Raw genomic sequence first — 111521 nt, forward strand, 5'->3', positions numbered from 1 at the left:
TCTGTATGGATCCTTTGATGGATGCCTCTTCATGTGCACGGAGAAAGGGAGGAAAAAATTTGAAGACGGTAAAGAAAATGGTACATCAATGTTAATTGATGGATTCATGGAGAATAAAACATCCAAAAGGACAGAGACTATACCTTTTTCTCTCCAGCGCATGGGGTGTATTCAAGATTGGATTACATAATGATAGATTATAGACTCTTGGAGTCTCTGGTAAAATTCAAAATTGAAGTAATCAGACCATGCACCGGTTATAACAAGATTAAAGTGGGAAGGAGAACGGGGGGAGGCAGTATTTGGAGATTAAATGAGGATCTTTTACAGGATGTGGAAATGGAAAAAAGATTAAAGAAGGAATTAGAGGAATACTTCATGTTTAATGAGGACAAAAAAAAAAAAAAAAAAGAGAACGGCACAGGAAAAAAAAAGTTCTAATTAAGGAATTATATGATTTAGAACAATTGCATAAGGTAAAAACAGAAAGAGATACAACATAAGATAACCCAAAAAAGGGAAGAGTTAAAAGATCTGATGGAATATGAAACGAGAAAGGTTTTCAATATGGTAGATTAAGAGTGATATCAGTCGGGGAATAGACCAGGAAAATATCTGATGAGAAAACTGAGGGAAAAGAAATCAAAAAATCATATTGAAAAAATATTATAGAGAAGAATGGTGTCAGGAATGGACTCAGCACTGGTGGTGGGACTCACCTGCCGTGTGGGCTGCAGTACCAGAGCTGACCAGCGGGTGCTCTCAGCAGCCAGAAGCTCACACCTGCAATCAGCCAAACCTGGGGCTGATTGCAGAAAGGTGTATTTAAGGCATGACCAGGCCTGCAGTCTGGGCCTCGGTGTATGTTTTCCCATGAGCCTCTGTACCTGGTATCCTGTGTTCCTGCTTCGTTGCTGACCCTGCTTGATCCTGACCTCTGCTGACCGTCTCCTATTGAACCCCTGGCTTGCCTGACCATCCTTCTGCCTCATCCCCTGTACCGCGCTGCCCATGAGTTACTGAACCCGGCTTGTGACCTTGACCATTCTCTGCCTGCTCCTTTGGTACCTTGCTGCCCGCACATTGCTGACCTGGCCCGACTGACCACGCTAACTACTCTGCCATCCATCCATCCTGCACGGATCCAGCCGTCCCTGCTCACACCTTCTGCCTCTTCACATCAGGCTTTCTACCTGCACATACCTCTGGCGGATCCCTCTACCACTAGCAGGTGTACTCAGGGGCCGCGACCTGGTTCCTGTCTGCTCCAAGTCCATCCCCACCATCAGGGGCCCTGGTGAATAAGCAGACTGGGACTTAGACTCCGCGCCCTGGGGAATCCTGTCCTGGGGACTGCTAGAGGTACCATCAAACGGTCATTACAGAACCCTACGGCTGGCCTGACAATTCCACCTCTCCAGCCCTGACTACACCTGTGTTCCTGCACGTACTAAGATTAGTGGAAGGTTGGTTTGTTCACTGTGCGTTTATATATATATGTGTGGCTAATAATAAACTGTATTATTATACTATACTTGAAACCTGCATTTCCCTGTGGCAGTCCACACCTTTCTGGTCATTCCTAGATTCCTGACAAATGGAAAAACAGTGTATTCAACCACTGAGATCGCTGAAACGTTCCAGCAATATTATAGCAATCTATATGAAATAAACTTTAAAAAAACCAAAATGAGTTGGTAGAAGAAAGGAAAAGTAAAATACAGGCATACCTAAAAGAGGCGGGGTTGCCTAGACTAGAAGAAGGGGAATTGGAAGCTCTGGATAAGCCTATTATCCAGGATGAAATGTATACAGCCTATTATCCAGGATGAAATTTATACAGCTCTTAAAAACTACAGTAACAGGAAATAGCCCCAGACCAGATGGATATACGTTGAGATATTACAGAAAATTTAAAGGAACTTCTTGTACCTAAGATGTGTATACATGAACGCTCTGGGTGAGGGATTGGCAATGAGAGAGGAGTCATTGCAAGCATACATTACAAAAATAGAAGAAATGCAGCGCTCTTATGAAAAATAATGATAGACACAGTTCGGTGAAAACAGTGCTCCTTGATTCCCAGTGCAAATGGTAGAAATTCACACTAACCAGAAAGCGCATGGGTCATACGCATGTGTATATATATATCCTGAAGATCCCCCTCTCCTCTCAGGTCTGGTCAGGGAAATAACTGGGAAAGATGGAAATCCTACGCCCTCATGTGGTGAGAAAGTGGTCCAACAGGTCAGAGCAGTATCAATCTGGATAGGCCTCCAAAGGGCGTAAGATTTCCATCTTTCCCAGTTATTTCCCTGACCAGACCTGAGAGGAGAGGGGGATCTTCAGGATATATATATATACACATGCGTATAACCCATGCGCTTTCTGGTTAGTGTGAATTTCTACCATTTGCACTGGGAATCAAGGAGCACTGTTTTCACCGAACTGTGTATCATTATTTTTCATAAGAGCGCTGCATTTCTTCTATTTATGAATTTTGGGACTTTTTATGTGTTTTCCTTCAATGTTCAGCTGCTTTATTTTGTTGATGAGAGCTTACTATATATTTTATAAGCATACATTACAATTTTACCGAAAGAAGGGAAAGATCTGTCCCAATGTGTTAGAAGGAGTTGATTCCAGAATGGATTCATACTGATCAAGTGGGTTTTGTCCCAGGGAGAGAAGGGAGAGATAATGGTCTGAGAACATTATTGCTTTTGCAAGAAAGAAAACCAGTCGGCGATTGTTTTATCAATTGATGCCGAGAAAGCTTTTGATAGGGTAAATTGGGAATTTATGTTTGATACATTGGAAGTCTGGGGTAGTGGACCTAAGATGATGCAATGGATTAAAGCGTTATACAGTTCCCCAACTGCCGCAGTCAAGGTAAATGGCATGTTGTCACAATTTTTTAAAATGCATAATGGAACTAGACAAGGATGCCCACTCTCTCAATTACTCTATGTGATATCATTAGAACAGTTATTGGCAATCGTTCGAAGGAATATAAATGTAAAAGGAATTGGGATAGGGGATGCAAAACATTAAGTAGCAGCGTATGCAGAAGACATGCTGTTTTACATGGTGAATCCCAGAGTAAGCTTACCCAATTTAATTAAAACTTTAACATATTATGGAGATCTATCAAACTTGAAAATCAATCTCATGAAGTCAGAGATAATAAATATTAATGTTTCAATGACAGAAAAACAGGTTTTACAGGAAGAGTTTCCTTTTGTATGGAGGGAGAAAGAAATTAGTTATTTAGCTGTAAAATTAACCCCCGATGATAGGAACATTTATCAGGCAAATTATATCCCATTAATGAATGAATGGAAGGAGGAACTGATGAAAATAGCCAACGGAACAATCTTATGGATTGGCCATATAAACTTGGTAAAAATGATAAAAGTCCCTAAGGTATTGTATAAGTTCCAAATGCTCCCAATATACCCACCAGGGTCATTCTTTGAGATAATAAAAAAGATGATACTAAAATATATATGGGCAAATAAAAGGCCAAGAGTCAGATATGAGGTAATGTGTAGGGATAAAGTCAATGGGGGTTTGAATGTACCAGATTTTAAAAGATACTATCACTCGGTGTTGCTTTCACGAATAGCAGACTGGATATATAAATTTACAGAGAAGAAGTTGGGTAAAGATGGAATGTACACTCAGTGAGACACAGTTAAATAAGATTATTTGGCTTCCACAACAGTTTAGAAAATTACCAAATAATACAAGTACTTTAACACATAATGTTTTTAGGATTTGGGATAGAATTCACACAAAAAGGGTGGGAATAGAATTCATTGTTAATAGCGTTGCGGGGAACAGAATTTTTCCCCCCTAGGAAATGAGAATGTTGCAGGTAATTGGATAAGAGATAGAAATGCATGTTTAAAGGATATTATGGATAAAGGGGAATTGAGCACTTATATAGAGTTAAAAAATAAGAAGGAAATATTTTCTGTATTAAATGGCGTTATTTTCAATTAGGACACTGTCACAACTCTCCCGCAGCCACTGAGGACAAGGAAAGAAATGAACCCATTCGAGCAACTTTTTAGTATGGACATAATGTGAAGGCATGTGACTTATCGTATATATATATAAGATTCTTACTGCTATGTCTGGAGTTGTCTCTCTAATGTTCTTAGAAAAGTGGGAAAGGGAATTAGGAGCAAAATTGAATGATAAAGAAAAGAAAAAAAAAAAAAAAGGAATATTTAAGTAAATACATAGCACGGTGGATATGAACACAATAGGAATGAATTATAAATGTTTAGCTAGGTGGTATGTAACACCGAGTGTGGCTCATAAGCAACGGATAGAGAATTCACCTCTATGCTGGAGGGGAAGTGGAATGGAAGGTACAATGGCACATGTGACGATCCCACGATCGCTGCCACCAATATGTGACGATCGTGGCATCAGACCCCTGACCTTCTCACCAAACTCGTGACCGAAGGACTAGCCAATCTAAAACCCGCGATGTCACGTGCGTAACAATGCCACGCCCAGCTGCACCCTGTACAACGATTTTCCAGCTAATTGGACCACAATCTATGTACCGGCAGCCTGGGAGCGATTGTTACTGGGTCAGGTTAATTACGCAATTAACCCTTCACACTGCCACCACCTCCTTTTTGTACAGAGAAAGAGGAAACTCGGCGATATCAGCTATAACACTATAATGGTTGAGATAATAGTCTGTATAACACGGTCACTGCAGGCCGGTTATACAGAGGGTTAAACAAACACAGTAGCGCTCTTTTAGAGGCAGGAATTCGTAAACTACAATAAACAGCTATAGAAACAGTTCAACACTTTCAGAAGGAAAGATTTATTATTAAAACGTCACAGGGGTGCAATAAAAATATTTACAGAAAAAAGATGTAACCAATATATATATATATATATATATATATATAAATATATATAAATATATAGAGAGCAACAGCACAGCAAAGAGATAACAGAGAGGAGTTAGAGGTTTAAAGTACTTGCCAAAGTCCTGGGTTAGCAGATCAAGTTTCAAAGCGAAAAGGTTACTGGTCTCCCCAGGTTAAAAGGGAGAATTCTTCAACTTCCTTTCTTAGGCCTGACAACCCATTTTGTAGTTCCCCAGCAGGGGGTGTCTCTGAACTCAAGGACCAATGCCCCGTTTAGGGAGGGAAGGTCTGGGCGTAGGCCTAAACTAGAGCCAAAATCTCTTCTAGTTCATATTTTGGCTCATAACTTTCCATTTTGGCTCATAACTTTCCATATACCTTCCACCCGCGGGTAGATTATTATGCAGACATATCTGAGGAAATATTAGATATGAAATTATACACTGAATGGTTCCAGAGATCTACTTTTCTGCTTTCCTATGTATTCCAGCCAAGGAGAGTGACCTATCAAACTGTTTGTCTCCTCGTGGCCAATTTGAAGATATGCCTGGTTTTTATGCAGGTCCCTCATATTCCAAGATATGAGGCATAGGGGAAAAATGGGTTTTAAAAGTGTTATCTGGTTCCTGTGCTTCATTGGAATGTTTTTGAACTCCTGGGAAGGCTTAGGTTATCTTTTACGAGGTGTTATATTGCACAGTTCTCTTAGACAGTCAGGCACTTTGGGGCTCCCTGCTGCGCTCTGGCCTGCCTGTGACCCTTCCAACACACATATGTCCCTGTGGATTAACAGAGAGGAAAGGGGAAGAATGAGGGACAACATGGAGATTTCTTAACAAAATGGAGGACTGCGTCAGTATCTGGGTGTACGCTTGTTACAGCACAGATTTGATGGGAGTGTCCAAATATACAGCAATATTGGGAAGGAATAAAACAACAAATACAGGAAAAATCTGGGATTAGCGTACCGAAGGACACCTGGTTGTGCTTGTTTCACAATACGGCTCTCACGGGGAAACAAAATAAGAAGATTTCAATAATTTTTCATATGATTAACTCAGCAAAGGGACTGCTTCCCAGGTTTTGGAAGGCTCAGGAGGCCCCTAAAGTTATGGATTGGATAGGCAGAGTGGAATTTACAAAGAAAATATATATAATAGCGCCTATGGAAAATTGAAAATTATATATAAATCACTTGTGATGTACCAGCTGCAAAAAATCACCATAAATAAAGTGTAACGATTATTACAATAAATATTTTGCGCTAGTAAATATATCCGTGAGACAAAAAAACAAAAATATGTATGAATGAATAATGTATATATATGAAAGAAAAAGTTCAAATAATAAATCCACAATTTAAAATATAAATGACACAAAAAATGTGCAAAAAAATGTCTAAATGTGACAAACCACCACCAAAAAACTAAATAAACTCACCAGAGCTAAAAACAAAAAACAAATATTGCTCTGGGAACGATGATATGATGGCAAGTCATCCGTAGGTATATTTTCAGGAAATGAAATTCTGCAGAACACCGATCCACATAGACCAATATCAAAAATGGAAAAAACTTTTCAAATTATCAAGGAAATCCACTTCTCCAGAAGAGCCACCTTTAATCGTATCTAAGGAAGAAGATGCCAGGCACTCGAAAGAAACAAGAGAACTTCATGGTGCAGTATTATTAAAAACCAAATTCCTTTATTAGGTACTCATTGCACTTAACTCAGGAGGTGTCCCAGCCGACACCAGCGTCAACAGCATAACAGCAATCACAGAAAACGAACCCAGCTACTCAGCACATGCGCAGTAGCTCGTAGACAAACGTAATGACTTCACATCGATCAAGCTCCGCCCTACGCGTTTCGTCATCGACGTCCTCCTTCCGCTCCGTGTTGAACTTTTTCTTTCATATATATATACATTATCCATTCATATATATTTTTGTCAGAGTGGAATTTATGCATACAATGAAGGATTTATACTACAGGGGAGAGGATAAAGTTTATAAATGTAGGAATATCTGGGATAGATGGGTAGTCTTTAAAACATCAAGGAGATAATCAGAACTGATTAATATAAATATCGGAAGGGAAGGATAAACAAAGGGGGAAATAAGGTGTGGAATAAAATAGAAAAGTGGACCAGGAAGAAAGTGGTGAGGAAATGGGGGTGACCACTGGGAAGGGGGGTGGTGGGAGGGAGGGAAATGGGTAAATGTTATGTAATATATATTTTGATTTGGAGAATGTGTGTTTGAGTAAAATGGAAATTGTTATATTTATACTGATGATAAAATGAATAAAAAAAAAAGAAAAGAATACAAAGACCAACCCTGCAGCCCATTGCCTTCAGTGCTGATTAAGCGGCTTTTATCCATCAGGGAGGATGAACAGAAGTCGATCAGTAGACCAACTTCTGTTCAACCACAGTGGCCACACATGGATTGAAATGTGGCTGGGTCAGCAGCAGTAAGTTCAATCCATGTATGGTCAGTTTTAGGTTGAATTCACAGTTGAGCTGACCATCTTTGGTCATTTTATAGGGGTTTTTTTTGTGTTTGTACAGACATGTTTGCAGGCATATGAAGCTTGAGCATTTTATTTTTTAAGTGAAAATGAGCATTTTTAAGGCTCTCCCATTGAGATCTATTGGGACCAAAAATGCTTGAATCTCAAAAGAAGCTCATGTACTTTTTCAAGCTACAAGTGACCCTACACTGAGGTGTGAACAGGCACTATTAAAAATCACGGGATTTTGACGTACTTTAATGTGAACATCCCTTGAGGGTAACAGAACAGCAGAAGAGGGGTGTGGGCCCAGTTCCAGGAGACCAATGGGCGAAAACCCTTCAATCTGTGGTAACTTGCTCGCTCAATGTGTCACAAAAAACCTGACTCAATTATACATTCTCCTACGCACTTATTACACCCCACACATACTACGTAGGATGGGTATCCTGATGGATTTCAGGTGTACCTAAACTGCACACCTTTCTGGAAGGGGGTGGATGACACTATTAACTCTGTGTTCCAAGCCAGTATTCCTCTTGAACCTAAGTGCTGTATTTTGGGCATCCTGGACTAGGTGGAAGCCCAGGCACTTACTAGAGAGGCGATAGTGAGAGCCCTATTTCAGGCATGCAAGTTAATACTATTGAATTGGAAATCTGAAGATCCACCCTCCCTAAAAGGAATGCATTCTTGCATAGGGAATGTCTGGGAAAATGTTTTAGATGTTCTAGGTTTCACGCCTAAAGAATTAACTATGGACAGGATGTTTATGCCATATCTCTTAAACACGTTTGTACTATCTTTTCTTGAAATGGAAATTGTTGGTACGTCTTGGTTTCAAAGATTTGACATGGCAAACAACACTTTAATTGTATGTGGATTGCTTTGGCTGTGTATAATTTTTAAAAATTAAAGCTTTTCTTGGATAAGAAAAAAAAAAAGAAATCCACTGGATTTTGAATGTTGAACATTTTGGAGCTCCGAGCTACATAACCTGGCAGTGTGTAATAAATGGGCTGACTGAGAAATCCCAACAACATATATGTATGGAATCTTCTGATTATGCTAGAGGTCGGGGGCTCCACCCACCAAAAGAAATCAGCTAGATTTTATGTGCGATAACACACACAGGTCACATTCCAAGGTATGAACTTGGATAAGACTTTACTGTAAAATTCCAGCATGTTTTTTGAAGAACAACAAGTTCCAAACGCCTTGCTAGTATAGGTCAACAGGTAGACAACAAAAGTCCCTGAACATGTTCAGCTGCTCAGGAAAATCCTTCATCCACTCCAGAGGAGTGGTTGTAGAGATTTTAAAGGATGAGTTCACCTTACAACAAAAATAACAAATGCACATTTTTTTAAGGTAAAAAAAATGTGAATTTATTATTTTTTGTTGTTGTCGGAGCCTGTAAAGTATTGCACCTGTGATTAGCAGATCATTGATGCCATGCAGGACTCTTGCAGACCTGTCAGTGTATCTGCTTGCTCGTACCTCGAATACTTACTGACAGGGAGAATCAATGAACTACCGCAGCACTCACAGCACCATGCTAGTTCATTGAGAACTACAAGCTGACAGCTGCTAAGGCTGTTGGGACTTGTAGTCTCGTATTCACAGAACACAGTGAATGAGTGACACAGCCGGGTGGGCGGCCCCCCGGGGAGCGGGGGTCGGTCCGTTCATAACATGTTACATCCTGAATATGGGTGTAACATATAACATGTTATGAAAGGTGAACTTATCCTTTAAAGTCCTGTTGTTCTTAGGGAACCATGCCAGTGAATGCAATTGCAGAGAAATATTTCACACTGACATCAAACATCAGTGCATAGAATAGAAGTGTGGCTGGTGTTTTATACATACATGTTCTAGAAATAGATCAGCCATTAGTCAATAACAGATAGGGACAGCAAAGTATCTAGTATTGGTCTGGTAAACAACATTCAGTCTTGATTAGTGTGTTTCTTAAGCAAATTACATTTGTTTCATCAAAGCAGTGTTTGCCAGAGACCAGTTGAAGACAATAGAACAACTGGATAGTATTAGATATGTGTACTGTAAAGTTTACTATTGGAATATATTAGCAATTGTTTCTATTATGTTAGAGAAATCATTGGATAAAACCTTGCTAGAAGTCTGGTCTCGCTTCCAGACAAGATCACATATTTTCAGTGATTAGAGATGCTTTTTAGAACAATACAGTAGTATGACCTTGTCCTCTGTCTAAACCAGTGGTCTCCAAACTGTGGCCCTGGGGCCGAATGCAGCCCTTTGCTTGCTTTTATCCCCCCCTCCCCCCGTCAACAACAGTGGGGCATAGTGCCTGCTGCTGACACCAGCAACAAGGCACTATTCCTTCCACTGTCACCAACGATGGGGCAGGATTCCTCCCACCGATGATGGGGCAGGATTCCTCCCACCGACAATGGCGCAGGATTCCTCCCACCGACAATGGCGCACGATTCCTCCCACCGACAATGGGGCACGATTCCTCCCACCGACAATGGGGCACGATTCCTCCCACCGACAATGGGGCACGATTCCTCCCACCGACACTTACAGTGGGGCACTATTCCTCCCACCGACAATTACAGTGGGGCACGATTCCTCCCACCGACAATGGGGCACGATTCCTCCCACCGACAATGGGGCACGATTCCTCCCACCGACAATGGGGCACGATTCCTCCCACTGACAATGGGGCACGATTCCTCCCACCGACAATGGGGCACGATTCCGACAATGGGGCACGATTCCTCCCACCGACAATGGGGCACGATTCCTCCCACCGACAATGGGGCACGATTCCTCCCACCGACAATGGGGCACGATTCCTCCCACCGACACTTACAGTGGGGCACGATTCCTCCCACTGACACTTACAGTGGGGCACGATTCCTCCCACCGACACTGACGATGGGGCACTATTCCTCCCACTGTCACCAACGATGGGGCACTATTCCTCCCACTGTCACCAACGATGGGGCACGATTCCTCCCACAGACAATGGGGCACTATTCCTCCCACTGACACTTACAGTGGGGCATTATTCCTCCCACCGACACTGAAGTCTAGAAGTCTGGTCTCGCTTCCAGACAAGATCACATATTTTCAGTGATTAGAGATGCTTTTTAGAACAATACAGTAGTATGACCTTGTCCTCTGTCTAAACCAGTGGCCCTGGGGCCGAATGCAGCCCTTTGCTTGCTTTTATCCCCCCCCTCCCCCATCAACAACAGTGGGGCATAGTGCCTGCTACTGACACCAGCAACAAGGCACTATTCCTTCCACTGTCACCAACGATGGGGCACGATTCCTCCCACCGACAATGGGGCACGATTCCTCCCACCGACAATGGGGCACGATTCCTCCCACCGACAATGGGGCACGATTCCTCCCACCGACAATGGGGCACGATTCCTCCCACCGACAATGGGGCACGATTCCTCCCACCGACACTTACAGTGGGGCACTATTCCTCCCACCGACACTGACGATGGGGCACTATTCCTCCCCCCCACTGACACCAACGATGGGGCACGATTCCTCCCACCGACAATGGGGCACGATTCCTCCCACCGACACTTACAGTGGGGCACGATTCCTCCCACCGACACTTACAGTGGGGCACTATTCCTCCCACCGACACCGACGATGGGGCACTATTCCCCCCACTGTCACCAACGATGGGGCACGATTCCTCCCACCGACAATGGGGCATGATTCCTCCCACCGACAATGGGGCACGATTCCTCCCAGCGACAATGGGGCGTGATTCCTCCCACCGACAATGGGGCACGATTCCTCCCACCGACACTTACAGTGGGGCACCATTCCTCCCACCGACACTGACGATGGGGCACTATTTCTCCCACTGTCACCAACGATGAGGCACGATTCCTCCCACTGATACCTACAAAGGGGCATGATTCCTCCCACAGACACTGACATGGGGGCATGATTCCTCCCACCGACACTGACGATGGGGCACTATTCCTCCACCAACATTGTTGGTGGGGCACTACTCCTCCCACAGACACTGATGTTGGGGCACTATTCCTCCCACCAACACCAACGATGGGGCACTATTCCTCCCATGACACAAACGACGGGCACTATTCCACCCAACAACAGGGCACTATTCCACCCACCAACAGCAACGATGGAGCACTATTCCTCCCATGACACAAAAGACAGGGCACTATTCCTCCCACCGAAGCCAACAACGGGGCACTATTCTTCCCACCGACACCAACGAAGGAGCACTATTCTTCCCACCGACACCAACGAAGGGGCACTATTCTTCCCACCGACACCAACGAAGGGGCACTATTCTTCCCACCGACACCAACGAAGGGGTACTATTCTTCCTACCAACACCAATGATGGGGCAGTATTCCTCTAACTTACACCAACGGGACACTGTTGACTCCCACCGTCACCAACAACGAGGCAATATTCCTCCCACTGACACCAACGATGGGACACGGTCAACTCCATCTGACCAAGACATTTTCTACTCCCCCCTGGCCACAGTCTGGCCCTCCTATGTTGGAAGGACAGTAAACTGGCCCTTCATTTAGAAAGAATTGTGACCCCCGGTCTAAACGTTTATACCAAGGGACAAAATGGAGACTGAATTTCACAAATATTTATTTCCTAGTATAATTTCAAATGTATACTTCCGTTACAGTCTATGGGAGTGGCAAGGCCTAGGACAGATGGGGTTGAAGGGCAGTTCAAAGTTTCAAAATGTATAAATTGTGATAGTTTTGTCTTTATTTAGATTCCTTCTTCTGGACATTTGTGGCTAAGCTCAGCAAAAAAAAACAAAAAACACAACAGTAGAAAAAGGGTTGCTGGGGATGTTGAGAGGAGGAATCCGAAGACTCTTTACAGCTTTTCAGTACCTGTCTCTGGTTTTGTGATGAAAAGATGAAAAGTTCTGTACTGTATATAAAAGAAAATACATAAGGATGCTCAGCAAGGGGGGGTCAAAGTGCACCAAACTCCCTTGTAATTTTATTAGGTCATTGTTTACAGTGGTGCAATAGCTACTGGGTCTTGCAATTACATAGAAAAACTTGTTAGCCACAACAGACACACAGGAAATAAACTGTGTCAGTATCCACATATTAGTGCTCTGTAAAGAACATTTGGTGTTTTTTTTTTTTTAATTACTTTTGTTTCACATTATAATATTCATCCTAAAAAGCAACAAATAAAAACATTATTTAATATTATTTAATGTCCCCCCGGGAAATTTATCCCCTCTGTTTGCACTAGTGGCTCAGATATGTGTAATTCATAAAAACAGAAATTAAAGCTGACATCCATTTATGATCTGTATTGCATATTTACACTGGTCCAGTTTTGCACAGTGTGAATATGTATATCTCATACTTTAAAAAGTCACGATCTTCAGGGCCCTGCTCAGGTTCAAGACTGCCCTGGACTTTTTTTTATGAAAACAAGGCATACTCTGATTCTACCTTGTCCATTCACAGAACCCCTTGTATTCACTGAAACAAGTCCAAGGTGTTCTATGAATGGCGGCAGTGCAGAGCAAGGAACCGATTAGCATTCAGCGAGGGAGTTGCTCGCAAAGCCTGATATGGACCTGGAAGTTTACGGCTATCACTGTAGTGCTGACTACGACAGAGATTATCAGCTTTCCCAGTGGCCTTTCAGGTATGAGATATGCAATTCCTGGAGCTAAAAAAAAAAATCTTCAAAAATCTTTCAAACTGGTTGACTAGAATTTATATGACACAGCTAAAAAAAAACAAAACAAAAAAAACCACATCTAATATATACAGTGTGTGAATGATCCGGTTATGATAATACCAATTAACTTGGAGACCCAGGAGTGGTGAGCTCATGTGTTGTAGTCTTTAAAGAATGAAGCAGAATGCTAATCAGACAGAGGGCATAGGTTAACATAAGAGAACCCACAATGACACAGGATACTTTGGGCACAGAGAAGCAAAACAACTGTTTTTTCTCTCCTCCCATGGTAGTGAAACAGATCAACATGGAATCTGAATTATTATTACAGCGCCCTTTCTGAACCAGGGTTCCATTGAGGCAGTTCCAGCCCAGGGGTGGACTGACCATTTGGAAACTCTGGCACTGCCCGAGGGCCCAGGGTCAGTAGGGGGCCCCATGAGATGCCCCTGGTACCTTTTTCATAGGCTTTTTTGAGTTCAGCCAAGGACACAGGGGCCCCATGAGTTGTCAGTCCGCCCCTGTTCCAGCCTCTCACATAAGTAACCACTGATATAAATGCCTCTTTTTAGCCATCTGTGTCAGAGGGATTCGTCCAGTGTAAGGAGTATTCTACTCACTGACCACCAATGTAAACCACATTCTTTCCACTGACCACCAATGTAAACAACATTCTATCCACTGACCCATCAATATAAGGAGCATTCATCCCACTGACCACCAAATGTAAGGAGCATTCTTCCCACTGACCACCAAATGTAAGGAGCATTCTTCCCACTGACCGCCAATGTAAGGAGCATTCTTCCCACTGACCGCCAATGTAAGGAGCATTCTTCCCACTGACCGCCAATGTAGGGAGCATTCTTTCCACTGACCGCCAATGTTGGGAGCATTCTTCCCACTGACCGCCAATGTTGGGAGCATTCTTCCCACTGACCACCAATGTTGAGAGCATTCTTCCCACTGACCGCCAATGTTGGGAGCATTCTTCCCACTGGCCGCCAATGTTGGGAGCATTCTTCCCACTGGCCGCCAATGTTGGGAGCATTCTTCCCACTGGCCGCCAATGTTGGGAGCATTCTTCCCACTGGCCGCCAATGTTGGGAGCATTCTTCCCACTGACCGCCAATGTTGGGAGCATTCTTCCCACTGACCGCCAATGTTGGGAGCATTCTTCCCACTGACCGCCAATGTTGGGAGCATTCTTCCCACTGACCGCCAATGTTGGGAGCATTCTTCCCACTGACCGCCAATGTTGGGAGCATTCTTCCCACTGACAGCCAATGTTGGGAGCATTCTTCCCACTGACCGCCAATGTTGGGAGCATTCTTCCCACTGGCCGCCAATGTTGGGAGCATTCTTCCCACTGGCCGCCAATGTTGGGAGCATTTTTCCCACTGGCCGCCAATGTTGGGAGCATTCTTCCCACTGGCCGCCAATGTTGGGAGCATTCTTCCCACTGACCGCCAATGTTGGGAGCATTCTTCCCACTGACCGCCAATGTTGGGAGCATTCTTCCCACTGACCGCCAATGTTGGGAGCATTCTTCACACTGACCACCAATATAAGGAGAAATCATCTCACTGACCACCAATGTAGGGAGCCATTCTTCCCACTGACCACCAATGTTGGGAGCATTCTTCCCACTGACCACCAATATTGGGGGCATTCTTCCCACTGACCACCAATATTGGGAGCATTCTTCCCACTGACCACCAATATTGGGAGCATTCTTCCCACTGACCACCAATGTTGGGAGCCATTCTTCCCACTGACCGCCAATATAAGGAGAAATCATCTCACTGACCACCAATGTAAGGAGCATTCTTCCCACTGACCACCAATGTAAGGAGCATTCTTCCCACTGACCACCAATGTACGGAGCATTCTTCCCACTGACCGCCAATGTTGGGAGCATTCTTCCCACTGACCGCCAATGTTGGGAGCATTCTTCCCACTGACCGCCAATGTTGGGAGCATTCTTCCCACTGACCGCCAATGTTGGGAGCATTCTTCCCACTGACCGCCAATGTTGGGAGCATTCTTCACACTGACCGCCAATATAAGGAGAAATCATCTCACTGACCACCAATGTTGGGAGCATTCTTCCCACTGACCACCAATGTTGGGAGCATTCTTCCCACTGACCACCAATATAAGGAAAAATCTGACCACCAATGTAAGGAGCATTCTTCCCACTGACCACCAATGTAAAAAGCACTCTTCCAACTGATCACCAATGTAAGGAGAATTCTTCTCACTGCCCACCAATGTAAAAAGCACTCTTGCTACTGACCATCATACCAATGTACCATGAGTTGTTCATATAATAAATATTAGCAGAGGTTCCCTCAGACATAAAAGTGATTTCAAAGTGTTCTCATTGTTAAAATCATTGGGAAAGACTGCTTTACAAGCTCTATGAAGGGGGGGGGGGTGTGTGCACTGCAATTCAGTTACTTGTATCTATAATACACCATGGCATAGGAGGCAAATAACAGGTTAACTGCCTTTACATGAGATTCCAGAGGCATGCATTAGGTATGGCTGCAGCAAAGGAGGGTTTGAGCTCTCTGTACACAGTCAGTGGGAGGGGAAGAGAGAATTTAAATTGAGTTTAAGCGAAGCAGCCTTTCACTTTTGTCCTGTCCCGTTCAGCATCGCAGGAGGAGGAGAAGCTTACAGCAGCCAGTGCCAAGGTACAGGTATGTTGTAATAAAATCTGAAAACTGGTCTTGTTAGTTCTCCGGAGATCTGAACACAGAGAATGTAATATCCTGATATCAGCTTAGCTTCAGCACAGTAATAACCATATGTAGGATATGGTGTGAAATGTTAAGGATGGGCAACAATGAGTTAACTTTTAACACCAACAATTGTATGAATTACTTCCTTTAAAAATAAAAAAAATTATTCAAATAGAAAGTTGGCAGGAAAAGCTTTTGGAATTTACATTTGACAAGTACAATATGGATTTTGTTTAACAATGCCACAGTAAAATGTTGAGGTGCAGATTTAGGTTTAGATGTATTGTAATAAGCGTTATAATAATCTGAAATGCAGCCAATTAGAATTTAGTTTATTAAAAAGAGTTCTGTGAAGGATGATTGCTGATTAAGATTATAGCTCAAGGTATTTCCCCTTAAAATGCCAAAATCTGAACTGTTGTGCCTACGTATTATCATCAGTATATTCTTGCCCCCGAATTCCTAAGATTATATTTAGGTAATAGGAGGGTGCAGTGGAGCGGATAGACTGTGAATATGATAGCTTTGGTTGTAATCTGCGTAATATAGCACCCTGCATTGTGAATCTGATTGGTCAGTATGTAATTCTTAGAACTTACATTGTGCCTTTTTGTTTTCCAATGAACAAAGAGCAAAAGGCAAAAGAACGTTCCCCCATAGCAACCTGTCCAATTCTATTTCATGGTTCTGACTATAAAAAGTACTGAGTGCCAGTGATATTTTATTTTTGCTTTTTTTTTTTTTTATACGGCACAAAATATATCAGATCCTAAAACTGTTGTATTATATCAGATGTGTAAGATTTTAATCTTTTGGAATGAAGAAATCTTTCTGGTAGAATAATATTTAGACATGTTCTACACAATGAGCAAACGGCTTGTCATTGCTGTCAAAGTACAGTCTTCTGTGCGTGTAATCTGTCATCCCACAACAGAAGAGAAAAATGAAATGGGACAAGATATAAAGCAAACAGGAATCCAAATGTTCGGTTATGCCGGTACTTCATTTAGAAGTCTGAACAGTGGTCTCCAAACTGCGGCCCCGGGGGCCGGATGCAGCTTTTATTTATTTATTACAGGTACTTATAGTCAGGTCCATAAATACTGGGACATCGACACAATTCTAACATTTTTGGCTCTATACACCACCACAATGGATTTGAAATGAAACAAACAAGATGTGCGTTAACTGCAGACTGTCAGCTTTAATTTGAGGGTATTTACATCCAAATCAGGTGAACGGTGTAGGAATTACAACAGTTTGCATATGTGCCTCCCACTTGTTAAGGGACCAAAAGTAATGGGACAATTGGCTTCTCAGCTGTTCCATGGCCAGGTGTGTGTTATTCCCTCATTATCCCAATTACAATGAGCAGATAAAAGGTCCAGAGTTCATTTCAAGTGTGCTATTTGCATTTGGAATCTGTTGCTGTCAACTCTCAAGAGGAGATCCAAAGAACTGTCACTGTCAGTGAAGGAAGCCATCATTAGGCTGAAAAAACAAAACAAACCCATCAGAGAGATAGCAAAAACATTAGGCGTGGCCAAAACAACTGTTTGGAACATTCTTAAAAAGAAGGAATGCACCGGTGAGCTCAGCAACACCAAAAGACTCGGAAGACCACGGAAAACAACTGTGGTGGATGACCGAAGAATTCTTTCCCTGGTGAAGAAAACACTCTTCACAACAGTTAGCCAGATCAAGAACACTCTCCAGGAGGTAGGTGTATGTGTGTCAAAGTCAACAATCAAGAGAAGACTTCACCAGAGTGAATACAGAGGGTTCACCACAAGATGTAAACCATTGGAGAGCCTCAAAAACAGGAAGGCCAGATTAGAGTTTGCCTAACGACATCTAAAAAAGCCCTCACAGTTCTGGAACAACATCCTATGGACAGATGAGACCAAGATCAACTTGTACCAGAGTGATGGGAAGAGAAGAGTATGGAGAAGGAAAGGAACTGCTCATGATCCTAAGCATACCACCTCATCAGTGAAGCATGGTGGTGGTAGTGTCATGGCGTGGGCATGTATGGCTGCCAATGGAACTGGTTCTCTTGTATTTATTGATGATGTGACTGCTGACAGAAGCAGCAGGATGAATTCTGAAGTGTTTCGGGAATATTATCTGCTCATATTCAGCCAAATGCTTCAGAACTCATTGGACGCCGCTTCACAGTGCAGATGGAAAATGACCCAAAGCAGACTGCAAAAGCAACCAAAGAGTTTTTTAAGGGAAAGAAGTGGAATGTTATGCAATGGCCAAGTCAATCACCTGACCTGAATCCGATTGAGCATGCATTTCACTTGCTGAAGACAAAACTGAAGGAAAAATGCCCCAAGAACAAGTAGGAACTGAAGACAGTTGCAGTAGAGGCCTGGCAGAGCATCACCAGGGATGAAACCCAGCGTCTGGTGATGTCTATGCGTTCCAGACTTCAGGCTGTAATTGACTGCAAAGGATTTGCAACCAAGTAATAAAAAGTGAAAGTTTGATTTATAATTATTATTCTGTCCCATTACTTTTGGTCCCTTAACAAGTGGGAGGCACATATGCAAACTGTTGTAATTCCTACACCGTTCACATGATTTGGATGTAAATACCCTCAAATTAAAGCTGACAGTCTGCAGTTAAAGCACATCTTGTTCATTTCATTTAAAATCCATTGTGGTGGTGTATAGAGCCAAAAATGTTAGAATTGTGTTGATGTCCCAATATTTAAAGACATGACTGTATATTGCGCCATAAATTTACGCAACTTTTTACATATAGTACATTCAGATCAGTCCCTAACCCTCAAGGGGTGTACAATCTAAAGTCCCTAACTTACATTCATACATACACATACTAGGGCCAATTTAGACAGGATCCAGTTAACCTACCAGCATGTCTTTGGAGTGTGGGAGGAAACCGGAGTACCCAGAGGAAACCCACGCAGGCACAGGGAGAACATGCAAACTCCAGGCAGGTGGCAAGCAAAGTGCTGCCCCAGCTCTTTGCTTGCCTTCATCCAGCCCGTGAGACATTATTCCTGCCACTGACAACAATGGGGCACTATTCCTTCCACTGACGCCAACAAATTGGGTGTAATTTCTCCCACTGACACCAATGAATGGGGTGTAATTCCTCCCATTGACACCAGCTATTTCTCCCCCTAATACCAAGGATAGGGCACGGTTACCTCCCACTGGGCACAGTTCAGCCCCCCTAAAATCTGAAAAACAGTAAACTGGCCCTTTCTTTAGAACGTTTGGGAGAGCTCTGATTTAGAACCTGAATGAATGAACATTGTTGCATTTAGGATGACTTAATGCAGTACTAAACCCAAAACCAAAAATGCGTTATGTTGTTATGTTAAATGTGGTGGCTGCATCAGTTTTCTTAGCTAAGCTTTTCCCCTCGGTTTTCTGGCCAGTAACACACCTATGGTATTAGTGAGACACAACTCTGGATGAATGAGCACGGGAGGCACAGCACACAGCATCATTGTTAGTCTGGTGGGGGGGGGGGGGTTGGAGTGTTAAATGTATTAGATGATTTAAATACACTAAACAAATTGAAGCCAAACTCCAGCTCACACTTTACAATCAGCATTTTTTTCCTTTTGGGGTAAAGGCTTTACACATATAAATAAAAGTTGATCATTTTAATTACCCCTGCCAGTGTTAAGTGGTTTGTCTCATCCATGTAAATTGCAACAAACTGCTGGAAGCATGAGCTTTAAAAAAAACAACTAACTTGCTGGCTGGATGAAAATAGATGAAATTAGAAGAAAGCCTAACAAAGAAAACTAATACAGCCTTCAGATCTAAGAATTGGTAAGCTGCAATATAATGAATGTTTGTTTTGGGGTTTAATACTGGTTTAAGGATCATAGTTGCCAAAATTAAATTCTTCAGCAGTTGGTTTAGCTAGTTATAAAAAGTATCTAATTTCATATTTGCTTCTAAAGACAAAATAAAAGCAGAGGTCTCAGCTATGTAATGGCATACAATGCAGCCTAAAATTAAAATTAGGCTCTGATCCTAAAACGCTTTTTGGAAAGTCATGTAACCAAGATAGGAAGAAATTCCATCCTGCAGGCTTCATACTGAACATTGCAGCAGGTGGTTGGTGAGGTCAGCTCTCTCACAGTGATTATTGCATCATACCTACACACAGCACAATTCACCTGATCTGTAATATGTGGGGGGGGGGGGGGCAGAACTCCTATCACTCTGGTTATAGTAAGAGCGCTGAAATCCAGCTACCTCCTTGGAGTATGAGGCCAGGAGGGAAGGTGGCAGAAAAAGGAAAAGAAGAGACAAATGGAGGAAGGAAAGGAAAATAAGAATGTAAAAGGGAAAATAGAGGTGGGGGAAGGAAGGAAGGTGAGGAGGAAGGAAGGGAGGTAGAAAGGGAGTGAGTGAAGAAGGAAGGCAAGAAGAATGAAAAGAAGGAAGGAGGGAAGTAAGGCAAGAAGGAAGGAATGTACAAGGGAAAGAATGTAGGAAGGGAGCTGAGAAGGAGGAATGAATAAAAAAAGTAAAGAAAAGGCATATAGAGGAGGGAAGGAAAGATGCATTTTGATTTGCATCTAGTGATAACTTTAATATGTCCTATACAATATACATTACCTAGAGCAGTACACTCCTTTTGGTGAAATAAAAAAAAAAAAAAGTTTTTTTTTATGTTTTTAGCACATCCCAATGTTTATTAACCCCCCAAATTTTTTTAACCTGAAAAGGCTACCCCTATCCTTACCCCATCTACAAATCCTGTATAATAATAATAATAATAATATGGAGCCTGTAATCCTAATACACAACTAAATGTAAATCCTTAACTCCCTAACCCTACTCTGAACCTATAATAAATAGACAACAATAAGTCCCCATGCACCCTGGCCGATTTTACAGCTGCTGTTTTTGGCATTTTTTTTCTACAGCCAGTAAACTCCGCAGCATGTTATCCTATGTGTCCATACACAGACTGTAATTAGCGTTTTTTGACAGGGGCGTTTTTTGGCTGGAAAAAAACCCCAGAACTAGTGAGTTTCTAAAGGAGTTTTTTAGCTGTATAAATGCTCTAATGCTGAAAAACATGGCAAAACACTATAAAACGTGGCAAACCAGCATTTTTGGACTTTTGTTTTTTTAGGTAAAAAAACGCTAAAAAAATGCAAAAAAAAAAAAAGTGACTTTAAACAGCTAACGATACCAGCGTTATTAAAATGCCCAGTGTGCATGGAGTCTAATTGTTTGAACCTCTAATCACCAAAAGAATGAAACAATATGATGTCTTGTCTCCCAGCACATACTGATTGTAGAAGAAGAGGGAGGGTAGATCTCCTATTTTGGTTTCTTGATCTGTTTGGTTTACCTCCTCGGAGCTGCAGACACAGTGCACACACAGTGAAATCATCATGAAGGGCTCATTTACACTTGCTTTTACACATCTTAAAATGCCTACTGCTTCAACATGCTTTTTTGATGCGTCTGTGATGCTTCGATTATGCTTTTTTAAAGCTTTAATGAAGCTTGGCAAATGCCGTGCGTGTGTTGATTTTCTACTTGTTTTAAAAAGGTCCAATAGTACCCCAACTCAGGAGTACCCTTGTTCAGCAGATCCCCTGCTCAGTAGTACCCACAGCTCTGCTGATCCCCGCTCAGTAGTACCCACAGCTCTGCTGATGCCCCACTCAGTAGTACCCCCAGTTTGCTGATCCCCGCTCAGTAGTAACTCCCAGTTCTGCTGATCCCCTGCTCTGTAGTAGCACCCAGGTCTGCTGATTCCCCACTCAGTAGTAACCCCCAGCTCTGCTGATCACTCACTCAGTAGTAACCCCCAGCTCTGCTAATCCGCCGCTCAGTAGTAACCCCCAGCTCTGCTGATCCTCCTCTCAATAGTAACCCCCAGCTCTGCTGATCCTCCTTTCAATAGTAAACCCCAGCTCTGCTGATCCTCCTCTCAACAGTAAACCCCAGCTCTGCTGATCCTCCTCTCAACAGTAAACCCCAGCTCTGCTGATCCTCCTCTCACCAGTAAACCCCAGCTCTGCTGATCCTCCTCTCAATAGTAAACCCCAGCTCTGCTGATACTCCTCTCAATAGTAAACCCCAGCTCTGCTGATACTCCTCTCAATAGTAAACCCCAGCTCTGCTGATACTCCTCTCAATAGTAAACTCCAGCTCTGCTGATACTCCTCTCAATAGTAAACTCCAGCTCTGCTGATACTTCTCTCAATAGTAAACCCCAGCTCTGCTGATACTCCTCTCAATAGTAAACCCCAGCTCTGCTGATACTCCTCTCAATAGTAAACCCCAGCTCTGCTGATACTCCTCTCATTAGTAAACTTCAGCTCTGCTGATACTCCTCTCATAGTAAACCCCAGCTTTGCTGATACTCCTCTCAATAGTAAACCCCAGCTCTGCTGATCCTCCTCTCAATAGTAAACCCCAGCTCTGCTGATACTCCTCTCAATAGTAAACTCCAGCTCTGCTGATACTCCTCTCATAGTAAACCCCAGCTTTGCTGATACTCCTCTCTCTCTAGTGCCGCTCACCCTCACCTCCTGCTATATTGCTCCCACATTGAGCAACACGTGTGACATTACTAGTTTCTCCTGCTGCAGTCCCCCAACTCTGCTGATCCTCTGCCACTCAGTCCTCTCTCTCTGGTCCCCACTTACATTTACCATGTGCTAGTTTCTTTATTCTAGTCCGGACCCCGCTCACCTTTCTGTTGCTCCACACTCCACAACAGATGTGATGTCTGCACCAGACACTTCCAGAATATATACACATGGACCGGAAGTGGCTGGTGGTGATGTATTTCCGGTTCGCTTGTTGGTATCTCAGTGCATCCTGGCATATCTCATACCTGCAATACCTCCAAAACAAAACAAAGCTAACTTTGAATAAAAGCTCCTCCAAAGCTGCAGGTGCTGTTAGCGAGCTTTGTCATAGACTTCTACAGAGGCTTTGGAGATGCTTTGAAGCACCAAGAAAGCGACATGAAGTATAATTTTTAAACCAAAGCAAAAACACAATGTGTGAACAGGACTGTAAGCTTACCATTTTATTTAGTGACAGGGGCTTTGATCGGCATTCAGCGTGCTTTTAAAAAGTGTGTCCAATGTCACATTTTGAAGCAAGTGTAAGGCCTCATGCAGACTGCTGCTCATGAACATGAGTTCAAGAGCTTTGGCATTTTTGTGCCAAAGCCCCTGAACTCAACTCAATAAAAGCCCATGTGTCCATGCACACATAGACTTTTATCAGAGCTAAACAGCAGCAGCGTTTAGAGCCAGTGAAACGTCCCATTTTGGCCAAAAAAACGATAACCACAGCAAAAATGCATGTAAACACGCCTAACTACTAACCGCATTTAGCGCTTGGGCATTTATTCATTTCAATGGCAAGTCCTCTAGCCAATGAAATTAATAAAATTTCTTAGCGGTAAATGTGGGTAAACATGGCTAAACGCGGTACCATGTTTACACGTGTTTTTGCCACGTTTAGTGGTTTTTTGCTACCGGCAGAAAAACGTTCCAGTGTGCATGAGGCCTAAGGGAGCCCTAAATGTCACTAAAATACATTTCACTTTGTGCACTTTCTTCTCTTTTGTCTTTGGTCTTACTATATCATGAGTAACATGCTGGTAAATCTCAGATTTAGAATTAGATCTTAGAGTGTGAGTAAACTTTTTAAATGAGACAGCTTGTAACGACCTCTTTATCATAAATTCCTTTAACCTACTTTCCATTACTGAAACCTGGCTTCATGATTCTGACACCACTTCCCTTTCCCATGGTGGTCTTCTCTGGACTCACTCTTCCAGACCCAGTGGATGGAAGGGAGGTGGAGTAGGAATCATCTTGCCCCACAGAGCACCTATCAGGTACTTCACCCACCTCCCTCTCTGACACTCTCCTCCTTTGAGGCACATTGTATACATCTATTCTCTCCTGTTTCTACCTGTGATCTACCAGCCTCCTGGACTGGTATCTACCTTTCTTGATGACTTGTGTGCCTGGCTACCCTTCTTTCTCTCTTCTGAAATCCCCACAATCATTCTCAGTGACTTCATTATCCATTTTAATGCCAATACACCTGCTACTTCTAAACTTCTTAATCTAGCCTCCTCTTTTGGCCTGAAGCAATGGATACAGGCTTCTACACACTCCAATGGCAACACCCTTGATCTTGTATTCTCCTATCTATGCAACCTCTCCAACAACCCTCTCCCGCTCTCTGATCACCACCTTATTAGTTTCACTGTCTCCCACCTCCTCTCCCTCCAACCACCAAACAATTACCCATAGAAACCTTTGCCACCTCAACCCTTCTCTTCTCTGCTAATGACCACCTCTATGACAAAATGTCATAGCTGTCCTGCCCAGATCTAGCCACTTCTGTCTACAACAGTTCACGGTCATCCTCCCTAGACAAGCTCGCCCTCCTCACTACATACACGATCAGGCCCGACCCCTACAACCTTGGCAAACAGATGACACCAGAGGTCTCAAATAACATAGTCTTACGCTACAGATGCTCAGGAGTGCGGCTAAGTCTCAGAAAGACTTCAAGCAATATAAATCAGCCTCCAGAAATACTATTCCTGCCTCCACACTGCCAAGCAGACCTATTTCATTACTCTCATTAACACCTTCTCATCCAATTCCCGGCAACTCTTCTCTACCTTCAACTCTCTTCATCCTCCACTACCTTCACCCACTAACTCCCTCACTGTGCAGGAGATCTCCAATCACTTAAAAAAAAAAAAAAAAAACGATACAATTTGTGAGGAGGAGATCTCCGACGCACAGATAACTCCCCTACTTAACACTCCACATCCACAGGGACAATCACTACTTCCCTCATTCAACCCCACTACTATAGACAAGGTTGCTAAATGTTTTTCTAACGCCCACCTAACCATGTGCCCCCTGGACCGCGTTCTGTCGCAAATTCTACAGTCATCCTCTGGCTCTATCCTACATTCTCTAGCTCAAATATTCAATCTCTCCCTCTCTTCCAGCATCTTCCCCAATTCTCTAAAACATGCACTAGTCACCCCCATACTTAAAAAGCCCTCACTAGACCCCACCAAACTTAACAACCTATGGTCCATCTCCTTACTCCCCATTTCCTCCAAACTCTTTGAACGCCTGGTCTATAGCCAGCTGATCTACCACCTCAATGAGAATAACCTTCTTGATCCCCTTCAGTCTGGATTTTGCTCTCAGTACTCCACCGAAGTTGCTCTCCTCAAACTTAAAAACGATCTACTAAAGGCTAAAACCAATGGACACTATTCTGTGCTCCTACTCATGGACCTCTCTGCTGCCTTTAACACAGTGGACCACTCCCTCCTCCTCAAAAAAACTCTACTCCTTTGGTCTCCGTGACTGTGCTCTTCATTGGTTCTCTTCCTACCTATCCCACCGCCCCTTCAATGTCACTTACAATTTTACTTCCTCTTCTCCTCTTCCTTACTGGGACCCCTCCTATTTTCAATCTACACCTCTTCTCTGAGTCAATTGATTGCCACCCATGTCTTTCAATACCATTTCTATGCTGATTATACTCAATCTCTCTATCCCTCAGCTCACTCCATCAGTCTCTTCACACATCACTAACAGACATATTAGCCTGGATGTCACTTCCTGAAAATCAATCTATCCAAAACTGAGCTCATAATATTTTCTCCCCTACATGCCCCTTCCACTGACTTCGGCCCCACATCCAATCACTGTCCAAAGCTTGCCGCCTCAACCTCCGCAACATCTCAAAGATATGCCCCTTCCTAACCAATGACACCACAAAGCTTCTAACGCACTCCTTGGTCACCTCCCGCATTGACTACTGCAACTCCCTCCTCACTGGCTTACCTCTGCATAGGCTCTCCCCCCTCCAGTCCATCATGAATGCTGCTTCCAGACTCCTCCACCTTACCAACCATACAGTGTCTGCCACCCCTCTTTGCCAGTCCCTCCACTGGCTCCCACTCACCCAACGAATAAAATTCAAGATGCTTACAACAACTTATAAAGCCATCCACTACTTTGCCCCCAGCTACATCACTAACCTGGTCTCAAAATACCAACCAAATCGTTCTCTTCATTCCTCCCAAGACCACCTGCTCTCTAGTTCCCTTGTCAAATCCTCCCATGCTCGCCTCCAGGATTTCTTCAGAGCCGCTCCCATCCTCTGGAACTCCCTTCCCCAATGCATCTATCTCCATCTCTGTCCACTTTTAGACATTCCCTGAAAATGCATCTCTTCAGAGAGGCCTATCCTGCAAGCACCTAACAACTGTACATGTATTTTGTCCAGCAGCCCATCCCCCACAGTTATTAACTTTTGAATCTCTTCAAAATCCTGTATAATAATAAAAAAAGAAACGTGCCTTTTTTCTTTTTTTAGCCATAGCAGCCAATCTGAGCAGGTGTACAACTTCAAGGAGAGGCGATCGCTTATTCCTAGAATTCCCAGGATGCACAGAATTCTTTTCACAAGAGTTTTAGACATCCTAGGCTAGGACTATATATATTATTTATATCCCCCATTAGAGTACTTGACAGACTTAGAAATCTTTACTAATCAATATACTAATCAAAATTAAATTATCCGGGAAGACAGCACCCATTAAAAACACACAATATTTTAATATATGTTACCGTGATATCGTCATCTGGAACTAGACTGATAGATGTCTGAAAGACAAAGACCACATTGTAGGCTGAAGTGGTTTCTTCTTTAGAGTTAAAGCAGTATTAAACCCAAAAGCAAACATTTATTATATTGCAGCCTAACAATTCTTAGATGTGGGGACTACATTCATTTTCTTTCTAGGCTTTATTTCCTTTATTTTCATCTGGTGATCTGGCCAGCAATTCTGTTTTTCAACAGAACATGCTTTCCTGCAGATGCAGCAGTTACAGGGTTGAGACAAATCATTTAGCACCAACCAGGGTGCTTACAATGACCACCTTTTATTTATGCAAAGCCTTTATCACAAAAGGAAAATAATGATTGCTGTAACTGCCTAAAAGGTGTGAGCTGCGATTTCAAATTTTTAGTGCCTCTAAATCTGCTAGTCCATCCAAAACTCCCCTTCCCCCAGATTAACAATGCTGTTGTCCAAAAGGTGCCCTCTGTGCTCCTTTGTCCTGAATGGGGGCACTCTAATACAGAAGGTATGTTACTGGCCAGATCACCAGGTGAAAACAGAGAGAAAAAGCCTTTAAATTAAAAAAAAATTAAAAATACAGCCACCACATCTGATTGGTAAGCTTCAATATGTAACATTGTTGGTTTTTCATGTAATAACGCTTTAAGTTACACTGGTTGGAACAATTTTGGGTGTTCAGTAAAGTGAGAAGTCATAGTAATGAAATTCCAGTCATTACTTTACATAACTGACAGTTTTGAGTGAAATTCTGAAGTCAAGTGTGTCAAATGTTCCTCTGCACCCTGCTAGACTTTTAAACCAATTAGTACAATTCCAGTTAACTGACTGATAAAATAATGAAACAATGAAGGTTCCCAGACTTTAAATATATGTGACCCCTCACCTTGTAAACAACCCATTTGGTTTAAAATAGAAATGAAAGGCAAAACATCTGTGTATAAAATTGATCACATACCCTCTGTTCTCAGCTGCAAAAAGGAGCTCAGAGATCTGGGGGAGGAGAAACAGCAACATACTGATCGTCCCAGTGAATGGAGGTGCAAGGGGGGGGGGGGACTTGTGAGTACAAGTCTAATCATTGGAGGACAGCAGGCTGAGTTCCAGCACACACAGACAGAAAACTGGCCAAGCTGTGCTCTCATGCCTAGTATGGTCAGTGTTTGATAGGAAAGCAAAAAGGTACTAGCAGGAACACCAGCGATTTCACACAAAGAAAGCAATACATCAGGATCAGGATACTTTTTCATGGTACTAAGTACATGGTACAGTAGGCACATTTCAAGAATATGAAATGTTACAAATTCTTTAATCTAGAACAGTCTCTTAACCCTTTTACCCCAAGTCAATGGAAAAATGCCCCTTATATTAGTGGTGATTTTGAAGCCTGTCCCCTTACAGTGATGGTCAGAATGCACCCCCCTACAGATGATGTTCCTTGCTTAAAAAGATCATTGGCGTTATGCTGCTAATTCTGCCAAATGGCATTGGCCCCGAATGATGCAGGCACCATTATGACCAGATTTACACCTTGGGGGGCCCTTCAGATTTGGGCCCCCCCCCTCATACACAGAGTTGATCTCAATGACGGTCACACATTTTCATGACACAATGTCATTCTGAGGTCAAGAGTGCATATACACACGCAGTCACAGACTACCTTCATTAAGAGTGTAAGCTCTGTGTGGTTCACGTGAGCTGCCAAAATTAGTTTTTGTAAAACGATACAATAAACCAGTCCAGAGTAAAAAAACTTCTACAGATGACGGCTGGCAAAATATTACTTCCCAAGATATTTTTAATAAAAGAAAGTCATTTTTTATTATATATTTTATTATTTTATATAATTTTATATTATTTTTGTATATTTCTGTCAGGTGGCCCAGGGCATTTGCCCCTTTTTTCCCCCTTAAACATCAGGCACTGGGCTCTATTGGGTGGGAGGTCAATCAGGCCCCTATAAATACCTGTAGGAAGCTTTGGGTTCTACAGAACTGTGACTGGGAATGGTTGGTCTAGAGAACAGTACCTTATCAGAATTAATCCACAGAACATCAAAATTTGCAATTACAGTGGCCACTGTAGTCCAAGAAATATTAAAATCTAATCATGACAACTCTTCTGGTGCAGCTCAGTGGAACTATTCAAAAATGACTGGTAGAAACAGTTACTGTTGGTCAGTCTACCCAGTACTGATATTTCCCATTTTTGGTAGATGCTGGAGAGATAAAGCCCAACACTTGCCTACTGGGCACTTTCATCCCCTTCCTGCCCAGCCCAATTTTCAGCCTTCAGCGCTGTCACACTTTAAATGACAATTGCGCTCTCATGAAAAATTTGTATCATATTTTTGAGACACAGAGCTTTCTTTGGTGATTTTTAACCACTTGAGTTCCTGAGGATTTACCCCCCTTAATGACCAGGCCTCTGTTTGCTACACGGCGTTGCACTAATTCAACTGATAATTGCGCGGTCATGCAATGCTGCACCCAAACGAAATTTACGTCCTTTTTTTCACACAAATAGAGCTTTTTTTCGGTGTAATTTGATCACCTGTGTGCTTTTTATTTTTCACGCTATAAACAAAAAAAGGCCAAAAATTTTGAAGAAAAACAATATTTTTTACTTTCAGCTATAAAAAATATATAGTAAACTCAAAGTTGGTTATAAATTTAGGCCAAAATGTATTCTGCTACATGTTTTTGGTAAAAAAAATCCCAATAAGTGTATATTGATTGCTTTGTGTGAAAGTTATAGCGTCTACAAACTATGGTATAAATACTGCAATTTACGCCATTTTTCTGCTATACAGCGCTGCGCTAGTTTAACGAACAATTTTGCGGTCATGCAATACGGTACATAAATGAAATTTACATCCTTTTTTTCCCCACAAATTGAGCTTTCTTTCGGTGGTATTTGATCGCCTGTGCGGTTTTTATTTTTCGCGCTATAAAAAAAAAGGCTGACAATTTTGAGGAAAAAAACAACAATATTTTGGACTTTTTGCTATAAAACATGTCCAGTAAAAAAAAATGCAAAAATCAAATTTAAATGGTATAAAGTGAGCGCTCCTAAGTAAGCAGCTATAGCACTAAAGGTAATCACAGTATACCCACAAATAACAGATAAAAACAGAGTGCAGCGCTGAAAAATAAATGCAAACGAAAATAGTCCGTAATAATTGAATGGATGTATATATTAACGAATCCCAAGGAATAGCTGATAAAGCCAGGAGACAGTGGAAAGAGTGCGCACTCACCGGACGCGCATGGAAAATACGCATATAATAAATATCCCCTGGAATCCTTATGGAAAATGAAGAGAGTAAGCTCCAAGTCTGTAAATCATTCAGCCTGGAGATGTATGAGAGAAGTCCGGAGATCCCCTTTAAGGATGGTATGGTAATCAGCCAGGATCCAAAGCTCCGTCCCTCCGGTGGTAGTAAGCGCACACTACAGGAATCCTGCAAATTGATTTAGCTCCCAAACAGGAACCAAAAAACAGGTGCCCATAGTGTAGTATTTCAAACCAGTTTTAATAGATAAAAATGCAAGGTAAAATACAGGGTAGTAGGCTGTGTACAATGAATATATTACAGCAGAGTACGCAGCAAAAGGTACTGACCCTAAGTTAAAATGGCCGCCGGGCTATCTCGTGGCTCCGGGCGGGAGATGACGTCATGCTCTGTCGGTTCCTCCTAAGGCCTTTCGTGCCCAAGCACATCATCAGAGGGGATACCAACCAGAGCATGACAGACGTCCATCTAATTTGTACTGAATAGCGGCGCTCGCGCATGCACAGTACGGCGCCGCCATTTTGCCAAAGTTCATGGAGTGCGCATGCGCGGCTCCATAGAGGCCATTTTGCCGTGGGTGAAATCATATGCAGTTCCTGATAAACAAAACCGGTTGCTACCAACGTTCAGTGGTGCAACCAGAAGATTTTATCTTTACACCAGGAAATTGAATAAGGTTAAACACTGGTGCTATATATAATATAATAGATGGGTTAGATGAAAACCCATAAGGTGCAATTATACTACCAAATGAGGATCAACATTATTATACTCTGCATTATGGCAAAAAGGGACACAAGGGGGTGCCAAATACCCCAAAGGGATAGAACACTGTTTAAAATATATATACATTGCAGATCAAAATAACAACCTATTAAATGGTTGTAAAAATCAATACATGATTAATTCATATTAATAGTAAAAACATAATACCAGAATATACAGGACCCAAAGAATCATAATATGGCTCAACATTAAAATTTATAAAATATAAAAGAAAAATAGGAAAAAATACCAGGAATCCAGTAGTATCCAAATGACCTTATGTGGCGAAGAATGTATAGATACATAATATATTGTCAATCAGTTATTTGCAATGAAGCAGTTGACATCAATTTCAATATTGTGTCCTAATGGGTATAAAGTGCCCAGTTCATATACCCACTTAGTTTCTGCTTGTGAGACTGCGCGTGTTTTGTTCATGCCTCTCCAATGTGGGGTAATGATATAGATAGCCGTGAACTTAAGCGAGGTAGGATCTTGATTGTGACAAATCCTATAATGATTTGATAGGGCATGATCCTTGTATCCTTTCTTAATATTGGATACATGCTCGCGTAAACGATCACGTAATCTTCTAGTGGTACGACCCACGTACTGTTTTAAACAGGGACATTGAAGTAAATACACAACGTACCTGCTATTGCACGAAATAAAGTGTCTTATAGTATATGTTTTACCGGTAACATGTGAATTAAATATATTTACCCTGCGTTTTCTGGTGTTATCACATTTACATATAACACACCTATTGCATGGGTGAAAACCTAATAAATCAGCAAATAGCTTAATATTTTTAGGAGGGTCAACTACATTCGGTGCCAGACTGTGTCTCATAGAGGTCGCTCTCCTAAAGACAATCTCTGGTTTATCTGGCAGAATATTACCCAGAATAGGATCAGTTTTCAAGATATCCCAGTTCTTTTTAATTAATCTACTAATAGATCTATGTTGTACTGAAAATGTTGTAATAAATGGGCAAACTTTAGCTTGTATAGGTCTAGTACTGTTCTGTAGCATTACACTTCTATCAGTGTTGGCTACATTATTGAGGGTATCTGCCAGAGTGTTCTTGTCGTATCCCTTTTCAAGGAATCGATTTTTCAGGATCTGAGCTTGGGAATGATATACCTCTAGATCTGTACAATTTCTCCTAATCCTCATGAATTGACTCTTGGGTATATTCGCCAACCAGTTAGGATGGTGACAACTGTTGGTAGGGATATAGCTGTTACGATCCGTATTCTTAAAGAAAGACTTGGTTATAATTCTTCCGTCCATGTTCATGAGTGTTAAATCTAGAAAATTGATCTCTTGCTTACTATAAGTGTATGTAAGGTGAATATTTAATTTGTTATTGTTCAAGGTGCCAAAAAAGTTAGTTAAAGATTCCTCATTACCATTCCACACCAACACGATGTCATCTATATATCTTTTATAAATAGTTAGTTCCGGCCAATCTGTAGCATATATCAAATCTTCCTCCCACCTTGACATAAACAAGTTTGCGAGACTGGGGGCAAACTTTGCCCCCATGGCAACTCCCTTAATCTGCAGGTAATAGGTCTTATTAAACCAGAAGTAATTTTTCATCATGGCAAAATCCAGCAAACGTAAAATAAAATCCTTCTGTATAGTGGGTAGGGAACTGTAGTGTGTTAAATAAAAATCAGCGGCCTCCATTCCATCACAATGATTAATATTAGTATACAATGAAGTTACATCCGCTGTCACTAGAAATGTGTCTGGGGAGATAGTGACATTATTCACAAGATTCAATACTTGCTTAGTATCCTTTAAATAGGACGGTGTCTGTATGACCAAAGGTTGCAAGAAGAAATCGATATATTCTCCAATTTTTGAGCACAAAGACCCGATTCCACTAATTATAGGACGACCTGGCGGTTTAATAGGGTCTTTGTGGATCTTAGGCAATCTGTATAAAATAGGTAGTTTAGGGGCAGCTGGAATCAAAAAAGCCTTCTCTTTCTTATTTAGTATGTGGTTATCATACCCATAATTAATAATGTCCTTAAGAGACCGTTTATAGTTGGTAAGGGGGTCTTTTGCTAATGGGACATATGTAGTCCGGTCTTTCAAAATATTTTCGACTTCTGCTATATAGTCAATTTTATTGAGTATCACTACCCCTCCCCCTTTGTCTGCCGGTCTTATTACCAAGTCTTTCTTTTCAAGAAGTGATCTGATGGTTTTATAATCTCCTGATCCATCAAATGGCCGTTTAACGGATAAATTACCCAATTCTTTAAGGACTTTATCTTTAAATATATTAACATGAGAGTTAGTTTGTGGGGGGGGGTTGAAAGTGGAAGCATTACGTAAGTTGGAATGTATAAAATTATCGTAAGTTGTAATGTTATTATGAGGACGGTTAGCAAAAAACCTTTTTAAAGATAGTTGCCTGGCGAACTTATGTATATCCATGTATACTTGGAATTTATTCAGTTTACAGGGGGGGGGGCATATTTAAGCCCTTTATCAAGCAACTTAAGTTCATCATTTGTAAGTTCTTTATTACTGAGGTTACATAACCCTTTACCCACTACATCTTTCTTTTCTTGTTTGTGTCTATTAGTCCTCCTCCCTCCCCTTTTTCCTCTGTAGTGTTTCTTCGCTTTCGTGTATTGCCATTCCCTAAAAAAGGTTGTCGTGGATTGTTAAAATTGGAATTCTGAGGATTCATGTTTCTATTGGGAGTCATAGGGGGTGCCTGGTAGCCATAAGATTGATTAGGAGGTGCCTGATAACCATAAAATTGATTATTCCTTCTTGGACCTTGCCAGTATTGTCCATTATGAGATGGTTGTGTCTTTCTATTATTATGTTGACGTGGAGGATAGTAAGAGTTGTCATGTTGGCGTGAAGGGGGATAATGAGAAGAATTATCATATTGGCGTGGAGATGGATAATAAGAATTGTCCCCATTACGCCTCTGAAAATTATCGTGTCGCTGAAACCCATTTTTCTTAGGGGTATAAGTGTGCATATATGTCGGTGTCTCCATGGTAGGGTGCCAGCGAGAACCAATGTTATCATCATATGGTTCATAAAGAGGTTCAAACCTATTATAAGTCTTAATATTGTAATGTTGAGTCTTTTGATTACCAGTATGATATGTAGGTCGAGATACAGGACCTGAAGTGTTCGGTATGCGGTTAATAATAGGTGGTACCGGTTGAGTTTCCTTATTTTGCCAATTAAATACAACATGTTCAGAATAGTCTTTATGGTCCCTCTGGTATTTTTTCCTTTTCTTAACCTTCTGTTATTTTTCTACTCCTTCTAGATGTGTTTTTAATCTGTCTGATTCTATTTTATATTTCTCATTATCTTTATATGGCATGAGTTTTTCTTGGACTAAATTAATTTCCTTATCAAGATTTATAAATTTTTTCTTTTTCCTTAAAATGAGAAATTTAAGTAAGTCTATACCAGCAGCATTAAAAAATTGATACCATTCCAAATGGCCTTTATTATCATCTGAATCGGGAGGTACATCCCATCGTAACGATCTTGGCACCATTTGTTCTTTTACATATTTATCTAAAAAAGAGATATCCCATAGCGTTTTTATTTCTGCTGTGGTGAGATTTTTAAGATGTAGAAAAAGACCTTTAAGGTCATCACTATCACTGTCAATAGTAAAAAAATCTTCAGATAGCTCTGTCCTAGATAATCTGAGGTCAAATATATCTCCCATCTTAAATGGTGATAAATTAAAATTAATATAACTGGATAAATATAAAAGAGCCGCTTCAACTTAGCCGCTTCAAATCAAATTTAGTCATAAATTTCTGCCAAAATGCATTCTGCGACATGTCTTTGCTAAAAAAAATCCCAATATGTGTAAATTAATTGGTTTACGTGAAAGTTATAGCGTTTACAAATGGCGGGAAAGATACTGGAATTTTAAATTTTTATTTATACTAATAATGGCACCGATCAGCGACTTTTGGCGGCAATCAGCGACATATGGCGGTGACCAGCGACTTATGGCAGGACTGCGGGACTGTGGCGGACATTTTGACACTGGGGGGGGAACTGACTTAGGGTCACTGACATCCCCAGTGACACCAATACAGTGATCAGTGAAAAAAAACCACTGAAACTGTACTAATGTCACTGGGGAGGAAGGGGTTAACATTTTTAGAATTTGCAGTGTAAGGGGAGTGTTTTACTAGGGGGCGGGGGTGTGTACTGGAGGGGGGGGGAGGGGGGGGGAGCGAGGGGAGAGCTGATCGAGGGAGAGAAACTCTGCAGCTTCTCACAAGCTGTCAGAGAACTGACACAGAACAGGGCTGTGTGTAAACAATGCAGCCCTGCTCTGTGTCAGCGATCACCGGCAATCGCGGGAAAACGGCCAGTAAAAGCCAGCCGTGACCCGTCGGCTGATACCCGCTGTTGACACCCGCGGGACAGGTAGGGCGGGTGCGCGCCCCCTACCTGTTTTGAAGGCAGCCGTTTTAAAACATGCTTTTGCCTACGAGTGCCGCCCTGCCACCGTTTATATGCGGTGGCTGGGCGGCAAGTGGTTAATCACCACTGGGTTTTTAATTTTTTACTAAACAAAAAAAAAAAAAACCCAAAAATTAAAAAGAAAAAAAACGTTTTTCTTAGTTTCTGTTGTAAAAGATTGTAAATAAGTAATGTTTCTTCTTCAATGATAGGTTGCATTGATAGGCTTCACTGATGGCCACTGATAAGCAGCACTGAAGGGCAGCACTGACGGGGCTGCACTGATAATCAGGGCACTGATGACCAGTGCCCTTATTAGCAGCGTGGATGTCCCCTGTGTGGATTGCTGCTTACCCACTGTGCTCCTCATGAGGAGAGGACTGCCAATAACCAGCCAATTATTTTACAATGTGATCAGCTATGACTGGACAAAGATAATCACATGGTAAAGGGCCGCTGTGATTGGCCCTTTACCTCGATCTGTAATCAGCTGTATCCAAAGGTCACAGTGATCACAGAGCACACCTGATGTGTGCCACGGGGGGGTCATTCGGCTGTGACGCGGTCAGTAAGAGGTTAATGTCCCTTTTAATAGTTTATTTGAGCCAAGTTGGCCTAAACTAACTATTTACTGTCCTAATAGGTGCGCTTGCTGGGTGCACTGTACTAACTGTTGTCAGCCTCAGCAACATACTAGTTATTGCGCTGAGGGCAGGGAGGTGTGCGAATTATGTCACGATCTCGGCCTCGGCCAATCAGAGGAAGCCTTGTATTCATAGAATACACTGCTTCCCATGAATGGCTGAGCAGCACTCAGCCTGACTATTTTGTTCTGAGAGTGGGACTAGATGTCCCTATCCCACCGACAGAACACAGCACTGTATACTGTATATAGCTGAGGCTACATAAAGTTTATGCAGCGCACCGGTTAATGCAGCAAATTATTTGTTTGGGCCAGCTTGGTCTAAACAATCTATTTTTAAAGGGTCATTAAACGTGGAGTTAGGCTTTAAAGCACCTGAAAATTATCTTCTATCTCTTGGGGAATTTATCAGTGCAATCTTTGAGTTTCCTGATTTAACCACCTACTGTGGTCATTATGCAGGGTTCCCACTCTCCCTGTTGATTTTTATTTTTGTTTAATAATACAGAACGATAAACAGGAGAAACACACAAAGGTGGACAGGAATACCCAAAAATTCTGGGTGGACAGCAACAGAGTTGAGAAGTATGACATGTCTACGTTACCCAGATCCTGCCTGACCTATAGCAGATTGATGGCCGGGTGGGCCTTTCGTCCCTCCAGGTGGACATCATAATAATTCCTCCTGGTCACGCTGCTTGCGCGTTCCTCGGGGCACAGCGATCAGTGGGGAGTTGTGTCCCTCAGACACAGCGCATCACTGATCACGGTAAAGAGCCAATGACATTGATTAGAAACAGCTGATCACATGTAAACACATACCAGTTATCTGCTTTCCTTTCCTCAGCTGATAAAACAGCTTTCCTGTGATGGGGACATTTACACTGATAATCAGGGCACTGACCATCAGTGCCTTGTCAGTGCCAATCAGTGTTCATAAGTGCAGCAGATCAGCGCCCATCAGTGGCCCCTTATCAGTGCAGCCTCATCAGTCCTTCATCAGTGCAGCTTATCAGTGTCCATCAATGTAGCCTATCAGTGCAGTCTCATTAGCGCACATCAGTGAAGAAGAAAATTTACTTATTTGCAAATCTTTGTAACAGAAACCATGAAAAAGGATTTTAAAAAAAATTCTGTATTTTTTTGTTTGTTAAGCAAAAAAATAAAAACTCCCAGTGGCTATTAAATATCGGCAAAAGAAAGCTCAATCGGTCTCAAAAAATAACAAATATCATTGGGGTACACTGTTGCATGACCGCGCAATTGTCAAAGTGTGACAGCGCTGATAGCTGAAAATTGGCCTGGGCAGGAAGGGGGTTGAGGTGCCCTTAGTCATAAAACAAGATTGTATAGTTATTCTGTTAAATGATCATTCGGTAAACCCATAAACTCACATTGGCGGATTGTGCTTGCTTACAGTATGTCATGTGAAGACCTCTATGGCACTGGTCTTATTCCAAGTGTACAATCACAAATGGCTGAGAAAGTCCATCCTGGCTGTTTTGCCAAGATCAGCCAACCAGGGGTTGTCTCCACAGGTCAGAAGTTGGACACAACATACAACAGACTGCTAGTAGTGAAGTAACAAATTGACCTACCTTGGGTACACATTATAAGAAAATTGGAAGAAAATTCCATACAAGGAACGATCGTTCGATTTTGGTATAGTGTGCACACAAATTTCGACATCCGATTCAGACTTTCCAAGCGAAAATTTCCACAGGGACAAATTCCAACATTTTTCTCGTAAATGACCTGAACTAATGATATTTGTTTAACGTGTACAGTTTTCGTACAATTAGTACCACCTTGGGTATGATTTGCTGTGAAACATCAAGGAAAACCATGATTGTTCGCCTGAATTTCTTACAGCTTTACATATGTTTTAAAGTAAACCTGTCATGACAATCCCTTGGAATTACTAGTTGTTGGTTGTCTCTGACCTTTTATTTCAAAATCAATAACCTGGATCAAGTAGCCTATACATGTAAAAAGATGCTATTTGGTTTCCTTTTTTTTTTTTGCTCAGAATAGTACATGTGCATGTGATGAAATGCACCGTAATGATTCAGGTTCAGTGGGAATTTTTATGATGTTGAGATGACAATGGAAGGATGTCATTGAGTTTAAGGTTGTGTTTGGAAGTTACCATATTGTTGTAGGTTGCTTGATATAAGAATTGTTCCCATATGGGCTCTTAAAAGTAAAATCTTTGGGACCCAAGTCAGACAGTATCTCAGCATGTTATTGTAAACAGCTGGAATTTAATGACTGGGAGATTGCCCTGTCTCTTATAGAAGCTTTTAGCCTTTCAGTCCACCCAATTTTAATGTTGAACAGGCATCATTGAGAAGATGGAGTCATTTAGAGCTAGGTGCGTATGATTACTGCAGTCACTTTACGGGAAACCCAATCCTTTTCTTCATGTTACAATTACTTTCCAGTGACATGCATAAAAAAAACGTGGTATAATCAACGTTATTTAATGTTCCTACCATTAAGGAAAAATACCCAACTGAAGAAGTCATATTTAAACTAAGCTATATATAATTACCAGGAATCTTCCTTTATATTACATTTTTATCCCATTTGAAGTAAATCTGTGCTCCATTAAAGTTTTTAAAATTTGAATCTGCCTTGCTAAGAGAAGATACCACATTTGACCTGCTTTCATTTTTACAAAATGCCTCTCTGATACAGTTTCACTTTTTTATTGGGTCTTAACTTGCTCCAAGTTCAGGGCATTTAAGCATTTATACACTGCTCAAAAAAATTACAGGAACACTTTAAAATCAGAGTATAGCATCAAGTCAAATAAACTCCTGGGATATTGATCTGTTCAGTTAAGTAGCAGAGGGGGTTGTTAATCAGTTTCAGCTGCTTTGGTGTTAATGAAATTAACAGGTGCACTAGATGGACAACAATGAGACAACCCCCCCCAACACAGGAATGGTTTTACAGGTGGAGGCCACTGACATTTATTTCCCTACTCATCTTTTCTGACTGGTTTTCACTAGTTTTGCATTTAGCTAGGGTCAGTGTCACTACTGGTAGCATGAGGCGATACCTGGACCCTACAGAGGTTGCACAGGCAGTCCAACTCATCCAGGATGGAACATCAATATGTGCCATTGCCAGAAGGTTTTCTGTTTTTCCCAGCACAATCTTAAGAGCATGGAGGAGATTCCAAAAGATAGGCAGTTACTCTTGGAGAGCTGGACAGGGTCGTATAAAGTCCTTAACCCTTCAACAGGACCGGTATCTGTTCCTTTGTGCAAGGAGGAACGGGATTAGCACTGCCAGAGCCATACAAAATGACCTCCAGCAGGCCACTGGTGGGAATGTCTCTGACCAAGCAATCAGAAACAGACTTCATGAGGGTGGCCTGAGGGCCTGACATCCTCTAGTGTGCTCACTGCTTGGCGCCATATAGCTCTATTGACATTTGCCACTGAACACCAGAATTGGCAGGTCCACTACTGGCACCCTGTGCTTTTCACAGATGAGAATAGGTTCACCCTGAGCACATGTGACAGACATGAAAGGATCTGGAGAAGCCATGGAGAACGTTATGCTGCCTGTAACATCGTTCAGCATGACCGTTTTGGTCATGGGTCAGTGATGGTCTGGGGAGGCATATCCATGGAGGGACGCACAGACTTTATAGCTAGACAATGGCACCCTGACTGCCATTAGGTATCGGGATGAAATCATTGGACCCATTGTCAGACCCTACGCTGGTGCAGTGGGTCCTGGGTTCCTCCTGGTGCACGACAATGCCCAGCCTCATGTGGCGAGCGTATGCAGGCAGTTCCTGGAGGATGAAGGAATTTATACCATTAAATGGCCCCCACGCTCGCCTGACCCAAATCCAATAGAACACCTCTGAGATATCATGTTTCAGACCATCTGACGCCACCAGGTTGCACCTCAGACTGTCAGATTGTCCAGGAGCTCAGTGATGCCCTGGTCCAGATCTGGGAGGAAATATCCCAGGACACCATTCATCATCTTATTTGGAGCACGACTCGTTGTTGTCAGACATGCATACAAGCACATGGGGGCCTGTCAGGAATCCAACAGCGGTAGCCTCTAGCACTCCACAGACCGGAATCCCCCAAGGCACGGAATCTAAGCTCCGACCTGCTTGTTCACCAGAGCCCCTGATGGTGGGGATGGACTTGGAGCAGGCCGAGACCAGGTCACGGCCCCTGGGTTCACCCAGATGTGGTAGAGGCACCGTTGAAAGTGTATAGCAATTAAGAGTCTGATGTAAGGAGGTAACTGAAGCAGCGTCGGGCAGGCCGGGTCAGTAACAGTGGTGGCGGTGTAGTACAGAATCAGCAGGCAGAGGGATAAACAGGTCACAAGCCGGGTTCATCAACAGGAGGTCAGAACATATGGGGTTAAGCAGGAGAATGGTCAGACAAAGCCAGGGATCAGAGCAGGAGACGGACAGCAAATCAGGGTCAGGCTGGGTCGGCAACAAACAATCTACTCACAGGAACACAGAAAAGACCATATGGCACTTGAGCATTGCAAGAGCCGGGTTTAAATAGCCCGCCCGACTCCTGACAGGCGCTCCTGGGTCCTAGTGCTTGCCAAGCGCCGTCATTGGTGACAGACGCGCCTGGGTCCTAGTGCCCGCCTGCCTGTACGTTCTGTCAGGAGTCTACGCATGTGCAGATTCGATCGCCGCGGCGATCTTCCCATTCCCTGACAGGGCCATACAAACTACTGAGTACCTTTCTGAGTTGCTGCAATGAAATTTCAGCAAAATGGACTAGCCTGCTGCATAATTTTTTAACTTTGATTTTCGGGGTGTCTTTTGATTCAGTCCTCTGTAGGTGGAGAATTTTTATTTCCATCAAACGATGGGGCATCCTTAAGTTCCTAACACATTACCCAGTCCATATCAGTATAGCTTTCCAGCATGAGATTTTTTCCCATTGAGATCTGATGTGTTTTCAAAGTGTTCCTTTAATTTTTTTGAGCAATGTATATTCCTAACAAGCAATAACTGAGACAGAGATGTGGACTCCGCTCTAACCAAGCCTATGAGTCTGGATGGGTATAAGAGATGGCCTCAACTGCCACTCCAGCCATGCCCACTAACGCATTTCACATCTGTGACCAAGCCCCCCGGTGGGTGGGGCATAATGCATCAGAGGTTGAGGCCGGAGTGGCAGCTGAGGCCATCTCATATACCCATCCAGACTCATCGGGTTGGTCAAAGCAGCCTCTGCATCTCTGTCAGATTAGAGCTCCTGGAAGTACTTCAGGACAATGGCTCCCTCCTTCCATATACCAGCAGGGTAACCTTTTTCTGGCCTTCTGGCTTGGAGAAGCACCACGTCTTTTCCACATATTGTAAGCAGTAAATAAGCTTTAAAACTAGCCCTCTCTGACCACTGTAGCTGCAAGTACTATTGAATAATTCATCCTGAAATTTTACAGCAGAAGCATTTAAGTGGTTCACCTCTTTATCTCAGCTACCTCTGCTCCCTCTCCCAGCAATGACCTTCCCACCTTCTACTCGCTCATATAAATACAGAGCAGGGTGAACTAAGGAGAGAGCAACTTCAACAACTTCAGTGCTTCTGCTGTGAACTTTGAGGGTGAACTGCTGGCTGCTGCCAATTGCGGTTTCCTGGAGAATGTGCAGAGGGGCTCTTGCTCTTAGAACATCAAGCCATTGCTATTGTAGGCCAACAGTGGGAGTGGCTACTCTGCCCACCAAAAGCCAGAAAAAAAGTTAAGCTGCGTAACATACCGTATTTTTTGCTCCATAAGACCCTAAGACGCACCTAGGTTTTAGAGGAGGAAAACAAGAAAAAAAATATTCTGAAACAATGGACTGCAGACACGGTACAGGGGATGACCGGAGACTGCGGACGCGGTACAGGGGATGACCGGAGACTGCGGACGCGGTACAGGGGATGACCGGAGACTGCGGACGCGGTACAGGGGATGACCGGAGACTGCGGACGCGGTACAGGGGATGACCGGAGACTGCGGACGCGGTACAGGGGATGACCGGAGACTGCGGACGCGGTACAGGGGATGACCGGAGACTGCGGACGCGGTACAGGGGATGACCGGAGACTGCGGACGCGGTACAGGGGATGACCGGAGACTGCGGACGCGGTACAGGGGATGACCGGAGACTGCGGACGCGGTACAGGGGATGACCGGAGACTGCGGACGCGGTACAGGGGATGACCGGAGACTGCGGACGCGGTACAGGGGATGACCGGAGACTGCGGACGCGGTACAGGGGATGACCGGAGACTGCGGACGCGGTACAGGGGATGACCGGAGACTGCGGACGCGGTACAGGGGATGACCGGAGACTGCGGACACGGTACAGGGGATGACCGGAGACTGCAGACACGGTACAGGGGATGACCGGAGACTGCAGACACGGTACAGGGGATGACCGGAGACTGCAGACACCGTACAGGGGATGACCGGAGACTGCAGACACAGTACAGGGGATGACCGGAGACTGCAGACACAGTACAGGGGATGACCGGAGACTGCAGACACAGTACAGGGGATGACCGGAGACTGCAGACACAGTACAGGGGATGACCGGAGACTGCAGACACAGTACAGGGGATGACCGGAGACTGCAGACACAGTACAGGGGATGACCGGAGACTGCAGACACAGTACAGGGGATGACCGGAGACTGCAGACACAGTACAGGGGATGACCGGAGACTGCAGACACAGTACAGGGGATGACCGGAGACTGCAGACACAGTACAGGGGATGACCGGAGACTGCAGACACAGTACAGGGGATGACCGGAGACTGCAGACACAGTACAGGGGATGACCGGAGACTGCAGACACAGTACAGGGGATGACCGGAGACTGCAGACACGGTACAGGGGATGACCGGAGACTGAGGACGCGGTACAGGGGATGACCGGAGACTGAGGACGCGGTACAGGGGATGACCGGAGACTGCGGACGCGGTACAGGGGAGAATGTGCAGAGGGGCTCTTGCTCTTAGAACATCAAGCCATTGCTATTGTAGGCCAACAGTGGCAGTGGCTACTCTGCCCACCAAAAGCCAGAAAAAAAGTGAAGCTGTGTAACATACCGTATTTTTTGCTCCATAAGACGCACCTGACCCTAAGACGCACCTAGGTTTTAGAGGAGGAAAACAAGAAAAAAAATATTCTGAAACAATGGACTGCGGACGCGGTACAGGGGATGACCGGAGACTGCGGACGCGGTACAGGGGATGACCGGAGACTGCGGACGCGGTACAGGGGATGACCGGAGACTGCGGACGCGGTACAGGGGATGACCGGAGACTGCGGACGCGGTACAGGGGATGACCGGAGACTGCGGACGCGGTACAGGGGATGACCGGAGACTGCGGACGCGGTACAGGGGATGACCGGAGACTGCGGACGCGGTACAGGGGATGACCGGAGACTGCGGACGCGGTACAGGGGATGACCGGAGACTGCGGACGCGGTACAGGGGATGACCGGAGACTGCGGACGCGGTACAGGGGATGACCGGAGACTGCGGACGCGGTACAGGGGATGACCGGAGACTGCGGACGCGGTACAGGGGATGACCGGAGACTGCGGACGCGGTACAGGGGATGACCGGAGACTGCGGACGCGGTACAGGGGATGACCGGAGACTGCGGACGCGGTACAGGGGATGACCGGAGACTGCGGACGCGGAACAGGGGATGACCGGAGACTGCGGACGCGGAACAGGGGATGACCGGAGACTGCGGACGCGGTACAGGGGATGACCGGAGACTGCGGACGCGGTACAGGGGATGACCGGAGACTGCGGACGCGGTACAGGGGATGACCGGAGACTGCGGACGCGGTACAGGGGATGACCGGAGACTGCGGACGCGGTACAGGGGATGACCGGAGACTGCGGACGCGGTACAGGGGATGACCGGAGACTGCGGACGCGGTACAGGGGATGACCGGAGACTGCGGACGCGGTACAGGGGATGACCGGAGACTGCCGACCTTTGGGGAGCAGAGGGGGGGCGGGTACTGGAATTTGATAGGTACCCACTCCCACTTCAGCAGAATTGTCCTCCCTCCCCATCTTCTGGGACACGTGACAGGTCCCAGAAGACTGCCGGACCATTCACAAAGCGCAGCGCTTCTCACGCATGTGCAGTGGGCATCCGGCTTTGAAGCCACAAGCTGTCACAGCCAGGTGCCCACAGTAAAGATGCTGTCGCCGGGGAGAAAAGACGGTAAGGACAGCGCTGGACCGAGAAACAGGTAGGACCAAGGAGCACAGAAGAGCCGAGAGGTGGCCCGGTATTCTAACATGGTGGCGGTGGGCCGACCCTCCATAAGAATCACAGACACTGTCCCCCATTTTTTTTGGGGGAAAAAAAAGTGCGTCTTATGGAGCGAAAAATACGTTTCATCCTATCTTTTCGCCTCTTCTCTCTGTGGCTCTAAGTATTAGGCCTCACACACACTGGACGTTATAAAACCGCCAGAAGCATTACTTGTAGGATGCCACATTAAACAAGTGCGTTTTGTCGTCTATTTTAGCTTTTTTAAGTGTTTGCTTTTTTTAGCCTTTTTTTTTAGCAAAACTATAAACCCACAAAAGCTTGAGGCTGAAAAATGCTCATAAATGCTGGATTTTTTCAGCATCAGAGATTTTTTACAGCTGTAAAACTCCTCTTCAAATGCAGTAGTTATTATTTTTATTTTTCCAGCCTGAAAACACCCCTGCCAAAAACCGCTGATAAAAGCCTGTGTGTGCATAGACATATAGGATAACATGCTGGGGACTTTACTGGCTGTAGAAAAAAAAGCCTGACACCCAAAACAGCAGCTGTAAAAATGCCCAGTGTGCACGAGGCCTTATATTTCATGACCTGGTGTTTAGCACAGCACAAAAAAAAGGTTAGCCAGCAGAGTTCAGGCACAAGTCAGGAAGTAAACTTTAGATTCCAGTGTAAAGAATCAATATGATACAGGAATGGTTGCACATTATTATTTTTTTTATTAATACAAGTACTTCTGATGTTCTCTCATCCAATACAGGGAATAGAATGGGCCTAGACTCCAAACAATTGGCGCTATTGGTGTTGCTGGTGGCCTCAGTAATAACAGTGGTAATTGCACTAATTCTGAGTTTGGTGAAGAGCAGCAAAGTCCTACTTCCTCCAGGAACAAAGGTAATATCCAACAGTGTTTCTGCTTTGATGGCACTACAGTGCTGTGAAAAAGTATTTAAAGCTTTTGGTTTTCTTTTATGACAGGTGCTCTTTAACATGTCACCAGGTCTTGTGACCTATACATACATTGCTGTGAAAGTATTTTCCCCCTTCCTGATTTTTTATTTGTTTGCCTATTCATCACAATTAAACGATTCTGATCATCAAATAACCCTTTTTAACCCTTTCAAGACTGATGCATATCAATTCCTTGGTTTCTCATCTGTTCTTGAATTCCTTTAGATTGCAGCATGATGTGTTGCTTTTTGAGGGTTACCCGCTCCCACTTACGCTCTGACGAACTAGGCAACCTGTGTTAAACTGACAGCCCTCCAGCTGTTGCAGAACTACAAGTCCCATCATGCCTCTGCCTGAGGGTGTCATGGTTGTAACTGTCAACCTTGCAATGCCTCTGCAGAGCGGACACAGACATAGCCCGCTGTCTCTATCGGCGGTTGAATGGAAACTGACTGCCTGTCCAGCCCATCCGACGGATGGCAGGGCAATGGATCCCCATCTGTCTCTTTTTGGCAGATCAGATTGGATGTCAGCAGGTATAAAAACAGACACGTCCGTTTACACCCGCCGCTCCATAGAGGAGAATTGACCTGATCGGAATGTCCATGTGAAAGGGGCCTTAATAAATGAAATAATTTAAAAACTGCATTTTGTATTTACTCCAGTATCTTTGTGTAATATTACAATTTGTTTGATGATTTGAATCATATAAAGAATAAGTTCAAACTCGATTATACCCTATTGTGGTTTGCAGTTTATTGCTTACTACATTATTGGTCGATGTATTATTATGTGACTTTATATTCCTTGACTTTGATTGTTTTGCTACAACTCATCATGTGGGTAGGTTATGTTTTCTATATTTCTGTATACTATTTCTACAGATTTTCAATAAAAATATTGAAATAAAGAATAAGTTCACCATTGGGAACATATAACATGTTCCTAATGCTGCAGCCGCCGCCTGCTGCCCCCCCCCCCCCGACAGAAGAATGGGGAGAAGTTTCCCGTACTGGCTGTCAGATTTGCAAACACACAGCGGTGCGGGGCTCCGCCCACATGGCCGCGTCATTCACAGTCCTCTGTGAATGAATGAGCTATAAACCCTTACAGCCTTAGCAGTTGCCAGCTTGTAGTGTTCAATGAATTACCACAGCGCTGTGGTGCTCCATGGTAGTTCATTGAATCTTCCTGACAGTATATCGGTTTGTCAATATCCCGTATGGCAAGCAGATACATGGACAGATCTGCAGCAGACCTGCAAGGCACCAGCGATCTGCTTATCGCTGGTGCAATGCTTTACAGGCTCCTGCAAACAAAAAATAATAAATGCACATATTTTTACCTTAAAAAAAAAAAATGTGCATTCATTTTTTTTGTGCAAAATGTGAACTTATCCTTTAAAGTATGACAAATATAGGGAAAAAAAATAAAAAAAGGGGGCAAATACTTTTTGAAAGCACTGTATGTATAGGCCACATGACCTGGTGACATTGTAAAAGAGCACCCGTCATAAAAAAAAAACAAAACAAAACAAAAAAAAAAAACGTAAGCTTCTATTGCTGACTCCCCTTCTGAAAAAGCTGCCTACCAGTCAAACCATTATGGAACAATATGTAGATCAGGACATCTGTCTTTACAGACTGCATACTTGCTGATAGTCTGTGACACAGTAATAAAAAGCAAGGAGGTGAGTGATGTTAAGTCATGTTTTTCTTCTTCATGGGGCTGATCAAGAGAGAGATGTGGAAGCCGCCATTGCTCTGTTGTTTTTTTTTTTTTTTTTTATTTTAAGATGTCAGATGACTCACACAGTAATGAAAGCATAAGGATGACAGCCCCTCTGACATCTTACTTATTTCTGTTCAGATGGGTTCTTTTTAATGGGCCCATGCACAAGCCAGCTATCATATAGATTTTGTAGTTTTTAGGATTTATGAAACCACTACTTGTATCCAAATGACCAATAAAAAAAGCTAGCTATCATATAGATTTTGTAGTTTAGGTTTTATTAAACCACTACTTGTATCCAAATGGCCAATAAAAAAAGCCAGCTATCCTATAGATTTTGTAGTTTTTAGGTTTTTTAAAACCACTACTTGTATCCAAATGGCCAATAAAAAAAGCCAGCTATCATATAGATTTTGTAGTTTTTAGGTTTTATAAAACCACTACTTGTAGCCAAATGGCCATTAAAAAAAAATTAAAAAAAGAAGAATGCCAGCAAACTGGATCAAAATTTAAGAATAATGCATTTTTCCACTATATCAATAAAAATAATCATTTTGTTGTACAAATAATTTTAAAACCTTAATATATGCTGCAGACTTACTTACAAATAACTATAACCAAAACAAGAAATGGTTTATAGTAGCGATATATTGTATATTTCAGCAAAATGTATAAATGCAATTACAAACATCCTATAATATGAAAAAGTATCAGAATCTATTACAAACCAAAAAAAGAAAAATTTATCAACCCACCACCACAGACTAAAAAGGATTTGGGAAACAATGCGCCAAATAACTAAACATAGCACCAACATACACTGTGGTATAGACCAGAAAAGGATGCAAGTGCTTATGGTTTTAATTACGCATCAAGCACTGCAACTTGTAATCTTTGCTATTTCTCCAAGTCATGCCAAATAACATCAGTGCAAATCAATGTAGCAAGCTGAATCAATGTAAGGTGCTACCCTTTCAATACTTTTAGTGTGCGAAAGACGTGGTATAGAGCAATGTAGATAAACACAAAACTATATCAGGTGGACGGCACTGCATGTCACTGTAATGTAGCACAATGCATTGCTCTTCTGTGTGGAGCCAAGAATGAAGTGTCACTATGTTACATTTCAAATAAAGTGGAGAAAAAAGTAAATAGTATGATGCATTGAAATGCAAATCACACTTTTCCCTGCTAGGAATTACAATGTCACTGGCATAGTAAAATACTGTGTAGGATATGAAGGATAAGCTGATGGGGAAAGTAAAGTGCATTAGTAAGTGAAGGCAGGGTAAGCTTCCCTGAAGAGATGAGTTTTCAGGGATTGCCTTAAAGGTAGAGTATGGGATAGCCAGACAATTTGGGATAGGGAGGAGATAGGAGAGGCTCTGGAGAAGTCCAGGAGAGGAGCAAGGGAGGAGGTGACAAGGGAGACAGACAGCAGAAGGTCTTAGGAAGAGTTCAGATGATGGTTTAGTTAATATTATGAGACAAGGATAGTGATGCATGTAGGGGCAGAGTTGTGGAAGGCAATATGAGTTTCCCTTGGTCATTCAAATTTAGGCTTTACGGCCAATGACTACAAAGCTTTTTCTGCCCGTATAGACACCACATTATGTTTAGAATTAGAAATCCATGTAGGACCAATAACAAAAGCCAAGCATTACACTTATTGATTGACGCCGATTGTGACGATCTTCTGGTCAGTCTCAAAAGCTCCACTGCCCCCCATTAATTCCTGATGCATCATATACCATTAGAAAATCACTCAACAGATCCATTTATTTTATCTTGTTGGTGGGTGTAGACAGCAAATATTTACAGGAGATGGGTAAATGCTTGCTGCCCAAAAGCATGCAAGTTCTCCTAAACAGCTCCAATCCTTAGACACTACAAACCATGCAAGTAACAACAGATTACCGCATGTTTGCTCTAATCATTACTGTAGTTTGGTGATGTCTGAGATGGTCATGAGGGCCAAACCACCACCATGTTTAATCAGAAATCCAATGGCTTCATCAGGGTTGTATTGGTAGAACTAATCAGATATTTAGGTTATGGGGTTTTAAGAATTCTGTTATTGTCACTACAAGGCCACAGGTAGCTGGTGCTGCCTGATACCCCATAGGAACCATACTTTGTGGTAATCATAGCTCAAGAAGGTTCCTCTCCCAGAGCTGCTTATCAGCAAAGGGCCAATTGAAACATCTTTCCTGTTGGCTTTTCAATGCATTTCATAAGATGGAGGATCCAGAAAGCTCAACATACATGTAAAATCCCAATATTACAAATGGGGACTGCTGGGACTTGCAGTCCACCCAGAGGACACCAGCATCTGGATTCTGCCACTATGCACTCTGCCAAGAATGGACTCTTGCTTGTGCAGATATGCTGAGGCAGCCATAGTTGTAGGTTCAGTTAGGGAAAGACTATTTGCTCTCTTAAACTGTTATGCTGAAGTTGTGTTAGTAAACTGCTGAAACGTTTAATGCCTGGACTGAAATTATTCTAAAGGGGTGTATGAAAGTAACTGGCACATCACAAGTAGCCATCTGCAACTTGGGTCAGTTAAGGCACTTTGTGGTATAAAGACAACCTCTGCAAGAGTTAACAGTGTGGAGTAAGAGCAAGTAGTTGCCAAGGGTAATGGAGGTTTAGAACCAGAACAAGCAGCCAATTGTGTAGCGTGGTACTTTTGACAGGCAAGACATACTCCGGTAGTGAGGGGGTTGCCTCTGGGACTCCCTCCCCTAGCGGTCTATCTCCTATAGCAGCTGGAGAAGATCAGCATCATGGAGGCCCTCAACCTGGCCGCCAGGTACAGGAAAGTAAGAAGACAAAGTGCGTGCCAGGTGCAAGGCGGGACCCCATTTTGTCACTGGGAGTGAGGTGACAGAGATACGATGGACAGGTGAAATGGGCATAGGCTCAACGTGTTCCTCCTAATTGCAAACAAGTCAAGGTGTGCATTGGCACAGGACAGAGGTTTAATTGGAGTCCAGTATATTTGCTCAGTGTACATGATGTACGGCCACTGTGTGGTACGAAGGCCGCCTTAAGGTTTAAATTCCCATAAAAGCGGTCCCTGCCTTGTCCTGGGGCACTGATGAGCTTGACACACCAAAAGGCACCCCATGTGCAGAGTGACCCCATTCACCGTGCCTAGCATAGTCCACAATAAGCCACCCCCAGGGTAGATCTCTGTGTCTCAGGCTGCATTTTGGCATCCAACAATGACATGCCTAGAGGCCCTCTACCCCTGCTCTGCAGCTATCTGTGCATCATCAACCTGATACTGAGCTGGATTAGAAACTCAGCAAACAGAACCATAAGTCGTATGACTCCAGAGGGCATAGTTCAAAGAAATATATTATATATATTTATAGCACGTGTCCTTGGTTAAAAATGTTCTAATATATGCTGCCAAACCATTTTCAGTTCCTGTTTGCTTGGCTCTTGCAAAATCTCTCTCTCTTCTATCTTTTCTATTCGTCTACCACTTCATCAGAAAAGGGGATGTTATTTTAAACACTTTTAAGGGGAAATGAAAGTTTAAAAAGAAATTATATTGTATACTAGATTTTAAATATTTCTTTGCTGATGACTGGGCACTTTTATGGTGCCAGGCACCCTTGGTAAAGCCTACAATACACAGTTAAATTTTTTCAAACAATTTGTGGGTGGAATAAAAAACATATTCCTCTGTCCATGTTGGGAACGGGAGCAGCGAGGTGTGTCAACGCAGCCAGGTGACACTTTGAAAAGTAAACTCATTGTGAGAAATGTGTAGAAATAGCACATAATACATGGAAGTTATTTGCTTCCATTTTATGACAAAAAAAAAGAAGAAGAAACACCAGGTGTGAAAAAAAGCCCCAAAAAAGAAAATGAATGCTGCCACATATAAAGTGGAAGAAAAACCACTAGTCTTTTTTTTTTTTTATGTTTGTTTTCCACCTCCTACCTATCCTGCCTGGGTAGCTGCACTCTTCATCAGTTTTAATGATAGATGGCAGAAAAAAAACATCACATGGCAGGGGACAGCAGAATATACAAGCGCTTAAGTTACGATTAAGCATTTGTATAAAGCAAAACTTGTCAATATTTTGCTGTCCGCCACCATGTGATGTTTTTACTGGTCACCTAACAATAAAGCCAGTGAAGAGTGCAGCTATACAAACTGGTTTCTTTACTTTTGATGGACGAGCCAAGCTGGAACCTTCGCAGAGCAGTGGAATGGAAGAGCAGTGGAAGTGAGTAATCACCTGGAATGGTGTACACTGACTTTCTACCTATCCTGCCTAACCTGTAAAAAAAAAAAATCTGTGAACTTACCCATATTTAACCGGCTCCAGGCTGGTCACGTAAACCTGCAGGTCTGGCTCGCCTGTATCAGTAAGCAGTTGCTGCAAGAGAGACAAAAGGTGTGGTTTCAATGGCTGGGTGGCTATGGGTGATGTAACAGCTCCAACAATTCACAGCCATTGCTGAGCACTCCCCAGGAGATGCTGGTAGTATTGGGTCCTCTGCTCTTTCCCTGGCCCTAGACAGAACCACACTCCCGCTGACACTACCAGAATACCTTGATTGAGGACTCCCAGCATTCACATAGCAGTTGGGTGATTTAGAATTAGTATATTAGAAATCACCAACTGCTGGGAACGGAGCTTGTCTCAGCTCTAGACATCAGCATGAAGTGAAGGGGAGGTCTCAAGTGGCACATCACTGCAAATGCACTAATAGAGAAATATGTGGCAGTGTCAGCCTGGGCTCTGGCCAGGCCACACCCCCAACATATTTTGTTCCGCCACCCCAAGGGAGGGCGAAACACGTTGGGGGCATGGCCTGGTTGCAACCCAGGCTGAGACTGCCACATACTTCTCTATTAGAGGATTTGCAGTGATGTGCAGCTCGAGTTGAGCAGAGTGTTAAACTCAGTCAGTGGGTATATCACTTTAAATAAGCTAAGTGAGGCTAAGCAAAGGCAAACCCATTTTAAGAAAGGGGAGTGCAATGTGGAGAGAGGATTGGAAGGAGTTAATATTGAAATGTCATACATCTATTAGTGATGTGAAAAGGGGTGATCCAAGTTAGTTGTCTGGGTTAGTGGCAACTCTGGTGGTGGCCATTGGTGTTGATGGTTGCAATTTTTAGTAGTAAATATCAGCAATCTGTTTGACTCCTATTGGGGAGCAGTGTCAACGTTCAGCCTGTGTGTACGGCAGGATGTCAGATAGCAGCTGGTCTATTGACTGGCTTTTTTTTTTTGTTTGTTTTGTTTTTTTAAAGGGACATGCCAGAAAACCAGCATCCAATCAGTGATTGCATGTGCCCAATGGCCGGGGACCCCTGTCAGAATACAATAGCACAGCGGGGGAGATCACTGCACCAATATCGCTTGTGTTGGTACAGATATCTATCAGTTTTTTCCTTCAACCCGCTGAGTAGCACAAAAGAAAAAACTTGAGATTTAGGCAGGATAGTTAAGAGAAGGGTGGAGGGAACATTTTTAAGAATAGTAGGGCTTTTCTTTCACTTTGGTAGACTGCAGGATTGGTAGACTGCAGTATATTACATTTTTGTTTTTGGGTTTAATGCCACTTTAATGTCATGTTAAGCTTTGCAGCTACCATAGGGAATGTCTATGAACATGGCAGAAATAAGAATCAATCTGAAGGGGTGAAATAAAAACCACTTCTGTACATGACCATCGTCACAGCTGTTCAGCAGGGATGCTGACTGAATGCCTGTTATTCAGATACCTATTGAAAGAAGATTCCACAATCTGCATGTATGAGATCATCCCAAAAAATAAGGCACAACAGGAATGCAAAAATGCGTACTTAACATAAAAAACTACTTTGAGGGAGACTTTGCAATAACTTCTATTGTTTCCCCGCTGAAATGCACTTTAACTCACCTCTAAAGTTTTGTATCTTCTGCCAAGATGCTGATGATTAATATTTGCACAGCTGAGTCATTGCGACATAATGATATTTGAACCTGAGTCAATTTGTTTATGTAGATTGTAGTCAGACGGGCTCTGTCTTAAATTGAGCTATACTCAGATCTAAAAGCTAAACTCTAGGCCAACAGCTAAATACAAAAATAAAATACATATCAGGGGCTGTTTTACCTGCCAAACGATTTGTACTTTTGCCCATCCAGTTCTGAGATTTACACAGCTCTGACACACAGCGCAAACCCCTAACCTAACAATTCACATTAACAACAGAGAGTTTTGTTTGCACACAGTTGCAAATATATGCATAAGCTGCAGTGCTCACGTCAAGGCTCCTTTGTATACTACGGTCCTAACTCTATAATTTTCAGTCTCCCAAGTCTGAGCACATATAGCTGTGGATAGATTAAGGGTAGGTTTGCACAGGACAACCAACAAGAACACAATGGCAGCTTTAGGCATCCTGCTGGGCGTACCATGCGTCCCTGTGCCTTTAAAAGTGGAGTTCCAGTCAGTTTCGTGTTTATTAAAAGTCAGCAGCTACAAAAATTGTACTCTTAATAAATACACACTTACCTGACCCAGGGTCTAGCGATGTGCTCGCCCACGCCGTCCCTTCTCTGAAGTGGGAGTGGGTACCTGTCAAAACTAGGTACCCGCTCCCCCCCCCTCCTAAAAAAAGGGCCAAATATGGCAGTGGAGGAGGCAAACAAGCAGAGCTTCCACTTTTGAATGGAAGCTCCACTTTAAGGAGGGGAGGGATCCCTCCAGGCAAACCTGCCCATAATCTATCCACTGCTATATGTGCTCCAATTTGGGAGAATCTGAAAGTTATAGAGTTAGGACCGCAGTATACTGGGGAGCCTTGACATTAGTACTGCGGCTTACACTTTTTTTGCAAATGTGTGCAAACAAAGCCTTCTGTTTTTTTAACATGACTTATTAGGGGCAATTTGTCTTGCAGGCTAGCTGGTGTCTTGGGAAATCTTTGTGATGTGCTTTGCCCTTACATGTGCACCTTACTGCAAAGGCTAGATATAGGTTGGGGTTGTTGCCACTTTTTTCTACACCACATACCCTGTCTGGTAGGGCAGGAGACCAGATTTAATTTGCTGCAGTTCAGTACCACTAACAGGTCTTCTCCCCATTCCCCCACCACGTATGCTTGCCAAGTCAAATTCTAGGGCTTACACTGTTTTTTTTTCATTTAAAAAAAAATAAATAAATTTAATTTATTTATAAATTAGATTTTAATATAATTTCTTTTACCATTTATTGTCCATCATATTTCTAGCGCTGCACTGTTTACTCTTTTTGGTTCACATATATGCATTTTACGTTTTTAGCTTTCTCCAGTGTTTTTTGCAGTTTGTTGTGCGTTTTTCTACACCTGTTTTTGACATGTGTTTACAGCAATTTGCGTTTTGTGTAGCTCTTTTTTGTTTTTGTTAAAGTGAATTTTTTCAGTTGCTGGGCAGAATAAAAATGCAGCAAAAACGCACTATGCATTTCTGCAGCTTCTCCATTGAACTCTATTGTAGCAAAAACGCTGCTTTTTGCTTTTAAAAAACATCCCTGGCCCTATTCAAAAACACAGCAGTTCAAAAAAGCAATGATGTGAACATGTTCCATAGGAAACCATGTTAAATGGACTGTAGTTTGTTTCTGCATAAAGCACTAAAAAATGCATTGGTGTAAACGGAGCCTAAGGCTACTAGTGTTGTGTGCAGGTGGCAGAGAGGCGTTTGGGAAGCGTTTTTACCGCTTCGCAAATGCCTCGGACAATTCTGCACATTGCAGCCCATGGTGCTGTTCTAACGGGAGCGTTAGCGTTGCGTCGCAGCAAAACGGATGCCTCTGGTCGAGTCAGGAGGCGTTGAAGCCTCCTATTCTAGTCTATGGTGCCGCTCCGCAAACACCCGGCCGGCGTGTGCGTCACGGTTGCGGGGCGTTTGCGGAGCGGTAACACAATTTAAACTTCATTATAGGCGTTTGTGGGGCGTTTTTAACGCTCGGCAAACGCCGCTAAACTGCGCATATGGAGCATTAAAAAACGCTCCGCAAACGCCGGACCAACTCTTGCCAAATGCTATACGGGCGTTTGGCAATCGTTGGTAAAAGAGTCAAGTGTGAACGAGCCCTAATGGTATTTGCAAAGCAATTATATGAATCAGATGAGGTCCTCTATAAACAGATCATGCAGCACCTGTGTGAAAACACACTGGGATGGTCTGCAAATTGAGAAAAGTGAAGGGAACAACCTTGTGCATTAACACGGATACAAAGAGCCAAAAATGAATTCATCTGCAGCCTCCCAATCAGCACAATTACTTCTAGCTGTATGTGAATGTATTTTGTATATTCCTATCAAACTTCATCTATATTAACACACAAGGTCGTTGCGTCCTGTTCCTGTGGTATAATTAAGTGCTGCAGCACATTTTTTTATGGGAGGCCCTAATTTTAAATTGAAATTTATCTAAAGACAAGTACAGTAGTGTATATCTAAAATGAAGTACAGTAGAGAGTGCAGCAGAGAAAATGTTAGGGTGGAAGAAAAAAATCTATACTTTAGACACTTTAAGCCCGGGTTCACATCATGTGGTGCAGGACACTGAATGTAATTCGCACAGGAATCGCACTGCATTCCTGTGCGAATTACATGCAAATGTCTGAGATTTGAGCCACTTTGTATGGCCCAAATCGCATCGCATCCACACCAAAAAGGCACAGGACCCTTTTTTAAATCAGCACCTGAATCACATCGCATGGCTGTTCTCACCTATGCAATTTCTGGCAATCCCATGGCATTTTGCGATCTGTTTTGGGATGTCATTTTATTAACACCTGCACCAGATCGCATGAACGTGATTGCAATGCGGTGCGGGAAACGCTCAAGATTCGCAGCGTTTCCTGTACCGCATTGGTGTGAACTGGGTCTCAGGCTCCATACACACTGTTTTTTTTAAGCTCCTTGAAGCTGTTATCGGCATTTTATTTTCTGCTCCCTAGAAGCTAAACAATGGTATCCTATGTATCTGTGCACACTATTTTAGGATAGAAGCATTTTTCAAACTTCAGCATTTAGGAGCAGAAAAAAAAATGTTTTTGAATAGTTTTTGGGAGCGTTTTCCAGCAGAATAAACGCTGAATGCTACTTAAATGCTCCTAAATGCTACAAAAACGCTCCTACCAGCTTTTTTTCCTATATGTGCTGTAAAAACACTAAGAAAATGCCAACACTCCTAAACACTTCTATTACCAGCGGTTTCTTTATCCAGTGTGTTTTTCAGCGTTTTTCGAGCTAAACCCCCCCCCCAAAAAAAAAAACTGCTAATGTGCATGGAGCCTACTATTGCCAACAAAGGAGCACATAACACCACAAAACAATCACCATGTCTATTATAGCAAAATAAAACCATGTGCACAGATATGCCCAGCAAGACATATAAAATAGTGACCACCTTTGAGGTGTTAATACATTTTTATAATAAAAAAAGAGTCCACAGATCAACACTTCAACATATGTACAAACAGATATTCTTTTGCAAAACACTTCCACACAGCATCCATTCATTCCAGCTCCAGTATTGATCCATATAGATTTAATACAGGGACTTTATTTTGTTGAGATTTGAAAAAATATATATAATACTGTATATAGGTTTGAAATATTTTTATGGGACGGAGGCTTTGTAAGCCTTTATTGAGCATATTTTATTCTTAGGGCCAGCCTGCACTCCTGTGCGATTCCTTTGTGTTTCTCTGCATTGCAATTTGGAAGCCCATTCATTTGAATGGGTTGAAAATTGTACCAGAACAAAAAAGTAGTGCATGCATTACTTTAAAAAAAAAACAAAAAACTCTGCACCAATCTGGTGCCTGCAAATGCACAGCGTTTGGGGTGGTGTTAATGTATTGGCACCTGCAGCAGATCGCAAAGGTGGCGCGTTTTGAACACCATGCATTTGAACACGCCTTTCCTGCGCCACATCCTGGTGTGAAATGGCCCTTAACACAGACTACATTCACACAGGCATCTACTGATTCCTGCATCTGGGATTGCAGCTGTGTACTGACCGCTGCAGTCGCCAAGTCCATGACAGGCTGCTGGTGATCACACCTACTTAATACTGGTCACCCAGCAAACGTTTACCTGCGGTGATCATAACTGGATGCACATAGCTGTCAATCTCAGCCACAGGAATCAGCAGATTCTTGCCACTGGGGTTTGTAGAGTGGCTAAACACTCATGCAAATGTAGCCTCAGTTTTATCCCCTCGGGGTAATCAATGTACATTGCATGGATTTCAAAAAGCAAAAACAACAACTTTGCAGCAGATTCCTACCTTTTGCTGCTGGGAAGAAATAACTGCTCCTTTCAACAGACTGATTGTGAATGGGAAGATCTAGTTCGTTATAATCAGCTGGTGCAATTTCTGTGCTCTAATGAGGAAAGCTGCAGTATCTGCATCTCTTTAGAAGTAATTAACCCTTAAGCCTGGGACACAACGGAAGTTTTCTTTTTTCACTCAACCCAGCAGGCTGAACAGAAAAAAAAAAAAACGTACAGACCAGGGGTGGACTGACCATTTGGAAACTCGGGCACTGCCCGAGGGCTCGGGGTCAGTAGGGGGCCCCATGAGATGCCCCTGGTACCTTTTTCATAGGCTTTTTTGAGTTTGGGCAAGGACACCGGGGCCCCATGATCCTATTGCCCGGGGGCCCCATGAGTTGTCAGTCCGCCCCTGGTACAGACCGCCATACTAACACATCTGATGTTAGTGCGGCAATCTCCCTCACTAAGCTATTGTATTTTTAAAGGGGAACCCCCAGCAGAACACAGTGATCAGTGCTTCCAACCGTTGGTTGTGAGCGCAAATCAAATCCTAGTTTTCCTGCATGCTTGTTCCCCAGAAGCCGTTATGAGACTGGATTCTTGTGGACAAGGAGCTATAACCACAGGCTGAAAGTCAGCTGATTCCTGCTGAACCAACCATTTTCTGCCAATTTTCAGGCCAATGTGTACCCGACCGATTTTCTATGCGGTGGTATGACGGTCGTCTGAAAAAAATCTATCAAGCGCTATCACGCATCCACGGAAACAGAAGTTGACCTGGATGTTTATGTCCAAGGAATCTTCGTAAACACGAATGAAAAATCCAAATGTTAAAAGTAGATTTGCCTAATGAGATAATGAAACCAGAATTCTGCAGATTATATTTTATATATCACTATTTATGTATATAGTTCATGTAATAAACTATATTATACTCATTGCTGGTAATTGTTGTGTATATCGCTCGTTCTGGCCGGAAGGGCGTGGCTACAAGGTCACACGTACACTACATCACTTCCACTTGTATGGAAGACATCAACACTATGTATTGCCCGACGAACAATTTTTTCAGATTGGTTAATGTGGGCAACGATTTCGACCAACAAACAAACTCCTCTCCGTCGTCAGATGACCAATCAGTCAATTTTCTAATTGTGTATTCCCACCTTTAGGCTCCATTCACACGGGGCATTTTAACCGCTTGCCTACAGGGCACTTATACCCCCTTCCTGCCCAGGCCAATTTCCAGCTCTCAGCGCTGTCACACTTTGAATGACAATTGCGCGGTCATGCTACACTGTACCCATATGAAATTTTTATCATTTGTTTGTGACAGATAGAGCTTTATTTTGGTGGTATTTAATCACCTCTGGGTTTTTTATTTTTTCTTAAACAAACCAAAATTTTGAAAAAAAATGTTTTTCTTAGTTTTTTTCATAAAATTTTGTAAATAAGTGATTTTTTTCCTTCACTGATGTGCGCTAATGAGGCTGTAGTGATGGGCACAGATAAGATGCACTGATGGCCACTGATAGGTGGCACTGATGGCCACTGATGAGGAGGCACTAGTAGGTGGCACTGATGGGCATTGACAGGCATCACTGATGGGCACTGAAAGGCAGCACTGATAAATTGCACTGACTGGCGGCACTGTTAGGTGGCACTGACTGGCACTGTTAGTTGGCACTGACTAGCCCTGATAGGCAGCACTGGCTGGCACCGATAGGCGGCACTGACTGGCACTGATTGGCAGCACTGATAGGTGGCAGTGATTGGCATTGATAGGTGGCACTGATGGGTGACACTGAAGGGCAGCTCAGATGGGCACTGATATGTGGCATTGATGTGCACTGGTAGGCACTGATATGTGGCATTGATGTGACACTGATGGGCACTGGCACGTGGCACTGTTCAGCACTGACAGCACTGATGGACATGGACAGGTGGCACTTCTGGGGCCACACTGATCATCAGGGCACACTGATCATCAGTGCCCTGATGATCAGTGTACATGTCCCCTCCGCGGAATGCCGATTACCAGCTCTCCTCTCGAGCTGTCAGTGTGACAGCTCGAGAGGAGAGAAATGCCGATAACCAGCATTTCCGTGTTTACATGTGATCAGCTGTGATTGGACACAGCTGATCACATGACCGAGCTGTGATTGGACACAGCTGATCACATGACCGAGCTGACATCTTTGGCTCTCTCCGTGGATCGGTGATCCGCTGTGTCCGAGGGACACAGAGCACCGCCAATCGCTGCGCTGCGTGCTCCCTGAGATGCGCATATGCGGTGAGAATGGAAGGACGTCAAAAGACGGCCTATCAGAACAACATAACCACCTTGCGCCCGTCATTGGACTATATGGCGGGCGGGAGGTGGTAAATATCGCTAGCAACGTTAGCTGTGTAAAGTCACATTAAAATGTTTTTCAATGTTTTTTAGCGTTTTTGTATTAGCATTTACCTGCGCTTTTCCGCGTTTTTTTTTATCAAAAAACACAATTTTTTTTAGTAAACCACGTTTTTCCAGCCAAAAAACTCCTCTGCCAAAAAACAAATTACAGTCTGTGTGCATGAACACATAGGATAACATGCTGGGAAGTTTACTGGCTGTAGAAAAAAAACATCAAAAGCCAAAAACAACAACTGTAAAAACGTCCAGTGTGCATTATATTTATATTACAGGGGGTGTCTAAAAATCTCAACTCAACTCAAGTGTGTGCTCACCACACACTATACAATTTAATTGTGCAACCACCTTAACCCTAAGTTCACACCTAAGCGTTTTCCGCAGCGTTTTGCATTTTGCAGAAACGCACTACAGCCCATTTAACATGATTTCCTATGGGACAGGTTCACATCTCCGCGGTTTCACCCGGTGTGTTTTTTGGAAAGGGTCAGGGACTTTTTTAAAACGCAAAAAGTTGCGTTTTTGGTTCTGTAGACTTTAATGGAAACGCTGCTGAAAAGCATGTAGTTCCTTTCTGCTGCATTCTTAATGGGTTTTAAGTTTGAAATCTGCCAGCAACAAGAAAAATAAAAAAAATTTGAAAAATGCATCAAAAGCATCAAATGCAAAACTCACCGCAAAAAGCAATGCAGAAACGGATCAAATGCAAACTGCATAGGTGTGAACCTAGAGTTAGAGCCACTGTCAACTATTCATTGTAATACAAGAGCTTGCCTGATTTGATACTGATTGAATGCATTTTTTTGGTTTGTTCTCAAGTTACATAGTTTGGGTAATCTAAAGGAGATTGTACAATTAGATTGTATAGTATATGGCCAATTTAAGCGTAAAAACAAAATCTGTCAGCAATCACGCAAGCAGGAAACAACATTTTTGGAAGCATTCTGTGCACTCCAGCTAGCCTTCTAGCATAGCAGTTAATTACAGCGACTGTACATTGAAAAGGAAAGTATTTTTAATAACATTAAATTACAATATGAATTGAGTAGCGATTGTATAAATTATATTTTTTTTTCACAAAAGTGGAGTTCCCCTTTAAGGTTTTTATTGTCTGTGTCCCGGCTCAGGAATTCATCCTCTTCATTTGATCTGCTGTCCATTGTCACAGGTACAGAAAGTGCAGGGAAATCCAAAATGATTTATCTGTTACCAGAGAAGGAGGTGAGGAGTAAGGTTGTGCTAAGGTTCCCGTGGAATACTGTCTCATGATAGCAGTCTGCTGGCCCAATCAGCTGCGGTTATGAAATTCCCAACTGCAGCCCGCACATACGAGGGTGGGGATACAGGTGACATCATTGACCTAATATGCCATGTTCAGTCAATGGCATAGTCCATATATAGCCATGTGACTAAATTAGGTCAGTGATGTCACCAGCATCCCCGCCCTTTGGTTATGTGCAGTTACAGGGCGGTCCACACCTTAGCTCATCCCTAGTGAGGAATCTTTAAATGGGGACACCTGTTCTGGTGGCATCTTAGAGGGGTTTTCACTCACTTTGGAGATATTCCTCATGTTTCCTATTGGATCCCCAAGATACAATAGGGGCAGACAGCAAGAAAAACATATACTTATACAGATATCATGTATCCAGGGACCTAGGTCATATTTAGTAATCAACACCAGAGAGAGCCTGAAGCAGCATTTTCAACATGTAAAAATGAGACTCCTTGCATTACTCTTTATCCTTTCCAGCAAGACTGTTTGTTAACAATGAATTACAAATGTGCTTTAATAGCTATATTTAAAGTGCTTGTCCCTGTTTATATTTAACAGTATGGGATGGTATTCGACGCCGGCTCCTCGCACACCTCGCTTTTTATTTATCAATGGCCCACGGATAAGGAGAACAACACGGGCGTGGTAAGCCAGACACACACATGCGATGTAGAGGGTAAGTGACCAGCAAAGTAATTAGTTGTGCCTGCAGGATTCGGTTTTCATGCTATCACTCACTAAAAAGCTGGCCATACGTTATATAGTTTTCTTCTGCAATTTCCTTTAGATTTACCTTCAAGTAGGTAGTGCAATGTGTGGCCAGCCTCCTACATGTTGCTGGGCAGGCAGCCTAAAAGAAACCTATCATAAGACACACTGTATGTAGGCAGGTTGCTATTCTTAAAATAGCCTGGTTATATTTGCCTGTCAACCATTTGGGCCACCAACCTGGCACACTCACACACTGCAAGTGAAGTCAGGCTGACGTAAGAACACCAAATTTTTCTGACTCATTGAAGCCAAGGGATCAGCATGAACTAGTTGAACAAATTTTTCTGACTCATTGAAGCCAAAGGATCAGCATGAACTAGTTGAACAAATTTTTCTGACTCATTGAAGCCAAAGGATCAGCATGAACTAGCTTTTCCAAAAAACGATTAGCTATTTTTTTTTATGATCACAAGTTCCATTTCCAGTCCCATCTGGGACCATTCTTTAGAGATAATGAATGACAATGTCATCTCTCACACCCCAGCAATAATTCAATACTGCATTGTATAGCTTTAGAGGTTCATAGCACCTGATGGTGGAGGTCGGCTTCCGAGCTGCAGATGACAATAACACATGGGGTGTGTAATTCAATTTATATCTCCTTATAGCTTTACAGAATTGAAAAAATTGTATCTACAATACCCAACTTTCCTTTTAAGCATGATAAAAAGGCTAAGTGATCATTTCTACTTGATTTCACACTGCTTTATTATCCCATTCAGTTTTTCCATGTCACCGAATGTGTCTGGAGAGATCCATCATCTGCCTCTAAGAGGTTGTTGCTGGGACCTTTCCTCTAACTGCTCACATGCTCATCTGTTCCCAGTTTCAGCTACACATCTGGCTTCTAAGGCATGAAGTTCCCCAGTTTATAATAAACAGACTTCCTCTCTAGTAAAGCAGTGCAGACTCAGGTGTCTAATAAACTCCATACAAAAGAACAACTGCCTCTATTTTCCTGTCTCAGGGCAAAAAACATATGTAGTATTTCTCTGCAAAATATACATATTACACTCTGATTTTTCCATTTTAATACTCGTTGAGGCTCCAGAAATGCAGTCCTAAATCGTGTTGTGGGCTGAAAACACACAGCATTGTAGTGTCAGCCCTGCCTAGCTGTATTTTGCTAAACTATTTAAACCCTCCCACTCTCTCATCTCTACAACATAGATCCTAATTATTTTGTAGATCCAGATAAGTAATAGCAGGGCTAATTGGACACTTTGAGATAACACAGGAAGTGTGCAAAGAACAGCTTTGAATTTCTAACATTTATCAGCAAGGTATTTTGTGCATTTTATAGAACAGGTGTAACAAAACAAATTTAATGATAAATGTAATAGATCTGTAGCACCCTCCTAGTTTAGCTATGGGGAGCTAGATACCAGTGGTTAGTCAGGAGCTGAATAGCATCTCACATGTACTATCCAGAGGGGTCAAATTCGTGTCAGGGCCGAGAGACTCTGCAGGCCAGCCAATCTGGAATTTCCCTCTACTCTGAGGTTTTTGGAAGAAGGCCTTGGAGGTAGTGGGTGGATCTGAGGAGTGGCTGGCAGCACTCTTGAGGGACCTCAGCCAACCCCCAGAAGGCTTGGCAAGGGGCTGGGACTCCCTTAAAAGTGTTGGAGCCTGCTCAGTAGCAGGAGTCGGGTGGAAGAATGGACTGTGGAGATGAAGATGTGAGGAAAGAGGCTGCCAGGAGGCCTAGTGGAATGCCTGGAGCTGAAAAGATGGAAAAGGTGGAGCTCACTGGCCCCCGAAGCGAGGACCACCTGTATGGCAGGGAAGGGGCAGCCCAGCCAACCCGCAAGCGGTACAGGAGAGGATCTACTTGAGTACACCTGCACCCCCTGGGCGGATAGGGAAAGGATCACTGTGGTGGAAAACCAGATTAGCCACCTACCAGTGACTGTTCACTTCATTAAATACTTGCCAACCGCGCTATAGCCGTAAAACGGCCCCAGCGGCGCGCACCCGGTGCTGTCAGTGTCCAATGACACAGCCGATCACAAAGTAAACATAGTTGCCGGTTATCGACAGCACTTTCCTCACGCTGTCACAGCTTCAGTGCCCTGATTAACAGTGCCGCCCAGCATTCCAAACCATCAGTGCCCAGTAGTGTTGCCTCATCAGCACTATCTCATCAGTGCTGCCTGTCAGTGCTGCCTATCTATGCTCCCTTGGGCATCCTATACCTCCTTACCCTATCCCAGTTCAAATCTCCTCAATAAATAACACAAAAGCTCAAGGACCGATTCTCTGACTCTGGATGCAAGCTTGTGTAGAGAATGCAGATTACCTGGTTGTACAGGACTATAGGGGGAACCAATTCATCAGCAAACCATAAGGGGGTAGTGCTACAGATCAAAAGGAAGCACATAAGAGAAGTTCATTGTTTAGGTTGTCATATACTGCAAGTGAATCAGACCTAACCTAAGATCCTGCTGAAGTGCAGGAACCTCTGCTGCCTGCATATACCGGTTGCTATCATTTTAGCCATTTGGTACATTGGCAAGATTTTAGCCAAGGAAAGGTTAACTGTCTATAAGCATATTAGCACAGACTGCAGGGGTGTGGGGCATGTAACACACAGAGTGCAGCAGTAGTGCACAGAGCCCAGGGGTCAGAAATATGTAATGCACATAGTGAAGGATTCAGGAGTAGGTATTGCATGGAGTGCAGGGGTCAGGAGTACATAGCATACAGAGCACAGAAGTCAAAAGTATGTAACACACAGAGTGAAGGGGTCAGGAATGTGGAGTAGGAGTTAGGAGTATGTAATGCACAGAGTGTGCAAAATGCTTTATCTTTATCAAACTAGATGTCATCCAGTTAGGGTTTACATCTAGTTAAGAAAGATTGTGGTTTCAGATAAACATAAAGATGGGCTTTACAGTCTGTACAATTTCCTTCAGATTTATATGTAGAAAAACAAGGGTTAGATCGGACACAACTGACAGCAGTCAACAGTTATTAATAAAAGTACCATCAAAAAAATGTTACTACAAACAGTACAAAATGTTTATTAGGACTATAAAACTACTGATTAAAAGCAATATAGACCATGTAGACTATTATTACAGTATTTTATAAGGAATGCAATAACATTTTCATTGTTTTCCTAACAATTGTCCATATTCTTCACTTCACTTGCACCCAGCTATATTGCAAAAGTATTAGGGCTCCTCCATGGCCACAGGTGTATAAAATCAAGCACCTAGGCATTCAGACTGCTTCTACAAACATTTGCGAAAGAATGGGTCGCTCTCAGGAGCTCAGTGGATTCAAGTGTGGTACCGTGATAGGTTGCCACCTGTGCAATAAGTCCATCCGTGAAATTTCCTTGCTACTAAATATTCCATGGTCAACTGTTAGTGGTATTATAACAAAGTGGAAGCAACTGGGAACAACAGCAACTTGGCCACGAAGTGGTAGGCCACATAAAATGACAGAGTAGGTCAGAGCATGCTGAAATGCACAGTGCGAAAAAGTCGCCGACTGTCTGCAGAGTCAATAGCTACAGACTTCCAAACTTCATTTGGTCTTCAAATTAGAACAACAGTGCGTAGAGAGTTTCATGGAATGGGTTTCCATGGCCGAGCAGCTGCATCCAAGCCTTACATCATCAAGTGTGATGCAAAGCGTCGGATGCAGTGGTGTAAAGCACACCGCCACTGGACTCTAGAGCAGTGGAAACATGTTCTCTGGAGTGACCAATCACGCTTCTCTGTCTGGCAATCTGATGGACGTGTCTGGGTTTGGCAGTTGCCAGGAGAACGGTACTTGTCTGACTGCATTGTGCCAAGTGTAAAGTTTGGTGGACGGGAGATTATGGTGTGGGGTTGTTTTTCAAGGGTTGGGCTTTGCCCCTTAGTTCCAGTGAAGGGAAAGAGGCATCAACATACCAAAACATTTTGGACAATTTCATACTCCCAACTTTGTGGGAATAGTTTGGGGATGACCCCTTCCTGTTCCAACATGACTGCGCACCAGTGCACAAAGCAAGGTCCATAAAGACATGGATGAGCGAGTTTGGGGTGGAGGAACTTGACTGACCTGCACAGAGTCCTGACCCCAACCCGCTAGAACACCTTTGGGATGAATTAGAGCAGAGACTGCAAGCCAGGCCTTCTCATCCGTCATCAGTGCCTGACCTCACAAATGAGCTTCTGGAAGAATGGTCAAACATTCCCATAGACACACTCCTAAACCTTGTGGACAGCCTTCCCAGAAGAGTTGAAGCTGTTATAGCTGCAAAGGGTGGGCCAGCTCAATATTGAACCCTGTGGAGTAAGACTGGGATGCCATTAAATTTCATGTGCATGTAAAGGCAGGCAACCTAATACTTTTGGCAATATAGTGTATACTGAAAATTCAGAAGTAGCAAAGGTACAAAACAATACAAAAAAAAAGGAAAAAATGCTTTCAACAACATTCAGGGGTAGTACATTACTCTATTGGCACCCAACGCCAGCACAAACTCCATGTGCCAGGGGCACCATGAGATGGTGGAGGTAACAAGGTTCCACAACCTGAATCCTGTGTTAGAAAGGTGTGAGGTAAGCTCTGTGGGGCTGCAAAAGTAACTTTTTGTTACATAAAAAAGGCCACTCTAAGCTCCGGCATGTCAGTTGCTTAGATAAAGATATGTTATCTCGACTTGCAGTGCATTGCAAGTCTAATGCCCTGTACACACGAAAAGAATATTGGACGAATGATCATCCTTTTTTCTTTTTGCATGCTAGTCTCATATTGAAAATGAAGAGGTTACTAAAGTTACAAAAAATCTTGTACAACAGAAAATTCAGAAGTGATGTCATGTATTTGTATTATATTTTATGTTGTATTATACTGTATGTTGAGGACAACTGTATTGATTAAATGAAAATCGTACAATCTGGTATCGTACAAGAACATTTTACCTGCTTGTCGCTTCAAATAATTTCAGACGAAAACTGTGTACTAGCGATCAGATTATCACGTGATCACTTTGAAAGTGGTATTTTTCATAAGATTTTCTGATTGTGCATACTAGGCTTGAAGACCATTAGAGACTTAAACTGGCCATAGATGGATGAAAAGTCAGTCAGTTTGGCAGGGACCAGCTGAGTGTCGATCCATAAGTGGCTGCAGCTGCTCAACAAAAGTCAGTCTAACGATTGCTGGAATTTTTTTCTCAATCAGCGGCTGTAGCTGCTGATCAGTGTATTCTGACAGTGCAGCGCTAAGATGAATGGTGACAGTAAAATCGAAATCTTGTGCAAGAATTACTAAAAGATATGAAGTCCAATGTGGTGAACTAAATAGGTGTTCAGTCCAAAAAGATATATGAAGACTTAAATCAGTATGAGCACTGCTCCAGCATCCCGATGTGAAAGTATGGAAAGATCGCCCACTCACCAGAAGCGCAATCTTAATGCGCATATAAAGATCCTCAGCTGCTATGCAGGTACTGCTTGGTACTAGGATGATCCTCAGGTGGTCCCTCAGTTTGGGTGGCAGGTAATGTCTTAGGGCTTGCTTCCTAGGCCTGGACAGGTCACCTGGAATCCTGGGCTGAGGTGTGGAAGCTCAGTGCAAGGCAATAAAGATATAGGTGCTCATAGTGTAGTATTCCAAAGGATTTATTAACCACTTCCCGACCGGCCGTTGCATATAAACGGCCGGACGGTGGCAGTACAGGGTCGGGTGGCCGTTTATGAACGGCCTCCCCGCACCCTGCTTGTGCGCGCTCCCTGGGAGCGCGCAGCACCGTAATCCGGTGCCCGCTGTGTCCTCCGGACACAGTGAAACACCGATCGTCGGACGGGACCTCTGTACGAGGTCCCGATCATGTGACCACTGATTGGCCAATCAGTGATCACATGCAAAGTAGTAAGCAAGATGTCACTTGTGACATCATTGCTTACTATGTGTGAAATCTGTGAATGATCACAGAGGTCACATGGTACAAGGCTATTCACAACAGCCTTGTACCATGTGACAAGCTGTGACCAATCACAGCTCACTCTGTATTTCTCAATGAGTGCAGGAATGCACACAGAGAGAAAGAGAAATGATTGCTTTTACATCCTATATGGGTGTAAAAGCAATCATTGTAAAAAAAAAATAAAAAAATCTTCATCACCCCCACAAGTAGTACAGTGTCACCATGGTGACACTGTACTGCTAGGGTGACAGTATGTAAAAAAAAAAAAAAAATAATAATAATAATAATAATATAAAAAAATTGAATAAAAATGTAAAAAAAAATGTTTAAAAATTATAATTTTTGGTTATAAACTAATTTGTTTTTGTTTTTTTTTTACTAAAAAGATAACGAAATACATTTTGGCAAAGATTTATGATGAAATATTATTTATTTGCAAAATTTTATAAAAAAAACACTTTTGTTCAAAATTTTTGGACTTTTTCATTTACATAGCAAAAAAAATAAAAATCCCAGCAGTGAATAAATACCACCAATATAAAGCTTTATCTGTCACAAAAAAATGGTAAAAAATTAATTTGGGTTCAGTGTTGCATGACTGCGCAATTGTCATTCAAAGTGTGATAGCGCTGAGAGATGAAAATTGCCCTGGTCAGGAAGGGGGTAAAAGTGTCCGGTCTGGAAGTGGTTAAGCATGAATTAGTAATGTATCAAATACAAGCATAAATGAATAAAATAAATGCACAAGGTGACTGTGAGTAGTGGTAGCATGAATTGCTGAATACACTGACCAGTGTGAACCATAAGGTGGCCGCCGGACCTCCTGATCCGGCGGCGTGACGTCAAGGCGTGCAAGGGCTCCTCCTAGACGCGTTTCGTGTAATGACACGTCTGCTGTAGGGGTGATGGCGTTTATTTTATTCATATATTTTAGTAATTCTTGCATAAGATTTCGATTTTACTGTCACCATTCATCTTAGCGCTGCACTTTCATTTTCCATTTGCTCATTATAGAAAGGTTTTTGTGGTTCCTTTTTGTGCATTTAGCTGCTTTGAAGTGCGCTCGCTAGGCCACCCATATAAGTGTATTCTGACAGCAGAAGAGTCAGAATACAATATCACAGTGGGGAGGATTCCTCCATCCACCTCACTTGTGTGGATGAGGGAATCCGTTCAGTTGTTTTCCATCAGCCTGTTGGCTGACTGAAATAAAATGAGTCATCTATGTCCAGCCTAAGCAAGGTTATGGTTTCAGAGACACCTTATCAGTAGGAAGTAAGGGCTCAACTGTAAGCAGAACCTGCTTACATAATTGACCCTTGTAACTTCCCCCATGTACAAATATGATCGCAAACGACCCATAAAAACAAGATTTTTATAACATTTCCTCTTTTCATTCTCTGTACAACCACCTTTACATTTATCACCAACCACGTATGGTCCATATGGTCTGAACAATCTATTCAGTTTATATTTAAACAGCCAGGCCCTTGTAATACAGAGCTGCTGGCAAATCTAAAGGGGAGTGTACAATAGCACGTGGCCAGCTTAACGTGTACATCTGAGCAAAATAAAAGAAAAATATTCAGTACATCTCTGTAACACATGCACATTTGCCCATTTTTTTCCCCCTTTACAAGTGCTGCAAGTAAAGCAAATTGTCATCTGCCATTGATTCAGTGACCTCCCAACTTCCTGAGCTGACAGCCTAGTGTCTCTACTACACCGAAATCTTAGGTCTTGATGTCAGCTATGCTTATTTTTCCCCTCTGGACTACAAAACACTTTTCCTCTCCTTATTTTCTTAACACAAGGGGAGGTGTTTTGTACAACTCAGACAGGGCAGATAATACTGCTCGGGTTTTCAGTGTAGCAGAGGTAGTTATCAGCTCACTACAGGAAGGTATGAGTTCATTGGATTTCTGGCAGATCATCAGGTATTTTTTTGTACTTACACAGTGTATTTTACAGGAAACAACACATTGGAAAATGCCTATGCATTGCAGAAATGTACTGAACATACACCTTAAAGGAACACTAAGTATTAGGGTGACGAGAACTTTCAGATGTTCAACAAAAGATTTGCATGAATATGACTGTTATGGCCTTTTTACTTAAAATTTGTTAATGATTAACATGTCTTTGTGTAGGCCCCGGAATATCCAGCTATGCCAATGACCCCCCTTCTGCAGGCAAGTCCCTAGTGGCCTGTTTAAAAGAAGCGATGGCTGTTATCCCCCCGGAAAGACAGCGAGGAACCCCTGCTTATCTTGGAGCCACAGCTGGGATGAGACTTCTTGAGTAAGATGCCAGCTAAGGTCAATCTTGGTTATGTACTTTGTAGCCTTGTGGGATCCAACAAATTCCACATTAATTATGCAAGGACTCGAAGAATAACCTTCTCCTACGCTGACCTTTTGGGGTCATCCCTGGGAGTTTTCATTAAATTGTGGAAACTAAAATACATCTTTGGAATGGGGCCATGAGAAGGGTTGGCCTGCTTCCCTGCTTACCTCTCAAAGACCAAGAAGAGACTTCTACTGAGTGTGGGAACACAAGTTAAACAGTTACAGAAAACATTAAGCTGTTTAACCCCTTTTATAGCCAGATGTACCCTGTCACATAGCACAAGGGATAGCTATAAATATGTGATTATGGTTTTCATTACCTGAGGGGCCCGTCAGAGCTTGTTGTGGAACAATGGTCAGCTTGTTCTACCTGCATCGCAGTTCTGATTTCAGTCTCTCTCTAGAGATTACTTCCCAACATTGTTGTTTTTCAGGAACCTCTGCCTCCCAACCATTGGATTTCGACTGTAATTCTTTATTGTATTCATTGATGTAGAATATTCTGCTGTGCTTTATCGAGTACGTAAAACCTTTCGTATGAGACCCTGCTTTCTTTCACAAGAGAAATATATGGGCCTCCATTGCTGGTCTGCCTCCAAACGTGCTATTTGCCTGGCTGTGCTTGGGCTCAATACTTTTGAGCCACAGACATGGAACAAGCAGAAAACTAAAAGTGGGTATATACTAGTAGAATTTCGAGTGAAAATTCATAGAAAAATTCTTAGGAAAGTTTGAATGAAAATTCTTAGTACATTTGAATGTCTTTCAAAAGTAGTTCAAGATTTATTTTGCTTATAACATTTGATTTTAGAATGATTGGACTTTATCGGGAAAAGAAAACACACTGTTAAAAATCTGGAGAAATTTTTTTTTTATCCTGTGCCTCCAAATCGAAAACAAATGTTGATTTGACCCCACTAATGATTAGAAAAACGAATGAACATTCTTTCAATGTTTCAACAAAAATGACAAACAAAATTCTATTAGTATATATCCAGCCTAACAAAGTCAGCATTTCCTGGCTCTACAATGACTCCAGGTCAGTGACTCAGAAAATATTAAAGTTACAGCCCAGCTCCCTAAAACCCCTTGGTTCCACTTCTAAGCTTAAAGTTGTTACATTCCTGATGTGTGTCACAATAGAGAGTGTAAATATAATATTATGAAAAAAAAAAATGTACCTTTTACCATTAAAAGGCAGTCCTTAAGTACCAGTCAATTGACTTTGGGCTCCATTCACGAAGCATTATCTACCGTTTTAAGAATGCTGTAAAATACTGCTCAGCGTTTTTCAAAACATTTTTGTGCATTTACTAAAATGCTTCTAAAATACTGCATTTTTCCGAAATATGCGGTATTTATCTCATGAAACCATGCAGAATTTTATTTCATTTGAAATCCAGTGGGATGGATACAGTGGAGAAGAATCAGAATCCCTGTCAGTTTTTATTGTTAATAAAGAGGCAAAATTGTTTAAACCGTAGAAATAGGACAACTCACAAAGACAATGTGGTCTCTGCAGCAGATTAATACAAAAGAACAAAGGTGACTAGAATACCAGGCAAAGGGAAGCTGCATTCACAAGACACACGTGGTGTATAAAAAACAACTAAATTATATTAAGTAAATATCAAATATTGAATTAAAATAGTATAAAAAAAATATCACACACATACTGTATATAAATACCTGTCTTCTACAAACATTATCTTTTTTATTGGTGGAAGAAGGGTGTTTATATATGTGTGATTTTTTTTTTTTTATGCCATTTTCATTCAATATTTGACATTTAGAAAGAGAGTCTGTATTTACTTTTTTTTTTTAAGTATAAAAAAAGTAAAACATACAACAATCTACAGAAGTACAATCTACATTCATATACTGGAGCAGCCAGTGAACTTGGCATACTAAAAGAAAAAAAAAAAAAAAAGAAGAAGAAAAACCAACCAACCCCCCTCTCCCCACCCTAGTGCAATACCTCCTGGTAATTTTGTTTTTTTACAATGAAGCAAGATTGCCTTACGGGCATAAAAGAGGGTTACTGAGGGAAAAGTGCACTGTAAGGGTACCAACTCTGCTACTAGTCCAAGAAGACAAACCATCTGTGGGGATGGCAATGTTGTAAGTTCAACCAGGGCTTGGACCACTATTCTGTATTTACTTAAGTATAACTAGAAGAAAAAACTTTTTTGTTTTGGATAAGGTGGAGAAGTATTAGAACACCTATTAGGTTTTTATTGCTGTCTGGCCCCATTAGGGAGATTCACCCTCTCTATTTGTCCTGTTTACCATTATCATTGCAGACTCTGATGGTGGGGATCTCTACGGACTCTGATGGTGGGGGGGCTCTGAGGACTCTGATGGTGGGGGGGCTCTGAGGACTGTGATGCTGGGGGGGCTCTGAGGACTCTGATGCTGGTGGGGGGCTCTGAGGACTTTGATGCTGGTGGGGGGCTCTGTTTGCTCTGATGGTGGGGGGTTCTGCAGACTCTGATGGTGGGTGGCTCTGCAGACTCTGATGGTGGGTGGCTCTGCAGACTCTGATGGTGGGTGGCTCTGCAGACTCTGATGGTGTGGGGGCTCTGCATGCTCTGATGGTGGGAGGGATCTGTGGACTCTGATGTTGGGGGGGACTTTGTGGACTCTGATGGTGGGGGAATCTGTGGACTTTAATGTTGGGGGGCCTCTGCAAAATCTGATGTTGGGGGGGCTCTGCGGACTCTGATATGGGGAGCTCTGCAGACTCTGATGAAAGGGTGCTCTGTGGACACTGATGTAAGGGGTGATTTAGGAACATTGATTAAAGGGGAATGCTGGGCACTTTGATGTAAGTGGAGGCTCTGGTTACCAGAGAACCCCTTATATCAGAGTTTCCTTACTGCAGCCTTCCTTTCTACATCAGAGTTCTCTCCTTATATCAGAGTTCTCAGTGCCCCCCTTAAATTAGAGACTCCCTATACATCAAAGTCTGCAGAGTCGCCCCTTACAATGTAAGGGAACTCTGCAAGTTTAGATGTAAAGGGAAACTCTGCGTATTCAGATGTAATGGGGGATCTCTGTGGACTCTAATGTAAGGGGGGACTCTTGTGATTAAATCCATATGATTAGAAATGTTAATTATTCACAAAATATATGTATAGTGAATACTAAAAAAAAAGGGGCCGTACGCCACTAAAGTGGTTGGGTTTGGCTTGAAGAAAAGATGGCAGGAAGGGGGCTGCTGTGGGACCTTAATAAAGGGACTGCGATTAGAGGGAAGGGGGGGGGTCAGGGGGGTCCTTCATGTTTTCTTGCACCAGGGTCCTGAAGGTTCTAGTTATGCCTCTGAAGACTGCTATATGCTGCTGATGAAAAAAGGTATTTAGCAGTTTATATTTACTAACATAATTGCATTTCCATGTTGTGTGTACTGTGGAGACCAGATATAGGGAATGCAGGGTCCTGGATTTAGTAACACTTTAAGATGCCAGGGCCAGAGGACAGCCAATGAACCCGGCTGGGGTGAGGACACCACTGGATCGTAGGACAGGTGAGTGTCTGTTTTTTAAAAGTCAGCAGCTACAGTTTTTGTAGGTGCGTTCTCACTGGATTTCTGCTTTAACAGACAACAGTCCCTGAAATCTGCATCTTGGAAAGCAAATTGACAAAGCATATTTGTATTTCTGTCTACCAAACCGGTTGTCTTTCATAGGTAGTAGCAGCATGGAAATAAACATTGTAACTGTAGGATGCATACAATAATATTTTTAACATTTACATTTGATTTCCCATTCTTTCTGGTTTCTAGGCTTGAAAATAAAACCGCATCAGACTTGGTGCTATCCGAAGTCTCAAAGACCATCAGCAGTTACCCTGTTGATTTCCGGGGAGCTCTAATTATCAGCGGAAAGGAGGAAGGGTCCTATGGTTGGATAACCATCAATTACCTCTTGGAGTCCTTTATGAAGGCAGGAGCTCTTGTTTTGTGATGTTGTTATGATCTACCCAGATACGATTTAGCAGAATGTAAAATGCAGAATGCACGACTTTGATATGAGTAGTGAGAAGGCATTGAGAGCTCACTGGCTCAGGTTAGGCTGCTCACAACAGACATGGCTACCTTCCTATGGGTACCCAGCAGGTAATTAGAAAAAAACATGCACCAATGGAAGGAACATAAGGCCAAAGGAGTAAAGAGTCCAAGTATATTCACTGGTTTACACTAAAAAGCATCCAATGTGTTTTGGGGGCCTGAAGAAATTCCCCTTTTATCAGTGAATTGTTGGAATAAGAAATGCTAGCCAGCAGTATCATGCTTGATTGCTCATGAAAATGCTGGTGTCTAGTAACCGTCCTAGTCCAGCAATTAGCTGATGAAGGGGGAGCTTCTTCTGGCTCTCAAAATACGTTGGATGGTTTTTAGTGTAAACCAATAAATTCATATGGACTCTTTTTATCATTTTGGTCTGATGCTCCCTCCATTGGTGCATAGCTTTTTCTAGATAGACATAACCCTAGGTTCACACCTCTCCACCAGCACCTTCCTCTCCCCTCTAAAGCATGCACACATCACCCCCATACTCAAATAACCCTCCCTTGACCCCACTAACCTTAACAACCTTAGACCCATCTCCCTGCTGCCTTTCACTTCCAAGCTCCTTGAGCGCCTGGCCTACAATCGCCTAAGCGCCCACCTCACTGATAACAACCTCCTTGACCCCCTACAGTCTGGCTTTTGTCCCCTGCACTCCACCGAAACCGCCCTACTTAAAATCACCAACGACCTGCTAACCGCCAAAGCCAATGGCCACTATTCTATCCTCCTGCTCCTCGACCTCTCCGCGGCCTTCAACACTGTTGACCACCCTCTCCTCCTTGCCAAACTGCACTCCCTTTGCATCAGGGACACTGCTCTCTCCTGGTTCTCCTCCTACCTTTCCCAACGCTCCTTCAGCGTCACCTACAACACTGCCACCTCCCCCTCCCTCTCCCCCTCTGTCGGGGTCCCCCAAGGCTCTGTCCTCGGGCCCCTCCTCTTCTCCATCTATACCTCCTCCCTTGGCAAACGTATTCACTCCCACGGCTTCAATTACCACCTCTATGCCGACGACACCCAAATTTACCTCTCCACCCCCCACCTCACCCCCTCACTCTCCGCTCGCATCGCCCACCTCCTAAACGACATATCAGACTGGATGTCGCTTTATTTCCTCAAACTTAACCTATCCAAAACCGAGCTCCTGGTCTCCCCCCCCCGCGCCCCCCCCCATCCTCTCCATCACTACTAACAATGCCAGCATCTCTTCCTCCCCACACGCCAAAGTCCTGGGTGTCACCCTGGACTCCCACCTCTCCTTCCTACCCCACATCCAACTGCTATCTAGATCTTGCAGGCTCCACCTCCGCAACATCTCCAAGATACGCACATTCCTCACCCCAGACACCACCAAACAACTCGTACACTCCCTCATCATCTCACGCCTGGACTATTGCAATTCCCTTCTCACTGGCCTACCCAAACGAACGCTATCCCCACTCCAGTCGATCCTGAACTCAGCGGCGAGACTCATCCACCTCACCAACCGCTCCACTTCTGCGTCCCCCCTCTGCCAATCTCTTCATTGGCTCCCAATTGCCCAACGCATCAAATTCAAACTGCTAACTCTGACCTACAAAGCCATTCAAAACGCTGCCCCTAACTACATAACCGACCTGACCTGATACCCAAATACTACCCTCCGCTCCTCACAGGACTCCTACTCTCTAGCTCCCTGGTCTCCTCCTCCCACGCCCGATTGCAGGACTTCTCTAGGACTTCCCCCATCCTCTGGAACTCCCTACCCCAATCCATCAGACTGTCACCTACCCTCCTCACCTTCAGGCGCACCCTGAAAACCCTCCTCTTCAGGGAAGCCTACCCCAACCTCACCTAACACCTGACCTCACCTAACCTCCTCCACTCCTCCCACCACTCCATATGCCACAGCCATTTCCTCCTGTACCACCTTCCCCTCCCTCCTAGATTGTAAGCTTGAACCCTTCGTGTATTGTATTGTTACTGTCTTGTCTCATGTTCTGACCCCTTGCTACTGTACAGCCCTGAGCATACCCTTTGGCGCTATATAAATACTGTATAATAATAATAAATGTTTTCTGTAGCATTTTGCAGAAATGCAGTACAGTCCATTTAACATGATTTCCTATGGGATGTGTTCACATCTGCACGTTTTCACCCGGTTTGTTTACTGTAAAGGGTCAGGGACTTTTTTGAACGCAAAAAGTTGCATTGTGGTTCTATAGACTTCAATGAAAACGCTGCACAAAAGCATGTAGTGCATTTTTGCCAAGTTTTTTTATATGTTTTGCATTTTAAACAAGAAAAATTTAAAGAAATTAAAAAAAACCCTGCAAAATGCAAAACACATCAAAAACATGGCAAAAACGCAACACAAAATGTAATGCAAAAATGGCTCAAACGCAACCTGCATAGGTGTGAACCTAGCCTAAGGGCGGGTTCACATTATAGAAACGCAGTCCAGATGTGTTCCGGATGTGTTTCCACATGTGCTGTTTTGAATGCGCTTTACGCATTCCGGTGCGTTTTTGATGCATTCTAGTGCATTTTTTTATGCATTCCAGTTCATTTTTTCTCCTCTCTTTTTCTTCAATTAAAATAGGGACATGTGCATTCCAGTGCATTTTTGGTGCATTCCGGTGCATTTTATCATGTTCCAGTGCTGTTCGGTGCAGAAAAAATGCAGCATGGTCTACTTTTTTTTCTCCAACCAGAACGCACTGGAACTGCAAGCACTGATGTGAACTGTGACATTGACAGCCATATAACCTACTTTCCGTGCATTTTGGATGCAGAAACAAACAATTGAAACGCATGTAGTGTGAACTGGCCCTAAAGGACAAGCTAAAGGCCAACTAGGGGAATGCACACAGCTGGCTGACAAAGCTCAGCAGATTAGCATTGTCAATCTGCAACAAAAATGTTTTTTTACTGGCAGGCTCTCCAAGTTAGAAATTTGCAATGTAATTTGCTTAAAGTGGAACTTTACGTAATAAAAAAAAGAGGCAAGATTTTTAGTGCAGAAAAAACATAATATTATTATTATACAGTATTTATATAGCGCCAAAGGTTTGCGTTTGCGCTGTACATTATAGTGGGGGACAGTACATGAGACAATACAGTAACAATACAATACACGAGGGGTTCGAGGGCCCTGCTCTTTCGAGCTTACAATCTAGGAGATGTCAGCAAGTTTTCTTACCTGCGGGCTTGCTACATACACCGAGCTTGGCATGCGCGGGAGTGACCTCATCCTGACCTGGTCAATCAAAAGAGTTGATCGTTAAATAGGGAGAAAAACAGTCAAAGATGTCAGCAGTCAGCAAGGGTGCTAATGGAAAAAACATTGCTGGAGTGGAGGTGAGTATAGTTCCACCTTAAAGCGGTATGAAACCTAAAACCAAAAATGTAATACGTTGCAGCTTTCCAATCATTAGATTTATTTTTAGGCCTTTTCCCCTTCTGTTTTTATCTGGTGCTCTGGCCAGTAGCACACCTCCTGTACTAGAGTGCCTCCACTCTGGATGAAGGAGCACAGGGGCACCTTTGAACAGCAGCATTGTCATTCTGGAGGGAGGGAAGTATTAGATGTATTAACAGATTTAGATACACTAGTAAATTGAAACTAAACTCCAGCTAATTGAAACTAAACTCCAGCTAAAACTTTTTAAGTGGGGGTAAAAGGTTTTACATAAATAAAAGCCGATCATTGTAGGCACCCCTATCAGTGTTAAATGGTATGTCTCAACCCTGTAACTGCTACATCTGCAGGACAGCTTAGACCATTGAAAAACAAAAATTGGTAAACTCAGGGGCGTCCCTAGGGTTGGTGTCACCCGGTTCGGGGGGTGAGACGGGGACGCAGGGAGGGGAAGAACCAGGCTGCGTGTGCACGACAGGGACCGCCCACCTCTGAAGGGGTGACACCTTGTGTTAACGCAGATCCGATCCATCTTCCCATCACTGATTCGCCACCTATGGACTTGCACAAAGACTACATTCCACCAACATTCTGAGCACTGAAAATGCTTGTATGATTTACAAGACATTGTGCAATATAATACATGTTCGATTTTGGGTGAAATACCACTTTAGGAAAAATCTTTACAGCAAGGCATGATGCCAAACATAGTGTAGAATAAATTTTGTTTTGAATATACTTTATGGAATTGAGTTTATTACCGTTGTCTTTAGATATTGCTCATGCATTATTGATTGAACTTGATTAAACTTTAAAATAAAATTGAATGATAGAATATGACACCTTGTAGTTCCCATACTCAATGTAATGGTGGGAGTCAACATTTTAATTTACAGTTGCAAGAAAAAGTATGTGAACCCCTTGGGATTACGTGGAGTTTTGCATGAATTGGGCATAAAATGTGCTCTGAACGTCATCTAAGTCACAACAATAGAAGAACACAGTCTGCTGAACATAATACTACACAAACATTTGATGTTGCCATGGTTTAATTGCACATAACATGTAAACATTCACAGTGCAGGGAGGAAAAAGTATGTGAGGCCCTAGCTTAATGACTTCTCCCAGAGCTAATTGAAGCCAGGAGTGAGCCAACCTTGACTCCAATCAGTGTGATGATATTGGATGTGTTGCTGACAGCTGTCCTGCCCTTAAAAAACACACACCTGTTTTGGGTTTACTGGTTTCAAGAAGCACTGTCTGATGTGAACCATGCCTTGCAGAAAAGAGCTCTCAGAAGACCTATGATCAAGACTTGTTGACTTGCATGAAGCTGGAAAGGGTTACAAAAGTATCTCCAAAAGCCTTGATGTTCATGTGTCCACGGTAAGACAGACTGTCTACAAATGGAGAAAGTTTAGCACTGTTCCTACTCTCCCTAGGCGTGGTCGTCCTGTAAAAATGACTGCAAGAGCACAGCGCAGAATGCTGCATGAGGTAAAGAAGAATCCCAGAGTGTCAGCTAAAGACCTACAGAAATCTCTGGCACATGCTAATATTTTTGTTGACACATCTACAATAAGGAAAACATTATACAAGAATGGAGTACATGGGAGGACACCACGGAGGAAGCGATTGCTGTCCAAAAAGAATATTGCAGCACGTTTGAAGTTTGCAAAAGAGCACCTGGATGTTCCACAGCACTACTGGCAAAATATACTGTGGACAGATGAAACCAAGATTGAGTTGTTTGGGAAGAACACACAACACTATGTGTAGAGAAAAAAAGGCACAGCACACCAACATCAAAACCTCATCCCCACTGTAAAACATGGCTGAGGGAGCATTATGGTTTGGGGCTGCTTTGCTGCCTCAGGGCCTGGACGGATTGTTGTCATTGCTGGGAAAATGAATTCCAGAGTTTATCAAGACATTTTGCAGGAAAACGTACGACCATCTGTCCGCCAATTGAAGCTCTGCAGAGAATGGGTGATGCAACAGGACAATGACCCAAAGCATAAAAGTAATTCAACAAAACAATGGCTGCAACAGCACAGAATACGCCTTTTGGAGTGGCCCAGTCAGAGTCCTGACCTCAACCCGATTGAAATGCTGTGGCATGACCTTAAGAGCGATTCACACCAGACATCCCCAGAATATTGCTACACTGAAACAGTTTTGTGAAGAGGAGTGGTCCAAAATTACTCCAGATCGTTGTGCAGGTCTGATCTGCAACTACAGGAAACGTTTGGTTGAGGTTATTGCTGCCAAAGGAGGGTCAACCAGTTATTAAGTCCAAAGGTTCACATCATTTTTCTCCCTGCACTGTGACTGTTTACATGTTATGTGCAATTAAACCATGGCAACATCTAATGTTTGTGTAGTATTATGTTCAGCAGACTGTGTTCTTCTATTGTTGTGACTTAGATGACGTTCAGAGCACATTTTATGCCCAATTCATGCAAAACTCCACGTAATCCTAAGGGGTTCACATACTTTTTCTTGCAACTGTACTTTTTCAAACTGATCATTTGAAAATTGCATTGTGTGTGGTAGGGTTGTTCAACCGATGAAATTATCATTTTTGCTTGAAATATGATATTGATATTGCATGGTTTAGAAAAATCTTTGTTCTGTCCATGATCTGCACTCAGTCTTTTCAGACAATCTTGTAGGTAACTGCTGTGCACATGCATTATGTGATAGTATTAAAGTGTATGGAGCTATAGGTACTTCTCGGTGTACTATATATCAATGTCTTTCTGCAGTATTCCTTCAGTGGTCGTTGGGTTCACCCAATATCCTCTAAGATTTACGGTGCTCTGGACCTCGGTGGAGCTTCCACACAAATCAGCTTCATTCCAAAGGTGGAAATCGCAGACCCAGGGCAGAGGGCTGACTTTAAGCTTTATGGCTTCCCCTACAGTATCTACACACACAGCTTCCTGTGTTATGGACAGAACCAGGCCCTGAAACAGATGTTGGTCAAAGCGGTGGAGGTGAGCAACCTTGCAGAGCCAAGCTACCAAACACGCTACGTTATTATTTATTACAGGTATTTAGCACCGTCAATTTGCACAGCGATTTACATATATATTGTACATTCACATCAGTCCCTAACCCTCAAGGAGCGTACAGTTGAAGGTCCCTAACTCACATTTATACATACACATACTAGGGCCAATTTAGACAGGAGCCAATTAACCTAACAGCATGTCTTTGGAGTGTGGGAGGAAACTGGAGTACCTGGAGAAAACCCACACAGGCACAGAGAGAAAATGCAAACTCCAGGCAGGAGGTGTGGTTGGGATTTGAACCAACGATCCTAGGACTGCCAGGCAGAAATGCTAACCATTTATCCACTGTGCTGCATAAAGGAATCTCAGAGTCCTTGCGTTTGGAGTGTCAGGAAGTATGCTCATGAAAAGGAAATGATGTATATTTATAAAGAAACTTTGAACTCAGCTTGGGAAACTGGGATGCGTTCATGGTTTCAGAGCCTAAAGTGCACCTGTCGCTTACCTGAGCAACTTTTAAGCTCATTCTGGATCCTAGACGTGTGGATGAATGAAAGGTCTAGTGAAAAAAAGTTAGTTTTGCACTGTTTTAAAAGAAATAAATTCAAATAGTGCTAGACACACAATAATGAATGATCTTCCAATAAACCACCTCCAGGGTGTCTAACCTACAAATAATATCAAGGTGTTAATGGGCTAAATGAGTTCCATACTCTCATAAAATCATGAATAAACATAAACAACCACCAGCCCATCAAACCTCCATACCTTGCAATAGACCAGTGGTCTCCAAACTGCGGCCTGGAGACCGGATGTGGCCATTTGCTTGCCTTTATCTGGCCCTTGAGGCAATTTTCCTCCCACTGATACAAGACACTATTCCTCCCACTGACACCGACAATGGGGCATAATTCCTGCTACTGACATCAGCAATGGGGTCCATTAACACCAACAATGGGGCCCTATTTCTCCCACTGACACCAACAACAGGGCAATATTCCTCCCGCTGACACCAATGATGAGGCACTCAAACTGACACCAATGATAGGGCACTATTCCTCCCACTGACACCGACAATGGGGCACTATTTCTCCCCCTAATACCAAAGATACATTGTTTACTCCTACTGTCCACCAGGACAATTTCAACTCCCAATGGCCACAGACTGGTCCCCCTAAACTCTGAAGGACAGTAAACTGGCTCTTTTGTTTAGAAAATTTGGAGACCCCTGCAATAGACAATCCAAAAAAAATATTGCTAAATAATCCACAGTAAAACCCTTAAGTTGTGAATAATAATGAAATAATGATGAGTCCAATAATATTATTCAATAGTCAATACATAAAAAAATAAAATACTATACATAAACACCCCCAGCAATCAAACCCCATAAGGTGCCAGAAATACTGCATAAATAGGCATATAGAGTCTAAAATATAGGCAGTACATAAAACATGACTGCATGTGCAAATGAAATGAGTGAATATCACAATAATTCTATACAGTAAAAGATAAAAATAAACACCCCACTAAGGTGGTAACCTTCAACACTAGCCAAAATGAAAAGAAATGATAGAATTTTTGTGTGATAAATAAGAGTCCCAGCAAGTATTCAGAACTCCAAAGTTGATTCCATTGGAAATTCCCCTTTCACCGCTGTATTTCTGAGCAGACACCACTGTGTTCCATCACCTTCAGGCCTGCACACTCACCTTATTAACTGACCTATATATTATATAGGTCCGTATACGCTCAGTCGGCATCCAGAATCCCAGGTTCCGCATGTCCCCACAGGCAGATGGTATATGTCACTTTCTGTGTCTCATTTGGGTAAGTTAGCACTCAAGAGATAAGGAACAAAGAAGGCTTCCCATGGTGCAGTAACTAATTGAATAATATCAACAAGTAAGCTGAAAATACACTCACAAGTAAAACGGGCTGAACCCATTGACAGCTTGTATATAGAGATTGAGTGTACCATGATGGCTGACGTCCACCCACAACTGGAAAAGATCACCACACTTCCGTCCTACACGTTACGTCACACCCTGTGTGACTTCATCAGGCATAGGAAGGCAGTAACATGCCCATAACATATAGCAGCCGGATGTTTGCTAGTAATCACAGCAACTGATATATCAAAGGTCTTTTTCCTCCAGTCACAGCAACCTCCTGTGTTCAGTAAAAAGCAGGACAGTTGCTCAGCAAAGGACCTGGAAGCCAGTGAAGATCGCTGCAGTAGTGGTAGCTACTAAAGCGATTTTCAGCTTTCATGGTTATCCTACAGGTTGGGTACATAAATACTTAGATCAGACCAAGCTGGACCAATGTATCTATGTAAAAATGACTATAGCTGGTATTCATCTTTGAAAAGAAAAGATATTCACTAAAATTCATCTTCAAAACTCAACTCCACGTGAAGCATTTTTTTGTTTTTACACAGAGTAGAAAAAGGCTTTAAAGGGTTAAAAAATAACCATCTGGTTGTTATTGTTGTCTCTTTTTCCCAACAAGAGCATTTACCTAAACTATCCCATTTCTTTTCCTGGTGTTAGGATCTGTAATAAATTATATACACAACAAGCTATCCAAATTAATTAAAAATGGAAACATTTTGAAATAAATACAATAAGGTATAAAAGTGAAATAAGAGGATAATTCCTTCTTTAGGATACGTTATAGAATTGAATAGAAAAGAAGAGAAAATAAAGGAACAGAATAGAATATAAAAGAATAGAATAGAAAGAAATATAATTAAATTGGAAAGAATAGAATAATATAGAAAATAAAGGAATAGAATAAAACAGAATACAATAGAATAGAAAATAAAGGAATATAAAAGAACAGAATAGAAAACCATAGAATAGAAAAAATAGAATAGAATAAAGAATAGTATCTTTTCTATTCTATTCCTTCTATTCTTTTCTATAAAGCAGCCTAAAGAAGGAATCCTCTTATTTCATTTTTATATCTTACTATATTTATTGCAGCATTTTTCCATTTCGAAATTGATTGAAAAATAACAAATATATGAAACGTATCGAAGTATACGAAATGAATTCCGAAAACGAACAATTCTAAAATGATGAATATGATTAAATGAAATTATTAAGTTAACGAACAAATCTGGAATGAAACAAATGTTTCCGTCGGGCACATCTCTAAACTCTCTATAACTACAATAACACTCATTTTTTTTTATTTGTAGGGAAAAGACTTAAGTCAGCCTGTGAGTGTCCCCTGCTACCCGGCAGGATACCAAGTCACCATCCCACAAGCTTCTCTCTATAACAGCCCATGTACCAATAAGTCTGCCCCATCTCCTCTAGGGCAAGATATCACCATCACCGGTACTGGGAATGCCGTACAGTGCCAAGACCTGATCAAAACCATCTATAACTTCAGCAGCTGTACCGGGAAGGAATTCTGTTCTTTCCAGGGAGTTTATCAGCCTCCTGTTGTTGGGAATTTTTTTGTAAGTCAATTCACTCAAATTGGACTTTACCAGTGCAGAAGACATAATTAAAATCCCGCCAGTTCCTATGTTGTGTGATTCAAAATCTTTTCTCTTATTCCCTATTTTAGGCATTTTCGGCTTTCTTTTATACATTTGATTTTTTAAACTTAACATCTGGACAGGATTTGCCAACAGTGAGGAGAACAATCCAGACATACTGTGCACGGGACTGGACTGAGGTGGGTAGGCGTACTGGCTCTGAGACCTCAGTGGTCAATGGGGTGTTTTGGTTTAGCCCAGGGGTCTGCAACCTTTAAGACATAAAGAGCCACTTGGACCCGTTTCCGAGAGGGAAAAAAAGACTGGGAGCCGCAAAACCATTGCAACATTTAAAACAAATCCGACACTGCATATATTGCAAAAAGCACTCTGGTCATGAAGGGGGTTTAAGGGCCCAGTAAGCAAAGGGTTAATCAGGGCCACAGTGTATCGTCATAATCACAATCATAGCCTTAGGTCAGTGGTGGGCAACCTTTTTTTTCAACTGAGCCAAATCTCGCCAAAACCACGATTGAAATTTATTTTGAGAGAAACATTTTTAAAACTGAAAATACATCCTCCATATAGTAATTCATCCCCCATATAGTAATTCATCCCCCATATAGTAATTCATCCCCCATATAGTAATTCATCCCCCATAGTAATTCATCCCCCATATAGTAATTCATCCCCCATAGTAATTCATCCCCCATATAGTAATTCATCCCCCATAGTAATTAATCCCCCATATAGTAATTCATCCCCCATATAGTAATTCATCCCCCATATAATAATTCATCCCCCATATAGTAATTAATCCCCCATAGTAATTTATCCCCCATATAGTAATTCATCCCCCATATAGTAATTCATCCCCCATATAGCAATTCATCCCCCATAGTAATTCATCCCCCATAGTAATTCATCCCCCATATAGTAATTCATCCCCCATATAGTAATTCATCCCCCATAGTAATTCATCCCCCATATAGTAATTCATCCCCCATAGTAATTCACCCCCCCCTATAGTAATTCATCCCCCATATAGTAATTCATCCCCCATAGTAATTCATCCCCCATATAGTAATTCATCCCCCCTATAGTAATTCATCCCCCATATAGTAATTCATCCCCCATAGTAATTCATCCCCCATATAGTAATTCATCCCCCATAGTAATTCATCCCCCATATAGTAATTCATCCCCCATATAGTAATTCATCCCCCATATAGCAATTTATCCCCCATAGTAATTCATCCCCCATATAGTAATTCATCCCCCATATAGTAATTCATCCCCCATAGTAATTAATCCCCCCTATAGTAATTCATCCCCCCTATAATAATTCATCCCCCATAGTAATTCATCCCCCATATAGTAATTCATCCCCCATATAGTAATTCATCCCCCATAGTAATTCATCCCCCATATAGTAATTCATCCCCCATAGTAATTCATCCCCCATATAGTAATTCATCCCCCATAGTAATTCATCCCCCATATAGTAATTCATCCCCCATAGTAAGTCATCCCCCATATAGCAATTCATCCCCCATATAGCAATTCATCCCCCATAGTAATTCATCCCCCCTATAGTAATTCATCCCCCATAGTAATTCATCCCCCCTATATTAATTCATCCCCCATAGTAATTCATCCCCCATATAGCAATTCATCCCCCATATAGCAATTCATCCCCCATATAGCAATTCATCCCCCATAGTAATCCATCCCCCATATAGTAATTCATCCCCCATATAGTAATTCATCCCCCATATAGTAATTCATCCCCCATAGTAATTCATCCCCCATATAGTAATACATCCCCCATAGTAATTCATCCCCCATATAGTAATTCATCCCCCATAGTAATTCATCCCCCATATAGTAATTCACCCCCCATAGTAATTCATCCCCCATAGTAATTCATCCCCCATATAGTAATTCATCCCCCATAGTAATTCATCCCCCATAGTAATTCATCCCCCATAGTAATTCATCCCCCATATAGTAATTCATCCCCCATAGTAATTCATCCCCCATATAGTAATTCATCCCCCATAGTAATTCATCCCCCATAGTAATTCATCCCCCCTATAGTAATTCATCCCCCCTATAGTAATTCATTCCCCATATTGTGTCAATTCACTTACCTTTGCTCCGCGCGTTCCTCTCGCTGTGTTCCCGTGCCGTTCTGGTCTTCAGGGCGGACTGTGAGAGGAGAGGAGTTCGTCACGCTGCCCCGCCTACATCCTGACAGCCAATGTTTGCCAGTGGGCGCCCGGCACACAGAAGAGCTGCATTAAAAGAGCCGCGGCTTGCCGACCCTATTGCCTGTCACCTGGTGGACAGTGTGCTCCGGAGCCGCAGGAAAGGTGAAAAAGAGCCGCATGCGGCTCTGGAGCCGCGGGTTGCCGACACCCGGTTTAGCCAAAATTCCAGTGTGGTCGATTGAGAGTGGTGTAGTGGTACCCCCATCGGGGGCCACTGATTGATGAGGATATGATATAAATAAAGTCAAACAGATGATGACAATAATAACCTGAGTTCTTCTCCTGATTGTGCAGAGGCTGCCAGCACACACAAACATTAGCGACTTCATGCACACAGGATCAGTAACCAGTCTATGGGGATGCCTTGTTAGATTTTAATTATTTATTTATTTATTACAGGTACTTATATAGCACCGTCAATTTATGCAGCGCTTTACATACAGTCATGGCCGAAATTGTTGGCACCCTTGATATTTTTCCTGAAAATCAAGTATTTCACACAAAAAAGGTATTGCATTAACACATGTTTTGCTATACACATGTTTATTCCCTTTGTATGTATTGGAACAAATATAAAACAGAGGCAGAAAAGCAAATATGACATAATGTCACACAAAACCCCAAAAATGGGCTGGACAAAAGTATTTGCACCCTTAACTTAATATTTGGTTGCACACCCTTTGGAAAACATAACTGAAATCAGTCGCTTCCTATAACCATCAATAAGCTTCTGACACCTCTCACCCGGAATTTTGGACCACTCTTCCTTTGCAAACAGCTCCAGGTCTCTCTTATTGGAAGGACACCTTTTCCCAACAGCAATTTTAAGATCTCTCCACAGGTGTTCAATGGGATTTAGATCTGGGCTCATTGCTGGCCACTTCAGAACTCTCCAGCGCTTCTTTGCCATCCATTTCTGAGTGCTTTTTGACGTATGTTTGGGGTCATTGTCCTGCTGGAAGACCCAGGATCTTGGACGCAAACCCAGCTTTCTGACACTGGGCCCTACAGTGCGACCCAAAATCCTTTGGTAATCCTCAGATTTCATGATGCCTTGCACACAGTCAAGGCACCCAGTGCCAGAGGCAGCAAAACAACCCCAAAACATCATTGAACCTCCACCATATTTTACCGTAGGTACTGTGTTTTGTTCTTTGTAGGCCTCATTCCGTTTTCGGTAAACAGTAGAATGATGTGCTTTACCGAAAAGCTCTATCTTGGTCTCATCTGTCCACAAGACGTTTTCCCAGAAGGCTTTTGGCTTACTCAAGTACATTTTGGCAAACTGTAGTCTTGCTTTTTTATGTCTCTGTGTCAGCAGTGGGGTCCTCCTGGGTCTCCTGCCATAGCGTTTCATTTCATTTAAATGTCGACGGATAGTTCGCGCTGACACTGATGCTCCCTGAGCCTGCAGGACAGCTTGAATGTCTTTGGAACATGTTTGGGGCTGCTTATCCACCATCCGGACTATTCTGCGTTGCAATCTTTCATCAATTTTCCTCATCCGTCCACGACCAGGGAGATTAGCTACAGTGCCATGGGTTGCAAACTTCTTGATAATGTTGCGCACTGTGGACAAAGGCAAATCTAGTTCTCTGGAGATGGACTTGTAACCTTGAGATTGTTGATATTTTGCCACAATTTTGGTTCTCAGGTCCTCAGACAGTTCTCGTCTCCTCTTTCTGTTGTCCATGCTTAGTGTGGCACAGACAGACACACAATGCAAAGGTTAAGTGAACGTCTCTCCTTTTTATCTGCTTTCAGGTGTGATTTCTATATTGCCCACACCTGTTACTTGCCCCAGGTGAGTTTACAGGAGCATCACATGCTTGTAACATTCTTATTTATCCGCAGTTGTGAAAGGGTGCCAATACTTTTGTCCAGCCCATTTTTGGAGGTTTGTGTGACATTATGTCGAATTTGCTTTCTTTCCTCCCTTTTTTTGTTTTGTCCCAATACACACAAAGGGAATAAACATGTGTATAGCAAAACATGTGTTAATGCAATACGTTTCGTGAGAAATACATGATTTCCTGGAGAAATATCAAGGGTGCCAACAATTTCGGCCATGACTGTATATATTGTACATTCACATCAGTCCCTGACCCTCAAGGGGCGTACAATCTAAGGTCCCTACCTTCCATACACATACTAGGGCCAATTTAGACAGAATCCAATTCACCTACCAGCATGTCTTTGGAGTGTGGGAGGAAACCGGAGTCCCCGGAGGAAACCCACGCAGGTACAGGGAGAACAAGCAAACTCCAGGCAGGTGGTGCCGTGGTTGGGATTTGAACCGGTGACCCTAGTACTACCAAGTGGAAGTGCTAACCATTTAGCCACTGTGCTGCCCAATGCTGAATAAGCTTGAAATTGGGGAGTGGTATAGGACATGGGATACTCCAATAAATGCAAGGGGACATTACCTTCCTTGTCTTGTAAGTAGCACTCATTGATCCCTTTGACTGGAAGGAAAGGCCATATTGGGGGACACAGAGAGCTGTACCCCATAAAGCTACACTAACTCTTATATCTTAGCAGCACCAAACATCATCCAGATCAGCAAACAATGCCAGGGAATCACTGCCCAGACTTAGTTTCCTGTTGCCTTCTAGTGAAGTTATAGTAGACTGGATCCTCAAGGGTTAAGTCTCAAAAGTTGTCTCTGTAGTTGCAGGTATGAGCCACCTGGCTCTGCCACAGCCAGGACCCTGATGAACAGCAAAATGGATCAGCAGCAAGGCCTTCAGAGATGGCAGTTTTCCCAGCTGGTGAGCCTCCTAGACCAGATGTGTACAGTTGTACACCCAGTGCATGCTAGACCCCAACCATGATCCTGGGCCCAGCAGCATAGACAGCCCAGCAGCATCTTCTCGGGCCTCATCCTGAGGCGAGAGAGAGCACATGGCTTCCCCAAATATTTCCATCCTCCCCCATCATGCATCAGTGGCTTGAATGTCCCACTGGAATGGTTGGGGGAAATATGAATATTCATAACTCAGCCTGGCAGTAAACCCTCATACTATTGCCAGTGGTGCAGCGACCCCTACTGGCAACAGTGAGAGACCACATCCTATTGAGATTAGGGAGAAACAAAATGCACACCTATACAAATCAAACTGGGACGACTGCCACCCAGCCAAAAACTAAATTTTCCTATCACTTAGCAACCTAACTAAGAGGGTGCTACAGTAGCAAGTTGTAAGAGCTTCTCTATGTCCTCTGCAAGGAGATTTCTCCATTCTTCCTTTTGTCAATGGAGATAGAAAATCAGGAGAGAATGTCCCCAGTGGAGACAGAAACAGAGATAAAAACCCAACAGAGGTTCTATCTCTTCCCTAATCTTTATAAATAAGTGTCTTTATTACCATATGCCCCCTAAGGTCCTATATCAGTGTGTCGTGGTGGGGAGAGTGAGGAGAAATCTCCCCATTGGTGACACAAGCAGCAGTAAAGACGTTCTAACAATTCATACCCTTCCTAAAGCTAAGGTATAGCTATCCACTTCAAGAGCTGTTGTGTAATGCCCAATTACAGTCAGTTTTTGTGAAGATTTCCCTTTACTTCCTGTCCCAATGATATGCAACCAGAACAAATAAAAAGTGGAATGGGTGTCTCTGATACAGGAAGACAAAAAAGAGCAATACAGAGCAAGACAGAAGTTCCAAACCTTAGCCTTGAGTCTCTGCTATGGGTTGTTGTCTTTGTCCCCATCTACCACTTCCTGTCCTGGTGTTTCCTGAAAGGGAGTTTACATTTACCCCATGGGGCACACAGGCAGCAGTAAAACATGACATAGGTTTTAACCCTAATCTAAAACAAAACGATTTTGTCTGGAGTTGAGCTTTAAAGTGTTAGTAAACCCACAACAGTAAAACCATTCTGTATATGCAGTAATGCATTCTTGTTATACCCTCTGTGGAACCTAAGGGGTTAATCCTCTGCATTGTATAAAAAAACTGTTTGGTCCTGTCTTCTCTGATTCTCCCCTTCTTTTACTGTCCCCAATCCATCTTCCAAAGTTAGAGCAGCAGTGGCAAGTCTGCAGATGGTCTGTTTGGTGTGTATTCCTAGAGGTTTTTTTTTTTGTTTTGCATGTGATCAGCAGAGGGCCAATCAGGTCAGGGGTTATGCAGCCTCACAAGACAGTCAGAGGAGAATGAAAGCTCCTCCTTCAAGATTAACCAGTACTCGGCTGGACACTGATAGAAGTCACAATACTGCTATATACTGCTGATGAGAAAAGGTATTTAGCAGTTTATATTTACTAAAATAATTGCATTCCCATGTTTTGTGTACTGTGGGAGACCAGATATAGTGAATGCAGGGTCCTGGGTTTAGTAACACTTTAAATCTTGCAGCAGAGAAGAGTGTTTTTTTTTTCTGCCAGTTATCATACACATGTAAATGTATCTGTACTGGTTATGTTCAGCTTCAGGCAACTTTCCCAAAGGCGAAGACGGATCGTTTGAGGGATTACTGCGCCAATGCAAACTACATCCTCACTCTACTGCAGGACGCTTACAAGTTCAATGAAAGCAACTGGAATTCCATCAGCTTCATGAAACAGGTGTTGTGTTTATTCCTTTTTGAACTTTTCACAAATATTGCAGACCCATCTTTTTTAAAGATTTTGGATCAATTTACTTTTAGCCATATATAGCCAAAGAAAGGCAATCAGCATCCAAAATCTGCAGGGATAACAACTGCACAGGAGTCCAATAATTTCTCTAGATAAAAAAGAAGTGCATGGTTCTGCAGTTCCAAAATGGAGGGACTATGTACTACAGATATCAGAAAACAAATAAAAGCATTGAAGCAACCCACAAAAATCAGAAGATCAACAGCACATCTCAGGGCAGTTAGGAAAAGTCAGCTTTTGCAGTCTACGTGCCATGGCCAATGGCAGGACTGCACAGTAGTATATGCAGCTTGCAGATGATGCCAAAGGTAGGATCCACTTCTAAGATCTTATGTGCATCAAGTGACACCAGTCTCCTGAGAGACCAGTGATCCTGACGAAGTCACATGTACGGTGACGTAATGCGTAGATACGCGGTCACGCAGCATCCGGACCGCGGTGACGCCATCTTAGCTCACCCAGCAACAGGCAGAAAATACCCATGCAGTACACCCATGCATGTGGGGGAGAGCAGTGGATTGTGACACCTTGATGTAAGTGCCATTTTATGAACTTACAAATAAAGCACTTTGCTTTGGCATACTACACTATCAGAGTATCTCCTTATATTTGGATTACCTGGATGAGTGGGAGACCCAGCTGAGACCAGGAGCCAGTATACCCAGAATATCATCCCCATTTGATGAGAGGTCTGCAGGAGACTACCTGACAGCATTGGAGGAAAGATCCTTTTGTGATCTTGAAGGTGCATAGGCCCAGTGGGCCGCAGAGTGGAGGTGAGGGGGCAATTCAGCCATAGGAGGAGAGTCACTCACCAGCACCGGAAGTTTTGTGTGATCACGCACAATGCATGAACTTTTACTGTATTGAGCACCATTACTTACCATCTTATGAATTGCATTTACCCACCTTGATTACTTATATCCACTTGTCACAGTATAGAGTGGGAGTGAGGGGGGTCATGTTTATTGTTGTTTGTGGCACTACAAGTCACTCTAATATATCTAAGAGCATATACAGTACTAATAATAATATTCATCTGTCATTTTGGGATTTTATGTGATTGTGTGATTAAGCGTTGCACTACTCTTTTGCATATATTTAGTCTCCTGAGAGCACTTCTGGGATGTCTTTCAAGGAAAAACAGGGCAGGCAGCTCACCTTTTTCCGTACAGCCCCACCACTGCAGGCTGCTTCAAGCTGACTTTTCCTCACTGGCCTGAGATGTGCTGTTATTGTATATTTACTGTTATCCATGTGTTAAACCTTCATTCCCTAGTTATTACAATGATGGAATCTCAGACAACTATTCCTAACCAAGTGAACGGCTGATACAATATGGTAAGAGAACTCACCAGGGACAGGACCACTAACAGACCACCTACCTTTTGGGATTGAATCGCTCCCTTGCTTGTGATCTGCAGTGATCTGGGCAGTAAAGTAGTGATTCCATAGGGTAAATGTATTTTGCCATTGGTGAAGTTGTCTGCAGTGGAATTGTCTGTCTGACATGGCCTTAACAGATGTAGGCTTTCTCTAACTTTACCCATCTAGCTCCATTTGGATTGGACAAAATCCAAATTTCTGCTGAAAAACTTTCATCAGATAGCCTTGCAGATTGTTTTCAGAAGAAATAGTGATTGGGTGGATTCAATTTTCCTAGATGACTGCTACAACAAACAATGGCTGCCCCACCAAACTTATGGTACTAAAGTTTGGAGGCAGGTGCCGTATATATTCTCCACTACAGATGGTGCTCAACCGTAGCAGCAATGCAGCTACAGGAGGAAGTCAAGAGAAACTGGGTTTCTCTAGGGTTTCCTCCATCACCTGGAGCAGTAATCCAGTTGGATGCGCTGGACCCAGGTGACCCTGGTGGCCATCTTGGGTCAAACAGAGTCTTTTTAAGTGCCTGCCCCTGGGTTTTGGCACGCTTTATGAAAGTGGCTAGTGTAGGGACAAGTCACCCTTCTGTCGGGGACAGCATTAGTGGTAGGGAAAGGTTCTGGTGCAGAAGGGAAAGAGTAGGGACTACGTTTACCTTCTCATGAAGTTTGCCCTTTGGGTTGGACTGCCCAGACCACACTCCACTCCTCATCGCAAATGCTGTCGGTATCTTAGAAAATTCAATCTTGCCATCATCAATTAATTTGGTTCAAAAGCCTTAAACTTCATCTAGACCTTTTACTTGAATGTAATCCTTGACATATTAAATAGGTTTCTTTTGTGCCTAGAATGTGCTCATTACAATATGTATGAGTTTTACTAAACAAAAACCATATTCACAGTTAGAATTTTCATATATTTCTTCTCCTAATTTTTTCCTCACTATAGTGAAAACTAACTGTTAATTTGACACCACTAACCATTAGAAAATTGAACAAACATTCTGAAAATGAATAATTCTACTAGTGTATGGCCAGCTTAATTTGGCTGGTACCTTTGTACAATATTACCATATGTGTGGTAAAGTAAAACAGTTCCTTAAGATAACGCTCACCTTCTACCATGTCCACCAATCACTGTGGTACACTTACTTTATCATACAAGAAATTATTCCTACCTTGAAATTGTCATTTGGATATGTTTACCTTCCAGGCTAAATGTTTCCCAGCTCTCCCTTGTTCCTGTCCATAGCCAGCCTAGAACTATAATGAAATGCCTGTGTACTGATGATCCTGGCCTACATGGCCGTTACACAAATCCAAGCCCTGAGCTCTGGTAGAATGACAAACAGTAGACAATGGGTAAACTGTAGGACAGATACATAACCTTGTTTGTTGTCTTCTCCTACAGGCTGCAAACACGGACATTGGCTGGACACTGGGGTACATGCTGAACCTGACTAATATGATCCCTTCTGAAGCTCCAGCTAGCTTGAGTAATCAGAGTTATGATGTATGGATCGCCACCGTCTTCTTTATAGTCCTTGCATTGGCGCTTGGGCTACTCATGCTGTTCTTTTATTTCCAATAAACATTTGTGGAATCTTAGTAGAACATGAAGGAAATTATTATACAAGTATATAATGTTTACTTTTTTTAGAATTCCAAAAATATGAATGTATCAGCTATAGACTGACAACCTCAAGGGCCAAACTCAGGATTCTTATTCTGCATTGACCATTCTGTGAACTGTCCATTGTCATTTGGTTGCCTATGGAGCCCCACCATTGATCTTGAAGGAGCAATGGGTATAAATGGATCTCTTCCAAGCTGCGGGAGAACAAAGGTTTGGCTCATGCAGAATGTATCTCAGGTTGTGTTTGTCTTGGCTTTAGAATGAGGGTTGCATATTATAAAAATATTCCAGCAGAAATGCCCTTCTCCAACAGAGTAGCTATCAGTCAGCAATCCAACATCCTAATTTCCTCTCCATCACAAATACGGAACATCAGGAAAAACCGTGCCTCAAAAAATTAGATTTAAAACTAGATTTTCTCCTCTGCACTGGAATGGGCCTCATCGGCTTCTGAATTAACTTCAGTCTTTAGCTTCCTAAAATAATTCCTGGATCTTGACACAGGAGATGAGATAAAAGTTTGGGGCCTCATGAATGTTTTTCTTCAGGAATATAACTTACGGCTACAAAGCTTGGAAAGAACTGAGCAGAAAATAAGCACAGACCTGGGTCCCAGGATAATTCTTACGGAGACCTCTGGTCCTCTGTATATCACCTTGAAGGCAACTAATCACTGAGACCCAGAACATTCTCTTACAATGACTGTAGCCTCCTTGTTTTAGTCTTAGTAACTTGACACAGCTGTCTATAATATTTATGCATTTTTATCCACTTTCTTTGTCCTTATTTTATCGATGTCTGGATAAATCATTTTACAACTATGGGGGTCTCAGAATAATTTTATTTTTTAGAAATGTCCTTTATTTTATTTTAAATAAAGCAAGGACGTTCTAGAACAATTTTTGTTATTGCTTTCTGTGCCCACTTTGTGGAGATTTTGCCTCACTTTCCATCCCAAAGCCAACATTGTCACCAGTACAGGAAGTGGGGAAAGGTCTCTACAAAAGGCACAAAGCATTAACAAATTATTGTGGCTTGTGTCCCTGCTGGAGATGTGTCCTCATTTTATATCCCAGTGACAACTTTTTCAACTCTGGACAAGAAGTGAGGGGGAATAGAGGTAGCATTAAAAAAAAAAAAGAAATACAGAAAGGAGTGCCAGAGCAAAACTGTATATAAAAACAACCAACGTGTTTCGGGGCAACAAAGTTACTCCATCAGGACTTAACATAGGACAAAACTTGAAAGGATTTAGAGGAAATAGTGACTTCACAGATCTATATTATTAATGGCATTAAAATATCCTCATGGAGTAATAATGTGACAACTAGCTGCCAAGTCCATCCAAGTTTTATCCTGTGTGAAGCCCTGAAGAAGGGGAAGTGGTGTTGCCCCTGAAAGGCATTGGATATTTGTATATTTTTCTTATTAATAATTAAAATTATCTTGGACTCTTGTACCTCCTTTCTTTAATTCTATGGTTTGAGCTACGGTTGGGTGCCATTTGAAGGAAGCCTTGTTGTGTGGAAGCAGCGTCGCCATCGTTATTGAGGTTGTTTGAGTTTTTTCCTCATCTGACAGCACATACAAGTTTAAAATTTCTCAGTGCCTCTTTGTTGTTCTGGAGCAATAAAAAAAATGGACAGACGTTCCAACTCTTCCCTGCTCTACTTAAAACTAAAATGAACGATTTGGGCTGGAATTTTGTATAGTATTATCTGTGCTTTGTATATATACGCTGTGTGGTATGGATTTTCACAACACCTGTAAATGAATGTATAATATTGGGATGTTTTAACAATAACTGAGATCCCATAAAATTTCTGAACAGAAAGGAATTTTAACAGTGAATCTGATTTGTTATATCACTTAAAGATTAACGGTGATATATTTTGAATTCATGGCTCTATTAGGAAAAGTTAAGTCACAAGTGTTCTACTTGAATCTAGACATGGCCAGTAAAATGTCCTGTCAACAAGTACATCAAATGTTTACATTGGGCTGTCTATGTGTGGCAATAAATAACTACCGACCAATTTTTGTCTCTGTCTTACTCTAAAGCTGTTCACTTGCGTTAAAGCGCAGAGGGCTGCTGAGGATTTAAAAAAAAAAAAAAGCATCAGAATGTGCCTATGGAGGTAAGAATGCTGGGGGCAATGGCAGATCTACTGATTGACTGGCTCTGCCTGAACATCGATTTCCCCCAGACATTTAGGAAAACTCCACTTGTCTACTGCAGTGGCATTAGTCACATGACCCAGTACTGGCAGCAGGAGCCCAGTGATTACAGGAGCAAGTAAGGTTGCCTAAACTGTCACTTTCATAGTTACTCACTCTACTTGTGATGTACTAATAAGGCAACAATTTGTGTTTTGCTTATGCATAAATGAGTTGTTGGAATTGTTAATCAGACATGTCACACCCCATACATTAATATATAAATGGTTACTTCTGTGCTGCCACTAAAATGTTAATAAAGGTGTTATTCAACAATACACTACTAATCAACAGATACCAGACCAAGCTGCTGTTAACGCCTTTCATGTGTTTCCACATCAATCAATAACAAAACAGTATAAGGTGTTGCCAGGGGCAGACTGACCATTTGGAAACTCCTGCACTGCCCGAGGGCCCAGAGTCAGTAGGGGGCCGCATGAGATGCCCCTGTTACCTTTTTCATAGGCTTTTTTGAATTTGGGCAAGGACACAGGGGCCCCATGATCCCCTATTGCCTGGGGGCCCCATGAGTTGTCAGTCCGCCCCTGGGTGTTGCGCTGTCAGAACTATACAAAAAACAAACTACTAAAATATTATTAACAAATATATACATATAGAAAAAAAATTGTGTGCAGATCTGTGATATAAATGATCCCTACTGTGCTTTCCAAGGTAAGTGATACCACAACTCCAGCACTCCACAACAAACTTTTAACATATATACTGATATGTAGTGCCTTGAAAAAGTATTCATACCCCTTGAAATTTTCCACATTTTGTCAAGTTACAACCAAAAACATAAATGTATTTTATTGGGATTTTATGTGATAGACCAACACAAAGTGGCACAATTGTGAAATGGAAGGAAAATGATAACTGGTTTTCAACATTTATGTACAAATAAACATCTGAAAAGTGTGGCGTACATTTGTATTCAGCCCCCTGAGTCAATACTTTGTAGAACCACCTTTTGCTGCAATTTGTCTTTTTGGGGATGTCTCTACCAGCTTTGCACATCTAGAGAGTGAAATCTTTACCCGTTCATCTTGCAAAATAGCCCAAGATCTGTCAGATTGGATGGAGAGCGTCTGTGAAAAATTTTCAAGTCTTAACCACTTCCAGACCGGACACTTTTACCCTCTTTCTGTCCAGGGCAATTTTCAGCTTTCAGCGCTATCACACTTTGAATGACAATTGCGCGGTCATGCAATACTGTACCCATATGAATTTTTTACCATTTTTTTGAGACAGATAAAGCTTTATTTTGGTGGTATTTATTCACCGCTGGGATTTAAATTTTTTTTACTATGTAAATGAAAAAGTCCAAAAATTTTGAAAAAAAGTGTTTTTTTTAATAAAATTTTGCAAATAAATAATATTTCATCATAAATCTTGGCCAAAATTTATTCCGTTATTTTTTTAGTAAAAAAAAAAAATCCAAATTAGTTTATAACCAAAAATTATAATTTTTAAACATTTTTTTTTACATTTCTATTTTATTTTTTTTATATTATTTTATTTTTATTTTTTTTTACATACTGTCACCCTAGCAGTACAGTGTCACCATGGTGACACGTACTACTTGTGGGGGGTGATGAAGATTTTTTTTTTTTTTTACACTGATTGCTTTTACACCCATATAGGATGTAAAAGCAATCATTTCTCTTTCTCTCTGTCTGCATTCTTGCAGTCATTGAGAAGTACTGAGTGAGCTGTGATTGGTCACAGCTTGTCACATGGTACAAGGCTGTTGTGAATAGCCTTGTACCATGTGACCTCTGTGATCATTCACAGATTTCACACGTAGTAAGCAATGATGTCACAATTGACATCTTGCTTACTACTTTGCATGTGATCACTGATTCGCCAATCAGTGATCACATGATCGGAACCTCGTACAGAGGTCCCGTCCGACGATCGGTGTTTCACTGTGTCCGGAGGACACAGCGGGCACCGGATCGCAGGGAGCAGGCACAGCTAGAAACGGCGGGTGCCGTTTATGAACGGCAACCCGCCCCTGGAGTGCCACCTCCCTGCTGTTTATCAACAGCAGGCGGACGGCAAGAGGTTAAAAAATAAAATGGTGTTGCGCTTCCTTACACAGTGCCTAAATACACTTATATACCATAATTAGTGCATAAATATAAATCTCAAACAAATTCTAACAAAAAGAAATATACACGTCAAAAAAGGAAAATATCATGTGATAATATGCAAAAAAAAATATAAATGTGTAAATGAGAAATAGACATCACACACTGGAGAAAATAGTGAGACAATGTACATGCATCCCTTAAACAGGAAGGAAAAATGATATAAATCACAAATAAATACAGTGAAAATGGCATAAAATATGCCTGATAATTTAAATGTCATAAACCAGAAAATTGCTCACTCACATTTCCATTGATAAAAACAAGCTTACAAAGCTTAGGGTAATACCCTGAGTTATTTATGACATTTATAATATTAATAATATTTATTATTATTTATGACATTTAAAATAAACTTACAGTATTACACTATGGGAGGATTTCTTTTCTTCTTTCCAATATATATTGCTGATTTTATCATCCTGCCTAAAAGAAGTTTGGATATCAGGATTGGTCATACCTATTGTTCCATAAGGGGGATACCACTACTATTTCTAAACCGGATTCGTGTATGCTGATTGGCCATATTGCAGCACCTTATAGTGTGGAGGCTTATTGGCCCTTTTGGGTCGCTGTATGAAGGTGAGGGGGCAATCCAGCCGGTGATGGATCCTAATTTTTTTCACCTATATGACCTGTATCGCCGTGGAATTTTTTTCACTTTGAAGAGTTCACATGGGGACATTTGTTGCTCATTATATTATTTAGTGGCACAATATTTGTGGCATATTTGGCTAGTAGGGTTTTTTTTATGTTTTTTGTAGCACATTGTGATATATTGTTGTGACGCTGTTTATGTATTTCTGTTCACATAAATAAGTCCCAATTAGGGATTTGATCACGAGTCATATATTGTTTATTTTGGTCACTTATCACATTTATGTGGAAGGATTTTGTACGGTCCGAAAATCTTGTTTGAGTCAGGTTTTATCCTGAAAGTCTCACTGTATATTATTCACGCCAGTTGTGAGTCTTCTGGTCACGGCACTGTTTCAGGCATATTTTATACCATTTTCACTGTGTTTATTTGTGATTTATGTCATTTTTTTCCGTGTTTAAGGGATGCATGTACATTGTCTCACCATTTTCTCCAGTGTGTGATGTCTATTTCTCGTTTACAAATTTATATATTTTTTTGCATATTATCACATGATATTGTCCTTTTTTGATGTGTATATTTCTTTTTGTTAGAATTTATTTGAGATTTATATTTATGCACTAATTATGGTATATAAGTGTATTTAGGCACGGTGTAAGGAAGCGCAACACCATTTTCTTTTTTATGTTTGCAACTTATTCAGGTATATAGCCTGGTGGTAGCAGCTTCCTGATCTTTATATTTATCTTTATTCTGAATAGCGCAGGTGGTTTACATACAAAATTTTCAAGTCTTGCCACAGATTCTCAATTGGATTTAGATCTGGACTTTGATGGGGCCATTCTAACGCATGAATATGCTTTGATCTGAGCCATTCCATTGTAGCTCTGGCTGTATGTTTAGGGTCGTTGTCCTGCTGGAAAGTGAACCTGTGCCCCAATTTCAACAGGATTTAAGACTATAACAGGTTTTCTTCTAAGATTGCCCTGTATTTGGCTCCATCCATCTTTCCATCAACTCTGACCAGCTTCCCTGTCTCTGCTGAAGAAAAGCATCCCCACAACATGATGCTGCCACCACCATGTTTCACGGTGGGGATGGTGTGATCAGGGTGCTGTGCAGTGTTAGTTTTCCGCCACACATAGCGTTTTGCTTTTAAGCCAAAAAGTTAAATTTTGGTCTCATCTGACCAGAGCACCTTCTTCCACATGTTTGCTGTGTCCCCCACATGGCTTCTTGCAAACTGCAAATGGGACTTCTTATGGCTTTCTTTCAACAACGGCTTTATTCTTGCCACTATTCCATAAAGACCAGATTTGTGGAGTGCACGACTAATAGTTGTCCTGTGGACAGATTCTCCCACTTGAGCTGTAGATCTCTGCAGCTCCTCCACAGTTACCATGGTCCTCTTGGCTGCTTCTCTGATTAATGCTCTCCTTGCCCAGCCTGTCAGTTTAGGTGGACAGCCATGTCTTGGTAGGTTTGCAGTTGTGCCATACTCTTTCCATTGTCGGATGATGGATTGAACAGTGATCCGTGAGATGCTCAAAGCTTGGAATGTTTTTTTATAATCTAACCCTGCTTTAAACTTATCCACAACTTTATCCCTGACCTGTCTGGTGTGTTCCTTGGCCTTCATGATGCGGTTTGTTCACTAATGTTCTCTAACAAACCTCTGAAGGCTTCACAGAACAGCTGTTTTTATACTGAGATTAAATTACACACAGATGGACTCTATTTACTAATTAGGTGAATTCTGAAGGCAATTGGTCCCACTAGATTTGAGTTAGGGGTATCAGAGTAAAGGAGGCTGAATACAAATCCATGCCACACTTTTCAGATATTTATTTGTAAAAAACTGTGAAAACCATTTATCATTTTCCTTCCACTTCACAATTATGTGCCACTTTGTGCTGGTCTATCACATAAAATCTCAATAAAATACATTTACATTTTTGGTTGTAACATGGCAAAATTTTAAAAATGTCAAGGGGTATGAATACTTTTTCAAGGCACTGTATATGAGAATTTGTACCTCATTTTTTAACAGCAGAAAAAACCATAGTAAAGAGTGAAAATTTATGCTACACTCCTTCACATTTGAAAACTCTATTTTATGTGATAAATATATGACAATGTCATTTCCTGGCCATCTAGAGTCTCTATTACACTGGAATTCTGGCCAACTACCTGTTGTATGCTGCCCCCTAGTGGTTCTTCTACACAATTACAAGTGAATATTACACCAAGTCCCAAAAACCTTACCATAGACATCATGTGCCTCACTGTGAATTATATTACAAAGTTTGGGATGGCTCAAACATGCAGAAGAATGTTTCCATCAGAGTGAATTTGACAGGTGGTGAGGGGTGTTAAGCCCACTTTCTACATGATTTAACCCTGTAAATGCTGCACTACTATGCCCAATTGCATGCAGTTGTGGGGTGGTTGAAGCTTAGCTGCATTGACTTGCACTGGTCACATTTTACAGTGGTAAGTAACATCTTATTTATTTTTTGTGTTGGCCACAAAGCATAGCATCATGGTCATGGCATGTGTTCAGTCCTAAGCAGCTGCAAGCCCAGGTTTAGACAGGCAGTTGAAGGGGTGGTAAAAAAACTGACTCTACTGCCTGGTTTTTCTGCTCCCTAGATACATGTGTGAACAAAGCTTAAGTAATGTAAAAAACAAAATAAAATAGAAAATAGTTAACCTCCATACACACAGTCGTATACCCACAGTTGATTCGGAGGAAGGCAAAAAAAAACCCCTATAAAGCATGATCCAGTTTGCTTCAGTGGGGGAAAAATAAATTCCTTCCAGATCCCGCAGAAGGCAATTGGATTTCTGGTGTTATTATCTATCAATCTATATTAATATCATGTTATAGTTTGTGTATTTACGAATGCCTCCACCCTGTTTTTTAAACAGTCTACTGAGCTGGACAGAACTACTCCACACTTTCTATTCCACACGTTCACAGCTCTTACTATGAAGAAGCCTTTCCATATGGGAAATTTAAATCTCTTTTCCTCCAGACGTAAGGAAGGCCCCCTTGTCCTCTGTGATGACCTGAAAGTGAATAACACAACACCAAGTTCACTCTGTGGACCACCTATGTAAGAGAGAATAAATACTAAAGAACTCATTATTTTCATCATCTGTGCAGAGCTGCTCTACAGAAAGTTCACTTGATATTGTGAAGGTAGATTCTGCATGTAGCGATTGTGAAATTTTACCAAATCATGCAGTATTTAAAGCTTTATTCTTGCACAGTTGTACAGGCTTCTCTCTTGCATAGCTCCCAACTGTCCCTTGTTTTGAGGGACTGTCCCTGATTTGGAACCTCTTTTCTCCTCATTTGTCCCTCATTTTGGTCTGATCTATATATTTGTATATAAAATGCACTTTTCATCTTTCAAAAAGTGTTTCCCACTGCTAAACCTTTCATCCAATTTCTAAATTGTTGCATTTGTTAATTTCGAGAGCCAGTATAAAGAAATAGTAGTGGTAAAATAAGAACTTGTGGGTTTAACTAATCATTATATTTTTGGATAATTCTCCTTTAAGGGGGCATGTCCTATGCCTATATGCTTTTGCTAATAGGTGTCCCTCATTCTCAAAAAGTTGGGAGCAGGGACGGACTGACTACTCATGGGGCCCCCGGGCAATAGGGGATCATGGGGCCCCTGTGTCATCGCCCACACCCAAAAAAGCCTATGAAAAAGCCAATTAAAGGTACCAGGGGCATCTCATGGGGCCCCCTACTGACCCCGGGCCCTCGGGCAGTGCCCGAGTGCTCGAATGGTCAGTCCGCCCCTGGTTGGGAGGTATGCTCCTGTACTAAAATTGCTTACTCCGTTTTCACTGCACATTGTTAGCTTCTCACATTGTGCATCAAAAACTGCAGAAAGTCAGGTATGCTTCACTTCCTGGCTTGAGGACATTCAGTGCCATCTAGATTTTCCTCCCCAGTATTACTGTCCCTGGCCTGCCTCTTTCTTTTATTGGATTCCCACTTTTTCAATCATGGAGGCTCAGCATCACCTGTGAAAGTTATTACAGTATCTTCTTTTCAGGAAGCTATGTACAACTCCCTGCTGCTCCCTCCCATCTGCCTGCATTGCAAAGAAAAACACAGAGACTCAATGATGATGTCACTGGATCTAAAAGAAGGTATATAATGAAAACAGAAAGGTTAATATAACAATTTCATTAGCCAATTCATTAGTAGGAAAAGGAGGAACCAGGGGGAGAAAAATATTAGCAGGTTAAACTTTAGCTTTAAAAACGTGTTACCATAAAAATGTATGTAAACATTAATTTACAAACATTATTGCTAGGGATGACCAAAACTGACTTTGTTGGCAAATTGCGTCATAACAAAAAGCAGAACATGGGAATTTCTGGGCATTCTAACTCACACAGACCACATTTTTATAAAAAAAAAAACCAAAAATCACATTTTATTGTTAACCTCTTCATGAAGAAAGTAAAACAAATCCTAATGCCTGAACACAGTTTTGGAAATTTGATGCAGGGATGTTCAATTCCTATTGCCCGACGCCTGGGACATGTAGTTCTGGGCGACGGGCAGGTATTTTTTTTTTTACCTTTAGCCCTGTAAGCAGCAGGGCTCACCTGTCAGCCAGCCCATCTGTTGCCAGCCTCTGCCTGCCCGCCTGCCCACTCCGCTCCACTTGCCCATCTGCAGGCCCAGGATTGGTTCAGTGGGTGCTGGCGGGTATAGGGGAGGGAGGAGAGCGGACACATCCGCTCCCCTCCCCTTCTTGTCCTGACCTGAAAGTGATGTGATGTCACTTCTGGGTCCCTGTTTCCTGGCCATCGAGGCTGGAAAAGATTGTAATGCGGTGCGAAGTGTACTGCATTACATTCAGTATAGTACAGGGGAGACATACAGAAAACCTGTCACCAAAAATCATCACATAGGGGACTTAAAAAATGTAAGTTACACCCAAGCATATAACCCCCCCCCCAAAAAAAAAAATTTCAAGGTCCCCCCATCCCCACATATGTATGCACGTTCTAACGTAAAAGCACGCGCTGGGGTGCCTACACATGAAAATGACGATTGTGATACATGTTACATATCGCCACGCATGCCAGAATGCGAGCAATAATTCTAGCAACAGACCTCCTCCGTAACACTAAACTGATGACTTATAAGGGGCTTTAAAAGCATCACATATAGAAAATAAATGGTACTGAAGTTTGTTACCATTTCACGGGCGCATGCAAATTTAAGGTTTGACATGTTGGATATCTATTTACTCGATGCAACCTTGTCTTTTATATTTTACAAAAAAAATGGACAATTTATTGCTTTTTGTGCCCTAAAATTAACTTAAGTGTATTTTTTACTGAAATTTTGCATTTCCTAGACCTTTGTGATATCGTGTGACATAAAAAATTGGAACTACAACTATTTTATTCTCTAGGGTGTCTGCTTTCAGAAAATATATCATGTCTGGGAGTTTTGTGTAATCATCAGGCCTAAAATGATTTTTTAAACGTGTGCAAAAAATGCAAAAACAGCTCTGGCAGCGATGGGGATAAAGCAGTGGTCGGCAAGCCGTGGCTCGCGAGCCACATGCGGCTCTTTACACTCTTTAATGCGGCTCTTATGTGTGCCGGGCGCCCGCTCCCCTCCCTCCTCTCGGGCGGCCGCCCCAAAAGTCAGGACTCTGCAGCTAGCCCAGCAATGGGCAAACTACGGCCCGGCGGACCTTTTAATCCGGCCCGCGGAGCGTGGCAAACATTGGCTGTCAGGATGTAGGCGGGGCAGCCAGGATGTAGGCGGGGCAGCGTGACGAACTCCTCTCCTCTCACAGTCCGCCCTGAAGACCGGAACGGCGCGGGTACACAGCGAGAGGAACGCGCGGAGCAAAGGTAAGTGAATTGACACAATATGGGGAATGAATTACTATAGGGGGGATGAATTACTATATGGGGGATGAATTACTATATGGGGGATGAATTACTATGGGGGATGAATTACTATATGGGGGATGAATTACTATGGGGGATGAATTACTATATGGGGGATGAATTACTATATGGGGGATTAATTACTATATGGGGGATGAATTACTATATGGGGGATGAATTACTATATGGGGGATTAATTACTATATGGGGGATGAATTACTATGGGAGATGAATTACTATATGGGGGATGGTTATACTGTACCGCGCTCCAATGTTATCAACCTTTTGTGATTGACCTTTTTTGATTGTGTGAATTTCTTAATATACCACCTATAATCCAATCATTACTTACTTCTATGGTGCTTAAATATACAATTAACATAAATTAATTTATAAATGTGAATTAAAAAATTATATGTGATTATAACAAATATTAAAAAAATTAATGAAAAAATTGGAATGTCAATTCTATGTGAACAAAATTAATAAAAAAAAAAAAAAAAATTAATAAAAATAAAAATAAAAAAAATAAAAAAAAATGGGAATGTCAATTATTTTCTTTGAATTAGAGATGGTGTTGTTATTCAATTTAGTTTATGTGATAAGTCTGTGTTGGCAGCTTGAACCTCTCCCTCTTGTCTCCTCTCCTCTCTCCTCAGCTCAGCCTTCTCAGTTGTGGAAATCCACATCCCCCAGAGGAAGCTACGAGTCCCTGTAGCGTAACGCGTAGGGGAGGGCTGAAGAGAGGCAGGAAGGTAAGGAGGAGATATAGAGCGCAATGTTAAAAATATAAAAAATTTAAACCTCTTTTGTTTTTAGAAGCTCCAGACATTACCTAAAGCAGATTTAAATATGCTTTTGGTTAAAATGTATTTTTTTTTATCTGGATAAGTAGATTGTCATGAGGGGCAGGTAGATTGGGACACCGATTTAGTCCCTGGACAAGTAGTTTTTTAAAAAATTTCCACACCCCGTTGATGTGTTAGTAAAACTGTACATATCATCGCAACTACTGTACTTCGTGTACCTAGGTGGATTATACCTTGGTTTTATCCACCTTAAATTGACCTTTAAAGGAAAAGAAAAATTGACTACTGTACTTTGTGTACCTAGGTGGATTATACCTTGGTTTTATCCACCTTAAATTGACCTTTTAAAAGGAAAACTGGCACAGAACAGTTAAAAAAAGAAAATGTTTTTTAAATGTCTTTGTATATTTCTTGCTTTTACCATTATCTAACACCATAGAATGACCCAAAATAAAATTTCCTGCTCCTGATGATCGCAGCGATGCCACATACATTATGTGTATATTATTCGTTGTTTGTACATGCAAAGTGAACAACATCACATAGTCTCCTGCGCTCAAAAGTAACTCCCATTGCTCACAGTAGGCTAGATGTTAATTTTGTATCAGCCAGAAATACCTTGCCTTGCTGCCCTCTCAAGTCCGGGGATGTGTGTAAATACTAGACAACAATAGAAAAGAAACAGGACACACCAACCTAGTGCATTATCCTCAAGGATTCACTTTAGTAATAAAAACAAAATGTGGTAAGTATCTTACTCACAAACTAACAGATGTATCTGAGCTTATCACATTAACCATAAGATCCAGCTCACAGGACCTATCAACTGGTGGTACAGATGTGAAGAACCGACTGGCTGACGCGTTTCAAGGCCTTGCCTCTTCCTCAGAGCCATCTCACATGAGCTGATCTTATGGTTAATGTGATAAGCTGAGATACATCTGTTGGTTTGTGAGTAAGATACTTACCATGTTTTCTACTAATAAAGTGAATCCTTGAACATAGGCTGGTGCGCCCTCTGTTTCTTTTATATTTTTATTTGTTGTTTGTACCCTGTAGTGACTACAGAAACAATAGTGAGCATTTTTCTTTTTTATCCTACCTAAAACTAACTGACATCGAATGACACTAATTGCAAACATACTTTTTTTTACCATCCAAGTATAGGATAAAAGGGGAGAGACAGAGAAAAGAATATGAGGACCTCCATTTGTTAAGGCATACACCCATCAATGTAAACATACACAGATGTATACAGAGGTGAATATATTTTCGGTGCCCTCCAATATGCTGTCCCACTAACTCTTAGCTGACAACTAGCTAACAAAACTGAAAGAAGCAGCATTGTGTTTCATTCCAAAATTGAATTTACTTCTGTGAATAGTTCTGTAAAACTGCAGTACAATTACCTAAACTGAAGTTACAGTATGCTTTTATACATGTCTCTTACAAATGCATACAATGAATACATTTTTTTTGCATACAGGGAAACTCATACAAATGAGCGCAGAGAGGCCACTCCAGGTGGAAACATGTGAACAGTTAGTTAATCATGAGCTCACCACTGCTGCCTTGTTAATCATATGCATGATGAAGAGAATTGGAAAAAATAGGTGCTGTGGAAAAATGCTCTCAAACAAGCACCTTAGTGAAGGTGCGTCTTTATTGGGTGAGACAAAGTAGCAAATATAATAAAATTGACCAGCCTGAAGTGGACAAAATGACTCCAATAGACGGCCCGTCCGCTCTGAGGGGAGCTGAGATCAGAGAATGCTCCTGTCAGCTTCAAATCATGTGGTGTCAGCGTCCCGGCGTCCCGGGTGGTGTCACCATGGCAAGCGAAGGCAGTGTCCGGCGTTGGCTTCAGCTGGGAGTATATGTAGGGTTACCAAGTCGACATGTTTTGTGCAATTGCGCTTTGTCAAGTCTGAGGGAGGTGTGAGGGGTGTGAGGGAGGTGAGGTCAGGGGGGCAGGTTTCGAGGTAGGATGAGGTAGTTTTTTTTGGGGGGGGGTGAGGTCGGGGGGGCGGTTTTGTGGTCGGCTGCAATAGGTTTTTTTGGGGGTGGGGGGGTGGGGCAGGTTTCTAGGTGGGCTGAGATAGTTTTCATTTTTGGGGTGGAGGTGTGGAGCGGGGATGGTGACGTCGGGGGGGGTGGGTTTCGAGGTCGGCTGAGACAGTTTTTTCTGGGGTTGGGAGGTGGGGTGGGGTGGGGGTGGTGAGGTCGGGGGGGGCGGGTTTTCGAGGTCGGCTGAGATAGTTGTTTTGGGGGCGGGGGTGGTGAGGTCAGGGGGGCGGGTTTTGAGGTCGGCTGAGATTGTTTTTTTGGGGTGGGGCGAGGGTGGTGAGGTTGGGGGGGCAGGTTTTGAAGTCGGCTTAGATAGGTTGTTTTTTAGGGTGGAGGGGTTGGTGAGGTCGGGGTAGTGAGTTTCGAGGTCGGCTGAGATAGGTTGTTTTTTTTGGTGGGGGTGTGGGGCGGGGGTGGTGATGTCGGGGGATGGGTTTAGAGGTCAGCTGAGATAGTTTTTTTGGGGTGGAGTGGGGGTTTTGATGTCGGAAGGGCCGGTTTCGAGGTCAGCTCAGATAGGTTTTTTTTGCTTATAGCATCCCATTTAAAAGTGCCCTCCTTAACTCCTTGGCACCAACGGTACGCAAATATGCGGCTGGGCCTTGACACCGAGAGGCCGCATATTTGCGTACCCAATGTAAACATGCATGTGCTAAGAGCGTGCACCTGGCTAATTTACAAGCACCTTTCCAATCATGAGCTTAAACCCTGGCCCACCTCCAGGCATTACAAACCCCTTAAAGGGCTGGGAGGCATCAGCGCCAAGAGATTAAGAAAGGTGTCTTTCCACCACATGACAAACCCTTTATTCTGTGTATTGGTGGCCCACACCCTTCTGGGACCAAACTCACCAAATGGTGTTGACCACCTGAGTTTATATGGAGGTATGTCAAAAGCGCTGAATCACAGCCCCGCTGTGTCTCAGGATCACTAGGTTTCCGATTATCTCATGCCCATACAGGAGAGGAGTTAAACAGAGAAAGTCCTCATAGCATATTACTGTTTATTAAAATCTTAATTAAAAAAGCAAAAGAATCACACTCACAATACGGTACTCAACCCAGCACCTTGGAATCATCTGCCAAAGCTCTGTATTCTAACGCTGCCACTCCAAACCAGCATGGGAACCAGTGCAAGCCCCAAAAGGCAGAAGTGGTGGGTAAACAGAAAGTTCCTGCTTCTGACTTCTGGTTTACACGCCACTGCTGTCTTTTGAGAACTTTCTCTGAGGACTTGTGCAATGAGGACTTTCTCTGTGTAACTCCTCTCTTGTATAGGCATCAGATAATCGAAAACATAGTGATCCTGTGACACGGCCATAAACAGCAGGACTGTGATACAGTGCTTTTGACCTATCTCAGTGTAAACTCAGGTAGTCAACACCGTTTGAGTTTGGTTCCAGAAGCGTGTGGGGTACCAATACACAGAGTGAAGAGCTTGTCATGTGGTGGAAAGACATGGAATGATGCACTTTTCTTAACCCCTTGGCACTGGTGCCTCCTGGCCCTTTGTGTTTGTGATGCTGGGAGGTGGGCTGGGGTTTATACTGAGGTAGGTCAAATAGCACTTTATCACAGCCCTGCTGTGTATGGCCATGTCTCAGGGTCACTAGGTTTCCAATTATCTCATGCCAATACAGGAGAGGAGGTATACAGAGAAAGTCCTCAAAGCGTAAGTCCTCAAAAGGCAGCAGTGGTGTGTAAACCAGAAGTCGGAAGAAGGAACGTTCGGTTTACACGTCACTTTTGCCTTTTTGGAACTCGCTCCTGCTCCCATGCTGGCTTGGAGCGGCAGCTGTATTTAAAATACAGAACTTGGGCAAATGATTGCGGAGTGCCAGGTCAAGTACCATATATTGTGAGTGTGATTCTTTCCCTATTTATAATTTAATAAAATTTTAATATGAGGGCTTTCTCTGTTTAACTCCTCTCTGTATAGGCATGAGATATTCGGAAACCTAGAGATCCTGAGACACAGCGGGGCTGTGATACAGTGCTTCTGACATACCTCAATATAAACTCTGGTGGTCAACACCATTTGGTGAGTTTGGTCCCAGAAGTGTGTGGGCCACCAATACACAGAGAGATGAGTTTGTTGTGTGGTGGAAAGACACGGAGTGATGCACTTTTCTTAAGGAGGATTCACAGCACATATTATTGTGCATCTTTATCTGAACTTGTTTAGCACTATGCACTTTTAAATGGGATGTTTAGCACCTTACATTTATAATTTAGGATTTATTGATTGGATAAGCGCAGCTCTTATTTATTGTTTGATTTGTTAGATGAGGTTTCACATGCACTGAGCAGCAGCTATTGGGGTTTGTGTTCATAACACTGTAGCGTGGGGCATCACTTAATATACTTTTCATTTAAAAAAAACAACCGCCAGTAATGTGCGTGTCATTTCATTGACTATATGGTGACTTTCTCGAGAGGACTGGTAATATTTAAAATGCTCCCCTAATCGCTCCCGATGGTAGCACCGGGTAATCACCTAACTTATTTGACATTATTTTCTCTTAAAGTCGAATCACCAACAAGAATGCTAGGTTCATGTTAGTGCAGGCTGTGGGAAAGTGTGTAATTGCACGCCTTCCTGCACTAAAAACATGATGGCATTTAGAGATGAGTGGAGATACCATTATTTCTAATGGCACCCCCCATGCACTGGAAACCGCAACTTGGTTTCCTGCACTGCACTATGCTGTTTTCCTGTGGGCTGTGGTTTCTGGAAAGGTGCTGGGACCTACAGTGAGGAACAGAGGTATTTGAAGACCCTGCGATTTTGCAAGTTTTCCCACTTAGAAATCATGGAGGGGTCTGAAATTCACATTGTAGGTGCATTCCCACTCTGAGAGACAGAATTTAAAAAAAAAAAAATTCAGGAAATCACATTGTATGATTTTTAAAGAATTTATTTGGCTTGCACTGCTGAACATACATATTTAAACACCTAAGAAACAGCAAGAATTCTGGCTCTCAAAGACCTGTTACTGTACCTTTAAAAAGTCCACCTCTACTTCGCTCATTAATCTATCTTAGTAGCACCTGTCTGAGCTCTTTAAAGACACCTGTCCACCCCACAGTCAGTCAGACGCCAACTACTACCATGGGCAAAACCAAAGAGCTGTCAAAAGACACCAGAGACAAAATTGTGGACCTCCACAAGGCTGGAAAGGGCTATGGGACAATTGCCAAGCAGCTTGGTGAAAATAGATCAACTGTTGGAACAATTGTTAGAAAATGGAAGAGGCTAAACACGACTGTCAGTCTCCCTCGGACTGGGGCTCCATGCAAGATCTCACCTCGTGGGGTATCACTGATGATAAGAAAGGTGAGAAATCAGCCCAGAACTACAAGGGAGGAGCTGGTTAATGACATGAAGAGAGCTGGGACCACAGTTTCAAAGGTCACTGTCGGTACAACACTACGCCGTCATGGTTTCAAATCATGCATTGCACGGAAGGTTCCCCTGCTCAAGTCATCACATGTTCAGGCCCGTCTGAAGTTTGCCAATGACCATCTGGATGATCCAGAGGAGGCATGGGAGAAACTCATGTGGTCAGATGAAACCAAAGTAGAACTTTTTGGTCTAAACTTCACTTGTCGTGTTTGGAGGAAAAAGAAGGATGAGTTGCATCCCAAGAACACCATCCCTACTGTGAAGCATGGGGGTGGTAACATCATGCTTTGGGGGTGATTTTCTGCGAAGGGGACAGGACGACTGCACTGTATTAAGGAGAGGATGAATGGGGCCATTCAATGGAGCACTGAAGATGGGTCGTGGCTGGGTCTTCTAACATGACAACGACCCGAAGCACACAGCCAGGATAACCAAGGAGTGGCTCCGTAAGAAGCATATCAAGGTTCTGGAGTGGCCTAGCCAGTCTCCAGACCTAAATCCAATAGAACATCTTTGGAGGGAGCTGAAACTCTGTGTTGCTCAGCGATAGCCCCAAAACCTGACAGATCTAGAGGAGATCTCTGTGGAGGAGTGGGCCAAAATCCCT

At 42.5% G+C, this 111521-nt stretch overlaps 1 protein-coding gene across 1 annotated transcript; it reads left to right on the top strand.

Annotated features, from left to right (window-relative positions):
• Positions 1-15701: 15701 nt before the first annotated feature.
• ENTPD8 (ectonucleoside triphosphate diphosphohydrolase 8) lies at positions 15702-95752 on the top strand. Its single transcript, XM_089675025.1, has 10 exons — positions 15702-15853; positions 44836-44969; positions 61303-61420; positions 69595-69745; positions 73580-73739; positions 80036-80266; positions 83493-83759; positions 83870-83980; positions 90486-90623; positions 93492-95752. The coding sequence occupies exons 2-10, from the start codon at positions 44844-44846 to the stop codon at positions 93669-93671; spliced, it is 1482 nt and encodes a 493-aa protein (XP_089531151.1). The 5' UTR covers positions 15702-15853; positions 44836-44843; the 3' UTR covers positions 93672-95752.
• Positions 95753-111521: the final 15769 nt, after the last annotated feature.

The sequence above is a fragment of the Staurois parvus genome, unplaced genomic scaffold (genome assembly GCF_062004578.1).
Source record: "Staurois parvus isolate SC_StPar_1 unplaced genomic scaffold, SC_StPar_1.0 ptg000154l, whole genome shotgun sequence".
Lineage (NCBI taxonomy): Eukaryota > Metazoa > Chordata > Amphibia > Anura > Ranidae > Staurois > Staurois parvus.

What these genes read in the sequence shown, in the direction of transcription:
- ENTPD8 (XM_089675025.1), top strand. Translation starts at nt 44,844, where the DNA reads ATGGGCCTAGACTCCAAACAATTGGCGCTATTGGTGTTGCTGGTGGCC. An exon ending in TGTTGGTCAAAGCGGTGGAG is followed by an intron (nt 80,267 to 83,492) that starts GTGAGCAACCTT and finishes TTTTATTTGTAG; the next exon opens with GGAAAAGACTTAAGTCAGCC. An exon ending in CCATCAGCTTCATGAAACAG is followed by an intron (nt 90,624 to 93,491) that starts GTGTTGTGTTTA and finishes CTTCTCCTACAG; the next exon opens with GCTGCAAACACGGACATTGG.